The 144,179-nt window shown below is 43.6% G+C and overlaps 1 protein-coding gene across 4 annotated transcripts; it reads right to left on the bottom strand.

Annotated features, from left to right (window-relative positions):
• Window positions 1-21,198: 21,198 nt before the first annotated feature.
• Window positions 21,199-86,748, bottom strand: LYPD6 (LY6/PLAUR domain containing 6). 4 transcript variants are annotated; one of them, XM_077272990.1, is made up of 6 exons: window positions 86,623-86,748; window positions 56,543-56,678; window positions 54,349-54,516; window positions 53,102-53,200; window positions 30,251-30,381; window positions 21,199-23,250 (listed from the first exon to the last, which is right to left on the bottom strand). In XM_077272990.1, the coding sequence occupies exons 3-6, from the start codon at window positions 54,464-54,466 to the stop codon at window positions 23,080-23,082; spliced, it is 519 nt and encodes a 172-aa protein (XP_077129105.1). In that variant the 5' UTR covers window positions 54,467-54,516; window positions 56,543-56,678; window positions 86,623-86,748; the 3' UTR covers window positions 21,199-23,079. The 4 variants fall into 4 exon arrangements, with proteins under 4 accessions (XP_077129105.1, XP_077129108.1, XP_077129106.1 ...); XM_077272993.1 differs by lacking the exon at window positions 86,623-86,748 and adding an exon at window positions 86,415-86,452; XM_077272991.1 differs by lacking the exon at window positions 86,623-86,748 and adding an exon at window positions 77,483-77,610.
• Window positions 86,749-144,179: the final 57,431 nt, after the last annotated feature.

The following is a 144,179-nucleotide window of genomic DNA, read 5'->3' on the forward strand; positions in this document are numbered from 1 at the left end:
ATCTCCCTCTGCCTGTAGACTCTGCTATAAAAAGGCATCTTAGAAAACAAGGTCAGAGGTCCTTTTTCGGAGAGACTGCGCCCTTTCTTGTCTGCCATCTTGATTTCCAGATCCTTTTTTTTATTTTTTTTCTTCATAATTGAGGCGTCATTCAACACGAGCTGTCCCGCCAGTAATGCCCTAAATCGCACGCTTTGTAGTTTTAGGTGAACTGACCCACGACAGGTGAGGTCTCGCAAAAGATCTGACTTATGTTTTATTCATGTCGGGCCGCTGTAATTTTTGAGAACTTGTTCTAGTCGATTCCAATTAATTTACATTTTTGTTGTGTGGATTCCTTTATAGGTAGTCCTGTTAAAATTATAGATTCCAAATTAATTTATCAGATTTTTCACAGTTTTTCAACTTTAACCCCTTAAGCCCCGAGGGTGGTTTGCACGGTAATGACCGGGCCAATTTTTACAATTCTGACCACTGTCCCTTTATGAGGCTATAACTCTGGAACGCTTTGACGGATCTTGGCGATTCTGACATTGTTTTCTCGTGACATATTGTACTTCATGTTAGTGGTAAAATTTATTCGATATAACTTGCGTTTATTTGTGAAAAAAATGGAAATTTGGCGAAAATTTTGAAAATTTTGCAATTTTCCAACTTTGAATTTTTATGCCCTTAAATCACAGACATATGTCACGCAAAATACTTAATAAGTAACATTTCCCACATGTCTACTTTACATCAGTACAATTTTGGAACGAAAATTTTTTTTTGTGACGGAGTTATAAGGGTTAAAAGTTGACCAGCAATTTCTCATTTTTACAACACCATTTTTTTTTTAGGGACCACATCTCATTTGAAGTCATTTTGAGGGGTCTATATGATAGAAAATACCCAAGTGTGACACCATTCTAAAAACTGCACCCCTCAAGGTGCTCAAAACCACATTTAAGAAGTTTATTAACCCTTCAGGTGTTTCACAGGAATTTTTGGAATGTTTAAATAAAAATGAACATTTAACTTTTTTTCACACAAAATTTATTCAGCTCCAATTTGTTTTACTTTACCAAGGGTAACAGGAGAAAATGGACCCCCAAAGTTGTTGTACAATTTGTCCTGAGTACGCTGATACCCCATATGTGGGGGTAAACCACTGTGTGGGCGCATGGCAGAGCTCGGAAGGAAAGGAGCGCCATTTGACTTTTCAATGCAAAATTGACTGGAATTGAGATGGGACGTCATGTTGCGTTTGGAGAGCCCCTGATGTGCCTAAACATTGAAACTCCCTACAAGTGACACCATTTTGGAAAGTAGACCCCCTAAGGAACTTATCCAGATGTGTGGTGAGCACTTTGACCCACCAAGTGCTTCACAGAAGTTTATAATGCAGAGCCGTAAAAATAAAAAAAACATTTTTTCACAAAAATGATCTTTTCGCCCCCAATTTTTTATTTTCCCAAGGGTAAGAGAAGAAATTGGACCCCAAAAAATGTTGTGCAATTTGTCCTGAGTACGCTGATACCCCATATGTGGGTGTAAACCATTGTTTGGGCGCATGGCAGAGCTTGGAAGGGAAGGAGCGCCATTTGACTTTTCAATGCAAAATTGACTGGAATTGAGATGGGACGCCATGTTGCGTTTGGAGAGCCCCTGATGTGCCTAAACATTGAAACCCCCCACAAGTGACACCATTTTGGAAAGTAGACCCCCTAAGGAACTTATCTAGATGTGTTTTGAGAGCTTTGAACCCCCAAGTGTTTCACTACAGATTATAACGCAGAGCCGTGAAAATAATTTTTTTTTTTCCTCAAAAATGATTTTTTAGCCCCCAGCTTTGGATTTTCACAAGGGTAACAGGATAAATTAGACCCCAAAAGTTGTTGTCCAATTTGTCCTGAGTACGCTGATCCCCTATATGTGGGGGGGAACCACTGTTTGGGTGCATGACAGAGCTCGGAAGGGAAGGAGCGCCATTTGGAATGCAGACTTAAATGGATTGGTCTGCAGGCGTCACGTTGCATTTGCAGAGCCCCTGATGTACCCAAACAGTATAAACCCCCCACAAGTGACCCCATATTGGAAACTAGACCTCCCAAGGAACTTATCTAGATGTGTTGTGAGAACTTTGAACCCTCAAGTGTTTCACTACAGTTTATAACGCAGAGCCGTGAAAATAAAACATCTTTTTTTTCCCACAAAAATGTTTAGCCCCCCAAATTTTTATTTTCCTAAGGATAACAAGAGAACTTGGACCCCAGAAGTTGTTGTTCAATTTGTCCCGAGTACGCTGATAACCCATATGTTGGGGTAAACCCCTTTTTGGGCGCACGGGAGAGCTCGGAAGGGAAGGAGCACTGTTTTACTTTTTCAACGCAGAATTGGCTGGAATTGAGATTGGACGCCATGTCGCGTTTGGAGAGCCCCTGATGTGCCTGAACAGTGGAAATTCCCCAATTCTACCTGAAACCCTAACCCAAACACACCCCTAACCCTAATCCCAACGGTAACCCTAACCACACCCCTAGCCCTGACACACCCATAATTCTAATCCCAACCCTAATCCAAACCGTAAATGTAATCCAAACCCTAACTTTAGCCCCAACCCTAACTTTAGCCCCAACCCTAACCCTAACTTTACCTCCAACCCTAGCCCTAACCCTAACCCTAAACGTGACTGAAATACGTGGCACTGAAATACGTGGCATTGAAATACGTGGCAATACGTGGCACTGAAATACGTGGCACTGAAATCCGTGGCACTGAAATACGTGGCACTGAAATACGTGGCACTGAAATACGTGGTACTTAAATACGTGGCACTAAAATATGTGGCACTGAAATACGTGATACGTGGCACTGAAATACATGATACGTGGCACTTAAATACGTGGCACTGAAACACGTGGCACTGAAATACGTGATACGTGGCACTGAAATACGTGGCACTGAAATACGTGGCACTTAAATACGTGGCACTTAAATACGTGGCACTATGACTGTCAGAAAATGTTCATTAAACGGTTAGGGGTGAGGTTAGGGGTAGAGTTAGGGTTAGGGTTTGGATCCCTTTATCACCTTGATGGTGGTGGGTGGCTTTTCAGTGTGTTTTCTGTTTTTTTTCGATAAAAACGCATGCGTTTTTAACGCAAACGCATGTGCTTAAAAACGCAAGAAAATACTGCAGGTTGTATTTCTGAAAATGAATGCATGCAGAAAAAAAACGCATGCGTTTGAAAACGCGACCAAACGCGTACAAAAAAACGCATGCGTTTTCAATGTTAAATATAGGGAAAAACGCATGCGTTTTTTTGTGCAAAAAACGCTGCAGACAAAAACGCAAGTGTGAAACCAGCGACGCTTTTTATAGCAAAAAAGTTTTAGCGTCTCCACATTTTGAGACCTATAATTTTTCCACATTTTGCTCCACAGAGTCATGTGAGGTCTTGTTTTTTGTGGGACGAGTTGACGTTTTTATTGGTAACATTTTCAGACACGTGACCGTTTTTGATCACTTTTTATTCCGATTTTTGTGAGGCAGAATGACCAAAAACCTGCTATTCATGAATTTCTTTTGGGAGAGGCGTTTATACCGTTCCACGTTTGGTAAAATTGATAAGGCAGTTTTATTCGACGGGTCAGTACGATTACAGCGATATCTCATTTATATCATTTTTTTATGTTTTGGCGCTTTTATACGATAAAAACTATTTTATAGAAAAAATAATTATTTTGGTATCGCTTTATTCTCAGGACTATAACGTTTTTATTTTTTTGCTGATGATGCTGTATGGCGGCTTGTTTTTTTCGGGACAAGATGACGTTTTCAGCGGTACCATGATTATTTATATCAGTCTTTTTGATCGCGTGTTATTCCACTTTTTGTTCGGCGGTATGGTAATAAAGCGTTGTTTTTTGCCTCGTTTTTTTTTTTTTTCTCTTACGGTGTTTACTGAAGGGGTTAACTAGTGGGGCAGTTTTATAGGTTGGGTCGTTACGGACGCGGCGATACTAAATATGTGTACTTTTATTGTTTTGTTTTTTTTATTTAGATAAAGAAATGTATTTATGGGAATAATATATATATTTTTTTTTTATTATTTATTTAGGAATTTTTTTTAAATTTTTTTTTACACATGTGTAAAAAATTTTTTTTTACTTTTTTACTTTGTCCCAGGGGGGGACATCACAGATCGGTGATTTGACAGTGTGCATAGCACTCTGTCAGATCACCGATCTCACTTACATCGGTGCAGGCTTACCAGCGTCTGCTCTGAGCAGGCGCTCGGTAAGCCACCTTTCTCCCTGCAGGACCCGGATGCCGCGGCCATCTTGGATCCGGGACCTGCAGGGAGGAAGGAGGTAGGAGACCCTCGGAGCAACGCGATCACATCGCGTTGCTCCGGGGGTCTCAGGGAAGCCCGCAGGGAGCCCCCTCCCTGCGCGATGCTTCCCTATACCGCCGGTACACTGCGATCATGTTTGATCGCGGTGTGCCGGGGGTTAATGTGCCAGGGGCGGTCCGTGACCGCTCCTGGCACATAGTGCCGGATGTCAGCTGCGATAGGCAGCTGACACCCGGCCGCGATCGGCCGCGCTCCCCCCGTGAGCGCGGCCGATCGCGTATGACGTACTATCCCGTCACCGGGAATTAAGTCCCAGGTCACCTTGACGGGATAGTACGTCATACGGGATTAAGGGGTTAAGCTTTTTAAGACTATAGTTCATATTTAAAGGGAATCTGTCACCCCTCAGGATGTATATGACCTATTAATATGGGCATACAGGTAATAAAAATGTTACACTAGTCCTACCTGTCTGCCTCATATTAATGGTTTTGTTGATAAGAAATCTCATTAGCATAAGGAAATAACATAAGATTTCTTATCAACAAGTCCTTTAATATGAGGCATAAAGGTAGGACTAGTGTAATATTTCTAGTACCTGTATGCCCATATTAATAGTATACACTGTGTGCAGAATTATTAGGCAAGTTGTATTTTGATCACATGATACTTTTTATACATGTTGTCCTACTCCAAGCTGTTCAGGCTGAGAGCCAACTACCAATTAAGTAAATCAGGGGATGTGCATCTCTGTAATGAGCAGGGGTGTTGTGTAATGGCATCACAACCCTATATAAGGTGTGCTTAATTATTAGGCAACTTCCTTTCCTTTGGCAAAATGGGTCAGAAGAGAGATTTGACGGGCACTGAAAGGTCCAAAATTGTGAGATGTCTTGCAGAGGGATGCAGCAGTCTTGAAATTGCCAAACATTTGAAGTGTTATCACCGAACAATCAAGCGTTTCATGGCAAATAGCCAACAGGGTCGCAAGAAGCGTGTCGGGCAAAAAAGGCACAAAATAACTGCCCATGAATTGAGGAAAATCAAGCGTGAAGCTGCCAAGATGCCATTTGCCACCAGTTTTGCCATATTTCAGAGCTGCAACGTTACTGGAGTAACAAAAAGCACAAGGTGTGCGATACTCAGGGACATGGCCAACGTAAGGAAGGCTGAAAAACGACCACCTCTGAACAAGAAACATAAGATAAAACGTTAAGACTGACTCTTCAAAGGTTTTATGGACTGATGAAATGAGAGTGACTCTTGATGGACCAGATGGACGGGCCAGAGGCTGGATCAGTAAAGGACAGAGAGCTCCACTCCGACTCAGGCGCCAGCAAGGTGGAGGTGGGGTACTGGTATGGGCTGGGATCATCAAAGATGAACTTGTGGGACCTTTTCGGGTTGAGGATGGAGTGAAGCTCAACTCCCAGACCTACTGCCAGTTTCTGGAAGACAACTTCTTCAAGCAGTGGTACAGGAAGAAGTCGGTATCGTTCAAGAAAAACATGATTTTCATGCAGGACAATGCTCCATCACATGCCTCCAACTACTCCACAGCGTGGCTGGCCAGTAAAGGTCTCAAAGAAGAAAAATAATGACATGGCCCCCTTGTTCACCTGATCTGAACCCCATAGAGAACCTGTGGTCCCTCATAAAATGTGAGATCTACAGGGAGGGAAAACAGTCCACCTCTCAGAACAGTGTCTGGAGGCTGTGGTGGCTGCTGCACCCAATGTTCATCGTAAACAGATCAAGCAACTGACAGAATCTATGGATGGAGGCTGCTGAGTGTCATCATAAAGAAAGGGGGCTATATTGGGCACTAATTTTTGGGGGGTTTGTTTTTGCATGTCAGAAATGTTTATTTCTAAATTTTGTGCAGTTATATTGGTTTACCTGGTGAAAATAAACAAGTGAGATGGGAATATATTTGGTTTTTATTAAGTTGCCTAATAATTCTGCACAGTAATAGTTACCTGCACAACCAGATATCCTCCTAAGATAGCCAAATCTAAAAAAAAACCACTCCAACTTCCAAAAATATTAAGCTTTGATATTTATGAATCTTTTGGGTTGATTGAGAACATAGTTTTTGATCAATAATAAAAATAATCCTCTAAAATACAACTTGCGTAATAATTCTGCACACAGTGTATATACGGCTGACAGATTCCCTTTAAAGAAGGACTTGCCCCTTGCAATAAATCTAATATTTTTACTTGATGTAAATGCTGCTGTTCTCCAGAATTTGGCAATGTTTTTCTTTTGTTTCTGCACCTCTTTGTCCCTGAGGTATGACCCCTTCTTTTCAGTATGTAAATCTAGATTTGTTAGCCAATTGGGACTTTTCTCGTAGAAGTCCGTCCCCTGAGGTCTCCACCATTTCACAGTACGAGGTGACCCACAGAGCTAAAATGCCTCGGATCCATCACGGCTGTTTAGCTCACAGAATATTGTCTAGGATGGATGCAACTATAAAGAAGCCTAATAGTAAGTGTTCAGTTTTCCTGCAGCACCCCTACAGGTCAAATGAAGTATTACACAGGGCAGATCCTCCAGAGGGAGAGACGCTATTTGTAAATACTCATTGCTCTGGCTAAAATATGTGGATCCAGAACAAGGATCTGAATTACCTAATAGGATATATAAAAAAGACGAATGCAGCACAATGATGAAAAAGTCTGTTTCTGCATCAAAAATGTGTGTCTTAGAAGGGAGAACACTGCATAAAAAACACATTTTTGACTTGTTTTGCCTGCATAATTTTTTACATTTTTTTCCCATTCATTTCAAAGGATGAAAAACACTGTAAACACACTGAAAGAATTGACAGGCTGCAAATTTGAAACTAAATCTGCAAGTAAAAAATAAGTAGTGTGTGTGAGTTTTCAGAAAGTTCATTCACTTTGCTGGGATAGTAAAATCCTGCTTTTTTTAGGGGGTAAAAAAAAAGCCATATCGTAAGAGGGATCTGAAGAAGGTTTTTTACAGTTTAAATTCGACATTTTAAAAGTTTACTGAGAACTGTAGTGGACATTGTGTAGTGCGGCATGATATATTGGCGTTTTACGCGTTTATGGTTCTCATATTCGATTTTCTGTTCTTCAGTGGCGCCTTCTTCAGGTCAACCCCTACGTTACTAGATTTATTTATTTTTTTACATAACATGAATTACAGAACGGGGCAATTTGTAGAAAGTTATAATGTGACTGGATTAGCCCCGAGCTGTGTGTTTCATGTCCTGAGAAAGGAAATGCGGATGGGATTATAGGGCTGGAATTACAGATTTGTGATCTGTAAATTTCAGACGTCCATCGGGCTGTGACTGCGTTATCCCAAGATCCAAACAACTAATGATACCTCCTTGAAGGGACTTTTCCAAGTTCTGCAAATAAAGCTCATTCCCTGTTCAGTGAAAGCCATAAAATCCCAATAAAACTTCTACATCAATTCCTTGCAAAACCCAAGAACAAAACAAACAAAATGAGCATATACCCTGTAGTAATAGTACATATAAATAACATAGGGGACCTGGTTAACACTATTTTGATCAAAAAAGCATAAAAGCCATCCCACCGCGACAAGGCGACCCAGTAGGGATGGTCCTAACCTGTCTCTAGTAGTAATGAGCAAACATGTTCGGATAAGGTGGTGTTTGTCAATGCTCGGGTGCTAACCAAGTGTCTTCGGTGTGCTTGAAAAATGAGTCCCTGCAGATGTTCAACAGCCACAACAGATGCGGGGATTATCTGTTTGTTTGTTAGACTATCCCTCCATGTGTTGTGGCTGTCGGACAGCCGCAGGGACTTGAATATATTTTTCTAACACTCCGAAGACACTCGGTTAGCACCCGAGCATTGACAGATAACCCCTTACCTGAGCATGTTCGCTCATCACGAGTATTAAAACCTCACCTTGTGTCACCCGACCTTAATGTAGATAAGGCCAGAGCAGGGCAGGGGCCGGACTGGTCAGACACCCGTCCATGGGAAGCTATATAGATGAAATGACTAGCTTAGATAGGTGGCCATGCCCTAGATTGTACAGAGTGCAAGAAACTACTGCAAAACCAAAGAAATGAGCCGCAGCATAAGTTGTTATACATGCATGTGTATATACGTGCATGTGTAAGAACACGTTCACACTGGCCATTTCACAGACAAAACCCAGGGGAAAAAAAAACAAGATGAGTATATACCCTGCAGTGAGAAAATAAGTAAATAGTAATACATGTAAATAATATAGGGTACCTGGTTAACACTATCTTGATCAAAAAAGCGTAAGAGTCATCCCACCGCGACAAGGTGACCCAATCGGGATGGGGCCAGAAACAAGATAGGACTGCCCTGATTTGGCTCTTTTACACACCCTTTTTTTTTTAGTATGTGTTATAGCTGTTCTTTTTATGGTTGGGTCCCAGACCCATTACTATCATTGCGCTTTTCCACATCCTTTTCCTTTGAAAACAAATAGTCCGAAAATGAAAAAAAAAAAAAATAAATAAATAAGATGTAGACGTGTCTTACTTTCATCCATGTTGATCACTCACCAAAAATGAAAAAGTCACAGTAAAAAAAAAAAAATGGCATATGAATGCCGGGAAAATTACTCTCTTCGTCATCGCTGATAATTAATATTAATTAATCGCTGCACTGCAGGAGCTGAACAGCCGGAACCAGATCCACATCCGACCATTAGTGCTGGAGACCAGCTGTCAATCACACGGCAGAGTGCAGGACGGCGCTTCTTCTCCCCAGTGATGTCCTTCTATGTAATATTATGGGAATGTATTAATTGTATGAGATCGGGGAAAACAAAGCAAGTGTTCTCCTAAACTGCTCCATCCTGGGCCATTGGGTTGATTCTGATACTGCAACTCACGACATTTACCAAAATAGGGTTGACCTGCAATACCATACCCTGCCAGTGGACAAGAGTGGCGCTGTTTCTTGAGGGGGAGAAAAAAATGGTGCTGAATTTAGAATCTCATACAACCACTTTAGTGAATTTTCAGAATTATTTCCTCCTGTAGATGTATCACACCCGGCGTCCCTTGATCACTTTGATGTACATGTAGCAGAACCGAGCTTTATGACGAGTAAACAGGTTAGAGCAAGGTGACACCATTTAGCGCTGTGTAAAGCTGACACTACCATTAAATAGCTAATATTTACCTATGTCACTTTTTGTGTTAAAGTTCACGTCCTCTCACACACCCTGAAAAATAACATTCACCCTGTGAACTTGTGACCATCTAATTATGCACGTTGTTTGACAAGCGGAGAGCAAAATAAACATGAGGCTGAGATAAAGCACATACATATATGTATATTTTCACATGTCCTATTCTTCGCGGAAACTCCGATTTGTTTCGCTCGGCCGCTTTTTAATCATTTGCGTTTGGAGGGTTCGGTGACGTGCAGCTTAGGCTACTTTCACACTAGCGTTAACTGCAATACGTCGCAAATGCGTCGTTTTGCCGAAAATACGCATCCAGCAAAAGTTCTTGCTGGATACGTTTTTTCGTCATAGACTAACATTAGCGACGCATTTGCGACGCATTGCCAAACGTCGCGTTCGTTTTGCGACGCTTGGGCGTGTGGTAGCGGACCGTCGGGAGAAAAAAACGTTACATGTAACGTTTTTTGCTCCCGACGGTCCGCTTTTTCCGACCGCGCATGCGCGGCCGGAACTCCGCCCCCACCTCCCCGCACTTCCCCGCACCTCACAATGGGGCAGCGGATGCGTTGGAAAAATACATCCGCTGCCCCCGTTGTGCGGCGGAGACCACGCTAGCGTCGGGAACGTCGGCCCGACGCACAGCGACGGGTCTTTCCCGACGCTAGTGTGAAAGTAGCCTTATACTGTGTGTACGGAGCTCAAGAACTGACTACGGGGAGCGAAAACTATCTGTGCTCAAAAAGGGAGACGAGTTCTGGGCTTTCCGAGGTAGCGGCGGTCTTCTCACTAGTAGGGTGTGTTCACAGGCGATCCTTGCATGTGCTGTAGCGGTCGAACAGCTGCGAGACATGCAGCCGCGGGGACGCAAACTTATTTTTCGAGCACTCTGAAGACACTCGGTTAGCACTCGTCATCACCATTTATGACCCTTTTATTTAACGGCACCCTACACAAGGAGAAATGTTACTCTTTAGATCCCCTATCGGAGGCTTCTCAGCAAGCCAAAAAAAAATTACAAAATATTCTAAGATCAGAATTTTTTTTTGTTTTAAGGAGTTTTCCAAAAGTTTCCAGATTCCGAGCATGACGTGTGCATTGTAAACGAGTTGGTTTTTTTCGTGGAGTGTTGTGTGTGTGCGTTAATTGTGCGCATGAAGTGTGTCACCTGCCAGAGCGAGTGGCGGATGGTGAAGGATGGGGCCCTGACAATAAAAGAGAGATATTTGTAAGAACATCAGCAATTTATGTTGGCCTGCGGGCTGTGCTGCGGGCCGGGGGAGCGCACCGACATCGTAAAAAAAGGTGTCAAGAATTAGAGCTTGGTGGGGTCAGAGGTGACATTCCTCACTGCACAAATTCATTACTCACAAACAAAAAAGAATCTTTTGTTCTCAAAAGTAAACAACGATTTATAGAAAATCCCGACAATGAGAGAACAGCCGACGCCATGATAAACACCAGGACAAATTACCGTACCCCGTCCTCGCCCTCACCGGAGCAGGATGACACGAGGCCAGAGCCTGCGGCGGCGACGGCGGCACCTCCGTGTCATGTTTGTATTCCGGTAGATTCGGTGGATTCCAGTCATTAGTACCGGTATGGCAGGATGTTTTCTTAGATATTTTTTAGTTGCTTCAGGTTATTGAGGCCATATTTCTGTTTCTGACAAATTACATCTGCAGGTGTTTTTTTTTTATTATTATTATCTGTCACGATATCCGAATTTTTTTTTTTTTTTTGTTCAAAGGTTATGTAGTATTTTGTGAATGCACTTATTGCTCCAGAGACTATACGAGACTGAAATCTGGTGACTGTATATACAGTGCTGTGCAAAAGTTTTAGGCAGGTGTGGAAAAAAATGCTGCAAAGTAAGAAACTTTCAAGAATAGAAGTGTAAATAGTTTATTTTTTTAAATATTAACAAATTTACAAGTGAAGGAGCAAAAGGGAAATCTAAATTTCATCAGTATTTGGTCACCAGACTCTGTCTTAGGCCGGGATCACACATGCGAGAAACACGTCCGTGTCTCGCATGTGAAAACCAAGCTGTGGCGCCGGCACTTGGGTGCGGAGTGTGCAGCTCCATGTGTTCCTATGCGGCCGCACGCTCCGCTCCACAGTGCCGGCGCCACAGCTTGGTTTTCACATGCGAGACACGGACGTGTTTCTCGCATGTGTGATCCCGGCCTAAATCTCATCTTGCACTCAGTTTGTGAAGAAACTCGGCAGGAGATTGTTCCAAACATCTTGGAGAACCGACCCCAGATCTTCTGTGGATGTCACTTGTGCAGATCCTTCTGCCTACTACCAGCAAAGTGAATGAGATTCCTGAAGTCTCATTCACACGTTGCTTATTTTTTTTCCTTGCAGATTTAATACTGCAGCGTGTCAATTCTTTCAGAGTTTTTGCTGCAGATTTCACCAATAATAAGGAATGGAGGAAAATCAGCAGCAAAAACTCATCGAAAATGCGCATATTTTATACAGAATTTTCTGCTGTAAATCAATGCTGAATCCAACTTGCCTTTTTGCCCGGCAAAGTTATGTCTTTTTAAAAAAAGATAATGTCCCATCAAAACTAAAGTTGTCTTGTAGTCACACATGAACTGGACAATTTTTGTGCTAAGTACATTAATTTTATAAATCTGGTCTATATGGCATAAATGGAGTAGGCATTAAATATAGTCGATGTTTCTACATATCTAGGGTGCTGCCATCTTTACCGATTTCCCATGTGTGTTTTTTATGAAGAGTGTGGAGTGAGCTGCGGCTGACGCCTCTGGCGGTATCTTTACTTCCAGGGAAGTGAAAGCATTGGGTGTTGTAGTACGTCCAATCCTTGTGTTTCCCAATGTCAGAAGACCCTCATACACAAACTATCTCTAGATCAGCCCAGGTCTAGGAAGCTATAAACTCAAAACGCAAACACTAAAGACCATTTGATATAATTGCTCTCTAGACAAGGGTATAGCGGTGCTACAATTACACCACTTGAGATAAAGTATCCTCTTGTGAGGCCTCTTTACAAGGTCTTGACTTGAGTTCTTGAGCAAAGCTCGTCCCATATTTTGCTTTGGTATATGCAGCGCTGAACATAAAACCCATTCCTAATCATTTATTGATGTCTATATCACCCCCAAAAAACCTGTCCATAAATGCATAACACCTATAATATAGATTTCTCCTACTTATAAATTAATAAGAAAAAAAAAAAGTGTAGTAAGTCCAGATATTTATTAAAAAAAAAAAGACTTTTTATTATTTATAGCTACCGTAATAATAAAAATTGGGGAAAAAATAGTTATGTAGGCATAATCAATATCAAGAAATCCAGTAAGAAATGGGACAAAGACACTGGAAGACAGCAGCGGTAAACTAAAATGACTAATGTAAACTTGTGTATCAGAGTGACGTAACGCCTAATAAATAACTGAATAGTAATATAAATAAGAAATAAATTAGGACGCATAAATTAGAGCAACGCATCACGCTAGCGGGGAAGAAATGCGTGCAATTTGCATCCAGACGAAGATCGGTGGATATACTGGTGTTGGGTTTTCAGACATTTTTGCACCTGTAACTATTCATATCACTCGGGAGTGTTTTATCTGATAGTTTAGCGCTGCTGTTTTGAACGATACACACGTCTACATATATTTCCTAGGGGTTTTATAGAAGAATTTACCCATTGTGCCCACTATTCTGGAAGAGGCTTTACTCTAAATATAAGCAGAGTGCAGTATGACCCCCAGCAGGGTGCTTTGGTACCAGAGGCAAAAATTACAATTCTATCTTTCCTTCCGTACTTCTAAAAGGATATTCTGGCCATAGACATTTATGTTTTTTTCCTACGTGGGTGCTGTGTGTGATTATGAGAGTGAACTGTCTGTTATTACATGTCTCACACTGGTAACGCCTCCCCTTTTATTTAAGATAAGCTCTGGAGGCATTTTCTTGGGGAGATCTATGTCCGGCCCATAGATCTTAACAGCTTATTTACATATTAGGAAATACTTGGATTTCTTTGGAATAAGATATTGGATCAAAGATATCAAGGGTTCATATTATTCAGCTTTCTGTGGCCCATATGGACGGTTTAGGAGGGTTAATCCTACTGACAGATGCAGTTCAGTGCACTTTCATATTTTTAGTGTTTTTCATTTCTAAAACAACAACAGAAACAAGAACACTACGTCAGGAAATTAATATTAAAGGTACAGATTTATTTTAGTGCACGCATATTCTGGAAATAAACAGACACATAGAAATCTTGTAGAAAGCCAGGGTTACTTTTCTTCTAATCTTTTCCATTTGAAGATGGCCAAGTTGGTGAACCTTAGCATTTCTGGTCTCATGCTGCATTCAGTGCATTGGGGAGGGCTCCTGCTGCAGTCAGTGCATTGGGGAGGGCTCCTGCTGCAGTCAGTGCATTGGGGAGGGCTCCTGCTGCAGTCAGTGCATTGGGGAGGGCTCCTGCTGCAGTCAGTGCATTGGGGAGGGCTCCTGCTGCAGTCAGTGCATTGGGGAGGGCTCCTGCTGCAGTCAGTGCATTGGAGAGGGCTCCTGCTGCAGTCAGTGCATTGGGGAGGGCTCCTGCTGCAGTCAGTGCATTGGAGAGGGCTCCTGCTGCAGTCAGTGCATTGGGGAGGGCTCCTGCTGCAGTCAGTGCATTGGGGAGGGCTCCTGCTGCAGTCAGTGCATTGGGGAGGGCTCCTGCTGCAGTCAGTGCATTGGAGAGGGCTCCTGCTGCAGTCAGTGCATTGGGGAGGGCTCCTGCTGCAGTCAGTGCATTGGGGAGGGCTCCTGCTGCAGTCAGTGCATTGGGGAGGGCTCCTGCTGCAGTCAGTGCATTGGGGAGGGCTCCTGCTGCAGTCAGTGCATTGGAGAGGGCTCCTGCTGCAGTCAGTGCATTGGGGAGGGCTCCTGCTGCAGTCAGTGCATTGGGGAGGGCTCCTGCTGCCACTAGTCACCTTACAGATATGCCCTAGTCCAATCTCAGTTTTGTGAGAACTTAGGAGAGATAATGGCTTATATATTTCGACATCTATTGAAAAACTCTTTTGGTATACAGTATTTGCAGTATAAGTCACATCAAAATGAAAGGAGAAGAAAATTAATTGAATTGCTGGGATTTTTGTGTATATTTGCTATACTTTGTGCTCTTTTCAGCTAAAGAAGATCTGTCACCTCCGCTGACATGTCTATTTAAATGAATACTTGTATCCTTCATGAAATAACAATAGTGGGGCATATTTGCTTAGTACTCGGCATTGTGCTTCCTCTGATATTCCTACTAGAAATTTATATATAAATTGACAATTCCCCCTGTCAAAGAGGTGTACCCCTATATAGTCTGCCTGCACTGATTGGTCAATAACAATCTGTTTCGGGATACTGGGCGAGTGGAAGAGACGGTAACAGAAATCCATAGCACGTTCACTTCTGTCTGATTTCCCCATTCACTTGCTATAATCCACAGTGAGATGCAGTATTTTGGACTTTGCTCCGGATCTGCAGATGTTCAAGGGGCAGATGGTCGTCTCACACATTGAGATTGAAGTTGTCTACCAGATGGAGGTCTTCAACTTTGTAAATGATGGTTCTTTGGACCAGTACACAAGCTCCAGCTAGTCCCTCCTGACTAGTCCCTCCTAACTAGCCCCAGCTAGTCCCACCTGGGGACCATGTGTTGAAGCGTCACAGGAGTAACAGCTTCTTCCAGCTTTACTGCAGCTACAGCGCCAAAACCACATCCTAAAAGAAGCCATCCAGCTGCGTGAAGGGAGAATGTACCATAAAAGAAATTTGTCAGCACAAAATTGACTGTTCAAACCATGCACAGGCACTCGGTGCACCCTTGCCGTGACCAAACATTTCAGTGCAACTTCCCACCTACTTGTTTCTGAATCTAAACTCCACCCTTCTCTTCCATGATTGACAGCTCTGGCTTTACAGTAGCCAAAAGAAGGCAAATAGATGGAAAACAGTAGGAGGGAAGAAGGTGCACTTTTCGGCCACACCAAGGGTGCACCGAGAGACTGTGCGTGTTTGGTTTGAGCAGTTATTTTGTGCTGACAAATTCCCTTTATGTATGTTGGGACCCCAAGATAGACAGACTGCAGCAGCTGGGTGAAACATGGGGCACTGACTCATCAGACAGGTCCTGGAGAACAGCAGACATGAGCAAAGCATTTAGCTTTACATCTCTCGGCCTATCTGAAGCACTGAGGGTTTTTACAGGGGTTGTCCAATAAGCAACATTACCTGCCCCAAGAGAAATGATAAATGTGTCTGACACCTATTGATCGTAAGAGTAAGGCTACTTTCACACTAGCGTCGGGAAAGACCCGTCGCTGTGCGTCGGGCCGACGTTCCCGACGCTAGCGTGGTCTCCGCCGCACAACGGGGGCAGCGGATGTATTTTTCCAACGCATCCGCTGCCCCATTGTGAGGTGCGGGGAAGTGCGGGGAGGTGGGGGCGGAGTTCCGGCCGCGCATGCGCGGTCGGAAAAAGCGGACCGTTGGGAGCAAAAAACGTTACATGTAAGGTTTTTTTCTCCCGACGGTCCGCTAACACACGCCCAAGCGTCGCAAAACGGACGCGACGTTTGGCAATGCGTCGCAAATGCGTCGCTAATGCGTCGCTAATGTTAGTCTATGACGAAAAAACGTATCCAGCAAGAACTTTTGCTGGATGCGTATTTTCGGCAAAACGACGCATTTGCGACGTATTGCAGTTAACGCTAGTGTGAAAGTAGCCTAAGAAGTCCAAAGTCTGGGGTGAATGGAGCAGTAGTGACCACCAAATCTATACAATGAATGGAAAAGTGGTGGCACATGATCGCTACGACTCCATTCACACAGTGAACTTTGAGACCCCTATTCCCTCCATTATGGAGGTCCCAATGATTGCCCTCTCAGGGATCATAAATTTATCATCTAATTTATGGATAGACTAGATGGTGGCCCGATTCTAACGCATAGGGTATTCTAGAATATGTATGTCCACGCGTATATTTCCCAGTCACGTAGTATTTTGCCCAGTCACGTAGTATAATGCTCCATGCAGTTATGGCCCCATAGATGCCCCATATAATGCTCCATGCAGTTATTTCCTGTCCTCCATTCAATGCCGACTTTGCTTCCCCATTGACTTGCATTGGGTTTTGTGTTTCAGTCGGATCCCCGACTTTTCGCAATAACCGGCGGATTTCACCCGACCCGACTTTTGACAAAGTCGGGTTTCGCGAAACCCGACTCGATCCTAAAAAAGTAAAAGTCGCTTAACTCTAGTTTTTACTATTGACGCTGCATAGGCAGCATCAATAGTAAAAACTTGGGTCACACAGGGTTAATAGCGGCGGTAACGGAGTGAGTTACCCACGGCATAACGCGGTCCGTTACCACTGGCATTAACCCTGTGTGAGCGGTGACTGCTGGGAGTATGGAGCGGGCGCCGGGCACTGACTGCAGGGGAGTAGGGAGGGACTAATCGGACTGTGGCCGTCGCTGATTGACCAATGAGCGACCAATGAATATCCGTGACAGACAGAAAGACAGACAGAAAGACAGAAGTGACCCTTAGACAATTATATAGAAGATGATCTTAGTTTTTTTTCTGGGACAACACTTTTAAAAGGGGACAACCAATGAGAACTCCTCAGTAGAAATTCGGGATTATCTTTGCAGAAATTCTAGGAGGTCCTGACCCCAGAAGTCACATTCCTGCTGTCTATGGATCCATTGAGAAGCAATGACAGGTCAGACTGCATTCTCATTGACTGACGGCTTCTCCGCGTTCAGAATGGCCGCCTTCATCATAAGTACATAAAGGAATGACCTTCAGGGCCGCCTCTCTGGCAAAGTACAGTGGGCCAGCACATGCTTGTGCCTACAGGCAGCAGAGGTTGAAAGGCAACTTTTTTTTCTCTACATGTTAAGTTGGGTTTTTTTTACTACTTTTATCCCCCCCCAAAAAAAAATAAAAATTAAAGGCAGAAAAAAGAAAATAACATTCTTTTACAACATTTTTCATAAGACTGGGGCTTTAAAAGGAGCTGGAGGGGTTGGATCTATTCTCTAGAAAAAGGTCACGGTCTCTGAATTTATTGGAGATTTCCAGTTCTGTTGCCATAAATGAGAGAAGCAGAAACTAGTGATGAGCAAGCATGCTCGCCACTCATCGGGGTGCTGGCCACTCATCGCGGTGCTGGCCACTCATCGGGGTGCTGGCCACTCATCGGGGTGCTGGCCACTCCTCGGGGTGCTCGCCACTCATCGGGGTGCTGGCCACTCCTCGGGGTGCTGGCCACTCATCGGGGTGCTGGCCACTCCTCGGGGTGCTCGCCACTCATCGGGGTGCTGGCCACTCATCGGGGTGTTGGCCACTCATCGGGGTGCTGGCCACTCATCGGGGTGCTGGCCACTCCTCGGGGTGCTCGCCACTCATCGCGGTGCTGGCCACTCCTCGGGGTGCTCGCCACTCATCGCGGTGCTGGCCACTCATCGGGGTGCTGGCCACTCATCGGGGTGCTCGCCACTCATCGGGGTGCTGGCCACTCCTCGGGGTGCTGGCCACTCATCGGGGTGCTGGCCACTCATCGGGGTGCTCGCCACTCATCGGGGTGCTGGCCACTCATCGGGGTGCTCGCCACTCATCGGGGTGCTGGCCACTCATCGGGGTGCTCGCCAGTCATCGCGGTGCTGGCCACTCATCGGGGTGCTGGCCACTCATCGGGGTGCTGGCCACTCATCGAGGTGCTGGCCACTCATCGAGGTGCTGGCCACTCATCGGGGTGCTCGCCACTCATCAGGGTGCTGGCCACTCATCGGGGTGCTCGCCAGTCATCGGGGTGCTGGCCACTCATCGGGGTGCTCGCCACTCATCGGGGTGCTGGCCACTCATCGGGGTGCTGGCCACTCCTTGGGGTGCTGGCCACTCATCGGGGTGCTGGCCACTCATCGGGGTGCTGGCCACTCATCGAGGTGCTGGCCACTCATCGAGGTGCTGGCCACTCATCGGGGTGCTCGCCACTCATCAGGGTGCTGGCCACTCATCGGGGTGCTCGCCAGTCATCGGGGTGCTGGCCACTCATCGGGGTGCTCGCCACTCATCGGGGTGCTGGCCACTCATCGGGGTGCTGGCCACTCCTTGGGGTGCTGGCCACTCATCGGGGTGCTGGCCACTCATCGAGGTGCTGGCCACTCATCGAGGTGCTGGCCACTCCTCGGGGTGCTCGCCACTCATCAGGGTGCTGGCCACTCATCGGGGTGCTCGCCAGTCATCGCGGTGCTGGCCACTCATCGGGGTGCTGGCCACTCATCGAGGTGCTGGCCACTCATCGAGGTGCTGGCCACTCCTCGGGGTGCTCGCCACTCATCGGGGTGCTCGCCACTCATCGGGGTGCTGGCCACTCATCGGGGTGCTGGCCACTCATCGGGGTGCTCGCCACTCATCGGGGTGCTCGGGTATGCATCGAGTATTGCGGGGCTGAAGCGCCATGCTTGAGTCCCCACCCCATATGTTAGACAGCCAATAAACATGGAAGGATTGCCTGTCATACACGGTAATGCTGTAGCCATGTTTATTGGCTGTCTAAAAGCCGCAAAACATGAGGGGCGGGGACTCAAGCATGGCGCTCCAGCCCCCGAGATACTCGATGTGTACCCGAGCACCCCGATGCACTCCCAATCATCACTAGCAGAAACCTATAAGGGCTTTATATTATTGTACTGTTATGGTGCCATGGACGGGCGCACAACCGACCTGTGGACTCTGCTCCTCTGATGTAGATACATGTTGGTCCCATCAAACACATTGACAAATATTAACTCCAGCTATAAAGACGAGTTATTTTCCACCTCATGGCGCTGGATCAAACACTTCTCTTCTGTAAATAGTGACTATAATATCCTCCAAATAACCCGCTCCGCCATTAATCCAATAATAGAGGACTTCCGCTGCGCAGCCTTTTAGCTGTCACTTACTGGTAAACTTCTAAAGCCAAAGTGGCGTTTCTGGTTTTCATGAACAATGGAAATTTCTTAATCTCCTCCTTCATAGAAGAACTAAAACTTCCCCATGATTTCTTAGGAAAACGTTTATTAACGTAATTGCATCAGTAATCTCAGCCGCTAATCGTCTACAAATCCCGTAGTAAGTCCTCCTGTCAAAGAAGTGACCGATAGACTATATGGACAAAAGTCTGTGCCCCCTACACAGCCGCTTCCAGGAGACCGATAGACTATATGGACAAATGTCTGTGCCCCCTACACAGCCGCTTCCAGGAGCTTTTCTGACCTCCCTTCCTACATCCATAGACATTAATATGGAGTCGGCCCCTCTGCAGATAGAACGGCTCCCGCTCTTCTGGGAAGGATTTCTATGAGATTTTGGAGGCATCTGTGGGAATTTTTGCCCCTTCATCCAAAAGTTAATTTGTGGTGTCAGACCCTGATGTTGGGGAGAGGCCAGGCTCACAATCTCCGTTCTAGTTCATCCCAAAGGTGTTGGATGGGGCTGAGGTCCAGGCTCTGTGTGTCCGGTCATGTTCTTCCCACCATACTCTTCCAGCCATGTCTGTATGGACCTTGTGGATGGGGCACAGTCATGGGGAACAGAAAAATGTCGTCCCCAAACTGTTCCCACAAAGCCAAAAGCTATAATTGTCCAAAATGTCTTGTTCTGAAGATTTCCCTTCACTGGAACTAAGAGGCCGAGGCCAACACCTGAAAAACAAGTCCATCGTATTATCGCTCCTCCACCAAACTGTACAACGAACACAATACAGTTAGGGGGGGAACGTCTTCCTGAAATCACCAAACCCAGACTCCTCCATCAGGCGCATATAGAGAAGTGTGATCCGTCACTGCACAGAACACGTTTCTTCCAGAGTCCAGTGGTGACGGCTTTACACCACTCCATCCGACACTCAGCATTGTGCTTGGTGATGTACGGCTGCATGCAGCTGGTCGGCCATGAAGCTCCCGGCAGGGGCGCAGTGTTTGTGCTGATGTTCATACCAGAGGAGATCTGGACTCTGCAGTTATGGAGTCAGCAGAGCGGTGGTGACTTTTCTGTCCCCTCACTCTGTAATGTTATGGGGTCTCCACTTCATGGCTGAGTTACTGCAGTTCCTTCCACTTCTCAATAATATCATTCACGGGTGATGGGGGAAGATACAGGAGAAAGAGATTTCATGAACGGACTTGATACCCCGGTGGCTCTTATTATAGGACCGTGCCGGAGGCTATGTACCGGGGGCAATGGGACTGGATGAAGTAATTGAACTCAATGATTAAGATGTGTGGTCCAATTCTTTCCTCCATGTAGTGCAGATATATATAATTCACCTTATATCACAGCAGTAACCACATACTTCGCCATAAATAATTATATATATATATATATATATCATTGCCATTCATTATCAGCAGTGCGATGTGAGAAGCATCTACATTAATCATAGGGTCCTGGGTTCAAATCCCACCAAGGACAACATCTTCAAAGAGTTTGTAATTTCTCCCCGTGTTCGGTGGGTTTCCTTCGGGTTCTCCGGTTTCCTCCCACATTCCAAAGACATACTGATAGGGAATGTAGATTGTGAGCCCCATTGGGGACAGCGATGATAATGTCTGTAAAGCGCTGCGGAATATGTTAGCGCTATATAAAAATAAAGATTATTATTATAGAGGTCATTTTATTATATATTACATTGCAGCAGCGAGTTTATACACAGGAGACGTAACAAAAGTACAACGCTATACTGTACAATATATACAGATCTACAGCAATAAATATTTGTACATCACATGAAGAATACGGTCTATGTATGTACATCGCTGTCCTGGCCATAGGTGCAATACCGGAGCCCATAGGTCAGTGTACAGGACCGGTGGCGGTATATAGAGTCTGGACTGTATACCCTCATGGGCCATCCTGTAAATATCACATATGAACACAGTATGGTGTGCCCCCATGAAGGGGGGGAGGGTATACAGATTGGATGGTCCCATTTTGTTACAAGGGTCCTCCAATAAAAAGCTGATCTCAGCACTATTGGAGGATTCTAACTGCAACTGTTTCATTTCCCTGCAGCGCCCCCGCTGGTCAAATGAAGCTTTTAATTGAAACTGATTGTCGGGAGGATCATGGCCCATTATTTTATTTATATGATATAGAGATCAATTTGTAGACCAGTTGGTAGATCAGGGAAGAACGGAATCGCTTCCTCAGATTACCGTGACCCTGGAATAAGTGCTACCTTTAGCCACCACTAGGGGGAGCTCACTGCATACAGATTTTTACAGCTACAATGAGTCCTACACCAGCTGTGTTAATACGTACTCAGCGCCCTCTAGTGGTGGCTCCATGCACCTAAAAGATCTACCACTTATGAAGCCAGAAGCCCAGAACTCGCCTGTATAGATATTATATAGTTAATCAGCACAGGACTTAAAAAAAACAAGTGGGAATACGAGCTTTAACATCATAGTACATTTGCCAGAACTGTCTTTGAGGTGGAGGAGTGGGAATTTTTAAGTGCATAAAATCATTTCTGGGTTGGGCAACAGGACTTCAGAGTTTAACAAAAACACTAGGACATAACTATACTTGGCACTTCATACTTAAGTTATATATTAACTTTGACATACATTTTCCAGTTTATATCACCTGGTATCCAAATTGATTTTGTACGGTTTAACACTTTTTTTTCTCTGCAATTAATTGCCTAATATATCTTCATTGCAGTTAGAGCTCCATTTTTCTGATACAGGGCTCCAAATTCCCTGCTTAGGCTTAGAGTTAAGAGATAACAGTGTGAATGCTTGCAGCCACCACTAGGGGGAGTTTTGTGTATACTGGATATACACAGTATGCAGTCCGCTCCCCCTAGTGGTGGCTGAAGGCAGACCATTTTATCACAGATGATTTGGAGCTCTGCATTGATAAAAAAAATCAAAGCTCCGTACACTAGAAAGGAATCTGAAAAAAATATTCAGCTCAATATTAGGATACAAAATAATCATTCAATTTAAAGAGAGTCCTGGGATAAATACAACATTCTAGGTGACAAATATAATCATCTATGTATCATATTATATAAAAGGTGCCACCCTGGATGACCTTCATTTCAGCACATAGGTATCTGCAGTACAACACACTGCCTCTCTGACCTGCAAAGACTTGTTTTAGGTCCCATCAGAAGACAGGAAAAGTATTAGGAGGGAACGATGAGAGTGACAGTTGCTGAATGTAAACTAGAATGTTTCTATTCACTGACAGCAAGATCAACTTTATGATTTCTAATATGCGGTCAGGTTCAATTACATAAAACATCCTCAGGTCTAACACTAGAAAAGTGAAAAAAGAGGCATGGCATCCAATAATCATTTACTGATTGAGCCCCGAGGCCTCTCGATCTGCAGCCAGATCCTGATATATATTATAGCATAGCATTATAATATGTGTGTTGGCATATAATACAATTATTTACAGAGTCCAGGGGGGTCACATAAATAAATCCTATGTACACATCCATGGTGAGGATCAAGCTCACGTTAGTAATAGCCGCATAGTGAATACTAAGCATAGCAGGTAGGTGGCGCTGTGGGCGGAATGTCTCTGGGAGTGACTGAGTGGGGACGTTGTCGCAAAAACGGCATCTGTATCGTTCCTGGGAACAGCCATGTTACAGATATTCCCTTCACAACATGAAGAGCAGACCTAGAGGAACAAGACAGTAAAGGTTAAAACTCAAGAAGGAATTGCCTAAATAACAATTGCTTTACATATGATAATTGTTGCAGCTATTACCTTTTACTAGGGAACCTGTCATGTTCTCAATGGCAAGAGAACATAGCATCAGCATATATAGGAACTAGCTCTTGGAAGATGGGAACTGAGCTGGCCATGAACTAAACCTAACGCACAACTAGCAGTGGCCGGGTAGCATGCCTACGTTGATTCTAGATGCCCAGCACCAGCCGGAGGACTAAATAATGCTAGCAGAGGAAAATATAAGTCCTAGCTCACCTCTAGAGAAATACCCCGAAAGGAGACAGAGGCCCCCCACATGTATTGGCGGTGAATCAAGATGAAATAACAAACGTAGTATGAAAATAGGTTTAGCAAATTTGAGGTCCACTTACTACATAGCAGAAGACAGAAAGGACACTTTCATGGTCAGCTGAAAACCCTATCAAAACACCATCCAGAAATTACTTTAAAACTCTGGCATTAACTCATAACACCAGAGTGGCAATTCCTGTTCACAAGAGCTTTCCAGACACAGTAACGAAACTACAGCTGTGAACTGGAACAAAAATGCAAAAACAAACATGGACAAGAGTCCAACTTATCTAGTAGTTGTCTAGGAGCAGGAACAAGCACAGAGAGGCTTCTGATAACATTGTTGACCGGCAAGCAACTAACAGAGCAGCAAGGTTATATAGCGACTCCCACATCTTGATGGGAACAGGTGAACAGAGAAGATGAAGACACCAGTTCAATTCCACCAGTAGCCACCGGGGGAGCCCAGAATCCAAATTCACAACAGTACCCCCCCCTCAAGGAGGGGGCACCGAACCCTCACCAGAACCACCAGGGCGATCAGGATGGGCCCTATGAAAGGCACGAACCAGATCAGAGGCATGAACATCAGATGCATTCACCCAAGAATTATCCTCCTGGCCGTATCCCTTCCACTTGACCAGATACTGGAGTCTCCGTCTGGAAACACGAGAGTCTAAGATTTTCTCCACAACGTACTCCAACTCACCCTCAACCAACACCGGAGCAGGAGGCTCAACGGAAGGCACAACCGGTACCTCATACCTGCGCAATAATGACCGATGAAAAACGTTATGAATAGAAAAGGATGCAGGGAGGTCCAAACGGAAGGAAACAGGGTTAAGAATCTCCAATATCTTATACGGGCCGATGAACCGAGGCTTAAACTTAGGAGAAGAGACCCTCATAGGGACAAAACGAGAAGACAACCACACCAAATCCCCAACACAAAGCCGAGGACCAACACGACGGTGGCGGTTGGCAAAAAGCTGAGTCTTCTCCTGGGACAACCTCAAATTGTCCACCACCTGCCCCCAGATCTGATGCAACCTCTCCACCACAGCATCCACTCCAGGACAATCCGAAGATTCCACCTGACCAGAGGAAAATCGAGGATGAAACCCCGAATTACAGAAAAACGGGGACACCAAAGTGGCAGAGCTGGCCCGATTATTGAGAGCGAACTCTGCCAATGGCAAAAAAGCAACCCAATCATCCTGGTCAGCAGACACAAAACACCTCAGATATGTCTCCAGGGTCTGATTAGTCCGCTCGGTCTGGCCATTCGTCTGAGGATGGAAAGCGGACGAAAAAGATAAATCTATGCCCATCCTAGCACAGAATGCCCGCCAAAATCTAGACACGAATTGGGTCCCTCTGTCCGAAATGATATTCTCAGGAATACCATGCAAACGAACAACATTTTGAAAAAACAGAGGAACCAACTCGGAAGAAGAAGGCAACTTGGGCAGAGGAACCAAATGGACCATCTTAGAGAAACGGTCACACACCACCCAGATGACAGACATCTTCTGAGAAACAGGCAGATCTGAAATAAAATCCATCGAGATGTGCGTCCAAGGCCTCTTAGGAATAGGCAAGGGCAACAATAATCCACTAGCCCGAGAACAACAAGGCTTGGCCCGAGCACAAACGTCACAAGACTGCACAAAGCCTCGCACATCTCGTGACAGGGAAGGCCACCAGAAGGACCTTGCCACCAAATCCCTGGTACCAAAAATGCCAGGATGACCTGCCAACGCAGAAGAATGAACCTCAGAGATGACTCTACTGGTCCAATCATCAGGAACAAACAGTTTATCAGGTGGGCAACGATCCGGTCTATCCGCCTGAAACTCCTGCAAGGCCCGCCGCAGGTCTGGAGAAACGGCTGACAATACCACTCCATCCTTAAGGATACCTGTGGGCTCAGAGTTACCAGGCGAGTCAGGCTCAAAACTCCTAGAAAGGGCATCCGCCTTAACATTCTTAGAACCCGGTAGGTATGACACCACAAAATTAAACCGAGAGAAAAATAATGACCAGCGCGCCTGTCTAGGATTCAGGCGCCTGGCGGTCTCAAGATAAATCAAATTTTTGTGGTCAGTCAATACCACCACCTGATGTCTGGCCCCCTCAAGCCAATGGCGCCACTCCTCAAAAGCCCACTTCATGGCCAAAAGCTCCCGATTCCCAACATCATAATTCCGCTCAGCGGGCGAAAATTTACGGGAAAAGAAGGCACAAGGCCTCATCACGGAGCAGTCAGAACTTTTCTGTGACAACACTGCCCCAGCTCCGATCTCAGAAGCGTCGACCTCAACCTGAAAAGGTAGAGCAACATCAGGCTGACGCAACACAGGGGCAGAGGAAAAACGGCGCTTAAGCTCCCGAAAGGACTCCACAGCATCAGGGGACCAATCAGCAACATCAGCACCCTTCTTAGTCAAATCGGTCAATGGCTTAGCAATATCCGAAAAACCAGCAATAAATCGACGATAAAAGTTAGCAAAGCCCAAAAATTTCTGAAGACTCTTAAGAGAAGAGGGCTGCGTCCAATCACAAATAGCTTGAACCTTGACAGGATCCATTTCAATGGAAGAGGGAGAAAAAATATATCCCAAAAAGGAAATCCTCTGTACCCCAAAAACACACTTAGAACCCTTCACACACAAAGAATTAAACCGCAAAACCTGGAAAACCCTCCTGACTTGCTGGACATGAGAGTCCCAGTCATCCGAAAAAATCAGAATATCATCCAGATACACAATCATAAATTTATCCAAATAATCGCGAAAAATATCATGCATAAAGGACTGGAAAACTGACGGAGCATTTGAAAGACCAAAAGGCATCACTAAATACTCAAAGTGGCCCTCGGGCGTATTAAATGCGGTTTTCCACTCATCCCCCTGCCTGATTCGCACCAAATTATACGCCCCACGAAGGTCAATCTTAGAGAACCACTTGGCCCCCTTTATGCGAGCAAACAAATCAGTAAGCAACGGCAATGGGTATTGATATTTAACAGTGATTTTATTCAAAAGCCGATAATCGATACATGGTCTCAAAGAGCCGTCTTTTTTTGACACAAAGAAAAAACCGGCTCCTAAGGGAGATGACGATGGACGAATATGTCCCTTTTCCAAGGACTCCTTTATATATTCTCGCATAGCAGCATGTTCAGGCACAGACAGATTAAATAAACGACCCTTTGGGTATTTACTACCCGGGATTAAATCTATGGCACAATCGCACTCTCGGTGCGGAGGTAACGAACCAAGCTTGGATTCTTCAAAGACGTCACGATAGTCAGACAGGAACTCAGGAATTTCAGAGGGAATAGATGATGAAATGGAAACCACAGGTACATCCCCATGAGCCCCCTTACATCCCCAGCTCAACACAGACATAGCTCTCCAGTCGAGGACTGGGTTGTGAAATTGCAGCCAAGGCAATCCTAGCACCAAATCATCATGTAGATTATACAGCACCAGAAAGCGAATAATCTCCTGGTGATCCGGATTAATACGCATAGTTACTTGTGTCCAGTATTGTGGTTTATTATTAGCCAATGGGGTGGAGTCAATCCCCTTCAGAGGAATAGGAGTCTCCAAAGGCTCTAAATCATACCCACAGCGATTGGCAAAGGACCAATCCATAAGACTCAAAGCGGCGCCAGAGTCGACATAGGCATCCGCGGTAATAGATGACAAAGAGCAAATCAGGGTCACAGATAGAATAAACTTAGACGGTAAGGTGCAAATGGAAACAGATTTATCAAGCTTTTTAGTGCGCTTAGAGCATGCTGATATAACATGAGTGGAATCACCACAATAGAAACACAACCCATTTTTCCGTCTAAAATTCTGCCGCTCGCTTCGGGACAGAATTCTATCACACTGCATACTCTCTGGCGACTTCTCAGTGGACACCGCCAGATGGTGCACTGGTTTGCGCTCCCGCAAACGCCTATCGATCTGAATAGCCATTGTCATGGACTCATTCAGACCCGCAGGCACAGGGAACCCCACCATAACATCCTTAATGGCATCAGAGAGACCCTCTCTAAAAGTCGCCGCCAGGGCGCACTCATTCCACTGAGTAAGCACAGACCATTTACGGAATCTTTGGCAGTAAATTTCCGCTTCATCTTGTCCCTGAGATAGGGACATCAAAGTTTTTTCTGCCTGAAGCTCCAAATGAGGTTCGTCATAAAGCAACCCCAAGGCCAGAAAAAACGCATCCACATTGAGCAACGCAGGATCCCCTGGTGTCAATGAAAAAGCCCAGTCTTGAGGGTCGCCCCGGAGCAAGGAAATCACAATCCTGACCTGCTGTGCAGGGTCTCCGGCAGAGCGAAATTTCAGGGACAAAAATAATTTGCAATTATTTCGAAAATTCTGAAACCCAGATCTATTCCCCGAGAAAAATTCCGGCAAAGGAATTCTCGGCTCAGATACAGGTGCATGACAAACAAAGTCTTGCAAATTTTGTACCTTCGTGGCGAGATTATTCAAACCTGCAGTTACACTCTGAAGATCCATTACAAACAGGTGGACACAGAGCCAAAAAAAAAAAAAAAAATCTCAGCAGACTTCTTATTTCTCTCCTTTCTCAGCCAAGGATTTTAACCCTTTAGTGGGCCGGTCAAACTGTCATGTTCTCAATGGCAAGAGAACATAGCATCAGCATATATAGGAACTAGCTCTTGGAAGATGGGAACTGAGCTGGCCATGAACTAAACCTAACGCACAACTAGCAGTGGCCGGGTAGCATGCCTACGTTGATTCTAGATGCCCAGCACCAGCCGGAGGACTAAATAATGCTAGCAGAGGAAAATATTAGTCCTAGCTCACCTCTAGAGAAATACCCCGAAAGGAGACAGAGGCCCCCCACATGTATTGGCGGTGAATCAAGATGAAATAACAAACGTAGTATGAAAATAGGTTTAGCAAATTTGAGGTCCACTTACTACATAGCAGAAGACAGAAAGGACACTTTCATGGTCAGCTGAAAACCCTATCAAAATACCATCCAGAAATTACTTTAAAACTCTGGCATTAACTCATAACACCAGAGTGGCAATTCCTGTTCACAAGAGCTTTCCAGACACAGTAACGAAACTACAGCTGTGAACTGGAACAAAAATGCAAAAACAAACATGGACAAGAGTCCAACTTATCTAGTAGTTGTCTAGGAGCAGGAACAAGCACAGAGAGGCTTCTGATAACATTGTTGACCGGCAAGCAACTAACAGAGCAGCAAGGTTATATAGCGACTCCCACATCTTGATGGGAACAGGTGAACAGAGAAGATGAAGACACCAGTTCAATTCCACCAGTAGCCACCGGGGGAGCCCAGAATCCAAATTCACAACAGGAACCTATAGACGCAAGTTCCCTGTCTGTCATAAAACAGGCAATCCTGGCCGATGAGCTGTCTGTCTAGGCAGCTTTGACCAGGATGCTGGCTACTGTATATGGCAGCTTGTATTCTGCTGACCGATTTGTTAGAAACATAATACTTGGGTGCATGTGGTTACCACTAGAGGGAGCCCACTGCCATCACCTCCAGAGGGAGCCCACTGCCGTCACCTCCAGAGGGAGCCCACTGCCATCACCTCCAGAGGGAGCCCACTGCCGTCACCTCCAGAGGGAGCCCACTGCCGTCACCGCCAGAGGGAGCCCACTGCCGTCACCTCCAGAGGGAGCCCACTGCCGTCACCTCCAGAGGGAGCCCACTGCCGTCACCGCCAGAGGGAGCCCACTGCCGTCACCGCCAGAGGGAGCCCACTGCCGTCACCGCCAGAGGGAGCCCACTGCCGTCACCGCCAGAGGGAGCCCACTGCCGTCACCGCCAGAGGGAGCCCACTGCCGTCACCTCCAGAGGGAGCCCACTGCCGTCACCTTCAGAGGGAGCTCACTGCCGTCACCTCCAGAGGAAGCTCACTGCCGTCACCTCCAGAGGGAGCCCTCTGCCGTCACCTCCAGAGGGAGCCCACTGCCGTCACCTCCAGAGGGAGCCCACTGCCGTCACCGCCAGAGGGAGCCCACTGCCGTCACCGCCAGGGGGAGCCCACTGCCGTCACCGCCAGAGGGAGCCCACTGCCGTCACCTCCAGAGGGAGCCCACTGCCGTCACCTCCAGAGGGAGCCCACTGCCGTCACCGCCAGAGGGAGCCCACTGCTGTCACCGCCAGAGGGAGCCCACTGCCGTCACCTCCAGAGGGAGCCCACTCCACTGTCTACACCTTATACTCAATAACACATTATGCAGTAAGCTCCTAATTTCTCCCTAGTGGTGGCCGTCAGCAGCCAATATTATATTCTTCTAACTTCAGTCCATACAAAGGATTTGTAGCTTGGTATCAGGAAAATAAAGCTGGGGCTGCTATAAAGATATGCTAACAAATTAGTCATCACAGAATGTAGGACTAAAACCTGACATAACAAAGGGATGACATTCACTATTTCCACATAAAAGAGGTATAAAGTGGAGGGGGGGGGGGGTACAATATAAATTGGCCCTAAATTGAGTCGAGGGCTGCAGACTTCCGTCAGGGGAGACCACATCTTAAAGATTAAGTTAAAGAGGTTTTCCAGTCCCAATAAAAACAAACATTCTCTGTATAAAACTGCAGGCATATCGCTTACCCTGTGTCCCTGAAGATCGGACTCTCTGCATCCCGTGTTCAGGCACTTCCCCAGCGAGGCACAGCTTTTAGTCACTGACAAACTTTCCCCTAATGGATCCATAAGATGCTGAGAATAGCAATATCTGGTATCTGGGGGAAAACATACATAGGTTGTAGAGATCTCTAACGTACAAAGAAAAATATCACAGCGCCACTGACGTCTATTGCCTGTGAGTGGTACTGCAGCTCAACACTATTCACTTTAATAAGGCTCAGCTGTAGTATCAAACAGAGAATGCAGACAAGTTACACGGTTTCCTTAACCCCTTACTTATGTACCATTACACCAATGGCAGTATCCCCTGCTTTGATGCGGGCTTCGGCAGTGAGCCCACCACAAAGCTGGGACATTTCACCTGTTTTGAACAGCTGACATGTGCGCGCAATAGCTGCGGGCTGAATCACGATCCGCCTTCGGCTATTAACTAGTTAAATGCCACTGTCAAACTCTGACAGCGGCATTTAACAAGCACTTCCGGCCATAGGGCCGGAAATGCGCACAACGGTGACCTGCGTCTTGTGATCGGGGGACAGCGATGCGTCGGCATGACAACCAGAGGTATCCTTGAGACCTCTATGGTTGTTGATGCCGCGGATTACTTTGAGCGCCACCCTGTGGTCGGCGCTCATAACAATGCAGCAATTCAGCTACATAGGAGCGATCTGAGCATCGCCTCTACGTAGCAGAGCAGATCAAGCTGTGGCAGCGTCTAGTCTCCCATGGAAAATAGATAATGGCTGCACTCAAGTTTATTGTGCTAAAGCAAGGAAATGTGCAATATATGAAATGTGAACAGCATAATGGCTTGTGAAATTTATGAAAAAACACATGAGATTTTTAGCACAAGATTTGGCCAAACGTTGTGAGCCCATTCACCAAACGTCAAGGTAATCTCAGATCGAATGGGTAACTAACCTGTCTGCCTAGTGTGAACACTTACCTATGGCTAATGACATGGTAAAGCCTGCATTTATAAAGGAGGTTAGAACCAACTGTGTTTGGATGTAATTAAAATCACAGCATGGTGAAGGGCGGGGAGACTATTGAAGCATGCCAAAAGTAAAAAAAAAAAAATGTTTTTAAAAATGTGAAAAAAATTTAAAGAAAAATTTCAAATCACCCCCCCTTTGGCCCCATTCAAAATATAACAATAAAAATAAAATCAAACAGACATATTTGGTATCGCCGAGTCCAGTGATCTAACAATAAAAAAAAGGGATTAACCTGATCGATAAACGTCGTAGCGAGAGAAAAAATAAAAACGCCAGAATTATGTTTTTTGGTCACCGCTACATTGCATTAAAATGTAATAACGGGCGATCAAAAGAACATATCTGCACAAAAATGATATCATTAAAAAAGTCAGCTCGGTGCGCAAAAGATAAGCCCTCATCCAACCCGAGATCACGAAAAATGGAGACTCTACGGGTCTCAGAAAATGGCGCAATTTTTTTTTTTATTTTATTTTAAAGCAAATTTTGGAATTTTTTTTTACCACTTAGATTAAAAAGAACCTAGACATGTTTGGTGTCTATGAACTCGTAATGATTTTTTTTCCCATTTTCTGTTACATGATATGGTAAAACCAATGGTATCGTTCAAAAGCACAACTCGTCCCGCAAAAAATAAGCCCTCACATGGCCATATTGATGGAAAATAACAAAAAGTTATGGCTCTTGAAAGAAGGGGAGCGAAAAACGAATACACAAAACCCCCAAAAGCTCCGGGGGTTAAAGGGTTAAAAAAGCAGATGTTTTTTAGTTTTATAAAATCCCTTAAAAAATTAAACTTTCACTCTCCAGGATGTAATAGTACATAACGGGAACGGTGCAGGTACATGGAGCAGTCTCCTGCGCTGAGCCCACTCCATACAGGGCAAGCCCCTGCTTCTAATAGCAGCACTCACAGATGGCTCCAATCACTGCTGTGCTACCATTTAAAGGGGTTATCCATGACTATATTAATTTTTTCTGAGGGCCTAAGGTTAGCAACTACCTTCCTGATCATTTATTCCTGGATAACCCCTTAAATGTTGCTGTCAATCTCTCATTGTGGGGTATTTCCGTCTCCAAGATCATATCCCATTATTTAGTAGGTGTAATAATTATCATTACAGCAAATGCCTACAATTAGAAATCAAGTATAGTTCTTCTGATTAGCTATGTTGCTAACCCCATGTGGAAGGCATTGCAGTAGCTTAGGTATCCATGGTTACGACCATTGATATAGTGACAGTTAGTTGCCGTAACCATGGATACCCAAGCTACTGCAATGCCCTGCACATGGGGTAAGCGACATAGCTAATCAGAAGAACTATACTAGATTTCTAATTGGATGTATTTGCTAATATTATTATTACTACACCTACTACATATCGAGATAGGATCCTGGAGATGAAAATACCCATTTAATTCAAGCACATATCTGATGGGGCATCCATTTGGACTGGGGGGCCATCAACATAATCTCCTCCCGGATCCCCCCTTCCCCCTTCCACACACACATCTTTCACCATGCAACAAATATGAATGCAAGGTGCAGATAAATTAGCATGATGGCCAAGGGCCTGCTGAAGGGTCCGGCTGGTACCATTTTGGTGCTCACAATTAGGCTTTACAAGAGACTGGGATTTTCATTATATAAAGTACTGTCATTTTGTGGTATATAGTATAAGTGATCAAATGATTGTAGGTTTAAGTCCCTTTAAGGGCTAAAAAGTAAAAAAAAAACAAAAAACCTAAAAGTTATTAAAAATATTTATAAAATAAATTTAATCACCCTGCAAAAAAATAAATAGAAAAATATATAAAGCATCTTTAGTATTGTCACATGCATACAAGTGCAAGCTTGTTTAGCCCTACAGTAAACATTGTAAAGAAAAAAATCATAACAAAAATGAAGTAGTTTTTTTTTTATGGCGGCAACTTTCACAAAGAATGCAATAAACAGTGATCAAAACATCATATATACCCCAAAATGGTAATATTAACTACAGCTCTGTACACCGAAAAACAAAAGCTCTCAAACAGCTCCATCCATGGAAGAATAAAAACGTTCTGGCTATCAAAAATGGCCACTTAAATTTGTAAAAAAAAAGAAAAAAAATCAATTAAAAAAAAATAAAACATAAAACAACTATACAAGTTCGGTATCTCTGTTGTGTACTGACTTGAAAAATCCTATTGCCAAGTCATTTTGCTGCAACATGAACACCATAAAAATGAAATCCAAAAATCAATGGCGAAACTGCATTTTTTTTTAACCATTTCACTACACTCGGAATTTTTTTCCCCATTTTCCAGTACATTATATGATAAAAAAAAAAGAATGGTGACAGTCAAAACTTATATATCGTCCAGCAAAAAAAAAAACAGCCACCATATGGCTATGATGATGGAAAAATATTATAAAGTTATGTCTCTTGGAAAAAGGGGATGAAAACGCCAAAAGTACAAAAATTAAAAAAATGGCTTCTTGTTAAGGTGGTAACGAGGTTGTAAGAAGTACAGGTTCAATCAAGGTCCAGTTCTCACCCAAAAAGGGACTACTCCCCGGAATGACACAAATTCCGGCCACGTTGTGCCATTTCTTCCCCCATAGGGTCGTGGCACCTCGGCGCCGCCATGACCACGGGGCCCTAATAGTTAAATACATATCAAACATTCACAAAGAAATTATGATCTCAACCTGCCCCGAAACAAAACAAGAAGGTAACAAAACCTCCTGACAGAAGGCGCCGTGTTTATACAAGTCGTCTGACAAATCTCTCATCTCCATTCCCAACACATAAGGCTGCAATGCAAAGAGAAATAGTTATTCAGCCAAAAACAATAATAAATAAATTAATAATATTACTGACAGATGATGGATTTGATGCGTGATTTACAAAGCATGCGGTGAGGTTTTTTCGCTGGAATGAATGGATGTGAATTACACAAAATATGGGGGAACAAAAATGTGATTGTGAAAGAAAAAAAATGGTCGTTGTTGCCTGTGGCAACCAATCACAGGACTGTTTACATTTCACCAGAGTGCTTTAAAAAATGAAAGCTGTGCTATGATTGGTTGCTATGGACAACAGAGTGGTTTAAAAATGGAAGCTGCGCTGTGACTGGTTGCTAGGGGCATTAAGCACAGTTTTTCTTTTAGAGAGTTTGATAAATCCCCCCATAATTTATATTGGTAGTCCACGTTGTTTTCTGGCCTCACCATCTAATGACTGACATAAACACCAATATTCAACATGGTGGCACCTATCGATCGCCTACCCCCTGGGCACAGCGGCCTACTGCCTCCAGTTACAGAATATACAGATGTGAATGTTCAGCCTAGCCTGTGATTTCTATAGGGAGAGAGGTAAAAGCTGCTGCCAAACTCCCCTGGCAGCCTCTTATTTCCCATGAAAAAAATGGATCAGCCATTGAAATCCCCAAGGCCCGAACCTTCTATTTGCTCAACATCATCTGTTGCTAGAAGAGTCGGGAGGCCCCCGTAGCCATCCTATGGTCAGCCTGTCCCATCAAATTGGTGGGATCAGATCACTTTCATCTAATGTCCTTAAGGCTACAAGTCTGGTGGTCCAAATGCTATCCATGTATAAGGGCCAGACCGTAGCTGTGTGTGCCATGTGTTATTGTAAAAGAATCACTAAGACAAAAACATGGCGTGCGCCATCCAAGGCCTTATTACATGGAGACAACATGGCTGCTCACACTGCGCTGATAGGTACGCCGCCATGCCCATATCTATTCAGATTGGTTGCCCCAAAAAATTTTAAATAATGTAAAAAAAAAAATGTAGAATTTGGAATTGTAATAATTTGCTTTTTCCGTATGTGTCATAGTATAGGGTCATAACTAATGTAAATAGGAAATGAAAATCCCCAAAAAAATTGGAGGATATGAGCATATTCTGGTATCCACAGCCAGTTATGGAAAAGGTCCCCCCCACCCCGCTTTATAGTGCAGCAAATATCCTCCTGTTATTCCTCTACTACCGGAATTTTCCAAATGACGGAATACGAAAGGCCGATTCATTATTGCAGCTGCGCATTTTTATTGTGGAGTTTTTAATGTATTGTGCCTTTTTATTTGCACCATATTCATCTTTATTATTTATTTATTTATTATTATTTATTTATTTATTCATCTTTGCGTCTTTTTTAAAGTCTATTTTATATACATTGCTAGAAAAAATAAAGGGAACACTTAGGCTACTTTCACACTAGCGTTAACTGCAAACCGTCTCAAAACGTCTTTTTTCAGAAAAAACGCATCCTGCAAAAGTGTTTGCAGGATGCGTTTTTTCCCCATAGACTTGTATTGGCGACGTATTGCGACGGATTGGCATACGTCGTGTCCGTCGTACGCGTCGAAATTTGGCGACACGTCGTCGGCAAAAAACGTTGATTGTAACTTTTTTGTCTCCGCCTAAAAAACGTGTCGCGAATTTAAGTGCCACATATATAAGTGTCACGTACATAAGTGCCACGTATTTAAGTGCCACGTATATAAGTGCCACGTATATAAGTGCCACGTACATAAGTGCCACGTATATAAGTGCCACGTATTTAAGTGCCACGTATATAAGTGCCACGTACATAAGTGCCACATATTTAAGTGCCACATATATAAGTGCCATGTACATAAGTGCCACGTACATAAGTGCCACGTATATAAGTGCCACGTATTTTAAGTGCCACGTATTTCACGTAAATGCCACGATATTTCAGTGCCACGTTGTTATGACCCCAATGGCGAGGGTCTCAGAGGAACGTGGAAGTCTGCAGAATACAAAAATCCAGCTCATAGGGCAGTGGTAACTGGGTTGACCATATATCTACTCCTAACGCCAACACTAGAAGTAGCCGGGGATCATTCCTACGTTGATTCTAGATGACACGCGCCAGCCGGAGAATCTAGCTACCCCTAGTAGAGGAAAACAAAGACCTTTCTTGCCTCCAGAGAAGGGGACCCCAAAGCTGGATAGAAGCCCCCCACAAATAATGACGGTGAGGTAAGAGGAAATGACAAACACAGAAATGAACCAGGTTTAGCACAGAGAGGCCCGCTTACTGATAGCAGAATAAAGAAAGGTAACTTATATGGTCAACAAAAACCCTATCAAAATCCACACTGGAAATTCAAGAACCCCCGAACCGTCTAACGGTCCGGGGGGAGAACACCAGCCCCCTAGAGCTTCCAGCAAAGGTCAGGATATAGATTTGGAACAAGCTGGACAAAAATACAAAACCAAAACAAATAGCAAAAAGCAAAAGGCAGACTTAGCTGATATAACTGGAACCAGGATCAGTAGACAAGAGCACAGCAGACTAGCTCTGATAACTACGTTGCCAGGCATTGAACTGAAGGTCCAGGGAGCTTATATAGCAACACCCCTAACTAACGACCCAGGTGCGGATAAAAGGAATGACAGAAAAACCAGAGTCAAAAAACTAGTAACCACTAGAGGGAGCAAAAAGCAAATTCACAACAGTACCCCCCCCTTAGTGAGGGGTCACCGAACCCTCACCACGACCACCAGGGCGATCAGGATGAGCGGCATGAAAGGCACGAACTAAATCGGCCGCATGAACATCAGAGGCGACCACCCAGGAATTATCCTCCTGACCATAGCCCTTCCACTTGACCAGGTACTGAAGCCTCCGCCTGGAGAGGCGAGAATCCAAGATCTTCTCCACCACGTACTCCAACTCGCCCTCAACCAACACCGGAGCAGGAGGCTCAGCAGAAGGAACTACAGGCACAATGTACCGCCGCAACAAGGACCTATGAAATACATTGTGAATAGCAAACGACACAGGAAGATCCAGACGAAAAGATACAGGATTAAGGATTTCCAATATCTTGTAAGGCCCAATAAAACGAGGTTTAAATTTGGGAGAGGAGACCTTCATAGGAACAAAGCGGGAAGAAAGCCACACCAAATCCCCAACGCGTAGTCGGGGACCCACACCGCGGCGGCGGTTGGCAAAGCGCTGAGCCTTCTCCTGTGACAACTTCAAGTTGTCCACCACATGATTCCAGATCTGCTGCAACCTATCCACCACAGAATCCACCCCAGGACAGTCAGAAGGCTCCACATGACCCGAAGAAAAGCGAGGATGGAAACCAGAGTTGCAGAAAAAAGGCGAAACCAAGGTGGCGGAACTAGCCCGATTATTAAGGGCAAACTCAGCCAACGGCAAGAATGTCACCCAATCGTCCTGATCAGCAGAGACAAAACACCTCAAATAAGCCTCCAAAGTCTGATTGGTTCGCTCCGTCTGTCCATTAGTCTGAGGATGGAAAGCAGACGAAAACGACAAATCAATGCCCATCCTACTACAAAAGGATCGCCAGAACCTGGAAACGAACTGGGATCCTCTGTCTGACACAATATTCTCAGGGATGCCGTGCAAACGAACCACGTTCTGGAAAAACACAGGAACCAGATCGGAAGAGGAAGGCAGCTTAGGCAAAGGAACCAAATGGACCATCTTGGAGAAGCGATCACATATCACCCAGATAACGGACATGCCCTGAGATAGCGGAAGATCAGAAATGAAATCCATGGAGATATGTGTCCAAGGTCTCTTCGGGACAGGCAAGGGCAAGAGCAAACCGCTGGCACGAGAACAGCAAGGCTTAGCTCGAGCACAAGTCCCACAGGACTGCACAAATGACCGCACATCCCTTGACAAGGAAGGCCACCAAAAAGACCTGGCCACCAGATCTCTGGTGCCAAAAATTCCCGGGTGACCTGCCAACACCGAGGAATGAACCTCGGAAATGACTCTGCTGGTCCACTTATCCGGGACAAACAGTCTGTCAGGTGGACAAGACTCAGGCCTATCAGCCTGAAATCTCTGCAACACACGTCGCAGATCCGGAGAAATAGCTGACAAGATAACTCCATCTTTAAGAATACCAACAGGATCAGCGACTCCAGGAGCATCAGGCACAAAGCTCCTAGAAAGAGCATCGGCCTTCACATTCTTTGAACCTGGTAAATACGAGACAACAAAATCAAAGCGGGAGAAAAACAATGACCAGCGGGCCTGTCTCGGATTAAGGCGTTTAGCAGACTCGAGATACATCAGATTTTTGTGATCAGTCAAGACCACCACACGATGCTTAGCACCCTCGAGCCAATGACGCCACTCCTCAAATGCCCATTTCATGGCCAACAACTCCCGATTGCCCACATCATAATTTCGCTCGGCAGGCGAAAATTTCCTAGAGAAAAAGGCACAAGGCTTCATAACAGAGCAACCAGGGCCTCTCTGCGACAAAACGGCCCCTGCCCCAATCTCCGAAGCATCCACCTCAACCTGAAAGGGAAGTGAGACGTCAGGCTGGCACAAAACAGGCGCCGAAGTAAACCGGCGTTTCAACTCCTGGAAAGCCTCCACGGCAGCAGGAGCCCAGTTAGCTACATCGGAGCCCTTCTTGGTCATATCCGTCAAAGGTTTCACAATGCTAGAAAAATTAGCGATAAAACGACGGTAGAAGTTAGCGAAGCCCAAGAACTTCTGAAGACTCTTAACTGACGAGGGCTGAGTCCAATCAAGAATAGCTCGGACCTTGACTGGGTCCATCTCCACAGCAGAAGGGGAAAAAATGAACCCCAAAAAGGGAACCTTCTGTACACCAAAGAGACACTTTGAGCCCTTGACAAACAAAGAATTTTCACGCAAAATTTTAAAGACCAACCTGACCTGCTCCACATGCGAATCCCAATTATCAGAAAAAACCAAAATATCATCCAGATAAACAATCAAAAATTTATCCAGATACTTCCGGAAAATGTCATGCATAAAGGACTGAAAAACTGAAGGCGCATTGGAGAGCCCAAAAGGCATCACCAAGTACTCAAAATGACCTTCGGGCGTATTGAATGCGGTTTTCCATTCATCACCTTGCTTAATGCGCACAAGGTTGTACGCACCACGAAGGTCTATCTTGGTGAACCACTTGGCACCCTTAATCCGGGCAAACAAGACAGACAACAGCGGTAAAGGATACTGAAATTTGACAGTGATCTTATTTAAAAGCCGATAATCAATACAAGGTCTCAAAGATCCGTCCTTTTTTGCCACAAAAAAGAATCCCGCACCAAGAGGGGAAGAAGACGGACGAATATGTCCTTTTTCCAGAGACTCCTTGATATATGAACGCATAGCGGTATGTTCAGGTACCGACAGATTAAACAGTCTTCCCTTAGGAAATTTACTGCCTGGGATCAAATCTATAGCACAGTCACAGTCCCTATGAGGAGGCAGTGCACTGGACTCAGACTCACTGAAGACATCCTGATAATCAGACAAATACTCCGGAACTTCCGAAGGCGTAGAAGAAGCAATAGACACAGGCAGGGAATCCTCATGAATACCACGACAGCCCCAACTTGAGACTGACATAGCCTTCCAGTCCAGGACTGGATTATGGGTCTGTAACCATGGCAGCCCTAAAACGACCAAATCATGCATTTTATGTAAAACCAGGAAACGTATCACCTCGCGGTGTTCAGGAGTCATGCACATGGTAACCTGAGTCCAATACTGCGGTTTATTTGCTGCCAATGGTGTAGCATCAATACCCCTAAGAGGAATAGGATTTTCTAATGGTTCAAGAGTAAATCCACAGCGCTTAGCAAATGAGAGATCCATGAGACTCAGGGCAGCACCTGAATCTACAAACGCCATGACAGGATAAGATGACAGTGAGCAAATCAAAGTTACAGACAGAATAAATTTAGGTTGCAAATTACCAACGGTGACAGGACTAACAACCTTAGCTATACGTTTAGAGCATGCTGAGATAACATGTGTAGAATCACCACAGTAGTAGCACAAGCCATTCCGGCGTCTATGAATTTTCCGCTCATTTCTAGTCAGGATTCTATCACATTGCATTAAATCAGGTGTCTGTTCAGACAACACCATGAGGGAATTTGCGGTTTTTCTATCACATTGCACCGAATTAGGTGTCTGTTCAGACAACACCATGAGGGAATTTGCGGTTTTGCGCTCCCGCAACCGCCGGTCAATTTGAATAGCCAGTGCCATAGTATCATTCAGACCTGTGGGAATGGGAAAACCCACCATAACATTCTTAATGGCTTCAGAAAGGCCATTTCTAAAATTAGCGGCCAGTGCACACTCGTTCCAATGTGTCAGCACGGACCATTTCCGAAATTTTTGGCAATACACTTCAGCCTCGTCCTGCCCCTGAGACATAGACAGCAAGGCCTTTTCTGCCTGAATCTCAAGATTGGGTTCCTCATAAAGTAAACCGAGCGCCAGAAAAAACGCATCAAGATCAGCCAATGCCGGATCTCCTGGCGCCAGCGAAAAAGCCCAATCCTGAGGGTCGCCCCGTAAGAACGAAATAACAATTTTTACTTGCTGAGCAGAATCTCCTGATGAACAGGGTCTCAGGGACAAAAACAATTTACAATTATTCACGAAATTCCTAAACTTAAACCTGTCTCCGGAAAACAGTTCAGGAATCGGTATTTTAGGTTCTGACCTAGGATTTCTGATAACATAGTCTTGTATGCCCTGCACACGAGTAGCCAGCTGGTCCACACTTGTAATCAAGGTCTGGACATTCATGTCTGCAGCAAGCATAGCCACTCTGAGGTAAAGGGGAAGGAGAAAAAAAAAACTCAGAATCTTCTTTCTTATAATCCCTCTTCTGCAATGCATTAAACATTTAATACTGGCCTGGCAAACTGTTATGACCCCAATGGCGAGGGTCTCAGAGGAACGTGGAAGTCTGCAGAATACAAAAATCCAGCTCATAGGGCAGTGGTAACTGGGTTGACCATATATCTACTCCTAACGCCAACACTAGAAGTAGCCGGGGATCATTCCTACGTTGATTCTAGATGACACGCGCCAGCCGGAGAATCTAGCTACCCCTAGTAGAGGAAAACAAAGACCTTTCTTGCCTCCAGAGAAGGGGACCCCAAAGCTGGATAGAAGCCCCCCACAAATAATGACGGTGAGGTAAGAGGAAATGACAAACACAGAAATGAACCAGGTTTAGCACAGAGAGGCCCGCTTACTGATAGCAGAATAAAGAAAGGTAACTTATATGGTCAACAAAAACCCTATCAAAATCCACACTGGAAATTCAAGAACCCCCGAACCGTCTAACGGTCCGGGGGGAGAACACCAGCCCCCTAGAGCTTCCAGCAAAGGTCAGGATATAGATTTGGAACAAGCTGGACAAAAATACAAAACCAAAACAAATAGCAAAAAGCAAAAGGCAGACTTAGCTGATATAACTGGAACCAGGATCAGTAGACAAGAGCACAGCAGACTAGCTCTGATAACTACGTTGCCAGGCATTGAACTGAAGGTCCAGGGAGCTTATATAGCAACACCCCTAACTAACGACCCAGGTGCGGATAAAAGGAATGACAGAAAAACCAGAGTCAAAAAACTAGTAACCACTAGAGGGAGCAAAAAGCAAATTCACAACACACGTATTTCAGTGCCACGCATTTAAGTGCCACGTATTTACGTGCCACGATATTTCAGTGCCACGTATAACCACGTAGTTATAGTATTTATAGTACGTGGCACTTAAATACGTGGCACTGAAATACGTGGCACTATGACTGTCAGAAAATGTTCATTAAACGGTTAGGGGTGAGGTTAGGGGTAGGGTTAGGGTTTGGATCCCTTTATCATCATCCGTAGTTCATTAATCGGATGTATCCAGAGTCGCCTCCGTCTCCGTTGCTGCAGAAGCATCCTACGTTTTTCCGCTGCCGCCTCCTCCCGCACTATGATATCCAGGCGATTCGTCTCAAAGATAACGTCGGTAACCAAACTCGCAATCCTCACAAGAACACCTTCCATCGCTGCCACAAAACTAAAACCCTCAAAGATGGGCTGTAAAAACAGTAACTATATAGTTTTCCATATTTTCCAGTAGCCAATCAAATTTGGGAGCCTCCCATTTTAAAAACGGATCCGTCAGAAAAACGGATGCAACGGATGGTAAAAACGGATGCAACGTATGCAACGCATCCAGTATTTTCGACGGAAACGTTTAGCGGATTTGCGACGGATCCGTCGAAATGCTGTATGCGTGGCATACGTTTGTCACAGTTTTTCACTTTTTTTACGCATCCGTTTTTTCGGCAAAAAAGACGTTTTGAGACGGTTTGCAGTTAACGCTAGTGTGAAAGTAGCCTTAAATAACAGAATATAACTCCAAGTAAATCAAACTCCTGTGAAATCAAACTGTCCACTTAGGAAACAACACTGTTTGATAATCAATTTCACATACTGTTGTGCAAATGGAGTAGACAACAGATGGAAATTATTGGCAATTATCAAGACACCCTCAATAAAGGAGTGGTTCTGCAGGTGGGGACCACAGACCACATCTCAGTGCCAATGCTTTCTGGCTGATGTTTTGGTCACTTTTGAATGTTGGTTGTGCTTTCACACTCGTGGTAGCATGAGACGGACTCTACAACCCACACAAGTGGCTCAGGTAGTGCAGCTCATCCAGGATGGCACATCAATGCGAGCAAGAAGGTTTGCTGTGTCTGTCAGCGTAGTGTCCAGAGGCTGGAGGCGCTACCAGGAGACAGGCCAGTACACCAGGAGACGTGGAGGGGGCCGTAGGAGGGCAACAACCCAGCAGCAGGACCGCTACCTCAGCCTTTGTGCAAGGAGGAACAGGAGGAGCACTGCCAGAGCCCTGCAAAATGACCTCCAGCAGGCCACAAATGTGCATGTGTTTGCACAAATGGTTAGAAACCGACTCCATGAGGATGGTCTGAGTGCCCAACGTCCACAGATGGGGGTTGTGCTCACAGCCAAACACTGTGCAGGACACTTGGCATTTGCCACAGAACATCAGGATTGGCAGATTTGCCACTGGCGCCCTGTGCTCTTCACAGATGAAAGCAGGTTCACACTGAGCACATGTGACAGACGTGACAGAGTCTGGAGACGCCGTGGAGAGTGATCTGCTGCCTGCAACATCCTTCAGCATGACCAGTTTGGCAGTGGGTCAGTAATGGTGTGGGGGTTAACTTTGACTAATGGAACATTTTGTACCCGATTTTATCATTTTACTTTTTTTTTTTTAGTCTTGTCCTACTTTTGACTTTTTTACTCCAAATTGTTCAAAATAGCACATGCGGTTCATGACTTTTGTACAAAATAAAAAAGAATCCCTTTTTATGTTTGTCTAACTTTTTTTTTTTTTTTTTTTTAGACTTCACGGAAAGAGTAGCAAAAAAGCTGTGCTAAAATATCTGGTTTATATAAACTCGCTTTGGAAGAAGGTGTGCGCCTGTGCGTTTGTGTGTGTGTGTGTGTGTGCGCGCTGGAATACACTTCTGCCAAAATTTAGTGACATTTTAAAAAGGCACAAGTGAATGAGTCAGATGAAATCATTTGGAAACACCAGACTTCCCACAATGACTTACTAAAAAAAAACAGGTGAAAATACACTGCTCAAAAAAATAAAGGGAACACTAAAATCCCACATCCTAGATATCACTGAATGAAATATTCCAGTTGCAATTCTGTATTCATTGCATAGTGTAATGCATTGAGAATAATAAAACATAAAAAGGATCAATGTAAATGAAAATTAATATCAATGGAGGTCTGGATTTGGAACGATACTCACAATCAAAGTGGAAAATCAAATTGCAGGCTGACCCAACTTCAGTAGAAATGCCTCAAGACAAGGAAATGATGCTCAGTAATGTGTGTGGCCTCCACGTGCCTGTATGACCTCCCTACAACACCTGGGTATGCTCCTGAAGAGGGTTCTAGGATGATAGCAATGGTCAAGTGCAGTTTTTGGAATGTGGGGACTAAAGTTTTCCAACTGTCCGGATTATAAACTGGTTGGATTGGAGTTCAGGACCCCAGTCCTACCCTTTCCGTCGGCAACCAAAAAAAAAATTACAGAGTATTTTTCTCCCCATCGTCTCTCTCGTCTTCCTGGTAATCTCCTGCCAAATTCACTTAAAATGAAACAACTGCGCATTATAATATGCTACAGGTCTAATCCGCTCCGGACAGAACGCCATTGTGCGCTGATTAATTAGTGTGCGTGGATTCCAGACGCATTTTATCATTTGTCAAAAACACATTCTTTGCGGATGTTGATGTTTGGTAAATAAAAAAGCCACTTTCCTACTGGAAATAAAGAAAACTTTGAGGGCATGCTGAAACGCCGCCTCCTCGCTAGTCGCAGACGCCAGGTGAGGTGCCGAGAGATACACAGCAGGTAACGTATAAATCATGAGAGCTGTCAGGAGTCTAGGACGCAAACATGGCTACAGCACACAATCACTCTCCCAGGGAAAAGTGATAACTGAACAGTGTGACCAGGACAAACCCCTTTAAATTGGAGCATGTATAAGATGCCCCATTGGGCCAGGCTGCCGAAATGTGGTATCAAATGCATGTGGTGCCCCAAGCCTCTCAGTGAGAAAATGGAAAGCATCTTACAGATTGACTATTGTGAAGAATCAGTGCAATCGGAAACAGAAAACTGACTAATACATATTATTAGAGGGCTGAGACATCTTCAGAAAATTCCATACCCCTTTCCATGCCTGCAGGATGCCTGTAAATGTTCCGAAACCCCTCAGTCACCCAAAAATCTACTTAGGATAAAATAGTAAGTAGAAGACAAGAAGTTGGGGAAGGAGGGAGATGCAGCTGCAGCTTTTCTCCCAGTGTTTATGGAAAATCGTTTGAAGGAGATGAGGGAGGGAAAGTGGAATGAGACATCCGTGTGGTCCACAGTGAGCACAGCACAGCTCCAACACCGCAGCAGGAAAAGCCCACCCACTTTGCTTAAAGACCACTTTCCACGACTTCAGGATCTCTGTAATTGTTCAAAAACCTCCTAAGTCACCTAAAATGACACTTAGTGTAAAACAGTAATTAGTGGGCAAAGAGCAGGGGTAGGAGGGAGATGCAGCTGCAGCTTCTCAGGAAACCACAGGGGGAGGAGATGAGAGGATGGCAGTGGGGGATGACATCTCAGTGGCTCAGAGCAAAAAAAGCATAGTTCTGGCATAACAACAGGAATAGGAAGAAACCATGGGATTTTCGTTAGTAACATTGCCGCATGTGCCAAGCAGCCATTTATCCATCTAACCACAAAAACTTCTGTAAACATTAAAAGTCTTTTATGGAAAAACTTTTAAAAGGAAAATGCTAAGGAAAAAAACAGCAGCGGTACAAACTGATCACAAGTTCTTTACGTTAATGTTTAGCCAAGAGATTTCCATCTACTAATGGTGTCTGTAAATCAAGGATCTGCACTGATAAGATCGCCAGGAATTGCTGCACAATCCCGATCCTTACAATTACCTGCCGGACATAATTTAGTAACAGCATAAAACAGAGCATCTAAAGGAAAAGTTTTTGTTTCTCGGCTTTGACGAGCCACATATCTCCCCATAGCTGTACTTTCCCACCAGCACTTAGAGCAGATTTACAGTGAAAGTTGGATAGATCGGGTACAGAAGGTTATGAGCCCCGGAGGGTGCAGTAATGTCTGATCTTGAACTTTCTCTGAAATACCAGAAATAAAAATGGCGGCTGTAATTTGGCTTTATTTTCGCAGCATGGACGCTTTTAGACCTTACATTTTGCCCCAAGCCATTAAACTTTATATATATCCAGTAACATGACACAGTCAGCTGTCAAACCTGTGCACGCAAAGCTGACAGATGTCCCCAAGTATTGTAACAAATCACAGACACACGGTTACTGAGCAAAATGTCGTATTACATGAGGGGCTTTCATAAGTAATACGTAGATGGGCCTGAAGGGATTCACGCTCTCGGGTAGGCATTAGGGAGCGTTCACACAGACAACGCGGTTTGGTCCAAGCAGGTGCAGTTATATTGCTTCATAAAACGCGAAGGGATTCAAAACCAAAAACAGCCTCATCTGGACACAAAGTATCACAGCAAATAAGCCGTACATTGAGCAGGCATGTCAGTGCGGCTCACAAGAACAGATTACAGTCACTTCTCCCAATGCAGACTTCATACACAGAAGAGGCGAGATCCACCAGTCTCGGGATCCCCTTCATCCCGAGCTCCAACAGATTCCAGCACCAAACAGAAGTGTTCAACTCCAGGCACAGTTCACACGGAACAGGCAGCAGCTTCCCCATGTTTCTCAGCAGTTCCAACACACAGACTGCTCAGCTTTCCTAGCTGACCCGTGCAGTCTCCATCCAGAGAGTGACCCCATCACGTCTCAGCTACAGCTCACATTTTGGCTGGTCACTCACCAGCAGCACACTCGACTTTGCTTCATCCAGCAGACTGACACACCTAGTGAATAGTGGCCCTGGTTCTAGTAAAACGCTAGTCAGGTGCATCTAACCAAAAACTGCAGTGCTAGGAGTTAACCCTAGCCTACCTGGCTTTGCTACAGGCTACAGAGGCAAAACAAAGAGGGGCCACAAGAGCAAATATTAGAGGGGGTAAAGAGGCGAGAGTTTAGGCCGCAGAGGTAAAATGTGATGCCATAAAGACAAAACATACAGGGGGCACATAGGCAAAACGTAAGGTCACAGAGGTGAAATTTATGGGGGCCAAGGAGGTGAAGCATAAAGCCACAGAGGCAAAACATTAAGCTCCTGAGTCCCAATACAAAATCAGTAAATGCGCAATTTAAAATACTGGTGTTTTTTATGTGACCAATAATCAGAAATCACCATCATAAAGAGAACTCCCTTCATTGCACCCTGGTGCGATTATTTACTGCGATCATATCTGATTAAGGCATCAACCGCTAGATTAATGTAAACTGACATCATGGTGAACTGACCACTGACGCCCATTGAATGGCAGATAGTTAAAGATAAACTATAACCTGTTATTCTCTTTTTACTAGCTACTTATAGGAAATTTGTTAGCAGGATTTATCCCACTAAACCTCTTCCACCACCATGTTTTACCTTATATTTTTTAGTCAATTGGCATAAAAAATACCCCGAAAAAGTCTTGTATGTAAGAAAAGGCTCAAGTGTCCAGTTGGCAAAGCCCATGTCTTTGCGCATGCGCATGCAACAGATTTTAGCTGATTTTTGTCAAGATCGCTCCCTGTCCATTGATTGACATACAGCTAAAATCTGATGCATGCGCAGTGTGTTTAGCATTGTGTCTGCAGAGTGATCAGTTTGGTCTGCGCCCGCTGCATGTGCAGGCAGCAATGAATGACTCTGCCCACCCAAGGACCGCTGGTGTCAGCTCTTCCGCGCAGCAGATTTTGCCCAACCTATGGATGAGGCTGTAGACGCTGCACCTGCAGAGTATTTTACTTTATGTGGACAGAGTACTAAGCCTCGGTCTGCGCTTGTTCTGGTCCCAATAACCTAGAAATAAGCAGAGGATCAGCCCAAGCGCAAAGTAAAACCTGATTACTCTGGCCACGCAAGAGCAAACAATCATGTGCTGGTTTTCAGTTCTCCATCAATCAACAGACCAGAGACTAGTTTAACCCTGTAAGGACCTAGACATTGTTTTATTTTTGCTCTCATTTTTTCCTCCCATTCTTCCCAAGGCTATATTTTTTTTCCCATTGTCATAGCCGTATGGTGAATTTTTTTGCGGGAGGAGTTGCAGTTTTGAGTTACACCATTCACTTTATCAAATAATATACTGAAATGGGCACAAAAAAAATCCAGATTGAGTGACTTTTTTAGGTTTTGTTTGGAGTCTCCCACGTCACTTGAATTTTCAATTGTTTTATCACAAACTACATACTGCATAACTATGGTATTGCAGTATAGAGTGTAATTGTAGTTCTCCTACAAAGCCCAGTTATTGGGGCCTTCAGCAAGCGCATGGCTGCAATGGTAGCCCATCAGCTTATTATGGCATTTAATTGCTGCTGTCAGTGATGGTCGGCAGCAACTAAATGGATAACGGCAGCAGCTAAATGGATAACGGCAGCATCTAAATGGATAACAGCAGCAGCTAAATGGATAACAGCAGCAGCTAAATGGATAACGGCAGCAGCTAAATGGATAACAGCAGCAGCTAAATAGATAAGGGCAGCAGCTAAATAGATAAGGGCAGCAGCTAAATGGATAACGGCAGCAGCTAAATGGATAATGGCAGCAGCTAAATGGATAACAGCAGCAGCTAAATGGATAACGGCAGCAGCTAAATGAATAATGGCAGCAGCTAAATGGATAATGGCAGCAGCTAAATGGATAACGGCAGCAGCTAAATGGATAACAGCAGCTAAATAGATAAGGGCAGCAGCTAAATGGATAATGGCAGCAGCTAAGTGGATAACAGCAGCAGCTAAATAGATAATGGCAGCAGCTAAATGGATAACAGCAGCAGCTAAATAGATAACAGCAGCAGCTAAATAGATAAGGGCAGCAGCTAAATGGATAATGGCAGCAGCTAAATGGATAACAGCAGCAGCTAAATGGATAACAGCAGCAGCTAAATAGATAAGGGCAGCAGCTAAATGGATAATGGCAGCAGTAGGAGCGAGCTCTGGAATGCTGGTGTTAAATACAAATGTTGGCTATGAAAAAGAGTTGGCATCTGTCTGATATGAAGAAGGCTTAGCTCCTGAGCTCGATCCATATAGCCCTTAACAGCCTGTGACAAAAATGTACATTACAGGTTATTAAAGGTGTATTCCCACAGTAGAAACATAACTTGCTGATTGCTGTAGGTCTGACCACTGAGTGCCCCCACAATCCTAAGAATGAGACATATTCTGGAGAACAAGATTCTGCAGATCCCGGTCCCGAATGGAGGGGAGGTGCCCATGTTCTATCTCTGCCCTATTCAATGTCTATGGGACTGCCGGAAATAGCTGAGTGCTGCACTCTGCTTTCTTTAGCAGTTCCATAGACAATGAATGGAGTGGCGGTTGGACTTGAACACCTCTGCTACAGTCGGGACAGGAATCTGCAGAACCTTGTTCTCCAGATCCAAAAGCCTTATTTTTGGGATCGCTGGGGGTCCCAGCAGTCAGATCCACAGCAATCAGCAAATGATCACTTATTCAGGACACTTATATGGTTGACATACACCCGGCAGACACTTCAGCCTTCACTTGCAGATAAAGAATTGTTTGACAGTAGTTTTTAAACAACATGCGGTGCTACAATTGACTGATGATGTTTTCAGATGGGAACCAGTGGTCACAGAGGTTTATAGGGGTAGATCCTGTTGACAGGTTCCCTTTCAAGGACTCCACATACTTTGTTGTCTACTTTGCCTGAAGAGTAATAATACCCCCAGATGGCTAGCCTGTGTTTAGAAGGGTATGCCGTCCCGTCTGCTTTTCTATTGTTTGGCACATGTGCAGAGATGGAGGAGAACTCACAGGACAGCAATGGAAAGTAGTAAGACAGCAAGAATGCAAATTCCTGCCCTTACAGAACTAAACCACGGAACAAACAAAAAACTAAACCAAGTACAACTCTGCCATAACAATGCTGATTACAGCCTGCAACGTTACTGCTCACAAGGTCGGGTCTTCTAGCATTGGAGAATATTAAAGGAAAAATCAGGATAAATGAGAATATGAATGTAGGTCTGTCGGGGCATGTGCAGACGATCAGGAACCGGCAAAGCAAAGCGCTACCGTCTGTTGAATGCACGTGATTCCGCATGAACTGTGTGGATTCACCGCGTCCAATCCATTATACGGGTGAAATGTCTCTTGCGGAGGCTCGCGTCTTGGATCTAAAAAACACTGCATACAATATTTTTTGATCTGCGATCCATTGCAAAAATCATCCTCCAATAACAGTTTGGAATTGCAGACGTTCCTCGGCGAAGAGTCCTGTGTGCCGGGCGCAGCAATGCTAATAATGGATTTTTGCTGTTGACTCCTGTCTTCTGGGCGTGGGAAGAAAATCATTGAGTGGAGTGTTTGTGCGCCGTCTTCTGCACGGACCGGTGGGCCGCTGTGCGGCGAGACGTCTTCAGTAAGGACACTGTGTAGTAAGTGCCAGCCTCAGATCTTCTCCTCCATCCCCTCGGCTACATCCCATGTAATCTAAGAAATGTATTATCTGATCAGAGGCGCTGAGTGCATATCGGAATATTGGGTTACACAGATTATCTTCTGATTAGATCCAGACTTCCCAACAATTGTCCATCGCCATAGATATGAAGAAGGTTTATTTAGTCTAAAATTCCAGTTTAGGTTTCACCATGAACCCTGCATTGATGTCGCTCCAAGAGTTAACCCTGCTTCACACAGAGGAAGGTAAAACATGGACGGTGCAGGACGAGGATGGGCCAATTTCCCACATGTGAACAAGGGAAACCTAGAACGTGCAGGACCACGTTTAGGGACTGTTTTCACACTCTCACCTCTCAGACCTACCAATGCGACCCATTCATACTAACAATAGCGTCGGAGGAATAGGACCACCCGAGTCCCTCCCGAGAATGCCACCGATCCTTCAGGAAATGCCCCTAAAGTGCTGTTGGTCACCCACGTCACAGATTTCCTAGGACTGCAAAAATTGGGATATCCCTGGCAAATTCTGGACTGTTGGCAGCTATGCTCAAAGTTGTGCACAGAGTTTGAGGATTTTTTTTAATGCCTAAAAATCACTTGAAAGACTCCTCCTATTCATCTCTATTGTAAACCCACTTTCCTGTTCATACGTTCAGTCACCTGAATGTTTTATATCCGGCTTTTGAAAAACGCCTGGTGGGAAAGTACATGTCCCTTCATTATAGTGACTCCAGATGGAAAACGACCCAATCTAGGCAATGTCCGACAAGCAGGCAGCCAAAAAACTCTTCCAAGGGATGAAAACCTCCTCCAAAATCGACCCAAAGATGGAAAGTTTCCTCTTGATAAACTCATCTTTTTAACAGTGTCCGCACAGCGTGGAGCATGTACGGTGGCACAGCGTGGAGCACGCAGAGCGGCATAGTGTGGAGCATGCACGGCAGCACAGCGTGGAGCATGTACGGTGGCACAGCGTGGAGCACGCAGAGCGGCATAGTGTGGAGCATGCACGGCAGCACAGTGTGGAGCATGCACGGTGGCACAGCGTGGAGCACGCACAGCGGCATAGTGTGGAGCACGCACGGCAGCACAGCGCGGAGCTTGTATGGTGGCACAGCGTGGAGCACGCACAGCAGCATAGTGTGGAGCAGGCACAGCGTGGAGCTTGTATGGTGGCACAGCGTGGAGCACGTACGGTGGCACAGCGTGGAGCAGGCACAGCGGCATAGTGTGGAGCACGCACAGCGGCATAGTGTGGAGCACGCACAGCGGCATAGTGTGGAGCACGCACAGCAGCATAGTGTGGAGCACATATAGTGTGGAGAACATACGGTGGCACAGCATGGAGCACACACAGCGGCATAGTGTGGAGCAGGGATTTCATCCAGACTCTGCATGAGGCCGGTTTCACACGTCAGTGGCTCCGGTACGTGAGGTGACAGTTTCCTCACGTACCGGAGACACTGACACACGTAGACCCATAAAAATCAATGCATCTGTGCAGATGTCATTGATTTTTTGCGGACCGTGTCTCCGTGTGCCAAACACGGAGACATGTCAGTGTTCGTGGGAGCGCACGTTTTACACGGACCCAATAGAGTCAATGGGTCCGCGTAAAACACGGACCTAACACGGACATTCTCCGTCTGGGGTCCGTGTGCGTGCAGGAGACAGCGCTACAGTAAGCGCTGTCCCCCCCACATGGTGCTGAAGCCGGTATTCATATCTTCCCTGTAGCAGCGTTTGCTATAGAGAAAATATGAAGAATAGTGTTAAAAATAAAGATCCATGTGTCCGCCGCCCCCCCACCCCCTGTGCGCCCCCCCGCTGGTCAGAAAATACTTACCCGCTCCCCCGCTCCTTCCTGGTCTGGCCACGCCTCCTACTGTATGCGGTCACGTGGGGCCGATCATTTACAATCATGAATAGTCGGCTCCGCCCCTATGGGAGGTGGAGCCACATATTCATGACTGTAAATGATCGGGCCCACGTGACCGCATGCAGGAGAAGCCGCGGCCAGACCAGGAAGCAGCGAGGGAGCGGATAAGTATTTTCTGACCAGCGGGGGGGCGCACAGGGGGTGGGGGGGCGGCGGACACATGGATCTTTATTTTTAACACTATTCTTCATATTTTCTCTATAGCAAACGCTGCTACAGGGAAGATATGAATCGCAGCTTCAGCACCATGCAGAGTGGGTACCACACGCTCCGTGTGGTACCCACTCGCCATACGGGCGGCACACGTGTGCCGCGCGTATGGCCTCCGTGAGTTCCCAGGCACACGGACACGGATAACTCCAGTACCGATTTATTCCGGTACCGGAATTATCTGGACGTGTGGGACAGCCCTTATTGCTGCACATAGTACTACTCATGATAAATAATGGATTATTATTGTGTCCCGCACCTTAGGAGATCTCCGACTGCGCAGCGCCGGATTGCTGGGTGCTTTTCCCTTTAACCTTCGTTTAATTAAGCATTAATAGGATAAAGGTAAGAAATTCCCTAACTTTCTATTCATCCGAAAATTAAACCTGACACAAACTTCAAAACCTTCTACATAACAGATTAACATTCTTTTAAAAGGAAAAAATTCTTACAATTAACTGGGTTCACAAAGTCAGGGGAGGGGGCGCGGATGTAAAGTGACGCGCAGACGAAGTTCTAAAGCGGAGCGCTGCGCGAGTGTAACCGATGTACTTTCATCACAAGGGCAAAAATTCACTGTGTGACAGTCATTAACGGATTAGAGCGTGATTCCATGCATGAGAGCACTCACCTCTTGGGCAGTAGACATCAGGGGCCCAGCGATTGCACTCGTAATTATCTCTTGCCTTCTCACAGGTGAAACATTTAAATCCCCCGGGGTATGGCGTCGCTATAAAGACAGTACACCCAACTGTTAGGAAACACATCGATGTCACCAAGGTGCTCATTACAGGAGCTGCTCCTCTAGGTCACCAGAAACCTAGAGATGGCGCATATCTATGGGGCATCCATCTGCCAAGTTAGCAAGTATATTGATTGCTGGTTCACTCAGAAGCCCCCCCGACATATGAGTGCCCGCTCAGGTCAGCCAAGAACGCATGTGTTCATAATGGGCTATGGGAAGGGCCTATCTCTCCCTGAGAACAAAAGGATCAAACATGTTGATATTAAATCTGCCCCATCCTGCTCTCCCCAGACATCTGCCCTCGAAGAGAGTTGGGAAGTCACCATACACATTAGATTGTTGGACACCACACCAAAAATTGCAGCTCTGACAGACATTAATTTGTCTAGCCATTTTCCTAATTGAGCACACATGCACGCTCAGCAGAGCAGAGTGTGCATGTGTCTGGTGGCTCAGAAAACATAGCCGTAGGCTGAGTGAGCAGCTGACCGTTTTCCCATGCATATGACCAGCTTACGTCTGCACATAAACCAAGTGAGTAGAAATTACTGCACACATACTCCTATAGAGGAGTTTGGGAAAACTGAGTGACATGCAGGAGTTTGGGAAATCTGGGAGACATTTAAGAGATTGGGAAAGCTGGGTGAGATTCAGGAGTTTGGGAAAGTTGGTGTCAATCAGCATTTTGGGAAAGCTGGAATACATTCAGAAGTTTGAGAAAGCTGTGTGACATACAGGAGTTTGGGAAAAAAGGGTAAAATTTGGAAGTTTGGAAAAGCTGTGTGATATGCAAACGTTTGGGAAATCTGAGTGACATGCAGGAGTTGGATGACATTCAGGAATCTGGGAATGCTGAGTGACATCTGGGCGACTGGGAAAGCTCAGTGACATTCAGGAGATGGAAAAAGGTGGGTGAAGGTCCAGCAGGATCTTTAGTGTCGCCCATACTGACTTCCACCCAGCTTAACAAGAAGTAAAATGTGGAATTCGTCACAAGTTGACAAAAGGGGAAAACTCGTGATGTCATGGTCCCTAGGAGCCTCCAGGGGTCGTTCCTCCGTCGCTCCAGGTCGCTGTCATATCACGATTCTGCCGTCATTGGGTGAATAATAGACTTCAGGACAGAATCTTACTTGATGGATAGAGGAAGACGATGTCTTGCACTGTGAAGTCTCGGCAATGAGCTGTTTGCAGCCAGCCAGCAATGTGACTAAAGAGCAGGAACCAGGCCACTGCCGGCCACAATTCCATTGCAGAAAAGGGTCCAATTCATGCAGCCATTAGTGCAGCCTCCCCAATACCTGAGAATAGGAGAAAATATTATTAATATCCAAAAGACAATCTGTGAACCGTAACTCATCCTGTCCTTGTATTGTAAGCACATAACCTGCTTGTTGGTGGTTTCCTTAAAATGTTCAGGTGATTAGTCTTGACCTCAGTGTATGTACTAGTATTCTAAACCTATTGTTATGACTTCTGCTGTGCTCACTCTTTTTTTTTAAAGTTTATTTTCTATGTGGAAACTGTCAACAAGCAGGCTGTGTTCTACTGACAATCGACTGACATCCTTTTTTTTTTTTTTTTTTTTTTTTTTTTTTTTTATTAATTCTGGTTATTTAACTACATGTGTGAATATCCAAGGCAGGAACGATTCTTGAGCTTTTCAACCATGCATTAAAAAAAAGAAGAAATTAAGGGTCCAATCCCCCCAAAAAAGGGAAGTCCTTGTGCACCTTTTTTACTAAACAGAGACACATAAAAAGAAAATAATAACCTGCTTGCTGACGGTTTCCAGGTACCAACAAGAAGAAAACGGATCTAACTGTCGAATCCAGGAATTTAATCTGCCAGGCCTGTTTGTCTCAGAGAACGGGGATGATCAGCTCAGAGTCTCTGCAGAGCGCTACGGAATATGTTGGCGCCACATACGGAACCAGCAATAATTATGTGTGTACATTCAGCGCCGCTCATCAATCCTGTGACCTCCATTGGATCCAATCTCGCCGTCTGCCAGGATAAGCACATTATCCACTGGGAACGTGTCATAAAAATAACATTTAATCTCGGAGCCACCCGGATTATTGTATTTGGCTCAGATTCACAGGATGTTTTTCCAAATTTAATCCATGGCAAAAAAGTCCTGACAAAACACAAAATGCCTTCCTGCTGTTTATTTAGACAGGAGTAGATGTTTTGCTGACCGAAATCCGCCTGTCACGTCCATGACATCAATGCGGTTTCTCTTAAAGGGACAGTGTATATTTTTCTGTAGCTTCCCTCTGTAAATATCCATAGGAGATTCGTTCAGGTCCCTTAATAAGAATGTAGCAGTATGAATGCCATACAATACCATTACGTTTTTCCATTTTTTTTTTGCATGCCCAAATAAATGCTACCTATGACTGAGCAACTAAGGACCTTTTCTGGGAATAACCACACTGGGAGCTTTAATAACAGCCATATTGATTGTCAATCTGCTTTCCCACCTACGTCAAAGAAGCATCCAAATTGGCACTTGATTTTGCACCATTGATTTTCTATCACTATCCAACTATTGGATCGCACTCAGCCATTCAGGTCTATGGATCCTTGGAAAAAAATCAGATCGCACTCGGATAATAGTTTTTACAGACTGACGGAAAGGAGAAGATGGAGAATGTTTTTTTATTCTCCACATCCGAAAATGTGGGGTCAAAGTCTGATCAGTGTGTGATTATCATGATTGGCCCAATTTGTTCGGATGAGAGAAAAACCAGTCTTGTGACACTAGCCTTAAGGTACCTTCACACGAAACGACTTTACAACGAGAACGACAACGATCCGTGACGTTGCAGCGTCCTGGATAGCGATCTCGTTGTGTTTGACACGCAGCAGCGATCTGGATCCTGCTGTGATATCGCTGGTCGGAGCTAGAAGTCCAGAACTTTATTTGGTCGTCAGATCGGCGTGTATCGTCGTGTTTGACAGCAAAAGCAACGATGCCAGCAATGTTAAACATGGAGCTAACGACCTGTGAGAACGATAAGTGCGTCACCGCTACGTCACAGGATCGCTCCTGCGTCGTTCTGGAGCTGCTGTGTTTGACATCTCTACAGCGATGTAAACAGCGACGCTGCAGCGATCAGATCGTTGTCGTTCTCGTTGTAGAGTCGTTTCGTGTGAAGGTACCTTTAGAGTTGAGCAAAAAGATTGTCAGGATCCTGGTTCAGAAGCCACATCGTTAGTCGGTGGCCACCGGACCAGAGTCCTGAGAATTTTTTTACTCAACTCTACTCTGCATAATGTGACAAACATAGAAAAGCCTCAATAGAAGTGAGTGTAACTTACCAGTCTAATAAAGAGGCAATCCTAAGAACCATGCAGAATGGGTGGAATTGTAATTAGTGCATGTGCTTCACGTGTTCAATCCTCTGGATGACAAATTTTTCACTTTCCAGCCCAATTCTGAATGTCCATCCATAGCCTGAAACACAAACATGTGGATGGTTAATGTCCATACCTTAACTGAACATTTAGAATTTACCTTTAAGCATGGGGTTAAGTTATCCATGTCTTTTAATGCTGGTCATGCACATATCGGCCACAATCACAATTATAGGTGAAGCATCACCCATCTTTTCTAACCATTCAAAAGCAACCTGTTGATAATAATTTCCACTACGTTCTGTTTCATGTCATTTCCCCATGTTGACCTCAGTATGAAAATAATTTGTTATAAATATTCCAGATAAGAACTATATTCACAAATCAGAAATGTGGTACCGCCATGGGGTTTGCCACATGCCAAAACTTCTAGAAACATTGCCTGATACTGTGCAACACAAGTAGTCAAGGTCATTACAACATAAAAAAAATCCAGACATTACACTCATAATTATTTTATAACTATTGAATAAGCAGGTTTGCGCTTACAAGCCAAGACGGTATAATGGGATTAGGTTCCAAAATGACAACCTGTCATCCGACAGACCGATAAGTGTCTCTAAGAGCTTACTTTACAGATTTTTTTTTTCATTTAACATGCCTATACCACACATGTGTTGACCTGGGTCAGGATGAAAACAAATCTGATCCTACACAATTATTTATTTGTTGGCCAAATAGTTATACTTATTATTTGTGCACCAATTCTAAAGTTTATCCATACATATTCGTGGAAACTCCTTAATATTAGAAAGTTGTAGATGTGCTTGATTGTTTCTCCAGTGGGCTTTAAGCGAGAGTGACTGGACATATGTAGTCTATTTGAAACTACCATTTTAAGAAGTGAATCACTACTGAATGCCCTAAAACTTAATGAAAACCTTAATAAAAGGTACTTAATTACAGATAATTGTGCAGATAATTGATCTTGGGTTTAGGGGCAGGTGACAAATCCAATTGAAATCTTTTTCATCTTTTTTTTTTAAGTGAATCTGAATAGAATTTATTTTCAGGAAGAAATTATTAGGAATTCTTCCGAATACAATCTGTTCTCTATTTTACCCTTTTAACCTTAATTTTATCCCTTTAAATACAAGGAAAAGGGAGAAAACATATTGTTTCACAAGAATGTAGCTAAGTCTCTGCTCATATAGTTATACGCGGGTCTGTTTGGCATGAGTGGTGCACCACTGTCCGGGCTGAATGTGATGGACCCTATTATATAGAGTATTTGTGGGGTTTGTTGGGCGTTGCTGATGTTTGTCGTATGGTAGATCCGGCACATCTTTGTGACTTCCATTTTATACACTGATGTGGACATAGCCGAAATCAGGATCTGTTAAAAATCTTACTGCCGTCAAGCATTTTTAGATCATCCGACTTCTAAATGGTAAGAAACTTTTAGAAATCTGGCAATGAATATACCGATGCTGATGCTATTTTGGCTGCTGCCGAATTCTTGGACTATTGAAAAATGTCACTGTACATATCTCAAAGTCTACATCCCACCAAGCCATATGCAAAGCCCTATCAAAATATTAACTTCATTCTCCAGCTTATTGGGCACTGACTTCAATGTTAAAGTGGTTTTATCACAAAGAAAAGTTCATTTTAATCAATAGATCTTGGAATAATAATAATTTCCACAATTAGATGTGATTAAATAAAATGTTCCTGTGCTGAGATAATCTTATAAATGTGCCCCTGCTGTGTACTGTGTAATGGCCGTGTCTGACCGTTCAGGAACATGGTTGGATCATACCACAGCTCCTGGGCAGGGGGGGAGCAAAAGAGACAACACAGCATGGGATCGCAGCTGATTCTTTTTGTGAGGTTTGTGATCTCGTGCTGTAATGTCTGTATACTCTCTTTTGCTTTCTCTCCTACTCAGAAGCTGAGTTGGGGGGTAACAGCTGTGGAGGTCCCAGATTTGGAGATATATCGCTAACAGTGAGGAGAGGGAGAGGAGGTGAGAGTAGGAGAGTGTCCGGCTTGTTTTGTGTTTTGGTGGAAGTTGAGGAGCAGGTCAGGAGATGAGGTCAGGTGGAGAGGTAAGAGGGAAGGTGAGATAAACATTTCTTTGGAGTGTGTTGGGGTTTGGGGATAGCGAAGGAGAGTAAGGATTAGTGGAGCAAAAACTGTTCGGGCATAAGTCAGCATGGTGAAAAGTAACTGTGGGAGACAAAGAGGTGAGTATGAGTAGCAGTGGTAGCTCTTACCTTCTGGTCACTTCTCAGCGATTTCTGGTATATTTCTAAGGTGCACTTAAAAGCTGAACTTAAGAAAACGCACTCAGGCCTGGATCAGAGACCTCTTAGACCAAATCTATACTGCACATGAAAGACACAAGGTGAGACCAGAGGGGAGGAGGCAGCAGGTAAGAAAATGACAGAAATAGAGTAAATTAACAGACAGAAGTGAAGACTTTGCTAATTATACAGCAGGGAAGCCGTAAACATACCAATATAGACTGACAGGTGCGAATTGTGATCAATGAATGTGAGGAATATTCAGTTCAGGATTAGTGGTGGTTTTGCAGCTAATCCCATCCCCTGGCAAATATTTCTGCACCACCATGGACTGACCTTCTCATTATGTCTACCTTGTCATTTCAGTGCTAAACTTCTCAGCTGCCCTGTAAACTTAGCAGTCACCTCTTGAACCAAAAAGTTTTGCGGTCAGTACCCCGGGGTTCCGTACAATCCACAGTCTTCTCAAGTTTCAAATCTCATCAAAGGAAATTTAAATAATTTAAGAAGATCAGCTGCAAGAAAAGGCGGTCATAGGTATCTGCAAATAATGAGGCCGTACGACACCCCAGGGGAGGTGGAAGGTCAAAGTGAAAAAAAAAAATATTCGGGGCTTTTACCAAACGGGAGATGGGATTCCACCGAAGATGAGAGAACTTTAGAAGATGGTTTTAATGAAATTCTGTTGCTATTACACAGCGCAGAGGCATCAGTGTAACATAATATGGGAAGGTGACATCTCCCGTTACTTCATTAATAGAATTTGTAATCTAATTTTTTGTTTTTGTTTTTATTCATGTTGCATTTCTTTTTTAATATATTTTAACTAATTGTTCCTTTTATCTTTGCTTCCTTTTTGTTTGGATGTAATCGCCTTTTAGTTTATTGCTACAGATCTGATTATTGTTTGCCCCCATTACGTGGCCAACTTTGATATACGTGTGGTTAACCATAAGCCTCCGTGCACTGCCCTTCATGTTGGATGTTTTTAAGGGAGAATACCTCTGTACATGAGGAGTAAGATTGAATCCAAGCATAAAAAATATTTAACATACCTTTGTATGAAATTGTAGAAAAAATGGAACAGTAGACGGTTCATGGAAATGGCGTAAAAAGGGGGCAGGGCAGAGGAGTGATTACCCTCAGCACAAAAGTCCAAGGGAGTGCAACATTTTCCACTCCCGCCCTGCGCCTCCCATCCTGTCCAATGATCAGCACCTGCAAGTGCCTCATCATCTTGGGGTGCCGCCTTGTGCTGCTTATGCAGAGCGCAGCGGGCCAAGAGGAGTTTGGCTGCTGCACTCTGCCTGGGCAGAGGGTGAGAGGAAAGCGCTCAGTATAATTAAGTGAGCTTCGTCATCTTCGTAGCTGCCTATGCAGAGCAATTAATGAAAAACTCATCTGAACTGCTTGCACTTGACGAGAAATTAATGAATAAAGACAGTATTGAATCATTCATTACTAAGAGCAGCTTTTACGTTTCTACACTTTTTCTAACCCTAACTAGACCTAGGTTTAGGCTTGGGTTAGTGCTAGAGATTGACAAATAGAACAACGTTGAATGTTTTATTTTAAAAATGTAAAGACTGATTTTAAAAACAAAAAAAAAACAGATAAAAGCTAAGAAGTCAAAAGTGCAAACTATAATTAAATCAGTATTTTCCTCAAATTACAATACATTTGTTTGGCGGATAAGGGATTCAGTACCAGACAGGTGGAAGGGACTCGGGGAGTGCTGAGGGTTCACGGGTTCGGGGGTGCAAAATACTTTCCTTGCCTAATGCACCGAAACCCACGCTATGCCACCTGGCACAGAACTGAATGTGCATGATGCTTTGATATGGCCACGGGTGCTTTAGTGGACAGTTATTGGTCCCAACTTATCCAAAAACGTGGATTGTTTAATTTAATTTTGGAATCTTATTCCCTCTGATGACAGCACTCAGTATGGGGTTAATCTGACCTTCCAGACATAGATTGTTGGTAGATCACTTAAAAACTTTCTGCTGACAAAATATAATGTCTCTAGGCAATTTTATATCATGGTCCTCCGATGCGGAGGTGCAGCAGCTAGGCATCTAATCCAGAAAATCCTACAGATCGAAGTTCTGCACGTTTCACGCGATTTGCGGTTTTAGACTTCACATGTTCATACTTTGAAATATTTATATTTTACAAAAAGTACAATAAAAAAACAAACGTATCTAATACATACACAAAGCTCCTCTACATAAATAAAACTCTTACAATTCTCCGCACTGCAACTTTCTAAGTGTAAGTGAAGTCATTAGGAGATTTCCTTGTAGACTGCAGCACTATTTCCTTTTTGAATCAGACGCCCATACACCTAGTAACCAAGAAACCAAATAAACTCACTCTGACCTTACGTGGAAAAATATTATTTTACCGTTTATGAAAATTACTAAACTGCTTGTTTGGCTGATGACAGCGTTTTTCCAGGAAAAGTACGGGAGCCGGAATATTATTCGAGAGAAAATTCATAAATCTTTAGTTTTGTGGAATTTAAAATAAAATACATATATATTTATATGTTGAGATCACCATTACTAGTGTTATTGTACAGCTTTCAGCTCAATCTCGAGCCATGGCAACTTGATGGATGAACGTTCCGTAGGACGGTTGATCTTGTGCAAGCCTAGATAGGTCCATCAGGGTCTTCTCTGCCGTTATCTTGGTTGTATCAAGCTATTGGTCCTAGTCTTCCTCTTCACATTGTTCCTTCTATTCTTCTGACCATGATGTCCTTCTCCAGTGATCGCTCTCTTCGTATGATGGGTCCAAAGTAGACAAGTCATAGCTTGGTGATCCTTGCTTCGAGTGACATGTCTTGCTTGATTTGTTTTAAAATTGATTTTTTTTTTTTAAATCATTAGTGCCCACCAGATTTGACAAAGAGAAGTTCTGCGGTTGAAAGTTGCACCTTTATTACCGGGGAGGCATAAAAGCATAACTTTGTAACAGAGGGGCACAGAGGAAAAATACAAACTGTTCTAGAATCAGTGATACCAAACCAATTGGAGGAGATACTCAGTTTAAATAAAAAAGAAATCCAATGTAAGTTCCTCTCTATTTCAAATTTGGGTATCATAATTAGTTCTGTAGTTAAAAAAAAAAAGGTTTTAGCCAGGCATAATGCATGAGTCTGTTACTAGTGGTCTTACATTGGTCAACTTTTCCTAGTTTTATTTTTAGTAAATATTTAATTTCTGACTTTCCAAAAATTGAACAATAATTCTTAGTGTATCATGTGCCAAACAAAAGAAAACAAAAAAGTGTTCTTTGACCAATTGTGGTGCCATAAAAATGAGGAAAGTTCAAAGCTTGAGCAATGTAGACATTAACAATGGTAGACTTAAAGGGATTGTACATAAATCATATTATGGCAATAGGACGCCATTGAGGGAGCATGGAAATAATATCATGGCCGCGCAATTGGTGCTCATATAATGTTTCTTCATTTTCAACAAAATCCACAAAACATCAAATATAGAAGATCTCACTCAGACGTTCACGACAATCAATCAGTGCCAACAATACTAGGCAATATCCTTGTTAAAATTCGGAATGCTGAGGGCATATTTCACACCCCTGCACTAAATTTTGGTCAGGATTAACAACTGTGAAATTTTAATCTTTGCTTAAAGGAAAACTTCACAATTTATTTAATTTAAATGTAAATGTGGGTTACTCTGTAAGGGATTATAGATGTAAAGAAGAAAATCACTTACTTTTAAGATATTTTATCTTACTAAATATCTGTAATCACCGACTTAACATCATAAGCATGGGCGTACTTATGGAAACTTACTTCCAAGTCTCAAAAGCCCCTTCACACTTACTGCTTCCCAACAATATGACATAAGGGAATGTCTCATGTGATCAAGCACTGTACTTTACAGCAATTGCATTTATAGACCAATCACAAACCTTTATGTTTGCTAAAGTAGAATTCCAACAATTTATCTTGTGTTACCGTTGTAGTATTTTACTTGTATGCACTGACTGGGCGAGCACTAGAGAAGAAGCTGTTCAGGGCAAGTTTTACTTTTGCAGAGAATGAATAATGTTAATGCATTTAAAACAACTGCATGCTGTGTATACTAAAGAAAATCATTAATTAGCTGATTAGTCAATTGTCCAAGTACGAAGGCGACAGATTGTGCGCAATATAACTGCACAAATAGAGAATTGTATATGGATGTAGATATCAGGATTACCCTCCACTTCCAAGGAAAAGAATCCGGAGACCCCGGAGGAAACCCACACAAACACGGGAGAACGTACAAACTCCTTACAGATGTTGTCCTTGATGGGTTTTATACCCAGGAACTCTGCGCTGCAAAGCAACAGTGCTAACGACTGAGCCACCATGCTGTCCATATATGACTAGGGGCTTCCATATATCGGTTAAGCCAACTTTTTTCCCTTCACTATGGCTGAGAGATACGAGATGGAAACTACCGTAATTCAAAAGTAGATCCCATAGTTTGCTTTGCAATCGTTCACATTCATCAGAAGCATCACTTCTTGCTCCAGACCCTTCAAGGAGCCAGATCAGAAAACCTTACACATTGTGTTTTGCCATCCAACTCTTCATCTTGCAGAAGAAACTCTTAAAAAAGCGGAATGACAACTGATTTGAGAGCAGTTGCTATTAGTTGAGGCATAAAAAAAACGAATACTGGTGGGCTAGATATACTGGAAACCCTGTCCAGTTTAGAAGGCCCATTTCCATATACCTTTCTTAGTTAGTAGATTGGTCCCACACTCAGGATCTTCTTGGTCAGAGTGGAAAGCGGGTTTAAAGAGTCTCATTCTCGAAGACCGGTCGTGTCCTGAATTACACAGAGAACCTCTTTTTATCTCTGAATCTCAAAAGTGTAGTCAAGAGCTTTCTGTGGGTTTATTGTTAAGTTGACCTATTTCGGGAGGAACGGCCAACTATCTAATGTGGGCCTTTCCCTTTCTCCCCCAATAAAGGATGTCAGAGGAATAAAGAATCAGGCAGTTGCAATTCCACATTATATCCTTTTGGTCCCAATGCACGCTGCAAAGGTTTCTGACATTAGCTTATGCATACTTGGCCGGGAAAGTGGGGTTCCAAAAAGGTAACTTGGAGGAGAAATAGTCGTCTGGCTGCCACCTATCTGTTGAGGATGGTCAACGTTAAGGTGCCCATATAACTTAGACAGGCTCAACCACAATTCCTAGAACTCATGTGAGTTTGATACGCGTTAGCGTCCATATGTGTTTGAATTTCTAATTTGATACATGGCTTTTATTAAGATGGAAATGAAACAAAAATTTTCTTTTTATACTTTTTTCAACTGGTGCCGGATGGCAACTTTTATTATTCACTCGAGGAGACCTGCCTTGAGTTGTCTGAACATGGTTGAGGGATTCACAATCTTGTTTCTCCGTACGGCGTTGAACTGGAAATCCACTTTTTCTACTGTTGTGTCCCAGCCACCTATACACGTCAGATGGTTGTGCAATCTAATGGGAATGAGGGCCTTAAGGTCACAAAGTCTAAATGCCCGACAGTTCAGGTGGAAAGTTTTTCCATAACAGGTTTACTACTAAATGTTTTTCTGGAAAAAAAATATATTTTTAGAGCAATGTTCTAGATAACATCGTATAGCACAAAGAAATTTGTTAAGGCTTCATGGCTGAATGACTGCACTTTACAAACTTGACATTTCACCATTATACAGACAACCACAATGATTTAAGGTCAATGATCACAAAGCAGAATCTGAGTCATTAAACGAGTCCAGACAGTGGGGTGTTGGGGTGAAATGGTCTCTCGGGCTCACAACAAGATGATGAAACATCACTAGTAGTAAAGGACACAAGACAATGGGGAGACACATTCATCCTTGCATTCATTCTGAAAAGACTTCATGACGTAGCAATACTGTCATGTAAATCTATTTTATAACAAAACCTTGTCTGTTTAGAGGCCAGTGTGAACATGTGCCTGCACGTTACATGCAAACCAACTTATTTTCCAGTTCATCTATTTAGGTTTTTGTTTCGATTTTGTAACAGTCTATTAGTGAAGGCAATCCTCCAGGAAACACAACATGTAAGGCAACATTCGCATATATTGGCTAGGTTCACACAAGCAGACAAAATATCATCAGGATGCACTATGGTCGATCCGAAGTGGATCCAATAGACTTAATTAGGCAAGTCTCATCCAACAAATGTGCCGAAAATATGGTCATGTGAACATAGCCATACAGTGATTTCTACTGATTCCATCGGATTCACCGAAACACAAGATTCCGAGTGTGGAAGAACAAGTATTGTACATGTCCCTTGGTTTCACAATAGTAAATGGCTCCATTGGGATAATGTCTGAGTCTGCCGTAATTCCGTTCCGTACCACCTCTGAGTTATACAGAGCCATATTGTACTACTCACTGCAGCTCAGGTATTCTCTCTAATAACGGTGGATGCCGACCTCCCATTTAGTACAGCAAAGATAATATGGGATCCCAATCTACCATAATGGTGGACAAAAATCGTACGTGGTTGTGATCAGTGCTAACACTGCGTTAAGATTCCATTGATCCAAAAATAAAGATGAATACAAACCGCACATGAGCTATAATAAAAGATACAAGTATACGCAAAAACCATCTGTATACATTAGATTGGAATCAGGTGACCATCAGGACCCCCGATTCTCCCCTGACAGATGATGGGCATGTTGATACTTTTGATTCCCCACTTTTCCTATTGAAAACCTAGTCACGCTCGAGCGTGCATGAGTATGGGGTAATCGGGACAAACCGCTGACAGTCAAGCAAGTGTTTGGCCGACCACTAAGATTTATGGAAACGGTAAAAAGTTGTTGCCAATTTGGGAAGTTACCACCTATCTATAGGCGCTGAAATTTCCCGTTAGAAAGGAACAGTGGCTTTATTCATGTTCTACCACAGATAGCCAAGTAGAGCTTTTCAAAGACATGTTCTTGAGATTGATGGGGGTCCCGGTGAGCAGCACCACCCTATTCTGATGACGGGTGGTAACTTGCCAATTTGTGGATACCGCTTTAAGATTTTTGTTGGGTACAGTCCCTCCAAAGGAGTAAGCATACAGTCATCTGCCATAACACAGTCCATCAGTCTTCTGTGCTCATGTTGACTTGCCGAATATTTGCTGAGGCTTTATAAGACTTATCTTTGCACTATTTGACCTCGATTGCTGCAGGTGTGGCCGATCGCTATCAGTGGCCACATTCTAACCAATGACCCCATCTGGAGGAATTACAGGCAAATCCTCATAATATCGAGGAATCCTACATGAGCTATCTGGCTTGATGTTTGGGTGTTTCCATTCAGCTTGTGTTATTACGAGCCGTATTATAAACAGATGGTAATGATAACGTTGTGTCATACTCGGGCCATTACAGAACAGGTGGAGAAGACGAATGTCTTATGTAAGCAGGTTCAGCGAGGAATCCTGACTGATAAAAGTTTTCTTGTGGTTTCATAATGACAGATCATTGCAGGTGACCTGTAGCTGCTTGCCCTCCGCAAGGTAATTAAGCATTTTCCTACAAGCTCAAGTTCACTGTAAAAGCCAACAATAGGCTGGCAAATGCATAACTGCGACAAATCAAAAGAGAAAGGAGGATTTTATTAGTCTGGAATCGCAAGCCACCGGCAACAGACAGCACAGAAGAGCCATAATTGATGGCTTCTTTAATAGTAAAAAAAAAACAGATTGGTCCCTTTAATGATACCGAGAATACATATATAATAAAAAATATTGGTGGCTCGTAATAAAAAGAAAAATATCTAAAATTGTACAATATTTATTTTTAAACTGTGGAGTTGGTTCAGCTACTGTATGTGGGGTACTGTAATGGGGGCATTATGAATGGCATTTTTGTGGGGCACTGTCGTTAGCTCTGCTAAGACCGTATGTCACTGTCTTAGGCAAACTTTCTAATTATTATGAGCATATTGTTGTTGTCATTATTATGGGACACTGATTCAAACTGTTATATAGAACTTAAAATTAGGGGGGGGAATGTACGGCAGGATTGGAGTACAAATAGTGATCTTTTTATATAATCCATTAAAAGATTTAGCATGTTCAGAAAACCCATGTACCTAGGCTTAATTTAAAAAAAAAAAAAACATATGTGCTTTACTCACCCTCACCAAGTTCAGCACTGATGCTCCTCCGCAGCTCCTGATGTCTGCTGGTGTTTGCAGTGCTGACATCATGTCGACAGTGCTGCAATCAATCACTGATATCAGTAGTTCTGAACAGTTCATGGTGGCAACTTAAAAGCAGATTCTTGGAGCAATGGCAGAGACTTCATGCTGGACCCAGAAAAGGACAGGTTTTTTTTTAAACAAACTGCGCCTTTGGACACATTTTTTTAAACCAGAAAACCCCTTTAAGAAACTCAGAGAAGGAAACAGACTATAGAGAGGTCATCCGGCAGTGTCTTAAGAACCCAATACACATTAGACAGTCAAAAGCTAACTCTCTGCCCAATACACAAGAATGCTCAGCCGCGCGTCTGTGTTCTCTATGAGAGAACGGCTGCCGCGCTCCTTCTGACAGTGGCTCTTCTCTCGGGGATCAAAATTGGAAATGCAACATGCTGGATCCTTCTCTTCCCTGACATCATCTGTTGAGGAGAATCAGGAGGTCTCCATAAACATCAGACGGTTAACCGCTCCAGGCGAAATCATCAGATTCAGTTGACTTTAGTCCTAAGTGTTTTGGGGTCTTTTATCCTCTCTTCGTGTTAACAAGACAAGCACTCTTGGTTTAAGGAATTGGGAGGAATTGCTATTGGCAGAATGAGCATTCAGCTGGAAGCCTTTGTATATGTATGGGGAGCCTAAAGGGTATTTCTATTTAGTTATGCCATCATTACTAGGGGCCTAACCTCTGGGAAGCCCCCACTAATCCTAAAAACATAGAGTCTACAGTGCGGCTTCAGCTTCACTGTTTTTCTTGCACTGGTTCCCGCTGCCTTGAAGGGGGACATCCAGATGGTTGGTGAGTGGCACTGTACAGAGGAAAACTATGAAGCCACTCCGTGGCCACTTCATTCTCAGGATCGGTGGTGGTCTAATGGTTCTGCCCCGACCAATGAACAATAAGTGGTGGCTTAACCTAAGAATTCCAGTTTAAGAATCTTTAAGCAGACCATATACATTAGACTTATGTTTGCCAAACCCACCGATATCGATGCATTCAGCCAATGGTCTAATGTGTAAGGGAGCACCGACCAAATGATGGTTGTGAGTGTTATTGATCAATTTCTCCATAAGTCACAGGTCGACCTGTCAGTCGGCGTCTTTCTCATAAAGAACACAGGAGTATTTGGCTGAACGGGTCTTCCTGTGTGTGGGAGAGTCAACTAAGATGTCTGTCGGCTGAATGATCTTTGGTCCAACAGTCATCTAATGTTTATGGCTGGCCTGAGCGTTCAAAGATCACAATGATGTTCTATAGACACCCATCTACACGACTTTTCCATACCCATGAGCATTCAGCATGGCTAAGACACCTATGACAGGGACTTATCTCCCCTAAAAACAAAAGGATCGACCCTCAAAATTCCAATTGCCGGATACTTGTATTCCCTGACAACATGTGCTGGTGGAAAATCAGGAGGTCCACAAACACATGAGAGGCTCTGCGGGTCCAGTCATCCTTCCTCTAATGTGCATGGAGTCTTCACTGAACAGTCCATTGCACGAAATTTCATCCAAAACAGCAACCTGACAGGTAAATTCAGCTTTCTGATGCTAATTGTGCACATTTCTGGGAGAGGCAGCGAGTGTTCGCCTAACAATGACGGGTGTTTCCAAAACTTTATCAGTATATCAAAGCTGTTATTGTTTAGACGTCAGGGGGTCGAGAGCTGTCAGTCACGTCTGAGCTGGGCAGGGTCACAGCCAACAGATGGGTGGTGTCACTTACAAGACCAGACTTAGATAATGAAGATGAATTAAAAAAAAAAAACAACTTTGACAAGATTATGACGGCATGTATAAACATAAACTGATGTCTTAACTACCCAGTGCGGGATGTCTTTGATTTTTTTTTACTGACTTTTTGTTGGCGCTACATGTGGATCTACTTTTATTATTTCTAACACTAATTGTCACCTTAAGACTATTTATAGTTTTCCATCATTAAAAAATATATATGTAAGATTTTAATACGTAGTTTCCATAAATATACACACCCTCAAAATTACGACTTTGCATTTATGAGGACCGGTTGGACACCTGGCAGAACTATAAGTGTGCAATCACAATGCATGATCCAGTCCGCCCCACAAGAGCTAATCTGTCTCTTCTGATCCCAGATTAAGGACTGGTCAGTCTTTATAGGGTCTACATATTAATATTTTACAAGAGGGGATGTGCTCCTGACCAATAATAATTTTTGGACTTACATAAAAATTCTGATAATCCACAAATGAGTAAATGGATAGTGATTGAGAAAGGACACTCCAAGGAACGCTGGTTCAGCCAATTTATGCGAACATGCAAAAGAACCATTACTTCTGACTCCTACATGCACGTTTGACATCACCTGCTGGAACGAAGGGTTGGTATTGTAGAAATTGAACATGCCAAAATCTTGGTTCCCCGACTTTAGTCATCGAGGAAGTCAGAATTCTCCCAAACACATTAGTTACCGATCCTGTCAAAATCGGATGATTCTTCTGGCTTTCTGTAGCACCGGCGTCTCTGCCAGCTGCCTTTCTTCCGCAGCAGACTCCAGCTTACTCACTGCTGCGGCGCCCGCCTGTCACTCCGTCTTTGCTGATGTCCGCACCGCGCAGATTCCCGGGCACTCTGCTTAGGGCCCCTTTTCTTACAGGGACCGCGCGCATTGTCCTAAAAACTCCACAGCCAATAGCTGAGGGACACCTACTGTTTAAGGCGCCTTCTCCAGCATAGAGGTGCCTGAGTAACATGATTAGTTAGCCCATAGCACGCTTTCTAGTTGTTAGGTCCCCAGTAGCACTCGTCAGTATTCTAGTTCAGCACCTGTCTGTCCATACCTGCTTGTCTATCTGCATTCCAGTCCGCACCTGGCAGTGCTCTTCTGTATATCTGCCGGTACAGGCCGCACCTGCCAGTGCTCATCGGTATACCAGCTGGACCAGCCTGCACCTGCCAGTGCCTAACTGTCCATGAGCAGGACCACTTCGTATCCATGGCTCCTGTGTTCCTTCAATGCCTGTCTGCATCTACTGTCCTACCCATTACACCCTTCCTGGCCATTTCTGCCTCCTAACCCTTGGGGGTCAGCTGCCATCTACCCGAGGTCAGTCCTGGTGTAGCAGCTGGTTCCATCTCGTCCCTCCTTGGATTGTGGTATCGCCAGCCGCTGTGCATCCAAGGTCGGACTTGGTGAGGCATCCAGTCACGCCCCTCCAGGCTCTCCTCGGATCACAGCACAGTGATTCCATCAACAAGTCCGTTACACTGTCTACTAATATTTATACGCACAGTAATAGTACAAACCATTTTTATCCCTCATATTGGCCAAAGTTTCTATGGCCATCGTCTCATGAATCTGTAAAAGCTTAGAGTTAACTGAAGCCATAACATATCGCTCAGAGGCCATATTGTATCGATGTAAATCTCCAGTTTTCGGGTTCATGCACATAATTGATTTTCTCAGAAGAGTGCTATCTGTGGTTTTCACAGATAGCACTGGCCTAGAACATTCTATGGAGATGAGCACATGTCTGATTTTTTTTCCTTGTACCAAGTGGTCCACGGAAATAAACGGAGAAATGTCCAATTTTGATCCAAGTGGCAATGCACGGACTGCTGAATGGAGAAGGTGGAGAAACCGATTTTCTTTCTCTATACGTCTGAGAAAAACTGATACCATTCTGATCAAAGTCAGATCCGAATAATCTGATTGTTTTTCCTGGATGTGAAGGAAAAGAGCCGGGTGACCCTACCCTAAGAGTGTTCTCACATTGTTTTCCGCAACCCATTCAGTGGCCCCATTAAGGTTTACGCCTGAAACCCCCCGCCAAATGGGATTCTGACGTATGCGCCTGCGGGGGCCACAGACTATAATGGTGCCGGCAAAATGAATGAATGTGTTCTCTGCCATGCATCATTTTCGAGCATGTATGCCTACTGGAGGCGGACACTCAGATGTAGTAGACTGCGTCTAAGGCTGGAGTCACACCAGCGTATGGTCTCCGATGCAAGGACATCAAATGCGATATGCTAATGATCCTCTGCAGCGAGTGGGAGCAGAGTGTCATGCTAATGTGCTCCAATCCTGTCGCAGAGAGAATCGGAGCACAGCTGCAGAGGAGACGGAGAAATTAATTTCTCCATCTCCTCTGCTGCCTGCGTCGGCACATATCGCACCTCACTTGGGTGACATTCGAGGGCTGTGCATTCTGTCACTTGCACGATAGACTTATATGGGTACAAGTGAACGGAGTCTTGCTGCCAATTGCAGCATGCTGCGATTGATCTCGAATGCCGATTCGGCATGAGAAAACAATTGCAGACCCGAGCTGCCCCATAGAGTAACACTGGGCCGAGTGCTATGGTACGGTAGTGTGACTCCGGCCTAAGTGTCCGCCTCCAGTAGGAGTAAATAAGAACAAATCCGACAAGTCATCCATACACATTGGATTAATGCTGACAACTCTCAATATTTCAGTCTGAATTTACAAAATATTAAATATACAATTCTAAGTTGGCTGTTAGGTCTCAGTCTCACAGAAGGAAAGGGGGTTATTGGGTATTTTATTCTATTTCTTTCAGTAGATTAGGATGAAAATTTCAACAACTGGCATCAAAAATCCAGATAACTTCCAAGAAAAGATTTTATGCATTAATTTATAATACAAAACACTCTGACATACCAGGTTTGGCTTGTCACTCTCCACAAGGAGAAACGTCACCCCTTAGACTTCAGTCTTTCCTTTAAAAATACTGAATAACTTTCAAAATGTAGTCATGAGGCTCGAGAAAAAAAGTCCAAACAGATGAAAATTTGCCCCATTGACCGGAAGCCATTTCAATTCTCTTTGTATTTTACTGTGTTTAGGTCCTAATTAATGTTTTTGCACATAAAAGAAAACCTTGACCACGCCTAATGACTGATCTCTAATTACTGGCCCTTGGAACTTTAATTAATGGCTATTATCCTAGTGGGGAAGAATTGATCAAAGTGTTAAGTGCCCATTACGTAAGAGATAAAGGTAGGATAAGGATGGAACGCTGTTCTTATACCTTACCAATCAATAAAAAAATATTTTAAAAAAACATAAAATAACTAAAAATACTGACTTTTTCTTAAAGGAAAGAAACCTAAGAATGACATCAACAGCGCAACCATGAAAAATAAATGCACATATTTAAATGACTTTCTACACAAAGCTAAACTTGTGATTAGATAAACTTCTGTAATCACCACTAGATCCCATTGTTCAGCGCCTCACCTGCCAGACGCTACACAAAGAACTTCAAATTCTTTCTTTAAATTAGGTGTGACATAAAACACCTCTTTAATCTTTGTGGTATTAACCAAAGAAAGAATGTTATATAAAAATAGAAAACAAAAAAACACAAAAATAGAAAACATAAAAAAAAAAACTTTCTACTTATATCTATTTTTCTTCCCCTTTAGAACTCCCTAGAAAAAGTATTATTACTAAAGATACATTTAAACCTTCACCGCAAAAAAAAAAAAAAAAAAAAAAAATATATATATATATATATATATATATATATATATATATATATATATATATATATATATATATATATATATATATATATTTTTTTTTTTTTTTAATATCATACTTGAATATGTTTATGCTTTTTTATCTTTTGGTTCTTTAATGAGATTATGAATTTATTCTTGAACTTTTTTACCCCGTATTTCTGAAAATTAACATAATTTTTATCCTATATACAATGCATATAATTGTAATATTTTAAGACATGTTATCATGTAACCATTCATGTGAATATTACATTGATGACTTTCAAAATATAGTTTTTTATAAACTGCACTGTTAAGCAGCACATGGCTCAGTGGTTGACACTGTATGGTGGCTCAGTGGTTGGCACTGTATGGTGCTCAGTGGTTAGCACTGTATGGTGCTCAGTGGTTGGCACTGTATGGTGCTCAGTGGTTGACACTGTATGGTGCTCAGTGGTTGGCACTGTATGGTGGCTCAGTGGTTGGCACTGTATGGTGCTCAGTGGTTGGCACTGTATGGTGGCTCAGTGGTTGACACTGTATGGTGGCTCAGTGGTTGGCACTGTATGGTGTTCAGTGGTTGACACTGTATGGTGGCTCAGTGGTTGACACTGTATGGTGGCTCAGTGGTTGGCACTGTATGGTGGCTCAGTGGTTGGCACTGTATGGTGCTCAGTGGTTAGCACTGTATGGTGCTCAGTGGTTGGCACTGTATGGTGCTCAGTGGTTGACACTGTATGGTGCTCAGTGGTTGGCACTGTATGGTGGCTCAGTGGTTGGCACTGTATGGTGGCTCAGTGGTTGGCACTGTATGGTGGCTCAGTGGTTGGCACTGTATGGTGGCTCAGTGGTTGGCACTGTATGGTGGCTCAGTGGTTGGCACTGTATGGTGCTCAGTGGTTGGCACTGTATGGTGCTCAGTGGTTGGCACTGTATGGTGGCTCAGTGGTTGACACTGTACGGTGGCTCAGTGGTTGGCACTGTATGGTACTCTGTGGTTGGCACTGTATGGTGGCTCTGTGGTTGGCACTGTATGGTACTCTGTGGTTGGCACTGTATGGTGGCTCTGTGGTTGGCACTGTATGGTGGCTCAGTGGTTGGCACTGTATGGTGGCTCAGTGGTTGGCACTGTATGGTGGCTCTGTGGTTAGCACTGTATGGTGGCTCTGTGGTTGGCACTGTATGGTGGCTCAGTGGTTGGCACTGTATGGTGGCTCAGTGGTTGGCACTGTATGGTGGCTCTGTGGTTAGCACTGTATGGTGGCTCTGTGGTTGGCACTGTATGGTGGCTCTGTGGTTGGCACTGTATGGTGGCTCAGTGGTTGGCACTGTATGGTGCTCAGTGGTTGGCACTGTATGGTGGCTCTGTGGTTAGCACTGTATGGTGGCTCAGTGGTTGGCACTGTATGCATTAATTGCGCTATATCAGTGAGTAAAATAAATAAATTCTGCACACATATAATACTAATATATATATTTATAAACGGTATATATATATATATATATATGTATATATATATTAAAGATCTAAGCAACTTAAATTGAAATCTAACTAATTTCATATTTCATATAAAAATATCACATACTGTTTCGTACAAATGTAAGAAATACAAAGAAATTTAGCATTTAACTGATCTTATATAAAAAAGCAACAAAAATAATGAATGAATAAATGAATGAATGAATTCTGCACCAATTAAAAAATCTCTTCTGATCTTTAAAGCTTGTCAAAAAGAATTTATGTAAAATTTGATTGACGAAACATACAAAAATGTCACAAAATGTGAATGATTGAGATCTCCAGGGCCACACAGGTCAACCCGTAGGTCATTTAGATGAAAGCCGGAAGGACGTTGGTCCTATGAAGACACATCATCCTGACTTGTGCGTGTCTTTAAAGAGATGGTTATTCAGACAAGGAGTTCAGACCACACAGAATTTTCTTTCTTTGGCCCAGTCGAAAAAGCAAAACAAGAAAATTTTCCGGCCATTGAGCCACCATTGACCGTACATTACACAGAACACACGCAAGTACTTGAGCCACATTCCAGAAAATACCCGATCTTCACACCTCGTCCAACACCCTCAGGCCCCCATAATATCTAAGAGCCGTATCGTTCATTTCCAATTGCCCTTTCACCCTCGGTCTCCTGGAATTTTATGGAATTTTTGTTAATTTTGGGGGGAAAAAAAGAACACAAGTCATCCTTGCACTATACTAATGCATAGAAAATATATTTCATAGACTATAAGAAGGCCATATTTTTTTTCGTTGGCCACGGCAAGTAATTAGGAATTCCACCCATCAACACACTTAGCGCCACTCTCCACCTGCGCGGTTATACGGTAAGAAAGATAACGGGATGAGCTACTGAATAGTGGTAAGAGACATATGGCGGCACACTGTTACCTACAACAAAGCTACACTTGATTTATGGGAACCTATTCAAGTCCATGGAAGGCAGCTTCTTACAGAAATTAAATGTTTACTTGAGTGGCCTCCTCTGTAATCTGCTAGACGAGGCCCTGTGATTTACTAAGATGGAAATAAGTGATGGGCTGCTTGTGGTCTGACTATATAATGAGCTTATTATAAGTAGGATGGACCTGGACATACAAACACTGACTTCAATATTTTCTAAGCTTTCTAAAAAGAAATCGTAATTAAAAAAGCTAAATAGAAGCAAAAAATTAATTAATAGTAGTCAAAAATGAAAAAAAGCTAAATAGAAGCAAAATTTTAATGTATAATAGTCAAATAAAAAAAAAATCTAAATTCAAGCAAACTAGTACCGTAATTAATAATAGTCAAAAAAAACAAACAAAAAAACTAAATAGAAGCAAAATATGAATTAGTAGTTGTCAATTAAAAATGAAAAAAAAAAAGCTAAATAGAAGCAAAATATTAATGGTAGGCAAATAAAGATAAAAAAGCTAAATGGAAGCAAAATATTAATGGCGGGGAATAGGATTAAAAAAAAATAAGCATTGACTAATGGTGTTCAAAAAATTTTTTAGCTTTCTTTAAGTAAAAAAAAAAGTAAGCAAAAAACCGAAAACAAATAATGGTTGGCAAAAAAAATATAAAAAAAGAATGGAAGCCAAATAGTAACTAATGGTGGGCAGTAAACAATTTTAGGAACACAAAGTAGAAGCAAAACCTTACTTAACAGTGGTAAAAAAAGGCAGAAAACCACAAACTTTACAGAACAATTAGGCTGTGTTCACACGTTGGGTTTTTGCATTGTTTTTTTTTTATTTTATGCAAATTTTCAGCTGCGTTTCACAGTACCAGTAAAGTCTATGAGATTTCAGAAGTCTCATGCACACACACATTGCTTTTTTTTCCTGACTGTTTTGTTAAAGAGCTGCGTTTTTGCTAAATTCAGCAGTGACTTCTTTCGGCATTTTTCACCCATTGACGCAACGTGTGAACAAAGCCTAAGTAAGGTCCAAACTCATTTGTTTTTGTTTCAAGTTATTTTTTTCCCTCTTGGCTTTCCTTTTGCCCTAGAGGATTTTGCACCCTATCCATCAAAATGAGTGAAGAGTGTTTGACGAATAGTCACAAATTTAGAACCACTTATTTTTTTCCCCCTCTTTTGCGCCTTTAAAAGAGTCGCACTCTCCTATCAATAAGAATGACAATGCCTCAACTGTGCAAAAAAATAAAATTAGATTTTGTGCTCCAATAAGGTACCGGAGTAAAATTTTGCGACACTTTGAAATCTTGCAAACTATGAAATAGCCTAAAACATCTGGATAACCAAAACCCTCCGCATAATGAAATTAAAAAGAGCAGATGAGTAAACAAGTAAATCGAATCAATCAATAAATTAAGTAATCCACTAAACTTGAAAAAAGGCATAAATTAAATAATGAATAAGGTATAAATAAGAAAAAGTCACTATTAGAACTACTTCTCCAGAAAAAGACACAAAAGAAGCGAGAAATCGGTCTCAGATTTTTTAATAGGCTGCCAAAAAGTTTTATAAAGAAAAATATCAGTTTACAAGATACCACAACAACAATACATGTATACAAAACACTATAGAAGTTACTCCAGTTTGAAAAGTAATTACTTTGGTTTTGACAAGTTATAATTAAAAAAAAACAACAACAAAAAAACCTTTGTTGACTTTGAAGTTTTGGTGTTTTTGTTTATTGCTATAGAAAAGTTAAAAAAATGCAAATTTCCAGAATGGTGCCTAGGAATTTAAGGCCTAATTAGCTATTAACGCTTCACACCTTTTTAGTGCGTTTTTTTTTTTAAATAAAAAAAAAGGAGCAAATTTAAAATAATGGAGGGAAAAGTAGAATGTTTTCTACATACTTCTCCTGCCTTTACCAGCCCCCTCTTGACATTGGCTTGAAAAAAAAAAAAGCATCGACAACAACAACAGTATCGAAAAGGAACGTATGAAACCAACTTGTTTATGTGCTCACCATGATAACGAGCTAGCAACAGCTGTGGGTAAAAAAAATAATAAATAAAATATATAAACGTCAAAGTATCACAGTTCTTCCCAAATGTCTCATTTGCATTGAATGGGATATGTGCTTTTCACCAACACACCCTATGTATGAGGGCACGGTAGAAAAACTGAGATTTATTAATTTCCACATCAGTATTTAGTGCATCTTGTTGTATCATTTTTGTTTTGTGGGAAATGATTACGGTAGTTCATTTATTAGATTCTTAGATTGTCACGTCTCTTATACACAGTATCACATTGCATGTGTCCCAAGCTTTCAGACAACTGCGAAATAGAAATAATCACCGCGAATAAAGAGATTTAAAATACAAAATCGATCACATTACCTGATTCCATGGTCGGCGCAGTTTTGCTCAGATTCAGCTATTTTCCCAGTGAGTGGAGTTTGTTGATAAATTCCAATTTATTCTGAATTTCCAAGTCCAAGTGTTTTCAGTAAGTTTAATACTGGACCTCATCCAAAATGTCTCCACACAGTCCTCTAAAGCCTCATTCAGCAGAGCCATCGACTCAGTTACATGGAGGGAGGGGTGCGCGATCATCCTATAAGCACCGCACTCTCATCTGCTCGCTCAGCAGCAGGTGTTGTCCAACGACTCCCAAAATAAACATCAATATTCTATGATATCCTATCCCCTGCCTGATACTCCGAGCCACCATGCTCCGCAACAGGAAGAAGGAGATACGAAGGCTATTATCTATCTATCTATCTATCTATCTATCTATCTATCTATCTTTAGCTATCTATTATCTATCTATTGTGTATCCATCTATTATCTATCTATCTATTATCTATCTATTCAATATATTGTCTATCTATTATCTATCTCATATCTATTATCTGTCATCTATCTATCTATTTTCTATCTATTTATCTATCTATTATCTTTCTATATATTTATCTATCTCTATCTATTATCTATCCATCTATTATCTGTCTATTATCTATCTATTCAATCTATTGTCTATCTATTAGCTATCTCATATCTATTATCTGTCATCTATCTATCTGTCATCTATTTATCTATCTATTTATCTATATATTATCTGTGTGTTATCTATCATCTATCAATTTATCTATTTATCTGTTATCTAGCTATTATCTAGGACAACTCCTTCTTGAACTAAATGTTTGGTCCAATGAAACAGAGCAGCCCATACTCCCCTCTCGTTCCAGCGGTGTCATCACTCGCGGTCCTGGAGCTCCCATGCGGTGTTGACACATGGTGCCCGGCGCCCAATCAGCGTTGGCGTCACTGTCTCCGCCTTCCTATGGATTGAACATGAAGCGGACGTCCGGGCTGCGGCTGATCTCTGACTTCCTCATGTTCAATCCGTACGATGGCGGAGACAGTGACGCCAGCGATGATTGGGCGCCGGGCACCATGTGTCACAACAGCCGGACAAGAGCCCCGGGAGCCGGAGTGCCGACACCGCGGGAACGGCGCTGGCTCAGGAGGTGAGCATAGGCTTTTTTATTTTATCGGGGGCCAACCATTTAGTTCAAGAAGAAGTTGTCCTAGTAGTGAAAACCTCTTTTTTCTTTCTATCTGAAAAATGGTCAGAATTGTCTTCACACCAGTTAAAAACCATCGATTAGCAGATACGGGCATCGTCACACTAAAGCGGACCTAAAATCCGTCTGTACTGTGGTTTCCCACCGCAGCCCGTGGACCATTTACACTCTCTTTGCAGTATATGACCATGAATATCTCTGTGGCTGATACATCAGTGTATAAATATTTTAGAATTCCTATAAAATAATAACACCATAAATGATTTAGCCTTTCTAACTAAAAAAAAACCTACGAAATTAAAATTTTTTTTGCAAAAAACACAAATAAATATGTCATGGCCGTGTAAGGTCCATTGCAAGTTGCCGATTTGTTTTCTAGCCTCGTTCATCAAGGGGATAAAGTTGAACAATATTTTGCAAACTTGCAGTAATCTAGGCCAGGAATCCAGTGCCTGCCTGGAGGGAATGAAATGTGCGTTGTCACCTGTCCCGTGGGCAGGTTGTATCCTCGCTGATGTGTTGTCAGGCTGGATACGTAGATCACAAGTGTCAGGGTGAGATCTGACCGCGCGCTTCACATAACTTATCGCAGCGAGATGGGAAATATTTAGGGAAGTCTCCGCTCACATCAAACACATGTGACAGCTATCTGCATTGTTCTCTGAGTTCTAGTCACGAAAGAAGAACCTCGCACGCATGCTACACGATGGGGCTGTGTAAGATACACTTTGTGAACCTAGTGGTTCTTCTGTTGGACCTTCGATGTCTTGTACTATTAGTGGCCTCGGTTATGCACCGGTTCGGGCTCCAATGCCAATCCTCGCATTCTCCTTCTCTGGCGTCTCTCTCTGCTCTCCTGGTAACCCAGCACACACTTCTGATGCCACTTAAGGCCCTTTAGTACCGGCTTAGGCAGCTACAAACTCCCAGAGTATTCATGTAGTTCAATGTATACTAACTACATGTTTGGATTAAGTGTGCCTCCTGTCAATCTCTCATCCATTATTCGCACACTCCACTCCGCTATACCATGATGCCAGTCTGCTAACTCACCTCTGTGCCTGTCTGCACTCCCAACTCTGCTGTACCAAGGTGCCTGACAACCTACATGGCTCTGCTGCTTCAAGGTGCCTGTCCACACACCCTACAATGCTGTACCAAGGCGCCTGAATATTTACATGGCTCTACTGCTTCATCCAGATCTACTATTCCACGCTGTTCAACGTACAGTGCCTTGCGAAAGTATTCGGCTCCCTGGAACTTTTCAACCTTTTCCCACATATCATGCTTCAAACATTAAGATACCAAATGTAAATTTTTGGTGAAGAATCAACAACAAGTGGAACACAATTGTGAAGTTGAAAGAAATGTATTGGTTATTTCAAATTTTTGTGGAAATTCAAAAACTGTAAAGTGGGGCGTGCAATATTATTCGGCCCCTTTACTTTCAGTGCAGCAAACTCCCTCCAGAAGTTCATTGTGGATCTCTGAATGATCCAATGTTGTCCTAAATGCCTAATGATGATAAATATAATCCACCTGTGTGTAATCAAGTCTCCGTATAAATGCACCTGCTCTGTGATAGTCTCAGGGTTCTGTTTGAAGCACAGAGAGCATCATGAAGACCAAGGAACACAACAGGCAGGTCCGTGATACTGTGGTGGAGAAGTTTAAAGCCGGGTTTGGATACAAAATGATTTCCAAAACTTTAAACATCCCAAGGAGCACTGTGCAAGCGATCATATTGAAATGGAAGGAGTATCATACCACTGCAAATCTACCAAGACCCAACCGTCCCTCTAAACTTTCATCTCAAACAAGGAGAAGACTGATCAGAGATGCAGCCAAGAGGCCCATGATCACTCTGGATGAATTGCAGAGTCTCTCCAGTCCTCCAGTCCAGTCCTCCAGTCTCTCTCTCCAGTCGTCACAACTCACCTAACTACAATTTTTAATCTCTCCCTCTCCTCTGGCATTTTTCCCTCCTCCTTCAAACACTCTATCATTACTCCATTACTAAAAAAACCCCACCCTTGACCCATCATGCACAAATAACTACAGACCAGTCTCCAATCTCCCCTTCATCTCAAAACTCCTGGAGCGCCTAGTCTACTCCCGCCTTACCCGTTACCTCTCCACCCATTCCCTTCTAGACCCTTTACAGTCTGGTTTCCGCGCCCTACATTCGACAGAAACTGCACTCATCAAGGTGACCAATGACCTTCTGACAGCAGAATGTAACGGTGACCACTCTCTGCTCATTCTCCTCGATCTTTCTGCAGCTTTCGACACTGTTGACCACCCTCTCCTACTCTCTAGGCTCCAGTCACTAGGCATTAAGGACACTGCTCTCTCCTGGTTCTCCTCCTATCTTTCTGAACGCTCCTTCAGTGTTCTGTTCTCTGGCTCCACTTCATCTCCTCTTCCTCTCACTGTCGGGGTACCCCAGGGCTCAGTCCTTGGCCCCCTTCTCTTCTCCCTCTACATGGCCCCAATTGGACAGACCATCAGCAGATTTGGTTTTCAGTACCATCTTTATGCTGATGACACACAACTATACACGTCATCCCCTGACCTTACCCCCGCTGTACTACAGAACACCACTGACTGTCCGTCTGCAGTCTCCAACATCATGTCCGCTCTCTATCTGAAACTCAACCTCTCCAAAACTGAACTTCTTCTGCTCCCGCCTTCTACTAACCTCCCTAAATCTGACATTTCCCTCTCCGTGGGTGGCACCATCATAACACCCCGGCAGCAGGCACGCTGTCTGGGTGTTATGTTTGACTCCGATCTCTCCTTCACCTCCCACATACAATGTCTTGCCCGCTCGTGCCGCTTACACTTAAAGAACATCTCTAGAATCCGCCCTTTTCTCACCATGGAGACAACAAAAACTCTCACTGTCGCCCTAATCCACTCCCGTCTGGACTACTGTAACGCTCTATTAATTGGCCTCCCCCTCACTCGACTTTCCCCTCTCCAGTCTATCCTTAATGCAGCAGCCAGGGTCGTTCATCTGGCTATTCGTTACTCGGACGTGTCTGCTCTTCGCCAGTCGTTACACTGGCTGCCCATTCATTACAGGATACAATTCAAAGTACTTGTTCTCACCCACAAAGCTCTCCACAGTGCGGCCCCCCCTTACATCTCCTCCCTCATTTCTGTCTATCGGCCTAACCGACCTCTGCGCTCTGCAAATGACTTCCGACTAACCTCTGCACTAATCCGTACCTCCCACTCCCGACTTCTCCCGTGCTGCGCCAATCCTCTGGAATGCTCTACCCCAAGATATTAGGACCATCCACAACTTGCATAGCTTTAGGCGCTCGCTCAAAACACATTTGTTCAGAGCGGCCTATCACGTTCCCTAATCAAACTCATTTTATGTTTTTGTGCATGTGTAACCCATTCACTACTTCCATCTACCCCCACCCCCCGGAAGATGGCTGGACCATCACTGTAAATACACCATGGTAAATACACACCTGTGCTTTGTATCTCCCCACCTCATTGTAGATTATAAGCTCTCACGAGCAGGGTCCTCTTATTTTGTCTTATTTTTGCTTTATTACTGTATTGTTAACGTTGTTACCTATGACTGTTGTGTGTTAAACTGTAAAGCGCTGCGGAATATGTTGGCGCTATATAAATAAAGATTATTATTATTATTATAATTATTATCTACAGCTGAGGTGGGACAGTCTGTCCATAGGACAACAATCAGTCGTACACTGCACAAATCTGGCCTTTATGGAAGAGTGGCAAGAAGAACGCCATTTCTCAAAGATATCCATAAAAAGTGTTGTTTAAAGTTTGCAACAAGCCACCTGGGAGACACCAAACATGTGGAAGAAGGAGCTCTGGTCAGATGAAACCAAAATCGAACTTTTTGGGAACAATGTCAAACGATATGTTTGGTGTAAAGGCAACACAGCTCATCACCCTGAACACACCATCCCCACTCTCAAACATGGTGGTGGCAGCATCATGGTTTGGGCCTGCTTTCCTTCAGCAGGGACAGAGAAGATGGTTAAAATTGATGGGAAGATGGATGGAGCCAAATACAGGACCATTCTTGAAGAAAACCTGTTGGAGTCGGCAAAAAGACCTGAGACTGGGATGGAGATTTGTCTTCCAACAAGACAATGATGCCAAACATAAAGCAAAATCTACAGTGGAATGGTTCACAAATAAACGTATCCAGTGTTAGAATGGCCAAGTCAGAGTCCAGACCTCAATCCAATCGAGAATCTGTGGAAAGAGCTGAAAACTGCTGTTCACAAATGATATCCATCAAACCTCACTGAGCTCGAGCTGTTTGCCAAGGAAGAATGGGCAAGAATTTCAGCTCTCAATGTACAAAACTGATAGAGACATACCGCAAGAGACTTACAGCTGTAATCGCAGCAAAAGGTGGCGCAACAAAGTATGAAGTTAAAGGGGCCGAATAATATTGCACGCCCCACTTTTCAGTTTTTGAATTTCCACAAAAATTTAAAATAACCAATAAATTTTGTTCAACTTCACAATTGTGTTCCACTTGTTGTTGATTCTTCACCAAAAATTGACATTTGGTATCTTTATGTTTGAAGCATGATATGTGGGAACAGGTTGAAAAGTTCCAGGGAGCCGAATACTTTCGAAAGGCACTGTATAATGCACTATATTCCACTGTTCCATGTGCCATTCTGTTCTGTGTTCTGCTGTATCTCACTCCACCAACGCCTCCAGTCCGAGCTGTTCGTCCAGACCTACTGCTTAGCGAATCCACATCACCAGGTGAGCCATGACAGAATCAGGCCACCTGAAGGATCATTTGGTCTTTTGGTGACTAGTCCAATGGTCATGAAAAAATTTGCATCAATTCTTTCAAAAATGTTTGCGAAAACACCAGGATTCTATCTATTGAGAACAAGCAGGAAATGGCCCATTTAGAGCCCATTTGTTCTGTACTGATACCTATGGCAAAAGTCTCTCATACACAATAGATAGCTGTTGCCCAATCACTCAGCTATAGGCTATCTCTCCCAACTGCCCCATATGTAAGAATGCTCTATGAAAGAGCCACTTTCCGACTTACCTCCTGGAGAACAAAAGGAAAGGCCATTGGAAATCCGCCTGGTCAGATCTTTCCCTACACCCAACATGATATGTGTCGGGAGGTCCCGATAAACATTAGACGAAGCAGGTTGGATGTCTTTACTCTAATGTCGTCCAACACTGGTCAGTTCTAAATTGGAAGACATCACCGATGTGCCGTATCTCATTGTCACTGTCTTATTGTCACAGTGTATTATGTCTATGGTACTAAAAAAAAGTTCTATTGCCTCAAAATAGCCACCAGATGTACTAAAAACAGTCCTCAGTCCTCACTAATATTCTCCACAATCAGATAGTTTTTTTCAGAGTATACACATTAGTAGCCTTGGAGAATCTTCCCATCGTACAGCCATCAAACAAATATCTAAAAACCAAAATCTCCATAAAAACGTCAGATAACTCATCGGCTTTGTGCATACTTATTAGTCTGTGTGTAACTTAGGTACAAAAATCTCAAACAAAACATTTATTTAGTTACATAGTTTTCGGTTTTGCCTTTATACAATGTATCATTACAATAGATAGAACCAGCACAGAACAACAAAACGTAAATTCCAAATTCCACAAGTATCACAGCATAGCCCAGGTCTATATACAGGAGCGTAAATCTCCGGGCCTCCCCCAGGCCGGAATATATCACTCTGTAGGGGACTCGTATAAACACTTGTAAGTGTTGTTATAAGATGATCACGGCTGGCATACAATACCAGGGGCATAAGGGGCCGGGGAAACGGGAACACAACGGGGTCTTCTATACTGGGATACAAAGGGCTCGGTATTTAGGATATTGGGGACTTTCTCCTTTAGCATAAGAATTTATTGCAATATTAGGGGCCCTCAAAATTAGAATACAATTGGCCCTATGCATTAGACGGGGCCCTGTGTATTAAAACACAAAGGGACCCTCTATAAAAAAAAAAAAAGGGTCTGAAAATAAGAACATAAGAGCGAATACTAGAATATAGGGCCCCGCTCACTACAATTCATGGAACCCTGCACATTAGAATATAGGGGTGCTAATAAGAAGTAAAGGGCTCATATACTAGAATATAGAGGTGCTAATAAGAAGTAAAGGGACCATATATTAGAATATAGGGGCGCTAATAAGAAGTAAAGGGCCCATATAGTAGAATATAGGGGTGCTAATAAGAAGTAAAGGGCCCATATACTAGAATATAGAGGTGCTAATAAGAAGTAAAGGGCCAATATACTAGAATATAGGGGTGCTAATAAGAAGTAAAGGGCCCATATACTAGAATATAGGGGTGCTAATAAGAAGTAAAGGGCCAATATACTAGAATATAGGGGTGCTAATAAGAAGTAAAGGGCCCATATACTAGAATATAGAGGTGCTAATAAGAAGTAAAGGGCCCATATAGTAGAATATAGGGGTGCTAATAAGAAGTAAAGGGCCCATATACTAGAATATAGGGGTGCTAATAAGAAGTAAAGGGCCCATATACTAGAATATAGGGGTGCTAATAAGAAGTAAAGGGCCAATATACTAGAATATAGAGGTGCTAATAAGAAGTAAAGGGCCCATATAGTAGAATATAGGGGTGCTAATAAGAAGTAAAGGGCCAATATACTAGAATATAGGGGTGCTAATAAGAAGTAAAGGGCCCATATACTAGAATATAGAGGTGCTAATAAGAAGTAAAGGGCCCATATAGTAGAATATAGGGGTGCTAATAAGAAGTAAAGGGCCCATATACTAGAATATAGGGGAGCTAATAAGAAGTAAAGGGCCCATATACTAGAATATAGAGGTGCTAATAAGAAGTAAAGGGCCCATATACTAGAATATAGAGGTGCTAATAAGAAGTAAAGGGCCCATATACTAGAATATAGGGGTGCTAATAAGAAGTAAAGGGCCCATATACTAGAATATAGAGGTGCTGATAAGAAGTAAAGGGCTCATATACTAGAATATAGGGGTGCTAATAAGAAGTAAAGGGCCCATATACTAGAATATAGAGGTGCTAATAAGAAGTAAAGGGCCCATATACTAGAATATAGAGGTGCTAATAAGAAGTAAAGGGCCCATATACTAGAATATAGGGGTGCTAATAAGAAGTAAAGGGCCCATATACTAGAATATAGGGGTGCTGATAAGAAGTAAAGGGCTCATATACTAGAATATAGAGGTGCTAATAAGAAGTAAAAAGGACCCAAACTTCAATTAAGAACTTTACACACAGCAGCCTGGCATTGAGGTGAAGCCAAATTGCCAACACCATATTAACTATCGGCGACCCAAAACTCTACAAAATCTTCTTCGTGCGTCATTCTATCAGTACATTGACCTGCGGTGCCCACACACCGTCCCACCCTCTACCCACAAGGATGGCAATGCCGCCAGGGCCTGGTGACCTGATCTATGAACGCCATGAATGGGACATCACTATGATGGCGGCACAGATCCGCGCGGTACCAGTCTGGCTGGATCATCACTGAGTCCGCTCCAGTTAAATGCTAATAAATGCACCGATGATGAAGAAATATTAATGTCCAATAAATGTCCTGGATCAAAGGGAAGAATCTCATTAGTGGTGAACAATTCTGTGTCATCAGAGGCTCCTGAAATATCAGGACGAGCAGTAAATGTAGTCCGAAAAGTCAGTACACCCCGGGCCTACCTGTGGGCACAACTGTGGAAAGTGCTGCCATAGTGGCGGTCTATACAAGCAGGGTCAGGGTGCGGGGTGCAGTGCCGGGACAGGAGGGCACCGTGCACACCGGGAAAGTTCCGTGCGGACACCAACAGGTAAAGACCACGGAGACAAGTTTCTCCTCAGTCAGGAGAGGAGGCAGCGGCCGCCCCGTCCTGCTCCAGCCCTCACCCACCTCGTTACTCCATAGGCGCCGGCCCCGGCAGGATCCAGTGTCCGGCAGGAACGATCCCCCGTGCTGTGCGGTGGGCGCTGTGCGGACCGGGAGCCCTGAGTGCGGTACAGCGGCCGCACCGCCCATGGGAGGCACCGAGGGAACATGGCGGCGCCATTGGCCCAGAGACAAGTCCTGTGTGACCGGGGGAGGCCGCGGCCACAGTCATGTTCACCGGCAGCAACTGCACAGACATCACCGACTGCCGTCACCTCTGTGCGGCTCTATGTGTCCTCCATAGCCCGGACACTATCTATCTATCTATCTATCTATCTATCTATCTATCTATCTATTATCTATCTATCTATCTATCTATTATCTATCTATCTATCTATCTATCTATCTATCTATCTATTATCTATCTATCTATCTATCTATCTATCTATCTATCTATCTATTATCTATCTATCTATCATCTATCTATCTATCTATCTATCTATCTATCTATTATCTATCATGTATCTATCTATTATCTATCTATGTATCTATCTATTATCTATCTATCTATTCTATCTATTATCTATCTATCTATCTATCTATCTATCTATCTATCTATTATCTATCATGTATCTATCTATTATCTATCTATGTATCTATCTATTATCTATCTATCTATTCTATCTATTATCTATCTATCTATCTATCTATCTATCTATCTATCTATCTATCATCTATCTATCATCTATCTATTAATCTATTATCTATCTATCTATTATCTATCATCTATCTATTATCTATCATCTATCTATTTTCTATCTATCTATTATCTATCATCTATCTATTTTCTATCTATCTATCATCTATTATCTATCTATCTATCTATCTATCTATCTATCTATCATCTATCTATCTATCTATCTATCTATCTATCTATCTATCTATTTATCTATCATCTATCTATCATATATCTATTATCTATCTATATATCTATTATCTATCTATCTATCTATTATCTATCTATCTATCTATCTATCTATCTATCTATCTATCTATTATCTATCTATATCTATTATCTATCTGTCTATCATCTATATTTTAGCTATCATCTCTCTGATCTGTTATCTATCATCTCTCTAGTGTCTACCTATATCTATCTATTATCTATCTATATCTATTATCTGTCTATCATCTATCTATTATCTATCTGTCTATCTATCATCTATCTATTCTATCTATTATCTATCTATTATCCATCTATCTATTATCTATCTATCTATCTTTCTATCTATCTATTATCTATCTATCTATCTATTATCTATCTGTCTATCATCTATCTTTTAGCTATCATCTCTCTGATCTATTATCTATCTATCATCTCTTTAGTGTCTACCTATATCTATCTATTATCTTTCATCTCTCCTATCTATCTATCTATCTATCTATCTATCTATCTATCTATCTATCTATCTATCATCTATCTGTTATCTATCTATCTATCTATCTATCTATCTATCTATCTATCATTTATCTATTTATCTATCTATCTTCTATCTATCTAGAAGAAAAAAATAGAACAGCACCATATAGATGAATTTAGGGTGCAGGGCCCTCTAAACAAATATCCATTTGTATAAATAATTAAAAAAAAAGAAAAGGCTGGTCACAGCCAAAACGTTGTCACACCATATGGGCTAATAAAGTCCACTTTTTCCATAATTTATTACAGTGCTGTTTCCTTTTTTCTTTTCTATCTATCTATCTATCTATCTATCTATCTATCTATCTATCTATCTATCTATCTATCTATAAAAAGAAAACAAAGGGTGCAAAAAATCCTTCCAGGTATATACCAACCTCATGCTAATATCCAGAAAAATGAAGGCAGCACTCCAATAGAAAAAATAAATGTGGTTTATTGGCCCATGTGCCATGTGCAAATAAACCACATTTATTTTTTCTATTGGAGTGCTGCCTTCATTTTTCTGGATAATATCTATCTATGCTCAGGACATGCTTTGTTGGGTCAGTATTGGACATGCTCTGTCGGGTCAGTATTGGACATGCTCTGTCGGGTCAGTATAGGACATGCTCTGTCGGGTCAGTATAGGACACGCTTTGTCGGGTCAGTATTGGAGATGCTTTGTTCGGTCAGTATTGGAGATGCTCTGTCGGGTCAGTATAGGACATGCTTTTTCGGGTCAGTATAGGACATGCTCTGTCGGGTCAGTATAGGACATGCTCTGTCGGGTCAATATTGGACATGCTCTGTCGGGTCAGTATAGGACATGCTTTTTCGAGTCAGTATAGGACATGCTCTTTTGGGTCAGTATAGGACATTGTTGTGAATTTGGATTCTGGGCTCCCCCGGTGGCCGCTTGTGGAATTGGACTTGTCATCCTCTTTCCTGTTTCACCTGATTCCATCAGTAGTGGGTGTCGCTATTTAAGCTCATTTCTCTGGTGGTTTCTTGCCGGTCAACAATGTTATCTGATGCCTCTCAGTGCTTGTTCCTGCTTCTAGACAACTACTGATAAGTTGGACTTTTGTCCATGTTTTGTTTTGCCTATTTGTTCCAGTTCGCAGCTGAAGTTTTGTTACTGTGTCTGGAAAGCTCTCGTCGATCAGGGATTGCTACTCTGGCGTTATGAGTTAATGCCAGAGTTTAAGGTAATCTCTGGATGGTGTTTTGTTAGTATTTTTCTGCTGGCCATGAAAGAATACTATCTGTCTTCTGCTATCTAGTAAGCGGACCTCAAATTTGCTGAGACTATTTTCCTGCTGCGTTTGTTGTTTCATCTGAACTCACCGTCATTATATGTGGGGGGCTACTGTCTTCTTTGGAATATTTCTCTAGAGGTGAGCCAGGTCTTATATTTCCCTCTGCTAGCTATTTAGGTCTTAGGCCAGAGCTGGGCATCTAGCGATTAATAGGAAATGCTACCTGGCTATTTCTAGTTGCGCGGCAGGTTAGTTCATGGTCAGTATAGTTCCATCTTCCGAGAGCTTGTCCTTCTATAGGCTTGCTATGATCTCTGCTTGCAGAGATCAGGACAGTTTGACCGGCCAATAAAGTGTTAAAGACCCAGGTTGAGAAAGGAGAGTTATAAGAAGTCTGCTGGAATTTTTTTTTTTTTCCTCCAGTCTGCCTTGCTGCAGTCTTTTTTCTCTCTCTCCTCCTAATCTCTGTATGCTCTGTGTGCACCTGACAATAATGGATCTCCAGAGTGTAACTGCGGGTTTGAATAATCTCATCACGAAAGTACAAAATTTACAAGATTTTGTAGTACATGCTCCGGTATCTGAGCCGAGAATTCCTTTGCCTGCAGGTCTGAATGAGTCCATGACAATGGCTATTCAGATTGATAGGCGTCTGCGGGAGCGCAAACCGATGCACCATCTGGCGGTGTCTATGGAAAAGACGCCAGAAAGTATGCAGTGTGATAGAATTCTGTCCAGGAGCGAGCGACAGAATTTTAGACGGAAGAATGGATTGTGTTTCTATTGTGGGGATTCTACTCATGTTATATCGGCATGCTCTAGGCGTACAAAGAAGCTTGATAAGTCTGTTTCCATTGGCACCATTCAGTCTAAGTTTATTTTGTCTGTAACCCTGATTTGCTCTTTGTCATCCATTGCCACGGACGCCTATGTTGACTCTGGCGCCGCTCTGAGTCTTATGGATTGGTCCTTTGCCAATCGTTGTGGTTTTGATTTAGAGCCTTTGGAGACTCTTATTCCTCTGAAGGGGATTGACTCCACCCCATTGGCTAATAATAAACCACAATACTGGACACAAGTAACCATGCGTATCAATCCGGATCACCAGGAGATTATTCGTTTCCTGGTGCTGTATAATTTACATGACGATTTGGTACTGGGATTGCCATGGTTGCAGTCTCACAACCCAGTCTTGGACTGGAGAGCTATTTCTGTGTTGAGCTGGGGATGTAAGGGTATTCATGGGGACGTACCTTTGGTTTCTATTTCGTCGTCCATTCCCTCTGAAGTCCCTGAGTTCCTCTCTGATTATCAAGACGTCTTTGACGAACCCAAGCTTGGGTCGTTACCTCCGCACCGTGAGTGCGATTGTGCCATAGATTTGATACCGGGTTGTAAATATCCAAAGGGTCGTTTGTTTAATTTGTCTGTGCCGGAACATGCTGCTATGCGGGAATATATAAAGGAGTCTTTGGAAAAGGGACATATTCGTCCATCTTCTTCTCCCTTGGGAGCTGGGTTTTTCTTTGTCTCAAAAAAAGACGGCTCTTTGAGACCATGTATTGATTATCGGCTTCTGAATAAGATCACTGTTAAGTATCAATACCCATTGCCATTGCTTACTGATTTGTTTGCTCGTATAGAGGGTGCTAAGTGGTTCTCTAAAATTGATCTTCGTGGGGCGTATAATTTGGTGCGGATCAGGCAGGGGGATGAGTGGAAGACCGCATTTAATACGCCCGAGGGCCACTTTGAGTATTTGGTCATGCCTTTTGGTCTTTCTAATGCCCCTTCAGTTTTCCAGTCTTTTATGCATGATATTTTCCGCGATTTTCTGGATAAATTTATGATAATATATCTGGATGATATTCTGATTTTTTCTGATGACTGGGACTCTCATGTCCAGCAGGTCAGGAGAGTTTTTCAGGTTCTGCGGTCTAATTCTTTATGTGTGAAGGGGTCTAAGTGCGTTTTTGGGGTCCAGAAAATTTCCTTTTTGGGGTATATTTTTTCTCCCTCTTCCATTGAGATGGATCCCGTCAAGGTGCAAGCTATTTGTGACTGGACTCAGCCCTCCTCTCTTAAGGGTCTTCAGAGATTTTTGGGCTTTGCCAACTTTTACCGCCGATTTATTGTTGGTTTTTCGGATGTCGTTAAACCACTGACTGATTTGACCAGACAAGGCGCTGATGTTGCTAATTGGTCCCCTCATGCTGTAGAGGCCTTTCAGGAGCTTAAGCGCCGTTTTGCCTCTGCCCCTGTGTTGCGTCAGCCTGATGTGAATCTGCCTTTTCAGGTTGAGGTTGACGCTTCGGAGATCGGTGCTGGGGCAGTGTTGTCGCAGAAAGGTTCCGACTGCTCCGTCATTAGGCCTTGTGCCTTCTTTTCTCGCAAATTTTCGCCCGCAGAGCGGAATTATGATGTTGGGAATCGGGAGCTTTTGGCCATGAAGTGGGCGTTTGAGGAGTGGCGCCATTGGCTCGAGGGGGCTAGGCATCAGGTGGTGGTATTGACTGACCACAAAAATTTGATTTATCTTGAGACTGCCAGACGCCTGAATCCTAGACAGGCGCGCTGGTCTTTATTTTTTTCTCGCTTTAATTTTGTGGTGTCATACCTACCGGGTTCTAAGAATGTTAAGGCAGATGCCCTTTCTAGGAGTTTCGACCCGGACTCTCCTGGTAATTCTGAACCCACAGGTATCCTTAGGGAGGGAGTAATTTTGTCGGCCGTTTCTCCTGATCTGCGGCGGTCCTTGCAAGAGTTTCAGGCGGATAGACCGGATCGTTGTCCGCCTGATAGACTGTTTGTTCCGGATGATTGGACCAGCAGAGTCATCTCTGAGGTACATTCTTCTGCATTGGCAGGTCATCCCGGAATTTTTGGTACCAGGGATTTGGTGGCAAGATCCTTCTGGTGGCCTTCTCTGTCACGAGATGTGCGAGTCTTTGTGCAGTCATGTGACGTTTGTGCTCGGGCCAAGTCTTGTAGTTCTCGGGCTAGCGGACTGCTGTTGCCCTTGCCTATTCCTAAGAGGCCTTGGACACACATCTCGATGGATTTTATTTCAGATCTGCCTGTTTCCCAGAAGATGTCTGTCATCTGGGTGGTCTGTGACCGTTTCTCTAAAATGGTCCATTTGGTTCCTCTGCCCAAGTTGCCTTCTTCTTCTGAGTTGGTTCCTCTGTTTTTTCAGAATGTTGTCCGATTGCACGGTATTCCTGAGAATATTGTTTCTGACAGAGGTACCCAATTTGTGTCTAGATTTTGGCGGGCATTCTGTGCTAGGATGGGCATAGATTTGTCTTTTTCATCTGCTTTTCACCCTCAGACTAATGGCCAGACCGAGCGGACTAATCAGACCCTTGAGACATATCTGAGGTGTTTTGTCTCTGCTGACCAGGATGATTGGGTTGCTTTTTTGCCATTGGCAGAGTTCGCCCTCAATAATCGGGCCAGTTCTTCCACCTTGGTGTCCCCGTTTTTCTGTAATTCGGGGTTTCACCCTCGATTTTCCTCCGGTCAGGTGGAATCCTCGGATTGTCCTGGAGTGGATGCGGTGGTGGAGAGATTGCATCACATCTGGGGGCAGGTTATGGACAATTTGAAGTTGTCACAGGAGAAGACTCAGCGTTTTGCCAACCGTCATCGTCGTGTTGGTTCTCGGCTTTGTGTTGGAGATTTAGTGTGGCTGTCTTCTCGTTTTGTCCCTATGAGGGTCTCTTCTCCTAAGTTTAAACCTCGGTTCATCGGCCCTTATAGAATATTGGAGATTCTTAATCCTGTTTCTTTCCGTTTGGACCTCCCTGCGTCCTTTTCCATTCATAACGTTTTTCATCGGTCGTTATTGCGCAGGTATGAGGTACCTGTTGTACCTTCTGTTGAGCCTCCTGCTCCGGTGTTGGTTGAGGGTGAGTTGGAGTACGTTGTGGAGAAAATTTTGGACTCTCGTGTTTCCAGACGGAAACTCCAGTATCTGGTCAACTGGAAGGGTTACGGCCAGGAAGATAATTCTTGGGTCAATGCATCTGATGTTCATGCTTCTGATCTTGTTCGTGCCTTCCATAGGGCTCATCCTGGTCGCCCTGGTGGATCTGGTGAGGGTTCGGTGCCCCCTCCTTGAGGGGGGGGTACTGTTGTGAATTTGGATTCTGGGCTCCCCCGGTGGCCGCTTGTGGAATTGGACTTGTCATCCTCTTTCCTGTTTCACCTGATTCCATCAGTAGTGGGTGTCGCTATTTAAGCTCATTTCTCTGGTGGTTTCTTGCCGGTCAACAATGTTATCTGATGCCTCTCAGTGCTTGTTCCTGCTTCTAGACAACTACTGATAAGTTGGACTTTTGTCCATGTTTTGTTTTGCCTATTTGTTCCAGTTCGCAGCTGAAGTTTTGTTACTGTGTCTGGAAAGCTCTCGTCGATCAGGGATTGCTACTCTGGCGTTATGAGTTAATGCCAGAGTTTAAGGTAATCTCTGGATGGTGTTTTGTTAGTATTTTTCTGCTGGCCATGAAAGAATACTATCTGTCTTCTGCTATCTAGTAAGCGGACCTCAAATTTGCTGAGACTATTTTCCTGCTGCGTTTGTTGTTTCATCTGAACTCACCGTCATTATATGTGGGGGGCTACTGTCTTCTTTGGAATATTTCTCTAGAGGTGAGCCAGGTCTTATATTTCCCTCTGCTAGCTATTTAGGTCTTAGGCCAGAGCTGGGCATCTAGCGATTAATAGGAAATGCTACCTGGCTATTTCTAGTTGCGCGGCAGGTTAGTTCATGGTCAGTATAGTTCCATCTTCCGAGAGCTTGTCCTTCTATAGGCTTGCTATGATCTCTGCTTGCAGAGATCAGGACAGGACATGCTCTGTCAGGTCAGTATAGGACATGCTCTGTCGGGTCAGTATAGGACACGCTTTGTCGGGTCAGTATTGGAGATGCTTTGTTCGGTCAGTATTGGAGATGCTCTGTCGGGTCAGTATAGGACATGCTTTTTCGGGTCAGTATAGGACATGCTCTGTCGGGTCAGTATAGGACATGCTCTGTCGGGTCAATATTGGACATGCTCTGTCGGGTCAGTATAGGACATGCTTTTTCGAGTCAGTATAGGACATGCTCTTTTGGGTCAGTATAGGACATGCTCTGTCAGGTCAGTATAGGACATGCTCTGTCGGGTCAGTATTGGACATGCTTTGTCGGGTCAGTATTGGACATGCTCTGTCGGGTCAGTATTGGACATGCTCTGTCGGGTCAGTATTGGACATGCTCTGTCGGGTCAGTATAGGACATGCTCTGTCGGGTCAGTATAGGACACGCTTTGTCGGGTCAGTATTGGAGATGCTTTGTTCGGTCAGTATTGGAGATGCTCTGTCGGGTCAGTATAGGACATGCTTTTTCGGGTCAGTATAGGACATGCTCTGTCGGGTCAGTATAGGACATGCTCTGTCGGGTCAATATTGGACATGCTCTGTCGGGTCAGTATAGGACATGCTTTTTCGAGTCAGTATAGGACATGCTCTTTTGGGTCAGTATAGGACATGCTCTGTCAGGTCAGTATAGGACATGCTCTGTCGGGTCAGTATAGGACACGCTTTGTCGGGTCAGTATTGGAGATGCTTTGTTCGGTCAGTATTGGAGATGCTCTCTCGGGTCAGTATAGGACATGCTCTGTCGGGTCAATATTGGACATGCTCTGTCGGGTCAGTATAGGACATGCTTTTTCGAGTCAGTATAGGACATGCTCTTTTGGGTCAGTATAGGACATGCTCTGTCAGGTCAGTATAGGACATGCTCTGTCGGGTCAGTATTGGACATGCTTTGTCGGGTCAGTATTGGACATGCTCTGTCGGGTCAGTATAGGACATGCTCTGTCGGGTCAGTATTGGACATGCACTGTCGGGTCAGTATTGGACATGCTCTGTCGGGTCAGTATAGGACATGCTCTGTCGGGTCAGTATTGGACATGCTCTGTCGGGTCAGTATTGGACATGCTCTGTCGGGTCAGTATTGGACATGCTCTGTCGGGTCAGTATTGGACATGCTCTGTCGGGTCAGTATTGGACATGCTCTGTCGGGTCAGTATAGGACGTGCGCTGTCTGGTCAGTATTGGACATGCTCTGTCGGGTCAGTATTGGACATGCTCTGTCGGGTCAGTATTGGACATGCTCTGTCGGGTCAGTATTGGACATGCTCTGTCGGGTCAGTATTGGACATGCTCTGTCGGGTTAGTATTGGACATGCTCTGTCGGGTCAGTATTGGACATGCTCTGTCGGGTCAGTATTGGACATGCTCTGTCGGGTCAGTATAGGACGAGCTCTGTCTGGTCAGTATTGGACATGCTCTGTCGGGTCAGTATTGGACATGCTCTGTCGGGTCAGTATTGGACATGCTCTGTCGGGTCAGTATTGGACATGCTCTGTCGGGTCAGTATTGGACATGCTCTGTCGGGTCAGTATTGGACATGCTCTGTCGGGTTAGTATTGGACATGCTCTGTCGGGTCAGTATTGGACATGCTCTGTCGGGTCAGTATTGGACATGCTCTGTCGGGTCAGTATTGGACATGCTCTGTCGGGTCAGTATTGGACGTGCTCTGTCGGGTCAGTATTGGACATGCTCTGTCGGGTCAGTATTGGACATGCTCTGTCGGGTCAGTATTGGACATGCTCTGAGTTTTTTCTCTGAACCATGATTTACACAGCTGTGTGAATGGACAAGTGACACTAAAAGTCTAAGTGTTGCCCAGTAAAAAATCAGACAGCACTTGGACGCGGATGTGTGAATGCTCTGTAAGGCTACATCCTCACGTCCGTGTGACAAGTCCCAGCGATGTCCATTTTTTATTCGACTCATAGAGTTTCATTGATCCATACACCCATCAGTATCAGGTCTGTGCCTCCAGTCCGTGAGAATCAGAGCAGCTCCTAATCTCATCTGTTTTTCAGATCAGATTAAAGTCTACGGGGTCCATGAGACACGGCAGGACCCAGGCAGGCAGACTTTGTACTTGTGATATCGCACTGCGTCCTTTCACTATCACAATATGTAACATTACTTTGGAGATGAGATCTGAGGCCGGGTTCAGGCGAGTGCAAGAAAAATTGTCCAACTTTCATCAACAAAAAAATTACACTTTAAATCCGTTTTGTACATCCGTCTGAACTTTTTGTACATCCCTTCGGCATCCATTTTTATTCATCAACATTTAAAAAAATGTGCAGATCCAAATACAGTTTCCTATGATAAGAATTGCAATGTAGCTGTAAAAATCTAATCCGAAATACGCTACAATTTTTTACATGCGTGTTTGTTAATGTGAATTAATCCATGGACTCCCACTGGTGCTTGCGCTGTCCGTACACGACCTGTTTTGCACTGGGACAGCACACATAGTTTTCTCGTCTGAACACGGCCTTAATCAGAGAGATTTCATTCTACTTGCAGCAAGGCTGGTTTTACACATCTCATATTCACAGCCTGAGTACGGACCGCTATGTACTGACCGGTCAAGGGACTCTAGATCACAGATCAGCAGCTTCATACATGCCTATGAGGCCGTAGAGTTTGGGTCAGGAGATCCAGGGCCGATCCGGGCAAAGTTCTGTGCTCAGCATCCAATTCGAGATTTACAGAATTTTATTGTATGAATTCCGTGGAGGAAAGCTGCTGATACAAACTTATCATGTTCATCAATACATAATGATAAAAAGATCCTCGTAATTTGGCATCTGTTACTCCAGAAATTCCAGGTCTGGGACTTGCTGTCTATAGATATTCTGCAAGAAAGTCTTGAGCGGCTTGTACCAGCGCTTGGGTCACACCCTGCGAGAGCAGCTGGATTCTGCCAAGTACAACAGAAAATCTGTCATCCGAAAACCATTGTGTCAGAATTAATGAACAAAGTTCAAAAAATAGTTTGTTGTTGCAACCGAGGGATGAAAGCGGAGCCTGAGTAACTACACAGATGTGCCTGGGTGCAGCTCTGCAGCACACGGTGCCCGCTCCTCCGCTGGGTGACAGACATGATGGCGATGTCATAACACGGCTACCGGGACACGAGCTGTAATCCCTTTATTACATACTTGTCGTGTAGCCAAGTAGCATCAGAAGGAATCCTAAAAGCGATGCATTAAGTGACGCGCAAAACGCCTGCCCATTTATAAGGGACACCCCCAATCTGGGTCAATAAGCAGCGCTTATGACCCCCTTAATGATAACCCAAAATACTAACTGCAAAGTGGTACGCCAAAACCACTACAGACCCCCAAAACCCAAAATATACAGACCAAAGAAAAATACAGACCCCCTAAAGTAACACAAAGCCCACACCCCCTGTACAAATACTGAATCCATACCAGACCCTCTAAAATCCAGGCCCCTTTAACAATTATAGAATCTAGAGTAACCCCAAACTTAATACAGAAGCAAACCCCCTAAAATAATACAGATCCAAAAAACTGCACGATACCCCCGACGAAACTCAAAATATACAGACTATTGAAAAGAAATACAGACCCTATAAGCAAATACAAACCCAGGAGTAGACCACCTAAAATAATGCAAAGCCCATGCCGTCTGTACAAATACTGAATCCAAAGCAGACCCCCTAAAATGACAGATCCAGACTAGACCCCTTAGAGTAAATCACAAAGCTAATACAGAAGAAAACTTCCGAAAATAATACAGACTCCAGTCCAGAACCCCAAAACCACTAGAGACCCATAAAAAAATATACAGACCCTAGAAAAAAAACATAAACAAGTACAGACCACCGTAAAACAAATACAGACCCATGATTGCACCCCTAAAGTAATACAAAGCCCAGACCCTCTAAACAACTACACAACCCAGACCAGACCCCCCATGAATAGAGACCGGGGACATCTGTGTATGGCCGTCCGATTCCACCCAAATTTCCATTGGCGTCATCTGCTGTACCTGTCCGGAGGATGTGATCACTTGCTATATGGAGAGGGCTCCGGACCTGCTCAGGAGCTGGCTGTGTTGTACAGCTGGCACCAGAGTCTAGCAGCATGACAGCAGCATTTAAGAGGGTACAAATGGGGGGCAGGTGCCTGTTCTGATGCCCCAACCCTACTACTGAAGGTCATGTATGCCATATTTGTAGTCTCATGTGACCCTTTGGTTGGGCTTGATAGGATACTTGTCATTTTACAAAACACTGCAAAATTACAATATTACAGCATATTGTACAAGCGATCACCGGTTTAAGTCCCCTATGGGCACTACTAAAAAATGTAAAAAGCAATGAAAAATATTTAAAAAAAATAGAATATAAAAGTTAAAATCATCCATCCTTTCCCGGAACATAAATAAAATCTAAAAAATAATAAAAAGTCTAAAAGTTAAAAAAAATTGCTAAAAAATAACTAAGATAACTGCCCAAGCTAATAAAATATCACATTTCTCCTATAATGGGGAAACAAAAAAAATAACAGAAACATAGATTGGCTTTCGCTATAGTCATAGTGAACCGTAGGACAAAGTTAATGTCATTTATATCATAAACTGAACTTTGCAAAAACAAAACCCAAAAATAAGTTGTTGTTTTTTACGATTTTCAGTACATTATGTGGTCAAATCTTTGAAGTCCTTTGCTACAATTTGTCCCGGAAAAAAAAAAAAAAAAAAGCCCTCATATGGGTAGGTTAATGGAAGAATTAAAAAAAAGGTATAGCTCTTAGAAGGGAAGGAGAAAAGGGGACCCATAGGGACTCTGTAGACTGGAGTCCATGACAAGAGCTCAGACACCCAGCCAAGCTAAGACAGGCGAAGAGGAAATGATAGGTGCATAATGTGGTCCTAGGGTTGGTTCACCATAAGGCTCTTTCTGATCAGGTGCATGATGTGGTCCTAGGGTTGGTTCACCATAAGGCTCTTTCTGATCAGGTGCATGATGTGGTCCTAGGGTTGGTTTCGCCATAGGGCTCTTTCTGATCAGGTGCATGATGTAGTCCTAGGGTTGGTTTTGCCATAGGGCTCTTTCTGATCAGAGGCATGATGTGGTCCTAGGGTTGGTTTTGCCATAGGGCTCTTTCTGATCAGAGGCATGATGTGGTCCTAGGGTTGGTTTCGCCATAGGGCTCTTTCTGATCAGGTGCATGATGTGGTCCTAGGGTTGGCTTTGCCATAGGGCTCTTTCTGATCAGGTGCATGATATGGTCCTAGGGTTGGTTCACCATAAGGCTCTTTCTGATCACGTGCATGATATGGTCCTAGGGTTTGTTCACCATAAGGTTCTTTCTGATCACGCGCATGATGTGGTCCTAGGGTTGGTTCACCATGAGGTTCTTTCTGATCAGGTGCATGATGTGGTCCTAGGGTTGGTTCACCATAAGGTTCTTTCTGATCAGTTGTATGATGTGGTCCTAATGTTGGTTTCACCATAGGCCTCTTTCTGATCACGTGCATGATGTGGTCCTAGGGTTGGTTCACCTTAAGGCTCTTTCTGATCACGTGCATGATGTGGTCCTAGGGTTGGTTTCACCATAGGCCTCTTTCAGATCACGTGCATGATGTGGTCCTAGGGTTGGTTTCGCCATAGGGCTCTTTCTAATCAGGTGCACGATGTGGTCGTAGGGTTGGTTTCACCATAGAACTCTTTCTGATCAGGTGCATGATGTGGTCCTAGGGTTGGTTTCGCCATGGGGCTCTTTCTGATCAGGTACATGATGTAGTCTTAGGGTTGGTTTCACTATTGGGCTTTTTCTGATCAGGTACATTATGTGGTCATAGGGTTGGTTTCGCCACGGGGCTCTTTTTGGTCCCTACTTGTCATTTTTTTTACTTCTTGATTGCTGTGACTGGGGTCAGTGTCCTCTGACTAATGACCGTACAAGGTGCTAATCTTATCTTCTCATGTTTACAGCCATGATAAGACCATATTCCTTAACTGGCTAATGTCCTTTTATTAATAATCATCCTATCTGCAAAGAGATAAACTTTTTATAAGTTAAGATTTCCCATGAAAGACCCAAAACAAAGAGCAAAGTGAAAGCTCACTGATTAAGTAAAGGAGCCGTAAAAAAGGCAAAAGATTCTTTGCATAATCTGGGAAATCAGGATACAAGGACATGAAGAAAGAAGCTGGACTGCTTGGTTACTCACTTAAAGGTACCGTCACACTAGGCGATATCGCCAGCAATCCGTGACGTTGCAGCGACCTGGATGGCGATATCGCTGTATTTGACACGCAGCAGCGATCTGGATCCCGCTGTGAAATTGCTGGTCGCTGCTAGAAGGTCTGCACATTATTTGGTCGCTAGGTCGCCGTGTATCGCCGTGTTTGACAGCAAAAGCGACGATACCAGCGATATTTTACACTGGTAACCAGGGTAAACATCGGGTTACTAAGCGCAGGGCCGCGCTTAGTAACCCGATGTTTACCCTGGTTACCAGCGTAAAAGTTAAAAAAACAAACAGTACATACTCACCTGCGCGTCCCCCAGCCTCTGCTTCCTGACACTAAAGCGCCGGCCCTAAACTGAAAGTGAAAGCAACAGCGGTGACGTCACCGCTCTGCTGTTAGGGCCGGAGCTCAGTCAGCGTCAGGATGCAGAGGCTGGGGGACGCGCAGGTGAGCATGTACTGTTTGTTTTTTTAACTTTTACGCTGGTAACCAGGGTAAACATCGGGTTACTAAGCGCGGCCCTGCGCTTAGCAACCCGATGTTTACCCTGGTTACCCGGGGACCTCGGCATCGCTGGTCGCTGGAGAGCGGTCTGTGTGACAGCTCTCCAGCGACCACACAGCGACGCTGCAGCGATCGGCATTGCTGTCGCTATCGCTGCAGCGTCGCTTAATGTGACGGTACCCTAAGTATCAATTGCCCACAGGGAAAATACTCTCGCCCCATTAGGGAAGAAGGGAACGGCCTCGGTGCCTGAAACAAGTGTGTCAGTGTGAGGAAGCTCAGATTCCATAGATGTTTCTTTGGACAGGGGAGGAAATTAGAGACTCGGGTGACGTCCGTTGGGTCCAGAAAAAAAAAAAAGATAATCCCTGAAAGTGTTCATAGGCTATAAAGGATATGGCCGGTTCAATACACCTATAGGTCATATCCTTGAGACAAACAGGTGGAAATTTCATACATGTTTGATCAAGTAGTTGTTGTAAGGCTTTTACCAGAAAAACCAGAATCACAGACCCTCATATCATTAGACCCTCAAATTTGCCAACACTTGAAAAAAGGATCCTTAAAAATGTCAAACTGCAAAGGTATTTTTACTTAAAGAGGTTGTCCACTACTTTAACATTGATGGCCTGTCCTTAGGATATCTCATCAATGTCTGATCCCCGGAGGTGCGACACCCGGTACCCCGCTGATCAGGTGTTCCCGCTGTCGGCGGCTGGAACTGCTCAGTTACCGAGCTGCACAGCTCTATCCCTGGAATAGTGGTAGCGGCTAGGTACTACACATCCCCCCCATTTATTTATTTGAATAGGGGGCGGATGTGCAGTGCCCGGCTGCGAACTGAGCAGTTCCGGCCACTGTTGACAGCGAGAACAGCTGATCGGCGGGGGTGCCAGGTGTCGTACCCCCATCAATCAGACATTGATGACCTATCCTAAGGACAGGCCATTCATTTTAAAGTCCCAGACAATCCCTTTAAGTAAATACAGACCCATGAATACACGCAGACGTTATATCAGATTCTGCAAACACTCACCCCTTTCCCGTCATTAAGGCCACCATACACATTAGATAGCTGCCGGTCAAACAATCGTTTGGCTGATAGTTCCCTCTTCCGAGTCTCCATACACAGGAATGCTCGGCTTGGCCAAGCGCTCCTCCATTCTTAATGAGAGAGCCACTACCAGAATCATGTAACAGCGACTTATCTCCTTGCCAGACAAAAGGATCGGCTGTTGAAATTCCAATGGCCGGATCCTTCACTCAACCAACATAATCTGTCAGGGGAAAGCCAGGAGGCCCCTGTACATGTTGGGCGGGGGGACTATACCTTCAAACTGTTCGGCCAACTTTTGTAGCCTTTTAGAGCTTGTAACCCCTTCATCCCAGGCACCAGGACAGACGCTATCGTGTTTTTTTTTTAGATGGAGTTGGGCAGTGAAGAAGATAGTAGGAACATGGAAAAGCGAGTACTAAGCATAGATTTGGCTACTTTCCCAGAAATCTGAGTAATTTTCTCTTCAGTGATCTCCTAGAATGTTGGCAAGCATGACTTAAAAAGATTGTCCCATGAACAGCCTTTATCACCAATCCCCGGTAGAGGTTTGACCAATTGGACCTCCACAAATTCTAGGAGCAGGGGTCCTGCTGCTCCAGCGTGAGTATAGCAGTAGTGGGTTAAGTTACTTCTTTGGGATTGGTAGTGTTCATGAGTTGCCTACTCTCCCGTAGACTGTAAATGAAGTGATACTCATGCGCATTATTGCTCCATTCACGAGGGCCACAGGACCTCTGTTTCCTGTATCGGTGGTAGACCCAAAGCAATGCATATTACCTGTGTTGAAACATGGGGTGCGACAAAAGGCATGGAGCATTAAATGTTAGAATCAGGCCCTGCTCCATCAGGTTTGGTTTAATTTGCCACATGTATCTTATGCTTCTTTTCTTGATCTCTCCTAGTCTCACCTGGTGAAGTGGACTCACTAACCCAGAGGTCATTGTGAACACACGGACCGATGGCGATGGCACAACGGACAGGATTGAACTGTGAGGACCAAGACAGCAGGCAGAAAAATGGAGCAGGACACACTAGAAGACACAGATCCAGGGGTGTAGACAAGCACAGGAACTGAATATGTACAAACAATCCAGGATTAGCCGCAGCGTTTGTAATGTCAAAATAGTCCAGAGGTAAGTTCAACATGCTTTCAGCAGACGAAGGGTTAATAAGCAAACAATGGATAGTCGCTGTCAGCAGAGATGAAGCTGCAAACTTGTTTATGGAGGCGATACATTCTGTGCAGTTATTATTATTATTTATTATTATAGCGCCATTTATTCCATGGCGCTTTACATGTGGGGAGGGGTATACATAATAAAAACAACTATTATAATCTTAAACAATACAAGTCACGACTGGTACAGTAGGTGAGAGGACCCTGCCCGCGAGGGCTCACAATCTACAAGGGATGGGTGAGGATACAGTAAGCGAGGGTAGAGCTGGGGTCGTGACAGTTGCGACAGTAATATGAACAGTCTCTAGAGAGGAGTTTGTAATGCTTACAGCACACGATAGGCTAATCAGCAGGTCTGAACCAGGATGTAGGCTGTAGAAAGCATTGAAGCTTGCAGAGATAATTACAGTTGAAGTAACTTGATTGTGGCAAACTCCAAAACACATATTAACTGTCAATCCTCAGACACACAGAATCAGAATCAGACTTAGGGTACGTTCACACAGGACTTTTTTGCTGCTTTTTTTTGCTGCTTTTTTTTATGCTAATTTTCAGCTGCTTTTTACAGTACCAGTAAAGCCTATGAGATTTCAGAAATCTCATGCACACACGTTGTTTTTTTGTTTGATCAGTATTTTCTGCTTTGCTGCTTTTTTTGGACATAGGGCATGTCACTTCTTTCAGCGTTTTTGCAGCGTTTTTTCACCCATTGACTTGAATGGGTGATGAAAAAAACGCTGCAAAAACGCTGCAAAAACGCATGTAGCATTATTTGCTGCGTTTTTTGTGCAGAAAATCATGGCCAGCAGGAAGGGATCTCACAGCCAAGAGCTTAGGGGTGTGGTTAGTGAGGTGTGAAGAGCCATTGTGAGCCATTGTGAGGTGTGAAGAGCCATTGTGAGGTGTCCTGATTGTGATCTATTGTGAGGGAGTTCCTGGTAGTAAGGTGTGAAGAGCCATTGTGAGGTGTGAAGAGCCATTGTGAGGTGTCCCAGCAGCTGAAAATTGGCATAAAAAAAAAACTGCAGCAAAAAACTGCAGCAAAAATCTGCAGCAAAAAAGTCCTGTGTGAACGTACCCAAAAAACGCACCAAATACGCACCAAAAAAACGCACCTAAATTAGCATAAAAAAAGCAGCAAAAAAAAGCAGCAAAAAAGTCCTGTGTGAACGTACCCTTACAAGGTCTTGGGTGATGATGTCACTGAGGTACGCAGGGGAACTTGTGAAACCCGACTAGGAGCACAGCAAAGGACGCCGGCCATAGTGGAAGGGAGTGGAGTCTGGCCCTGGAGCCAAGACTGGTGCATAACACAGAGATTTTGAAGAACGTGAATAACAAAGTATATTAGAAAGCAAGAGATCTTTTCATTATACAATGATTAAATAGAACCTGACCAAATTAATTACTACTGAAACTTCTGGTACAGCTGAATAGGTCCTAGTACAACAATAAAAATTATACCTGTTGTGTAGTAGGAAAAATGTGCCAGTGCTGAGAAATTAAGCTTTGAAGCCACATGCAAATTTGCCTGGAAGTGCATTACAAGGGGGCGTGTCTACGCCCTCTGAGTGCTTCAACACGCCCCAAATGCACTTCTTGGCTAATTTTCATGTGGTTTCAAAGCTTAATTTCTCAGCACTGGCACATGGTTGTTATGACCCCAATGGCAGAGGGTCTCAGGAATAATTGCTAAGTCTGCAAACACAGAAAACCAGCTCATAGGGCAGTGGTAACTGGGCTGACCATATATCTAATCCTAGCACCACAAATACCAGCAGCCGGGGAACGTGCCTACGTTGATTCTAGACGTCTCGCGCCAGCCGGAGAACTAACTAACCCTAGAAGGGAAAAGAAAGACCTTTCTTGCCTCCAGAGAATAGACCCCAAAAGTTGGATACAAGCCCCCAACAAATAATAACGGTGAGGTAAGAGGAAAAGACAAACATAAGAATGAGCTAGGTATTTAGCAAAGAGAGGCCCACTAGCTAATAGCAGAATATAGAAAGATAACTTATATGGTCAGCAAAAACCCTATCAAAAATATCCACACTGGAAATTCAAGAACCCCCGAACCGTCTAACGGCCCGGGGGGAGAACACCAGCCCCCTAGAGCTTCCAGCAAGGACAGGAATCACATTTAGTACAAGCTGGACAAAAATGAGAGCAAGCAAATAACCCAAAAAACAAAGAAGCAGGACTTAGCTTAATTTTGCACGAACCAGGACCAGCAGATAGGAGCAAACAGAATGTGTCTGATTACAACGATGCCAGGCACTGGACTAAGGATCCAGGAGGTTTATATAGCAACACCCCTGGACTAACGACCCAGCTGGGTGCAAACTGAGGGAAGAAAATCCCAGAGTCATATCACTAGTAACCACAAGAGGGAGCCAAAAAGTCTAATTCACAACAGTACCCCCCCCTTAAGGAGGGGTCACCGAACCCTCACCAAGACCACCAGGGCGATCAGGATGAGCAGCGTGAAAGGCACGAACTAAATCGGCCGCATGCACATCAGAGGCAACCACCCAGGAATTATCCTCCTGACCATAGCCCTTCCACTTGTCCAAATACTGAAGCCTCCGTCTGGAGAGACGAGAATCCAAGATCCTCTCAACCACGTACTCCAACTCGCCCTCAACCAACACCGGAGCAGGAGGCTCAGCAGAAGGAACCACAGGCACAACGGAGCGTCGCAATAAAGACCTATGGAACACGTTGTGAATGGCAAACGAAACCGGAAGATCCAAGCAAAAGGACACTGGATTAAGGATTTCCAATATCTTGTAAGGACCGATGAAGCGAGGCTTAAATTTAGGAGAGGAGACCTTCATAGGAACAAATCGAGAAGACAGCCACACCAAATCCCCAACACGAAGTCGGGGACCCACACCGCGGCGGCGGTTGGCAAAACGCTGAGCCTTCTCCTGTGACAATTTTAAGTTGTCCACCACATGATTCCAGATCTCCTGCAACCTATCCACCACAGAATCTACCCCAGGACAGTCAGAAGGCTCCACATGTCCCAAGGAAAAACGAGGATGGAAACCAGAGTTGCAGAAAAATGGCGAAACCAAAGTAGCGGAACTAGCCCGATTATTAAGGGCAAACTCAGCCAACGGCAAGAAGGTCACCCAATCATCCTGATCTGCCGAAACAAAACACCTCAAATAAGCCTCCAGAGTCTGATTAGTTCGCTCCGTTTGTCCATTAGTCTGAGGATGAAAGGCAGACGAGAACGACAAATCAGTGCCCATCCTAGCACAAAAGGATCGCCAGAACCTGGAAACAAACTGGGATCCTCTGTCAGACACAATATTCTCAGGAATGCCGTGTAAACGAACCACATTCTGAAGGAACACAGGAACCAGATCGGAAGAGGAAGGCAGCTTAGGCAAAGGCACCAAATGGACCATTTCCAAAATTTTTGGCAATACACTTCAGCTTCATCCTGGCCCTGAGAAATAGCCAGCAAGGCTTTTTCTGCCTGAATTTCAAGATTGGGTTCCTCGTAAAGCAATCCGAGCGCCAGAAAAAAACGCATCAATATTTGCCAATGCCGGATCTCCTGGCGCTAGGGAGAAAGCCCAATCCTGAGGGTCGCCCCGTAAAAAAGAAATAACAATTTTAACTTGCTGAGCTGAATCTCCAGATGAACGGGGTCTCAGAGAAAGAAACAATTTACAATTATTCATGAAATTCCTAAACCTAAATCGGTCTCCAGAAAATAATTCCGGAATAGGTATTTTAGGTTCAGACATAGGACTACTGGTAACAAAATCTTGTATGCCCTGCACACGAGCTGCCAGCTGGTTTACACTTGTAATCAAGGTCTGGACATTCATGTCTGCAGCAAGCACAAGCCACTCAAAGGTAAAGGGGAGGAAGAGAGGAAAGAAAAAAAAAACAACTCAGAATTTCCTTTCTTATTATCCCACTTCTGCAATGCATTAAACATTCAATGTTGGCCTGGCATACTGTTATGACCCCAATGGCAGAGGGTCTCAGGAATAATTGCTAAGTCTGCAAACACAGAAAACCAGCTCATAGGGCAGTGGTAACTGGGCTGACCATATATCTAATCCTAGCACCACAAATACCAGCAGCCGGGGAACGTGCCTATGTTGATTCTAGACGTCTCGCGCCAGCCGGAGAACTAACTAACCCTAGAAGGGAAAAGAAAGACCTTTCTTGCCTCCAGAGAATAGACCCCAAAAGTTGGATACAAGCCCCCAACAAATAATAACGGTGAGGTAAGAGGAAAAGACAAACATAAGAATGAGCTAGGTATTTAGCAAAGAGAGGCCCACTAGCTAATAGCAGAATATAGAAAGCTAACTTATATAGTCAGCAAAAACCCTATCAAAAATATCCACACTGGAAATTCAAGAACCCCCGAACCGTCTAACGGCCCGCGGGGAGAACACCAGCCCCCTAGAGCTTCCAGCAAGGACAGGAATCACATTTAGTACAAGCTGGACAAAAATGAGAGCAAGCAAATAACCCAAAAAACAAAGAAGCAAGACTTAGCTTAATTTTGCACGAACCAGGACCAGCAGATAGGAGCAAACAGAATGTGTCTGATTACAACGATGCCAGGCACTGGACTAAGGATCCAGGAGGTTTATATAGCAACACCCCTGAACTAACGACCCAGCTGGGTGCAAACTGAGGGAAGAAAATCCCAGAGTCATATCACTAGTAACCACAAGAGGGAGCCAAAAAGTCTAATTCACAACACATGGGATTACTACACAACAAGTATCATTTGTATTATTGCGCTAGGTTCTATACAGCCGTACCACTAGTTTCAGTAGAAAAATAGTCTTGACACATTCCCTTTACATTTCTAAATGTTATAAATATAGAACAGGAAACCCCCTTTATGCCTCCCTTTCATTTCAATGTTTTTTAGATTTCTTTTAAGTATCAGATGTGCATTTTCATGATTGTACAATGTGATTCATTCACATTGCTGTTTCTTCCCCTAGATATTACTTCTTACATAGTGACATGTAGAATACGAGCTCCGTCTTGGATCTTGCTCTACCCTTGGAGCAAGTCTCGCACCCTGTGCAGGTGTATCCACTTGTGGACAGTGATCCGTGGCAGCACCTGTCTCCATTATTCCTCCTATGTGAAGCTATTGTCACTTTTTGTTGACGACAATAATAACAATCAGCGTTAAAGGGGAAGGGCACAGGGACTGAAAGAAAAGTGACATTTGGAAGTGTTGACATGTTGAAGAGATACTTGTATTAAGAATTAGCAAGAAAGAGGAATATAGGGAGTCAGTAAATGAGTGCGGTGCTGGGGGGCCACGGTCCCGGAGCTGATTAATAGACTGATGACAAGTCTTGTCCTTGCAGTCTAGCTTCCAACTTTTTGTTTCTTTCCAGGTGTCTGGTAACTTCATGTCTGTAAGATAACACATAGGCCGGGAGATGAGTTTGAGATCCATCATTTGATGACCACCTACATAGACATCGTCCTGCCATGGTGCTACTAATGTATCACATAATTTATACAGGTTTTAGGTCCTATCTGATCATAGCACAAGGGGGATGACGGTATTCCTCAAAGAAAAGGAATTTCACCTACATTTTTCACATTCACATATCTGTCTCTATGCATGAACTTGGACCCTTAGGCTTCCCAAGACAAGAGGACCATGGTGCTCCATGTACCTCCATGTAACACTTTTCATAAAGTTATCCTGACCCTTCCTCTGTTGGCCAGGTCAGAGAGCAGCTATAAAGGGTCTCTTACTCTCAAGGATCTATCATATCTTGTACAACACAAATCTTTTCATTCGTTTTGTGTAATGCTTTATTTCCCTGTGATGCCAGGCTCTTCAACATTTTACATCAGATATTTGGGGATCTTAGCAGCAACTCATCCTGTTAATAACGTATCGTTGTGGAACCTTTCATAGGGCTCATTCAGACATCAGGTTTTAACGTTCAAGTTCCATCTATGTTTTTCTTGGATAGAACTCATACACATGTCCATGAATTTTTGTGGACTGAGTGGTCAACACCAAAACACGGAGACATCTCCGATTTTAATCCGAGCCATGGATCAAAGTCGTCAAAGCAAGTCTAAGGAGCCATGAAAAAAATCGGACAGTATTTAAATGCCATCCAGATCCCATTTGTGTGCAAATTGTGTACCATTCATGTGCCATCCATTTGCCATTTGGGTGTCATTTTTATGCCAGCTGTATGCTCTTTGTATGCCATCCGTGTACCATTCGTGTTCCATCCATGTGCCATTAGTGTACCATCAGTGTGCCCTACGATTTTCACGTTTGATAGAAGATGAAGCTCGGAAAAACTCATACTAAAATAATGAAAATTGGTCCAGTTTTGGCGCACGAGAACAATCACTGACGTCTGAATGAGCCCTTATAATAAGGCATTTAAAAGGAACCTGTCACTCGATTCATACTGCCCAAGCCACTGGCAACAATTCAGCCAGGTATATTTATATCTGAAATGCTCTGGCGTTTCATAGAAAATATAGTTAGAATATCCGGAAGGGGACCATAGCCGGACACCAGACCAGTTCACCATTGCCTCTGGCCGGTTATTCCCAGTGCCGCTCAAAGTGATTGACAGGTCTCTCACTATGGGAGTGACGATGAAATCAGGACTCGGCACTCGGCTATCTTCATCAGTTCCATAGACTATAATTACAAGGCGAAGTCACATGACTCTATAGATACTTATTGTACAAATATATGAAACCTACACATGGAATAATATCGTAAATTCACCACTTTCGTGTAGAAGAATGCTGGACCTGATAGCCACCACCAAAAAATTGGATTTGCAGCAAAAATACGACAGAACAGATGCCCAGGAAACAAGAGACATCGCCTTTATACAGAAGGCTTGTGTTTTTCGATAATTACTGGCAAAGTTTGTTGAGCCCGGGCCCAACTGGATCAACACAAATCACAAAGAGACTCGGGCCCCGGGCGGGGGATTTACCAGCAGATTTAAGAGTATAAAGAGTTTTGAAATTTTTCCACAAGCTGCTCCCTATCAAAGAGAAAACACCATGGACATGAAAGGGAGACTTGTTGCCTAATTATTAACTGCTGGTGGAGTCCATTGGTTTATTTACCGGAGTGACAAGTAATGAGGAAACTAATGAGGGCTTTAAATAGGAGCAATCGGCTCTCAGCACAGTCAGGCAGAAAATCCGAAAGGAGTCGGCCCAACGGAGGGATTAGCTGCCAAAATAATTCTTGGAGCTGGGTGTGAATGTCATCCCAGGACCTGGACGATGTCTAATGAATGTGACGATATGAGAAAACCGCCTTTGGGTATTTTTTTCTCTCAGCATATGGGAAATGTGTGCGGCCATACCAGACAATAGATTAAAGCCAGACATTAATGTCATTAAAGGTCAATTATGCTTCTCATTATCCACCCTTCTCTTGAAAAGTGTTCGCCCACATTCTGAGGTTTGGATAATTTCCCTTTGCACCTTACTTTACATGATAAAATCTACATACCCCCTCAGGGGCGTAGCTAAATTCTTCTACCCCTGTCCTGGTTTGCTGTCCTACTAGCTTGTTGGCCCCCCTAGTTACACCCCTGCACTCTGGTAACACAAATCTAGGTCTGCCACCTTGTATATTCTGCTCTATATGTCCTCATTCATATTCGAAGGGTTTTTACCAAGTTTGTAGTATGGTAGTCAACGTACTGATCGCTGAGAGTTGGACCCAAGGGACCCCCACTAATTCCTAAATAAGGGCAGATATACCATATAAGAAGGGCCCTTAGATTAAAAAAAAAAACACCCGACGACCATGCTTCCTACCTGTGCTTCCATCTTTCTACCAAATTGGATGTTAACGATTCCAGTGGCTTAAAACTGCCATTGGATCACAGTCCTGCAGGGTAATCGGCACACCATTGACGGAATGGTTGGAGATGAGCCATCGCTGTCCGCAAAATAGTTGTTGAACTGAGTGCTTCATTCAAAGACTGAGTCAGGTTCACATAGGCCCCCCGGCCTTCCACGTGCCATTTATTAGACTGGGGCCTTCCTACACAGCAGGCTTTTGGCTACCATCAGACAACAAGATCCTTCTGTTACTTCTGCACTGCCGACAGCTACGCTACATGGACTAAAGTATTGAAACCTTTTAATCATTGAATTCGGGTTTTACATTCAGGCCCATTAATATCAGGCACCACCGCCATGCAATCTACCTTTACTGCCATTTTTTAAAGTATAGCTGTTGGTAAAGCGCTCACTGATACCAGTGCGGTCCTGTAAAAGGATGTCAAAGTTAACAATTTGTCAGTTTCTGGAAACTTCATAGTATGGGTTTCCATGGCTGAGCAACTGCATGCAGCCTTACATCACCAAGCACAATGCCGAGCTGCTACCACTGGACTCCGGTGGATTGGAAACATGTTCTGTGCAGTGACGGATCACACTTCTCTATGGCGTCTGATAGAGGAGTCTGGGTTTGGATGCCAGATGGCAGATGGTGGAGGAGGATAATGCTCTTGAGTTGTTACCAGAGGTCGGTATAGGCCCTTAGTTCCAGTGACGGAAAATCTAAATACTTCAGCACAAGACATTTTGGACAATTGTAGATTCCAGTTTTATGGAAACAGTTTGGAGAAGACGCTTTTCTGGACTGTGTCCAGTGCACAAGGTCCATACAGAGATGGAGGGGAGAGTTTGGTGGGAAGAACATGACCGCCCACACAGAGCCCAGACCTCAACCCCATCCAACACCTTTGCAATGAACTAGAGCTGAGATTGTGAGCTCGACCTCCACACCAACCTCAGTGTCTGACCCCACAAATTCTCTTCTGGAAGAGTCAAAAATTCCCATAGATGCCTCCAAAATCTTTTTTTTCTGGCAATCCTTCTCAGAAAAGAGGAAGCCGTTATATCTGCAAAAGGGACGACTCCATGTTAATGTCTATGGATGTAGAGTGGGAGGTCAGAAAAGCTCCTGTGGACGTGAGAAGGTGTAGGGGCCCAATACTTTTGTCCATAGAGTGCACAGAACCTGTCGCCTTCTCAATCCTACAATGAAACACTGAGAAACTTGCTGCAGAAATAACATTTTCCTTTTACAAACACAAGAGGCTATTTTAGCAATCCTGGTTCAAGTGTAGCAGATGGCTGCCACAAGCTCAGACGCCTACCAAATGATCCATGACAGGTGTGACGGGCCAGGAGTATAAAAAGTCTTTAAGTTCCACCAATTCCTTGTAAATAGGAGGACTCTATACACAATAATGTTTTCTAATGTTCCTTTTTGTGTATATCTACAAGCAATCGTATCCAAGATCAGTGGGACATGTCATGGGACGAACGGCTGTCAGGCTGATATTCAGGAGAGTAATGTCGTGTACATGCTGTGTGTTTAAGGTGGAGATTCAGAGGACCCTGGTCCGTGGTCGCTTTGGTAGTCATTGGCCGCCTGTGACCGTCCTCCTACTTTCCGTCATACATGGTGCCTCTTCTGATTGGTGAGCCGGTTGCAACGTCTTGCATGATTCTTGCCACAATGATGACGCCACTCCCACAAATTCATGAAACGGTGCTGTGAATTAATTTGCTCATGTATACAATGAAGCGCAAGAGGAGCCCAGGATGCCTGGTGGCCACAGAGGACCAGACCAAGGCATCTGAGTCTTTGTTCAGCCGGTGTTCACTTCTGCATCTGGCATCCTCAGCTGAGTATTCTGACTACCTCTTGGGCTTATTAGGTGTTGTCATAATAACCGACAACATTCTCACCACCTGTGATTGGCTGCAGCAGTCAGGTGATGTCACATTTTTTGGTCACCTGACCAGTGAGGCTTGTAATTGGGTGCAGTTATCAGGTAACAGGAACTGGTCATTATCTGAAGCACATTGAATGAAGTCCTGCTCCAGTAACCTGAATGCTGCAGCCTATGACAGTCCTCACTGGTCAGGTGACCAAAAAACATGATGTCATCTGATTGCTGCAGCCAATCACAGGCCTCAAACTCAAACTTTTTATTTGCATCGGTGTAGCCATAAGACGGGTCAGTTTTTTTGGCAGGAAGAGATGTACGGAAGTTTTGATTAACCTTATTCACGTTACCATACAATGTGCTGAAAAACAGGAAAAAAAATCCAAGTGAGGTGGAATGGTGAAATAAAACACACATTCATCATTGATTTTTCGGTTTATTGTTCAGTGCAAATGACTCGGTAACATAGTTTTCCAGGTAAGTACGATTCAATTTATAAAGTTTTCTTTTTCTTTAACTGCTGAAAAAAAAGTTTGTTTTGTTGCTGTTTTTTGAGACCTGTAACTTTTTACTTTTGCATCAATGGACCAATGTGAGATCTTTCAATTTTTACATTTTTAAAAACATTTATTTATTTAAATATATAGTCTCCTTAGGGCAGGTGAACCTGCAACCACAATATTGCAGTATATAGGGAAAATGATGCCTATGGCGGGGATTCGCTGGAGTACAAACATGGCAGTAATGGGGGCCTTCAGCAAGACTCCAGGCTGCAATTGCAGCCCATCAGCCCCCCACGATTGTGCCAAGCAACAGCCAATGCATGTCCAAAATGGCGCGGCATCTGGACTGTGCACCTTAATAGCTGCTGTCAGAGATTGACAGTGGCATTTAAAGGGTTGACAGGAGCTCTGGTTGCTGCTGATAGATGGTGATGCCGGCTGTAGAATGCAGCCAGCACCCTCCATGTGTGGAAGGGTTGTCCAGCACCTAGGCATGGATGGACTATCCTGAGGATAGGTCATCAATATTAGATCGGTGCAGGAGCAGCACCCAGCACCCAACACCCCCACTGATCAGCTGTTTTCAGCTTCCGCTGCAGCTGGATTTACACATTGTACAGAAATGGAGCAGCCCAGTGGCCATTCTTGGGTGCTGCAGCTCGGATAACATTCACTCTACTAGAAGCTGAGCTGTAATACCGGAGATCAGCCACTACACAGCGTATGGCGCTGTGCAGTTTTATCTCTGTACACTGTTGGCATCTAGGATAATGGGAACTGCAAACAGTTGTATTGGGGGTGTCAGTTGTCGGACCCCACCGATCTGATATTGATGACCTAAGGAATCAATATCTAAGTCACATACAAGAGGTGGTGATTCTATACGAGAGGTGGTGAGTTCTCCTTCAATGGAAGTCTTCAGAGGCTGGACAGACATCTGTCTGAGATGGTTTAGTGAATCCTGCATTGAGCAGGGGGTTGGACACCATGACCCCGGAGGTCCCTTCCAACTCTGACATTCTATGATTGTATGATTCATGTGCAGTAGGAAATGGTGCATTATAGAGCAAATCATTGAATTAACTCCTTGCTTGCCTCCAACTTATGGGAAATCAGCCATGTGCTCCCAAGCTAAAGCATCAAGTTGCTTTGTGATTATGATCTACTCCAGGTTTTTAATTTTTAAGAAATTAAAGACTCCCTAGAGCTGGAAACTGTCTGGTCTTGTCTTTTGTCTCCATCTTCAGTAGAAAGCTCTACTCCTGCAGTGAGAAAATCCGTATTTTCCTGTAGGCAACAGTCACTCAGTCAGCGTCCCTCCAGCAATATCGCTCTCCGCAGATTGGCAGGAGTTGTCTCGTCCCTCTGCCATCTGTGTCCCGCACTTGTTCTGATGATGACCTTGAATTCTTAGATGCGTCCTTCAAAGTAAATCTCCAGGCAATGAATGAAAGTTTGATTTTATGCCTGGGGTAGGGCCAACGTCCTGACTCCTGACACTTCTCCATCACCTGCTGTCCTGGGAACATCTTAGATGTTCTTCCTGCCGACATTCTCAGTTTTACCATGGAACAGTAGCAATCCAATGATGGCTTCTAAGGTCCCTGCAATATTAATGTTGGGTCTCTGCAGAACTGAAGATGCCATTGATGGTAACCTGAAAGTATCACTCCGAGTGAAGTGTCTGATGTTACATCTTAAAGGAGTTTTACTGTGATAAACATTTAGCACATTGTTCAGTAATGATTGAATAGAGAAGAACTGTGTCGCATCTTCACAAACCCTTCACTCACGTCCATAGAACGGACGGACTTCCATCAAACCCATAGACTAAGAATAAAAGGCGGCAGGAGCAACCGCTGCTCCATTCTTTCCAAGGAATAGGGGCTCAGGACCCCATTCTCATGAGCTAAGCCCAAGACATGAGCCGACTGTGTTATACAGCCAGCATCTGCTTCTAAAGACAGCAATCAAGGCTTGCTCCTATCGCTGCTGTTTAACCACTTAAATGCCGATGTCAATCTCTGGTGGAGTCCCCATCATTCCCCTTGCCTTAACAACACAATTGCAGCATGCCAGTGGGTTTCCATGTCATCCCATTGCCCCCCATCGCTGCCATCTTTGTACCCAGTGGTGGGCTTTTTACCACCAGCTTGTGGCGATTTTTACTAAAGTATTGATGATGTATAATAAAAAATTGTATTGTGGTACCATGTTAGCCAGAAAAATCGATGTGAATACTTTTCTGCCCAATGATGACAGAAGTATTCTAGGAGTGATACCTTTGTTGGCTAACCAGAAAATAATATGTTTGTAAGCTTTCAGAGCACAGCGGCTCCTTCTTCAGGCAAGATTACAAGATTACTAAAGTATTGACAGTATTGAAGTATATAGTACAATACCTCATCGTAACGCACAAATCCCCCCCACTTTGGACGTGATAGTGGCCCCTTACCTCTTGGGCCCCTGTGCATGTGCACAGATTTCACCAATGATATGTTTGTCCCTGGTACAAGCTATCAGACTGTTGCACATTCAAGTCCCCTTGGGGGGTAAAAATGCATTGAAAAATAATGCTACCAAGTTTTTAAAAATCTAAAAAATGTTTTAAAAAAGCTTAAATCACCCTGTTTTCTACATGGTGACAATGGAGAATACTAAATGATCAAATATTTCTATGTAAAAAAACAATAACCCCCCAGAGAAACAAAAAATCACACAGCTCCATCAATGGAAAAATAAAAAGTAAAACATTTTGAGTTTGTTTTTACAGAATTCTGAAGTTTTGTAACCATTAAAATCTAAAACAAAAACTATACAGGTGTGTTATCACCATCATCGTACTGACCCCAGGAATCATTGTTGCCATCTCTTTCTTACCACACAATAAATGCTGTAAAAACTAAAAAGAAACAATGAGCGGAATTGTATTTTCTTCATCATTTTACCCACTTGGGGCTTTTTATTTCTATTTTCCAGTGCATTATATGTTCAAATATATGATGTTGTTCAAAACTACAACTTGTCCTGCAAAAAACAAGTGTGGCTATATCAATGTAAAAATAAAAAAGTTTTGGCTTTTGGAAGAAGGCGAGGAAAAAAAAGGCAGAGCAGAGACAAAAATGTGCACGTCTGGAAGAGGTTAAAGTACAGTCACCTTTTATACAGTATGTATCTGGCTGAACTGCAATACCAAACATGGCCAACTGACTAGAGTGATGCTGTTGCTAAGAGAAACCCTCTATTTTGCAAGCTGATATACACTGCTCAAAAAAAATAAAGGGAACACGAAAATCCCACATCCTAGATAGCACTGAATGAAATATTCCAGTTGTAAATCTTTATTCATTACATAGTGGAATGTGTTGAGAACAATAAAACCTAAAAATGATCAACGTAAATCACAACTAATATCCCATGGAGGTCTGGAGTTGGAATGATGCTCAAAATCAAAGTGGAAAATGAAGTTACCGGCTGATCCAATTTCAGTGGAAATGCCTCAAGACAAGGAAATGATGCTCAGTAGTGTGTGTGGCCTTCACTTGCCTGTATGACCTCCCTACGCTTGGGCATGCTCCTGACGAGGCGACGGATGGTCTCCTGAGGGATCTCCTCCCAGACCTGGACTAAAGCATTCGCCAACTCCTGGACAGTCTGGTGCAACGTGACGTTGGTGGATGGTGCGAGACATGATGTCCCAGATGTGCTCAATCGGCTTTAGGTCTGGGGAACGGGCGGGCCAGTCCATAGTTTCAATGCCTTCATCTTGCAGGAACTGTTGACACACTCCAGCCACATGAGGTCTGGCATTGTCATGCATTAGGAGGAATCCAGGGCCAACCGCACCAGCATATGGTCTCACAAGGGGTCTTAGACTCTCATCTTGGTACCTAATGGCAGTCAGGCTTCCTCTGGCGAGCACATGGAGGGCTGTGCAGCCCTCCAAAGTAATGCCACCCCACACCATTACTGACCCACTGCCAAACCGGTCATGCTGAAGGATGTTGCAGACAGCAGCTCGCTCTCCACGGCATCTCCAGACTCTGTCACGTCTGTCACATGTGCTCAGTGTGAAACTGCTTTCATCTGTGAAGAGCACAGGGCGTCAGTGGCGAATTTGCCAATCCTGGTGTTCTGTGGCAAATGCCAAGCGTCCTGCACGGTGTTGGGCTGTGAGCACAACCCCCATCTGTGGACGTTGGGTACTTAGACCATCCTCATGGAGTCGGTTTCTAACCATTTGTGCAGACACATGCACATTTGTGGCCTGCTGGAGGTCATTTTGCAGGGCTCTGGCGGTGCTCCTCCTGTTCCTCCTTGCACAAAGGCAGAAGTAGCGGTCCTGCTGCTGGGTTGTTGCCCTCCTACGGCCCCCTCCATGTCTCCTGGTGTACTGGCCTGTCTCCTGATAGCGCCTCCAGCCTCTGGACACTACGCTGACAGACACAGCAAACCTTCTTGCCACAGCTCGCATTGATGTGCCATCCTGGATGAGCTGCACTACCTGAGCCACTTGTGTGGGTTGTAGAGTCCGTCTCATGCTACCACGAGTGTGAAAGCACAACCAACATTCAAAAGTGACCAAAACATCAGCCAGAAAGCATTGGTACTGAGATGTGGTGTGTGTGGTCCCCACCTGCAGAACCACTCCTTTATTGAGGGGGTCTTGATAATTGCCAATAATTTCCACCTGTTGTCTATTCCATTTGCACAACAGCATGTGAAATTGATTGTCAATCAGTGTTGCTTCCTAATTGGACAGTTTGATTTCACAGAAGTTTGATTTACTTGGAGTTATACTCTGTTGTTTTAATGTTCCCTTTATTTTTTTGAGCATTGTAGTTTGACTTTATCACAGCCCTGTATCTCATTATTTGAAACCTCCTTAGATAAAGTGGGCAAATCTTATCACAACAGAAAATTCATCATTTTAATATTTAAGTAACGTTGCAGACGGTTACACAGGATCAGAAAAAAACATGGCTGCTTTCTGGTATTATCTGGTATTGCAATTCAGGTCCATTGACGAGATTGGAACTGAGCTGCAATACCATGCACAACCTGTACACAGTAATGGCGCTGTTTTTCTAAGGACATAGACATGTTTTTTTCTATTTCTGTACAATCCCTTTAAGAACTTTATGGGTATAATGAAAGGGATAGGATGCAAATTTCATCTAATTATCAATCAGTCATGGCAGGAGGCAGGTGGACGCCTAATTTGCGGATGTGATATTTAATTCAGGTCGTTTAGCTGATGTTACAATGTTTCTTCCGATTTTTTATCATTACGAAAAGATGGTAAATGTCGCCTGCAGATGAGTTTCCATCCTGTGATGAATCTTATCTTTTCATCCATCTGGTCTGATGTGTGGGGAGATTTATGTGAAATTTTTAAAGGGATTTGTAAAATTCCACACACCTTCCTAAAGCGTGAGGAGACCACACAGATAAGGAGCTGACACTAACATTGATGGATCAGATAATATTTCACAGCAAATTGGGTTTGTTTAACAATCTGTCGCTGAGCATCTGGTTCTCTGAATTAATCTTTGCAGAAAAGTTTGCAATCACATTTTACCTTTTCTGCCAAAAGTGATTTTTACTCTCCAGTATGTGAATATCTGGTGGTTGCCTGTAGCTATAGTATGCAAATGAGGAAGAAATTATACAATTTCCATAGCTAAATTCGTAATGAATTAATTGGGAGCTGTAGAAATCTGTATGCAGTGAGCGCCCACTAGTGGTGGCTGCAGGTAAGCAGAATTTTTGTATTTAGACATCCCCTGTAGACTTAGGACAGCGAATCTGGCCAGAGTTACATGTCAGAGCTCATGTCCACCCACTCTACATCCACCTTCTGCAGCGGGACCAAGAGGAAGGGCATGTCGCCTTCCTGGACCTGCTACACTGCCATTCGAGGAAGGTCTCCCCAATTCTCCAGCTCTGAGCAGCGTAACCAGCTCAAGTAACATGTTGCCCAAGTGGAACTCCCACCCAACCATTCTGGGGACCACCATATGCTCCTCAACCTCCGCGTTCACTGCAATGAGACCAGCCTAAAGTTCATGGCACCCACCTAAATAGTTTTGTCCAGTCGCTAGGGAGACAATCTCCCATTTCTAAACCAAGAGAGTCAGGGTAGGCCTCAATACCGGACTGTAGGGATGGAACAACAGAAGACCAGTGCAGAGGAATGGGGAAGAACAGAAGACCAGTTCAGAGGATCAGGGAAAAACAAAAGACCAGTGCAGAAGATTGGGGAAGAACAGGAGACCAATGCAGAGGATCAGGGAAGAACAGAAGACCAGTGCAGAAGATCGGGGAAGAACAGGAGACCAATGCAGAGGATTGGAGAAGAACAGAAGACCAGTGCAGAGGATCAAGGAAGAACAGAAGACCAGTGCAGAGGATCAGGGAAGAGCAGAAGGCCAGTGCAGAAGATCGGGGAAGAACAGGAGACCAATGCAGAGGATCGGAGAAGAACAGAAGACCAGTGCAGAGGATCGGGGAAGAACAGAAGACCAGTGCAGAAGATCGGAGAGCAACAGAAGAACAGAAGACCAGTGCAGAGGATCGGAGAAGAACAGAAGACCAGTGTAGAGGATCGTGGAAGAACAGTAGACCAGTGCAGAGGATCGCACTGCCTTCTAAACTGAAGAGATAATGTGGATAATAGGGGTAGCATTATTCTGGTCAGGCGGCCAGGGGCTACCAACCAGAGCACTGTAAACCTCCTGCTACCTTCAACATCCCCAGCTCCTTCAGATTAGTGACGCCAATTGGTAGCACAGGCATGCTGTTGCAGTGACTTGAAAAGTAGAAGAGGCTCCCGGGATGTAGTAGGAGGATTTCATAGTTGTGATCTTGCGGCCTTGAACTACCATCATAGCCAATGGTTAAGGGGTCTGTGAATATTTTTGCTCAACGTTACCCTTTATTATATAACCAGGGCATATGGTTATTTTTGCTTCTGTTCCAGATATTTTTCCATATTCATCCACATAAAGCAGAATTGACATTAGAGCAAAGCCAATATGATGCTGGATCCATGGCCTGAGATACCGATCTAGCATACCTTGAATTTCTCCTTTGATGAGGCCGAGTCTATCACCTTCCTGCTCTGACTTGTCTGCTGCAATAGATTGTGTCCTGACACTACTGACATACATTATCGGAATTTAGTGAATATCTCCGCACACAGATTATCATGTAATAGTGAACCCTAACCTAAAATGACTTTTATTGCTTTCTCCTAAATTTTTAAATTGCAGGAAAGTCATGTGTAAAATTCGCTACAACTTCCTAACGTTTATTGCTTCCTACTATCAGTCATTTCAGCCTAGGGAAAAACTGGGGAAAAGTGTTCTTTAATAGAATGACTAACAAGAAGTTTGAAAATATCCCTGTACCTCATATTGGATTTTTTTTTCACACATATTAAAATCTTTATTAACAATAAAAAATAGACGTCTTGCAATTCTCACACCGGCCACTGGGAGTTTTTTAAGACTATAACTTCCTGTTGTTTCAGGAAATCACATGTACATTAGCAGCAATGAACAGACTCCTCCCCTATCTTTTGTATTGAAGCATCTAATGAGTGGGTGCAAAGGTCATTGTGAAGGAAGGGGGAGCAGGGGTGCAGTGACATCGACTATTCGGATTTATGGATTCTGTGTTATTAGCTGGGTATAGAAGTGTTACCTGTCATTATAATCCTGCCTCTGATGATAAGGAAACTTGTTATGACCTCGTGGTTAAGATGCAACATGGGACGAGCTCTGAGGAGGTGGTATCTGTACTGACCGCAGTTCCTAATCCTAACACCAACACTAGAAGTAGCCGTGGGATGTTCCTGTCTCTCCCTAGACACCTCGTCACAGCCTAAGAACTAACTACCCCTAAAGATGGAAACAGAAAGCTATCTTGCCTCAGAGAAAACCCCAAAAGAAAGATAGCCCCCCACAAATATTGACTGTGAGTGGAGAGGGAAATGACATACACAGAATGAAAACAAGATTTAGCAAAGGAGGCCAATTCTAAACTAGATAGACAGGATAGAAAAGGATACTGTGCGGTCAGTATTAAAAGCTAAAAATCCACACAGAGTTTACAAAAAATCTCCACACTGACTCACGGTGTGGAGGGGCAAATCTTCCCCAGAGCTTCCAGCTAAGCTGAATATATCATACTTACAACCTGGACAAGAAAAAACATAACATGAGCTGAACGATTAAGTCCACAGCAAATGGACAACCAAAAGAAAAGCAATGACTTATCTTTTGCTGAAATGGACAGGCTATCAGAGAAATCCAAGGAGAGATCTGAATCCAACCAAGAAACATTGACAGCTGGCACTGGCTGAGGACTAGAGCCAGGCTAAATAGCAGAACCAGGAGAGACGATCAGTGGAAGCAGCTGCTAATGCTAAACCCAAGAAGCAGCAGTTCCACTCAAAACCACCGGAGGGAGCCCAAGGGCAGAATTCACAAAAGTGCCATTTACAACCACCGGAGGGAGCCCAAGAACGGAATTCACAACAGAAACTGCTGTAAACTCTTCCTGAAAATATAGAAATTATCAGCCCCAGTGGCCAATGTGAAAATGGAAAGATTACTAATTTGTTTTGTTTTTTAATATTTGGAAATGAAAAAAAAAGGCAAAATAAAAAAAAAAGATATATGTAAAACAAAATCCCTGGTTTAAACAAGAGGTCTGATAAGACACTCCCTTTCTATCTGAAAAATGTCTAAAAAGTATTATTCTGGACAGACTTTGAGTTGTGTAATCGCTCACTGGTTGTGTAATCACTGATACCCTTATTTACCTACAGTTTACAAGTAGTTTTATCTCCAGAGAGATTACATGGTCAATTCTCACTTGAGATAGCCCTGTGTGCACCCTGACAGCCAGGAATTTACTAAAGTCACATGGGGATAAAAAGTTTAAATGGAAAAATGGAAAAACGTGTTTTTTTGCATTATATATATATATATATATATATATATATATATATATATATATACATACATACATACAGTGGGTACTGAAAGTATTCAGACCACTTTAAATTTTTCATTCTTTGTTTCATTGCAGCCATTTGGTAAATTCAGAAAAGTTCATTTTTTTTCTTGTTAATGTACACTCTGCACCCCATCTTGACTGAAAAAAAAAAACAGAAATGTAGTAATTTTTGCAAATTTAGTAAAAAAGAAAAACTGAAATATCACATGGTCATAAGTATTCAGACACACATATTTAAGTCCCATGCTGTCCATTTCCCTGTGATCCTACTTGAGATGGTCCTACTCCTTCATTGGAGGCCAGTTGTGTTTAATTAAACTGATAGGACTTGATTTGGAAAGGTGCACACCTGTCTATATAAGACCTCACAGCTCACAGTGCATGTCAGAACAAATGAGAATCATGAGGTCAAAGGAACTGGTCAAGCAGCTCAGAGACAGAATTGTGGCAAGGCACAGATCTGCCAAGGTTACAACAGAATTTCTGCAGTACTCAAAGTTCCTAAGAGCACAGTGGCCTCCATAATCCTTACATGGAAGAAGTTTGCGACCACCAGAAGTCTTCCTAGACCTGGCCGTCCAGCCAAACTGAGCAATCGTGGGAGAAGAGCCTTGGTGAGAGAGGTAAAGAAGAACCCCAAATCACTGTGGCTGAGCTCCAGATATGCAGTAGGGAGATGGGAGAAAGTTCCACAAAGTCAACTGTCACTGCAGCCCTCCACCAGTCGGGCCTTTGTAGCAGAGTGGCCCAACGGAAGCCTCTCCTCAGTGCAAGACCTATGAAACCCCGCATAGAGTTTGCTAAAAAACACATGAAGGACTCCCAGACTATGAGAAATAAGATTCTCTGGTCTGATGAGATGAAGATAGACCTTTTTGGTGATAATTCTAAGCGGTATGTGTGGAGAAACCAGGCACCGCTCATCACCTGCCCAATACAATCCCAACAGTGAAACATGGTGGTGGCGGCATCATACTATGGGGGTGTTTATCAGCTGCAGGGACAGGATGACTGGTTGTCATTGAAGGAAACATGAATGCAGCCAAGTACAGAGATATCCAGGCTGAAAACCTCTTCCAGAATGCTCTGGACCTCTGACTTGTCCGAAGGTTCACCTTCCAACAAAACAATGACCCTAAGCACATAGCTAAAATAACAAAGGAGTGGCTTCAGAACAACTATGTGACCATTCTTGACTGGCCCAGCCAGAGCCCTGACCTAAACCCAACTGAGCATCTCTGGAGAGACCTGAAAATGGCTGACCACCAACGTTCACCATCCAACCTGATGGAACTGGAGAGGATCTGCAAGAAGAATGGCAGAGGATCCCCAAATCCAGGGGTGAAAACTTGTTGCATCATTCCCAAGAAGACTCATGGCTGTCCTAGCTCAAAAGGCGCTTCTACTCAATACTGTGCAAAGGGTCTGAATACTTATGACCATGTGATAGTTAAGTTTTTCTTTTTTTAATAAATTTGCAAAAAATTATACATTTCTGTTTTGTTTCAGTCAAGATGGGTTGCAGAGTGCACATTAATGAGAAAAAATGAACTTTTTTGAAATTGCCAAATGGCTGCAATGAAACAAAGAGTGAAAAATTTAAAGGGGTCTGAATACTTTCCGTACCCACTGTATATATATATATATATATATATATATATATATATATATATGGAAAAATAAAATGTTTTAGATATGTATGTGTATATAAATATGCACTGTACATATAGAAAAATATAATATGTACATAAAAAGTTCTGAAACTTTGTGAATTCTCTGTTTCTGTGTTTCATGGCAGGAACAGAAAAAAACTTTTTCATGCAGAAAATGGATTTGTCGTATGACAGACACAAAGAGCTCCTGACTGACATATTGACTATAATTGGATCAATTTTGTTTCTATTAGGGTGTCCACTTTAGTGAAAAAAAAAATGGCGCTGCTGCACTTTGTCTTATGAAGAACATGATGGAACTTTAAATGGAGGCTCCTGAAAGAGACTTGAAAACAATTCATGAAGCTAGCCCTATAGTGTGTATTATCCTCCAGAGCTGTATTCATAATTCTGCTTGCTGGAATTGTAAACAACTAAAGCCGGTTTCACACTAGCTTCGGCACGGGGCCGTCGCTATGCGTCGGCCCGACGTGCCGACGCACGTTGTGAAAATAATGCCCGACGTGGGCATTGTAAGGTCCGGGGAGGAGGGGGCGGAGAGGTGGCGGACTCGACGCACAAAAAAATGTTACATGTAACTTTTTTTGTGCTGACAGTCCGCCAAAACACGACGCAACCGTCGCACGACGGATGCGACGTGTGGCAATACGTCGCAATGCGTCGCTAATGTTAGTCTATGGGGAAAAAACGCATCCTGCAGACAACTTTGCAGGATGCGTTTTTTCTCCTAAACGACGCATTGCGACGTACAGCCTACAACGCTAGTGTGAAAGTAGCCTAACAACCTAATTAAGAGACACTTCTAAAAGCTTTGCTGAGCTACTATAAAGAGTCAGTTTCTACAATATCTGATTACTGTTATAGTCTGGTGGAAAGACTTCTCTTTCCTTAATCCAAATAGTCAGAGGAACCGCTAAGCAGACAATAAATCAATAGAGATTTCAGTTCTGAAGCCTGCAGATTTGTGAATATGGATCATAGTGCAGGCTGTAACTTATAAGGGATGTAAAATACAACTAAAAGATTCAAGATAAGATCATGACTAAGAGTTTGACCTTGGAGATCATCACCTATCAACAGCCATCAATCTTTGACTCCCAGAAAAACACTTAAAGGACCATTAATATGAGCTGTATTACGTGCACCTCTCTAAAAACAGGCAAATTAACTACCGTAGATGTGTTACTTTTTACTTTTCTTTGTAAAAATTTAAACGTTTTTATATCTACATACATTCAAATAAACTCTTTTCCTGCAGTGGCCCGAGCTTTTAGAAATATTGTATTACATGCAAGCTAGTCAAATAAATACATGAATGACCACAAAGGTCGTCCTGAATGGGGCACTGCCCTCCAGGATATGAAAAATATGGATTTTAAAATGAGTTGTTTTCATAATAAATTCCTTTAAGACAACTGCTACATTTGCCTATGGATTATAAAACATTGTACTTGTATTTTTGCTAGTGAAACAACTGGGTCAGGGGACAGCATGGAATAATCATAAGAATACATCCTCACTCACTTGGAAATGAGTCTGTAAGAATCTCCCATTTCCCGGCATAAGAGGTCAGACACACACCGACCGACAGTCTGGCACGTAGGAAGAGAGCTGTGCAGCCCAACAGAAAGTATCTGCATCACAGCTAGCAAAAAATGGGGGTGAGTAGTACTGGCTTTTTATATAAGTAGAATCCAGATTATAGGGCTGTCCTATAGTCTGCCCCAGATAATGATCAGCCCACCTGTAATAGCAAGTACTGACTTTATTCATAAAGGGTGAGGATATCCACCTCTAGGGGAGCATTAAGGGCTAATCTTGTGAACGAGAGTTTTTCATCAATCGAATACAACACATAGTCGATGAGTAGGAACTGTTATGATATGCAAAAGTGTCAGACGTGCTGTTAAAGTGCATAGCTGGTAACAGGAGTGGTGACCAATCTTTGGGAATGAGAGTTCTTTGCTGTAACAGTAGTGATTGTGCCCGAGGAGACTGCCAGCAAGTCGTACAAAGTGTCCCACGTGTAGCCTACAGTTGATGGCTACATATGTCATCTACCTTTCTCTGTTTTCAGGGTGTTCCCTCATTTGAGAATATTTGTAACCACCAAGCACATTGCCTTTTAAGAGACTGTAACCACCCAGCACATTTTATTTTAAGAGACTGTAACCACCAAGCTTGTTGCCTCTTACAGGGTTCAGTTTTGTTGAACTGTCTCCAGGATACATTTGTTTGGGATCCCGACACCACTTTACCACCCAGGACCATCCTATAATCTATCAATAAGAGAAAAGCCCCCAATACTCCTCACAGGTGAACATCTGGTGGGTCCTGTGGATTTGCAGTGAATGCTTACTATATACTATATAAATACTTCCTACCCTGTTTCTCTTTTTTTAAAGAATAAAAAGTTTGAAAAATGTTTACACTCAGATCTCGACAAACAGTTATCCGCCTGCCACATTTTCCCAGGATCAGGAGACATTGTCATCAGTAACCACAGATCACACACATTGTTTCATTTAGAATAAAAGGCAAAGACTCGAGCATTAGGGATGACCAGAGGGTATTACACACATTAGCAAAGTAAACTCTGGTCTCTGAATATGTATTTCTGTCTAAAATGTAAACTTCAAGTCATTATTCTTTTCTTTACTAACCAAGGGCTCTGGTGTAATTACTCTCTTAAATCTCATATAATCATATGTATCTCCAAGTTTACCCTTTTGTCTAATCCTCAGCTTCAGGCAAGGCAGGCAAAATGGATACAGATTTTGTATACAATTAACTTTAATGAACGTCAAGATGGAGATCCAACTAACATAGAAACCGGAGACGCAGGTTCCACGACTTGCAGGAATATAGTGCGGACTGGCCACATTTCCTAATGAATTAATTCTAGACATTACAATAGAATTCCCCTAAAGGGAAGCTATCATCGGAAAATGACCTACTGTTTAAATCACACTTTTGTTCTACAAGAGTTTAAAAAAAGGCAATTTTATTTTTTTTTTTAAGATCACAATGTTTATTAAAACATGAAATTAGTAATCTTCCAATTTTCCCACTGGAGCTACTTTAAATTCAAACTTCCTGTCCTTTTTGGCAGAGTTTTCAGCAGCTTCCTTATCATCAGAGACAGCATTAAGAAGGCAGGCAACACTTTCCTACACAGCTGATAACTTAGGATCCATGATGATATCACAGCTCCCCATCGCTTAGCAATCACCTTTGCACACGCTCGTTAGATGCTTCATTAGAAAAAATAGCGCCAGAGTCTGATCATTGCTGCTAAAGTAGTTATGGATTTCCAGAAACATCAGGAAGTTAGCGTAAAAAATTGCCCCATGTTGAACAACACTGGGGCCAGGACAGAACCTTGTGATACCCCACCTGAAACACTCTTCTAATTGGATGTGCAACCATTTATTACCACTCTTTGAGTGCGATCACTGAGCCAGTTATGAATCTACCAAAACGTAGCCTTGTCAATCCCATACTTGGTCATTTTTTCAATAAGGATGGTATGGTATACTTTATCAAATACTTTGCTGAAGTTGTGATATACTATATCTACCGCATTTCCCTGATCCACCCAGTCAGTGATTTCATCATAGAAGGAAATTAGATTAGTCAGGCATGACTTGTTTGCTACAAACCCATGCTGACTCTGGTTAATTACTGTATTCTTATCCAGTCACACTCCTGAACTTGGCCAATAGACCAGAGTACTACGAATTAAATTAGCACTATCTGACCTCAAGTTCTGAACTTCAGATATGGGGTAATACCGCTCTTCCTCCTTGCCACACCTGAAAGGGTCCAAAATGCTGAGATATCAGAAAATGCCCCTGGCAGACTACTCAGCTGATAGCTATCCCTACGGTCTGCCCTATACACATGAACCCTCAGCTCATGTGTTGTTAGTAGGGAGAGAGGAGGAATCCTCTGCCGTATAACACCTTATCTTACTTAAAATCAAAACGATTGGGCATTTAAATTGAAACCCCACAATCCTTCTCTCCACCGACATGATCTGTGATGGGAGAATCCGGGTGCCCCCATACACATCTGTGATGGTGTGATATGGTATGTGGGTATCATTTTGTGTATATTTCTATTTTACTGATTATCATGGTGTTCTCTTGTAGTATGAGTTATTTGCCAATTGATGAATTGCTGTTATTTCCATCTGATATCAGCCCCCACATTCCTGTACTGCTATCTCTCCACAGGGTCAGTGAATAAACCTGTTTGCTAATATGCTAATGACATATTGAACTAGCTTGTTGAAACAATGACCCCTGCAGTGCCTTAATCCACCAGGCACCTTTGTCAGGTGTGGGAGGCCTGAAAACCACCCCAACCTGTCTGACTACTCCTGGACATAAGGAGAGGACAGGAGCTGGGGGGAATTCAGATCCTGTGTGGAACCATGATGTGAAGACAGCACGTCAGAGAGAGAAAGAAGGGAATATGGACTGTTATCCTCTGTGCTGGATTGTTGGACTTTTATCCTGTTACTGAACTGCATTCATGTTCTGGAATATTTTATCCTTTGTGTGGTGGATCGTATATGGACCTTTCGTACTTTTGCCCAAATAAAGGTCTTGGGATTGTTCACTACTGTATTCTCTTGCTCTGTTGATTGTGTGATACCAGAGAAGGACTCTGTGACAACATCAAATGGTCATCTGGTACCACCTAGATTGATGGGTGTAGGCAACTTTAATGTAATATTATGTATGGGCTAGATAACTGTTGGCCAAATGATCATTCAGTCATTAGCTATCTCTCCCGTCTTTCCAATACACTTTAGCGAGCTACTGCAAAACTCCTCCTGCAAACAAAAGGATCAGCAGTTGACAGTATAACAGCATTATCACTCCTCTAACTTCTGTTGGGGAAAGTCAGGACCCCCTATGAACATTAAGTCTTTGGCCGATAATGCCAAAATCATCATGTTCAGTCAACTTTAATATTTATGATGGCCTTTAGTCTCTGAGCGATTACCGACATTCTGATTTATCTGCTCCCCGGAAGTCTGTGAGCAGCAAATTAACATCTTTGAAAGAAATCCTTTGCTGAGATTTATTTTTTTATTGTATCACAGTAACTTTCCCTAAGTCAGTGAAGTCCATGTTATTCAGGTTACACTTTTTCTTTCAAGTAGAAGAGAATTCATAAGTCATTGTCAAGGAGCATGTACCTTGTCTGAGAGAATTGTAGTAGATGGTCCTTGACCTGCCGAGACAAGACTGCTCCTTAGTCATTTGTCTACACACAGGCTGCATTGAGATATTGGCTGCAGTGGTCTTAAATCTAACCCTTATCTCAAAATCTGAGCAGGGTTGGACTTGCAAAGTCTGTAGTCACAGTAGCTCTGAATGAATGATAGAAATGTGAATGTAGGGTTGGCATTACCATTAGTCAAAATCCAAGCCAAACCTCACCTGAAAGCCATAGAAGAGGGCTGCTTAGTGCTACTGTGTGCAGTACAATGATATATTAAAAGTGAATCAATGGACAATCTGCAAATGACTTCAGTATCTCTGTTGACAAGTGTAATACGTATCTAGTAGCAGAGACAACTGAATGGAAGCAATGAAGCAATGTATGCAAGGAAGTAAGGGAGTTCCAGAACCTATAAAGCTGGAAGAATAATAATAAAGAGTAAAATCCCACTCAAAAGAAGCGGATAGCTAGTTAGAGAGCATGGGTATCTGGACAGTTCCAAGACATGCTTGCTGGGTGTGTGCACCTAAAGAAGTTAGAACTTCCTGTGGGGAATGACCATGCTGCATTTCTGCATTTTTGTGCATGAAAGGACAGGAATGCAAGTTAAGCAATGTATTCATGGCTACGGCTAGGAAAAGAAGATGTCTGAATTGCATTTAATAATGTATCCTCTGGTATCTCCAGTATTAGATTAGATAGACAAGGTGGACAGCAGTGTGAGCAGCCTCTTCTTACCTCAGCACCCCTGGTATCTCCAGTATTAGATCAGATAGACAGGGTGGACAGCAGTGTGTGCAACCTCTTCTTACCTCAGCACCGCTGGTATCTCCAGTGTTAGATCAAATAGGGTGGACAGCAGTGTGAGCAGCCTCTTATCTCAGCACCGCTGGTATCTCCAGTATTAGATCTGATAGACAGGGTGGACAGCAGTGTGTGCAGCATCTTATTACCTCAGCACCTCTAGGATCTCCAGTATTAGATCCGATAGACAGTGTGGACAGCAGTGTGAGTGGCCTCTTACCTCAGCATCCATGGTATCTCCAGTATTAGATCAGATAGACAAGGTGGACAGCAGTGTGAGCAGCCTCTTCTTACCTCAGCACTGCTGATATATCCAGTATTAGATCAGATAGGGTGGACAGCAGTGTGAGCAGCCTCTTCTTACCTTAGCAATCCTGGTATCTCCAGTATTAGATCAGATAGACAGGGAGGACAGCAGTGTGAGCAGCCTCTTCTTACCTCAGCACTCATGGTATCTCTAGTATTAGATCAGATCGACAGGATGGACAGCAGTGTGAGCAGCCTCTTCTTACCTCAACACCCATGGTATCTCCAGTATTAGATCAGATAGAAAGGGTGGACAGCAGTGTGAGCAGTCTCTTCTTACCTCAACACCCCTGGTATCTCCAGTATTAGATCAGATCAACAGGATGGACAGCAGTGTGAGCAGCCTCTTCTTACCTCAGCACCTCTAGTATCTCCAATATTAGATCAGATAGACAGGGTGGACAGCAGTGTGAGCAGCCTCTTCTTACCTCAGCACCCCTGGTATCCCCAATATTATATCAGATAGACAGGGTGGACAGCAGTGAGAGTAGCCTCTTCTTACCTCAGCACCTCTAATATCTCCAGTATTAGATCAGATAGATAGGGCGAATAGCAATGTGAGCAGCCTCTTCTTACCTCAGCACCCCTGGTATCTCCAGTATTAGATCAGATAGACAGGATGGACAGCAGTGTGAGCAGCCTCTTCTTACCTCAACACCCCTGGTATCTCCAGTATTAGATCAGATAGACAGGGTGGACAGCAGTGTGAGCAGCATCGTCTTACCTCAGCACCCCTGGTATCCCCAGTATTATATCAGATAGACAGGATGGACAGCAGTGTGAGCAGCCTCTTCTTACCTCAGCACCCTTGGTAGCTCCAGTATTAGATCAGATAGACAGGATGGACAGCAGTGTGAGCAGCCTCTTCTTACCTCAGCACCCCTGGTACCTCCAAGATTAGATCAGATAGACAGGGTGGACAGCAGTGTGAGCAGCCTCTTCTTACCTCAGCACTGCTGATATATCCAGTATTAGATCAGATAGGGTGGACAGCAGTGTGAGCAGCCTCTTCTTACCTTAGCAATCCTGGTATCTCCAGTATTAGATCAGATAGACAGGGAGGACAGCAGTGTGAGCAGCCTCTTCTTACCTCAGCACTCATGGTATCTCTAGTATTAGATCAGATCGACAGGATGGACAGCAGTGTGAGCAGCCTCTTCTTACCTCAACACCCATGGTATCTCCAGTATTAGATCAGATAGAAAGGGTGGACAGCAGTGTGAGCAGCCTCTTCTTACCTCAACACCCCTGGTATCTCCAGTATTAGATCAGATCAACAGGATGGACAGCAGTGTGAGCAGCCTCTTCTTACCTCAGCACCTCTAGTATCTCCAGTATTAGATCAGATAGACAGGGTGGACAGCAGTGTGAGCAGCCTCTTCTTACCTCAGCACCCCTGGTATCCCCAATATTATATCAGATAGACAGGGTGGACAGCAGTGAGAGTAGCCTCTTCTTACCTCAGCACCTCTAATATCTCCAGTATTAGATCAGATAGATAGGGCGAATAGCAATGTGAGCAGCCTCTTCTTACCTCAGCACCCCTGGTATCTCCAGTATTAGATCAAATAGACAGGATGGACAGCAGTGTGAGCAGCCTCTTCTTACCTCAACACCCCTGGTATCTCCAGTATTAGATCAGATAGACAGGGTGGACAGCAGTGTGAGCAGCATCGTCTTACCTCAGCACCCCTGGTATCCCCAGTAGTAGATCAGATAGACAGGATGGACAGCAGTGTGAGCAGCCTCTTCTTACCTCAGCACCCTTGGTAGCTCCATTATTAGATCAGATAGACAGGATGGACAGCAGTGTGAGCAGCCTCTTCTTACCTCAGCACCCCTGGTACCTCCAAGATTAGATCAGATAGACAGGATGGACAGCAGTGTGAGCAGCCTCTTCTTACCTCAGCACCCCTGGTACCTCCAAGATTAGATCAGATAGACAGGGTGGACACTGCACATAATGTCATTTATGATGCGTACATTAATAACCACTGTTGTACTGTTTTCATTCTTATTACTATTATTATTATTATTATTATTATTGTGATTTAGTTACATTTTACATAGTCATATAGGTTGAAAAAAGACCTAGGTCCTTCAAGGTCAACCTTTCTCTACCAATTGTACATTTTGTCACCAATTATTTTATTATTTTGCATTGCACTTTAATGGTAGCAGAAAACTTCTCCGTCACATCGATGTCTGATCCTTGTTCCTATGTGGCTAAATAATTGTTTTATGCTCCTCGCTGTGGGTTTTTCCCTAATTGCAGCCTATGGAGGTGAGAAATAGTTAATGAGAGTGTTGGGCCCATTTGCACAGTAGACTATTATGACTGTTTGGAAATCTGAGCTCCGCTGTAATTACCAACTCGTTTACATGATAAATGATTTTCTTGCTACAAAGGTCTGAGTCTTTATTGTTTTTTCACACAACCTATAATTCAGCCACTTGAGCATCTTTACCTGCTGGTGCTGGTGGGAGATTTACTGCCAAGGGAAGCGCTGGTCAGTCACAGGGAAGGAGCCCCAGGACAGTAAATTCCAGTCCTGATCCCACAAATTACAGGTGGACATTGTTTATGTTTAGTGACAGCGAGATTTACGGCTTCTGTCAATGGGTTTTTGTTGCTTTCCCTCTGTAATGTGTTACATTTCTGTCTACAAGATCAACACTTGCAGTTTACAAAGTTGATTATTGTTACAAATCTCTACATAAAGGGTAACATAAAAAAAATGACATGTCGTAGATATGGTTTTAGTAGTTCTGATCGCTGGCGGTTTAACTCCCATCTATCACTCAAGGGAAGGAACAGAAGCATTTATCCCTGAGCTGTGTAGAGACATTTACACCCCAATTCAGCATTCTCCCTTTTGCTTTTTTTTTCTTTATTTTTAATAAAATGTAGTTTTAACCATTTTTATTTCTTGCGCCATTTTTAAGCTACTTCTTTTCAGTCCTTATCCTTTTTGCGTAATAATAATGTTGGTGCGATTTTCAGTATTGAGATGTTTTCTGATATTATATCACTTCTAAATTTTCAAAAGAACAAACTGTTTGTTTTTTTGGTCTCGTTTATTCACTTTTGTTTTGCATAATTGAAGAGTAATGTGCATTTTAAAGCATATTGAAAGGGTCATGCTTTTCTCTTAACCCCTTCACTCCGCAGCCATTTTCCCTTTTTTTCCTCCACTTTTTCCAAGAGCCATACTTTTTTTTATTTTTCCGTCCACATAGCCATATGAGGGCTTGTTTTTTGTGGGACTATTTGTGCTTTTGAATTACAATATACATTTTCTCACGTGATGCACTGGAAAGCAGGAAAAAAATTGCATTGAAATTGCAAAAAAAGTGCAATTTCACAATTTGTTTTATTTTATTTTTTTATTTTTATTTTTTTTTACTTACCATGCTTATTTTATGGTAAAACTGACCTGGCAATATGATTATTCAGGTCAGTACAAGTGCAAGTACAAGTACAAAAAAAAGAAAAAAATTGGCTCGTGTTGCCATTTTCTGAGATTCATAACATTTTTATATTTTGGAATATGGGGCTGTGTGAGGGCTTATGTTCTGTGTCCTGTGTAACAATGATAAATGTAAGGTTATACACATGGGAAGAAGGAATCAATGTCACCATTACACACTGAATGGGAAACCACTGGGTAAATCTCACATGGAGAAGGACTTGGGGATCCTAGTTAATGATAAACTTACCTGGAGCAGCCAGTGCCAGGCAGCAGCTGCCAAGGCAAACAGGATCATGGGGTGCATTAAAAGAGGTCTGGATACACATGATGAGAGCATTATACTGCCTCTGTACAAATCCCTAGTTAGACCGCACATGGAGTACTGTGTCCAGTTTTGGGCACCGGTGCTCAAGAAGGATATAATGGAACTAGAGAGAGTACAAAGGAGGGCAACAAAATTAATAAAGGGGATGGGAGAACTACAATACCCAGATAGATTAGCGAAATTAGGATTATTTAGTCTAGAAAAAAGACGACTGAGGGGCGATCTAATAACCATGTATAAGTATATAAGGGGACAATACAAATATCTCGCTGAGGATCTGTTTATACCAAGGAAGGTGACGGGCACAAGGGGGCATTCTTTGTGTCTGGAGGAGAGAAGGTTTTTCCACCAAAATAGAAGAGGATTCTTTACTGTTAGGGCAGTGAGAATCTGGAATTGCTTGCCTGAGGAGGTGGTGATGGCGAACTCAGTCGAGGGGTTCAAGAGAGGCCCGGATGTCTTCCTGGAGCAGAACAATATTGTATCATACAAATATTAGGTTCTGTAGAAGGACGTAGATCTGGGGATTTATTATGATGGAATATAGGCTGAACTGGATGGACAAATGTCTTTTTTCGGCCTTACTAACTATGTTACTATATGTAACTATGTCCTGATACTATTTTGGAATAGAAACGTTGTTTTGATTGCCTCTTATTGCATTTTATTGCAATGTTGTGAATGCCAAAAAAATGTAATTCTGGAGTTTTGATTTTTTTTTTGTTATGCCATTTACCGATTGGATTAATTTATTTTATATTTTGATAGGTAGGACTTTTACGACTGCAGTGATACCAAATATGTGTATTTTTTATTTATTTCATTTTATTTTTTTCATTTTAATGGGGCAAAAGAGGGGTGATTTGAACTTGTGTTTTTAATTTTTTTTTTAAACTTTTTTTGCCACTGTATTTAATAGTCCTCTTAGGGGACTTGAATATGTGATCATCCCATCTCTTGTGTGATACATAGCTGTGCATCAGCTCTACAAAACTACTAAACAGTTGCTACAACTTTTTAAAAGGTTCAGCAAACTTCAATGACTACAAGTCGATATATATTAATAAATATTTTATTATATTTATTTTGCTCAGGTACAGTGGGGCAAAAAAGTATTTAGTCAGTCAGCAATAGTGCAAGTTCCACCACTTAAAAAGACGAGAGGCGTCTGTAATTTACATCATAGTTAGACCTCAACTATGGGAGACAAACTGAGAAATAAAAATCCAGAAAATCACATTGTCTGTTTTTTTATCATTTTATTTGCATATTATGGTGGAAAATAAGTATTTGGTCAGAAACAAACAATCCAGATTTCTGGCTCTCACAGACCTGTAACTTCTTCTTTAAGAGTCTCCTCTTTCCTCCACTCATTACCTGTAGTAATGGCACCTGTTTAAACTTGTTATCAGTATAAAAAGACACCTGTGCACACCCTCAAACAGTCTGACTCCAAACTCCACTATGGTGAAGACCAAAGAGCTGTCAAAGGACACCAGAAACAAAATTGTAGCCCTGCACCAGGCTGGGAAGACTGAATCTGCAATAGCCAACCAGCTTGGAGTGAAGAAATCAACAGTGGGAGCAATAATTAGAAAATGGAAGACATTCAAGACCACTGATAATCTCCCTCGATCTGGGGCTCCACGCAAAATCCCACCCCGTGGGGTCAGAATGATCACAAGAACGGTGAGCAAAAATCCCAGAACCACGCGGGGGGACCTAGTGAATGAACTGCAGAGAGCTGGGACCAATGTAACAAGGCCTACCATAAGTAACACACTACGCCACCATGGACTCAGATCCTGCAGTGCCAGACGTGTCCCACTGCTTAAGCCAGTACATGTCCGGGCCCGTCTGAAGTTTGCTAGAGAGCATTTAGATGATCCAGAGGAGTTTTGGGAGAATGTCCTATGGTCTGATGAAACCAAACTGGAACTGTTTGGTAGAAACACAACTTGTCGTGTTTGGAGGAAAAAGAATACTGAGTTGCATCCATCAAACAACATACCTACTGTAAAGCATGGTGGTGGAAACATCATGCTTTGGGGCTGTTTCTCTGCAAAGGGGCCAGGATGACTGATCCGGGTACATGAAAGAATGAATGGGGCCATGTATCGTGAGATTTTGAGTGCAAACCTCCTTCCATCAGCAAGGGCATTGAAGATGAAACGTGGCTGGGTCTTTCAACATGACAATGATCCAAAGTACACCGCCAGGGCAACGAAGGAGTGGCTTCGTAAGAAGCATTTCAAGGTCCTGGAGTGGCCTAGCCAGTCTCCAGATCTCAACCCTATAGAAAACCTTTGGAGGGAGTTGAAAGTCCGTGTTGCCAAGCGAAAAGCCAAAAACATCACTGCTCTAGAGGAGATCTGCATGGAGGAATGGGCCAACATACCAACAACAGTGTGTGGCAACCTTGTGAAGACTTACAGAAAACGTTTGACCTCTGTCATTGCCAACAAAGGATATATTACAAAGTATTGAGATGAAATTTTGTTTCTGACCAAATACTTATTTTCCACCAGAATATGCAAATAAAATGATAAAAAAACAGACAATGTGATTTTCTGGATTTTTTTTTCTCAGTTTGTCTCCCATAGTTGAGGTCTACCTATGATGTAAATTACAGACGCCTCTCATCTTTTTAAGTGGTGGAACTTGCACTATTGCTGACTGACTAAATACTTTTTTGCCCCACTGTATATTATAGGGGGAAAAGTCAGATCAGCTCCTGAGCATTATAATATTTTGAACGGATCCAAGCAGAGAAAATTCAATTTCTCCTTTTATTGAGATCTATTCCAGAATGTCACTGACAAGTCAACATAGTACATTATTAAATTCTGCCTGCAGTCATTATGAGAGGTGCTTAGAACTGCATACAAATTATTACTGGGTTTAATGTATGTAAGCATATCTTATAGTGTCCTAAGGGTGCCTGCAGACAACCATATTGTCATCATTTATAGGGCACTGTATCATTAAAGGATTTTACCATGATGGCTGAATAGAGGCCAGTGATCTCCACAAATACATGTCTAACATTTGGCATATGGCCCTAGGGGACACAGATTCAGCAAGGTTCAAGTGGAACAGACGTCTCATCAGCATGAGGCAAGAACAGTGTAGAAGCTTTGTGGTTGCACATCAGAATTGAGGCCCAGAGCTTGCTGGTTAAACATCAGAATTGAGACACAGAGCTTTTTGGTTACACATCAGAGTTCAGGCACAGAGCTTTTTGGTTACACATTGAAGTTGAGGCATATAGCTTGGTGATTACACATTGAAGTTGAGGCATATAGCTTGGTGGTTACACATTGAAGTTGAGGCATATAGCTTGGTGATTACACATTGAAGTTGAGGCATATAGCTTGGTGGTTACACATTGAAGTTGAGGCATATAGCTTGGTGGTTACACATTGAAGTTGAGGCATATAGCTTGGTGATTACACATCAGTGTTAAGGCCCATAGCTTGGTAGTTATACTTGAAAGTTAGGAAACCTGTCACCCCCAAAATCGAAGGTGAGCTAAGCACACCAGCATCAGGGGCTTATCTACAGCATTCTGTAATGCTGTAGATAAGCCCCCGATGTATCCTAAAAGATGAGAAAAAGGTTAGATTATACTCACCCAGGGGCGGTTCCACTGCGGTGGGCGTCACGGTCCGGTACGGGGCCTCCCATCTTCTTACGATGACGTCCTCTTCTTGTCTTCACGCTGCGGCTCCGGCGTAGGTGTACTTTGTCTCCCTGTTGAGGGCAGAGCAAAGTATTGCAATGCACAGGCGCCGGGAAAGGTCAGAGAGGCCTGGCACCTGCGCACTGCAGTACTTTGCTCTGCCCTCAACAGAGCAGACAAAGTACACCTACGCCGGAGCCGCAGCGTGAAGGCAAGAAGAGGACGTCATCGTAAGAAGATAGGAGGCCCCGGACCGGACCGCGACGCCCATTGAATCTGACCGCCCGCCCAGGTGAGTATAATCTAACCTCTTTTTTTCATCTTTCAGGTTACATCGGGGGCTTATCTACAGCATTCCAGAATGCTGTAGATAAGCCCCTGATGCCGGTGGGCTTAGCTCACCTTCGATTTTGGGGGTGACAGGTTACGTTTAAGGAACAGAATTTAGTGGTTACACATCAGAGAAAGCACAGAATCTGGTGGTTACATATCAGAGTTAAGGCACAGAGCTTGGTAATTACATATCAAAGTTGAGATACATAGCTTGGCGGTTACACATCAGACTTACAGCACAGATCTTGGCAGTTATACTTCAGCGTTACAGCACAAGGCTTGGCAGTTATACATAGGAGGCATAGAACTTGCTGGTTAAGCGTCAGAGATGAGGTACAAAGCTTGGTGGTTGCATATTAGCTTTGAGGCACAGAGCTTGATGGTAACACATAAGAGTTGAAAACCAGAACTTGGTGGTTACATAACATCAACAAGAAGAATCTCTTGCCACAATTCATAACATGACATAACGAGGCAAAGGCCCCCAGTTTTTCTGCTGGCCAAGTATGCCGTAGCGGGTGGCTCAGTACCTCTACTGTCAGATTGGGAAGCTCATATGTGTCATGTGTCACATTTTAATGGAGTTCAATACTATAGAGCTTTAAAATATATATTTTTTTAAATTTCAGAAAAAAATGAGAAAAGTGAAACTGTCACTGTTTTACTGCTATTACTTGTGGAAAGACATATGAAAAATCAATTTGGAACCTCTAATGACACCATCCTAGGGCAAAAGACTATTTGCTCTTTTTCCCCCCTTTGTAACTAAGAATACCAATATAAATCTCTGGAAATTATCCCCCTCTTCGGAATTATTTTCCAGCTCTTCTTATTTCTAGACTTGGTTTCATCTACATTACAGGAATGCAAGATATTGTTCGTCTTCTATTTTTTGTTAACCTAATGGCGGTACCTGTCACATTGGTCTTCAAGAGGTAATGGTAAAGAGCCCATAAAGCACTGGAGATACAATGCTCCCAGTATTATCAGAGAAACAACACGCAATTAAAGGACGAGACTAGAGGGAACAAGGTCCCTGGTGATGGACGTTTCAGATAAAGGATGATAGCAACAGAAGGAAGATTCACAAAACGAGTGCACATAATTGTGAAATCCTATACATGGCGGTAACCGAACCCTCTATAGATAACAGTACAGGGGCCATTTACATTTTTTTGTATCATTTAAGGGCAGCGCATGATGAAAGTGTAATGGGCTCAAAAATGAGGAACAGATCAGTTTCCATCCTTGTACTTTTATTATAGGGAAAATATATGTAGTCATGAATGCCATGGATTTAATGGCTACCAAACTCCAAAGGCTCAGATACTGGTCCACAGGAAATATTTTAAAAATATGCCCCTCGTTAGCTCCATTCCCTAAGTGCAAGATCAATATGTTTCCACCAAATATTAATGATTATTTTTAGACAGGGATAATTTTTGGAAACTCATTTTCTAATGAGCAACCGGATCTTTTGTGTATCACTTTATGAAATCAGAAGCAAATAGATATCTATGGGTGCCATGGACAGAAAGCCTTGAAGGAGTTGTCCACTACTTGTGCAACCCTTCATAAATGAAACAGGGCTCCATTGAAAATAAATACAATTTATGCTTATGTCCCGGATCGGCGCTGTTTCAGCGATGTAGGTGCTAACACTTGTCATGTCCCGTGAGCTCTGCAGCTAATCAGTGGCTGCTAATTGGCACCTTTGCTCACCTTGGAGTGGAGGTGTGAGCGCTGCGGCCCACAATCAGCCGCTAATTGGTTTCAGTGCTCACGTGACATAATGTCAGATGAGCGCTGGCAGAACGGCACCGACATCGCTGGAACAGTGCCAGTCTTATAAATTGGTTTTATTTTTAATGGGACTCCGTTTAATTTAAGAAGAGGTTGTGCAAGTAGTGGAAGACCCCTTTTATTTTTAGAACCTAAAAGGCTATTTCTAATAGATGTGGGCTCTATTTCTAGGTCTGCAATTTTGGAAGTTCCCATTGAACTGAATGGAGACAGCAGTGCGCAGGCGTAACGGCATCTCCATTTCTAGCAGCGCAACACAGGTGGGTTCCAAAAGTGGGACCTGCACCTATCAGACATTTATGGCTTAACCGAGTGTCAGAGATTTGACAACCCGCAGGGTTTGTCACCCACCTTTCAAGACTTAATAGGCTGTTTAGCCGCTGTATATAACAAGACTAGTCCAGTGGCGACTTTACAGATCAAAGCGTATAAAGATTTTGTGAGCCGCCGTACAATCTCGGTCATGGGCGTGAGGCATGAGCATTACATTTTTTAACATTCAGAAATCAAATGAGAAAAGCAGAGACAGAAGATGGTCATCGAATGTACATAAATTATATGCATGTGTCTATGGACTTGTTATACTGGAGCAACAGGCGGACCCCCTGCCATTTAGTGGAGGTAAAGTGAGACGATTCAGGAGATCATGCTCTCCATAGGCAGAGGCCCTGCGGTGTAGACTCCTGCCGCACACAGCATGCACTCACTGACTATTCTTTGATACTTATAGCCTCTTGGTGTAAATTGCAGTTTCACACCCTCCAAAATCAGCATGAGGGCAGGATCCAGTTCTCCCTGAAAGTCTCCCATCAACCCCTGTTGCAATCTGTCTCCCAGGGGTCACACAGGTGCAGACTTCCCCAATACAACATGTATGAAGATCTAACATATCAGTTTCACCCTCTTGTCCCATAATAGCTTGTTTGGCTGATACTAGTTCCCCGGCCGATAACCTGCGCTGCTGCAGACAGTCGTGATTATAGCCCTGGGTCACACTGGGCTCCTCTATCGAATCGTCACCACACTACGGACAGGAACAAGGACCGTAAACACAAAAGTCAGGTCAAGTAATCGACAGATGGTCAAATACACAACATACCGTATATGAATTCTCTAATTGAAAAAGAAAATGTCACTATTGTACTATTTGTGGTATGGTTATATACAGTGACATTTAAAAGTTTGTGCACCCCTGGTCAAAATTACTGTGATTGTGAACTGTTAAGCAAGTTGAAGATTAAATGATCTTTAAAAGGCCTAAAGTTATAGATGACACATTTCCTTTGTATTTTAGGCAAAAATAAATTATAATGTCATTTTTTACACTTTAAAAATTATAAAAAGGAAAATGGGCCAATGCAAAAGTTTGGACACCTTTGGAGATTTGTGTGCTCAGATAACTTTGACTAAAGTTTCAGACCTTTAAGGTACCTTCACACTGAACGATATCGCTAGCGATCCGTGACGTTGCAGCGTCCTGGATAGCGATATCGTTGAGTTTGACAGGCAGCAGCGATCAGGATCCTGCTGTGCCATCGTTGGTCGGAGCAGAAAGGCCAGAACTTTATTTCGTCGCTGGATCTCCCGTAGACATTGCTGGATCGGCGTGTGTGACGCCGATTCAGCGATGTCTTCACTGGTAACCAGGGTAAACATCGGGTTACTAAGCGCAGGGCCACGCTTAGTAACCCGATGTTTACCCTGGTTACCAGCGTAAATGTAAAAAAAACCAAACACTACATACTTACATTCCGGTGTCTGTCCCCCGGCGCTGTGCTTCTCTGCACTGTGTAAGCGCCGGCTGGCCGGAAAGCAGAGCACAGCGGTGACGTCACCGCTGTGCTTTCCGGCCGGCGCTTACACAGTGCAGAGAAGCACAGCGCCGGGGGACAGACACCGGAATGTAAGTATGTAGTGTTTGGGTTTTTTTACGTTTACAAGGGTTATGGCTTGTTCACTAATCACTATCATCGTTAGGAAGGGCCAGGTGGTGTAAATTTCCCAGCTTTATAAAAGCCCAGCCTCCTCTAACCTTGTGACAAAAATCAACAGCCATGGGTTCTTCTAAGCAGCTGCCTAGCCAGTGGCATATCTAGGGGGGGGGGCAGCCGGGGCATGTGCCCCGGGCGCAGCCGGCAGGGGGGCGCAGTCGGGCCGCCTAATTCGGCGGTCCGCAGTGTCTCCCCCGGCAGCTGCATTCTGCCGCCCCTGGTCTGGGAGTCAGCTGTTCTCTGTCCCGACTGTCAAGCTGACAGCCGGCACAGAGAAGCTGCAGAGCGCCAGCTCCCAACGTGTGCAGAGGTGGAGGGGGGTCCCTGCAGAGTGGCTGCGGCGGGCAGGGAGAAATCCCTGCAGCCCCGCTGCCCAGCCATCTGTCTTCCTGCTTCCTCTCACACAGACGCGCCGCTGGATGACGACATCATTCAGCGGTCGGCTGTGTCAGAGGAAGGCGATGAGATGCGGCAGAGCGCGAGGAGAGGTGAGAGGTGTGTGTGTGTGTGTGTGAATGTGTGTGTGTGTGTATGTGTGTGTGTATGTGTGTGAATGTGTATGTGTATATGTGTGTATGTGAATGTGTTTGTGTATGTGTGAGTGTGTGTGAATGTGTGTGTGTATGTGAATGTGTGTGTGTATGTTTGTGTATGTGTGAATGTGTGTGTGTGTGTGTGTGAGTGTGTGTGTATGTGAGTGTGTGTGTGTGGCTCAGTATTGGATGTGTGTGTATCGCGCTGCAGGGGAATGTGCAGAGAAGTGAATGGTGTGTGTGTGTGGGGGAGAGAGCAATGATGGGGCTGACGGGGAGAGAGCAATGATGGGGATGGTGGGGGAGGAGAGGGCAATGATGGGGCTGACGGGGAGAGAGCAATGATGCGGATGGTGGAGGAGGAGAGGGCAATGATGGGGCTGACGGGGAGAGAGCAATGATGGGGATGGTGGGCACCATATGTCCTTGGGGGGTGGGCACCAAAATGAATTCTTTCCCCGGGTGCCAGAAACCCTAGATACACCTCTGTGCATAGCACTCTGAAAATGGTGGAGACCCACAAAGCAGGAGAAGGCTATAAGATGATAGCAAAGCGTTTTCAAGATGACCTTTCCTCAGTTAGTATATAGTGGAGGTCAAGATAAGGTCTGGAAGACCAAGGAAAATGTCAATGAGAACTGCAAGCATGATTGCTCGATAATCATCTCAGAACCCCCGCTTGACTGCAAAAGACCTTCAGACAGATTTAGCAGAATCTGGAGTTGTGGTACAGTTTTGTACTGTTCAGAGACACATGCACAAATATGGCCTTTGTGGAAGAGTCATCAGAAGAAAGGCTCTCCTGCTTCCTCACCATAAAATTCATTGTCAGAAGTATGCAAAAGAACATCTAAGTCTACGTTCACATTTGCGGTCAGCGCCGCAGCGTCGCCGCATGCATCATGCGCCCCTATATTTAACATGGGGGCGCATGGACATGCGTCGCACTTGCGTTTTGCACCGCATGCGTCACTGCGGCGCACACGTCAGGGCGCAGAGGACGCAGCAAGTTGCATTTTTGCTGCGTCCAAAATCAATGAAAAAAAGGATGCATGCGGCGCAAAACGTAGCGTTGTGCATGAGTTTTGCTGCGTTTTTGTTTGCGTTGTGCGTTGCGGTGCCGACGCTGCGGCGCACAATGCAAATTTGAACGTAGCCTAAACAAGCGTGATGCATTTTGGAAACAAGTCCTGTGGACTAATGAGGTTAAAATAGAACTCTTTGGCCACAATGATCAAAGGTATGTGTGGAGAAAGAAGGGCACAGAATTTCAGGAAAAGAACATCTCGCCCACCATTAATCATGGGGGTAGATAAATCATGCTTTGGGGTTGTGTTGTAGCCAATGGGATGAGGAACATTTTATGGGTAGAAAGAAAAATAGATTCAATGAACTTTCAACAAATTATTGATGCAAACACTGTAACACCATCTGCAAAAAGGTGAAGTTGAGAATGGCTTCTACAAATAGATAATGATCCTAAACACACATCAAAATCCACAATAGACAACCTCAAAAGG

The sequence above is a fragment of the Ranitomeya variabilis genome, chromosome 7, assembly GCF_051348905.1.
Source record: "Ranitomeya variabilis isolate aRanVar5 chromosome 7, aRanVar5.hap1, whole genome shotgun sequence".
NCBI lineage: Eukaryota > Metazoa > Chordata > Amphibia > Anura > Dendrobatidae > Ranitomeya > Ranitomeya variabilis.

Bases quoted from the DNA above. Each gene is read 5' to 3' on its own strand.
- LYPD6 (XM_077272990.1), bottom strand. From the start codon at position 54,466: ATGGAATTGTGGCCGGCAGTGGCCTGGTTCCTGCTCTTTAGTCACATT. The intron at 53,201-54,348 runs GTAAGATTCTGT...CTGTCTTTATAG, and splicing joins CGTCTTCCTCTATCCATCAA to CGACGCCATACCCCGGGGGA. The intron at 23,251-30,250 runs GTAAGCGATATG...TTGTTCCTCTAG, and splicing joins CCGATCTTCAGGGACACAGG to GTCTGCTCTTCATGTTGTGA.